General features: G+C 44.3%; 3 protein-coding genes and 1 long non-coding RNA gene across 7 annotated transcripts in view; 3 read left to right on the forward strand and 1 right to left on the reverse strand.

The window, feature by feature from the left end:
* The first annotated feature begins 4,910 nt into the window (after nt 1-4,910).
* On the forward strand, nt 4,911-54,573 carry trim45 (tripartite motif containing 45). 2 transcript variants are annotated; one of them, XM_068040736.1, is made up of 8 exons: nt 4,911-6,110; nt 7,261-7,338; nt 16,032-16,768; nt 23,871-24,000; nt 26,805-26,919; nt 37,993-38,119; nt 38,948-39,075; nt 53,975-54,573. In XM_068040736.1, the coding sequence occupies exons 1-8, from the start codon at nt 5,653-5,655 to the stop codon at nt 54,080-54,082; spliced, it is 1,881 nt and encodes a 626-aa protein (XP_067896837.1). In that variant the 5' UTR covers nt 4,911-5,652; the 3' UTR covers nt 54,083-54,573. The 2 variants fall into 2 exon arrangements, with proteins under 2 accessions (XP_067896837.1, XP_067896838.1); XM_068040737.1 differs by lacking the exons at nt 7,261-7,338; nt 53,975-54,573 and having other exon boundaries at nt 38,948-40,816.
* Nucleotides 54,574-98,626: 44,053 nt separating this feature from the next.
* On the forward strand, nt 98,627-124,762 carry vtcn1 (V-set domain containing T cell activation inhibitor 1). Its single transcript, XM_068040738.1, has 5 exons — nt 98,627-98,732; nt 101,014-101,063; nt 107,234-107,572; nt 114,579-114,860; nt 120,945-124,762. Coding segments are annotated over exons 1-5 (726 nt in total). The 5' UTR covers nt 98,627-98,730; the 3' UTR covers nt 120,998-124,762.
* Nucleotides 124,763-126,953: 2,191 nt separating this feature from the next.
* Nucleotides 126,954-131,725, reverse strand: LOC137374527 (uncharacterized). The gene is made up of 2 exons (XR_010975838.1): nt 131,236-131,725; nt 126,954-129,193 (listed from the first exon to the last, which is right to left on the reverse strand). It is a non-coding gene; the product is annotated as an uncharacterized lncRNA (long non-coding RNA).
* A 7,701-nt stretch (nt 131,726-139,426) lies between these two features.
* LOC137374526 (immunoglobulin kappa light chain-like) overlaps nt 139,427-144,179 on the forward strand; it is a 25,960-nt gene continuing 21,207 nt past the window's right edge. The window contains exons 1-3 of one of the 3 annotated variants that reach the window (XM_068040741.1): nt 139,427-139,443; nt 141,321-141,662; nt 143,585-143,884. In XM_068040741.1, the coding sequence (XP_067896842.1) occupies nt 141,425-141,662; nt 143,585-143,884 (538 nt within the window). In that variant the 5' untranslated portion in view covers nt 139,427-139,443; nt 141,321-141,424. Of the gene's footprint in view, nt 139,444-140,326; nt 141,226-141,320; nt 141,663-143,584; nt 143,885-144,179 lie in introns of those variants that run through there. The other 2 variants (XM_068040740.1, XM_068040739.1) reach the window with 2 other exon arrangements.

Consider the following 144,179-nt stretch of genomic DNA (forward strand, 5'->3'; position numbering starts at 1 on the left):
AATCCAAATACATCACATCCACTGGGTCTCCCTTATCTATTCTACTAGTTACATCCTCAAAAAGCCCCAGTAGATTTGTTAAGCACGATTTCCCTTTCGTAACCCCATGCTGACTTTGTGAAATCCCGTTTATGCTTTCCAGGTGTTCTGCTATTACATCCTTCATAATAGACTGTAGCATTTTTCCACACTACTGATGTAAGGCTAACTGGTCTGCAGTTCCCTGTTTTTTCTCTCCCTCCTTTTTTAAATCATGGGGTTAAATTTGCCACCCTCCAATCTGTAGGAATTGCTCCAGAGTCTATAGAATTTTGGAATTTTGGGGTGGCACAGTGGCTAGCACTGCAGCCTCACAGCTCCAGCGACCCGGGTTCAATTCTGGGTACTGCCTGTGTGGAGTTTGCAAGTTCTCCCTGTGTCTGTGTGGGTTTCCTCCGGGTGCTCCGGTTTCCTCCCAGAGCCAAAAGACTTGCAGGTTGATAGGTAAATTGGCCATTGTAAATTGCCCCTAGTGTAGGTAGGTGGTAGGGGAATATAGGAACAGGTGAGGATGTGGTAGGAATATGGGATTAGTGTAGGATTAGTATAAATGGGTGGTTAATGGTCGGCACAGACTCGGTGGGCCGAAGGGCCTGTTTCAGTGCTGTATCTCTAAATCAAATCTAAATCAAAAATCAATGCATCCACTATTTCCAGGGCCACTTCCTTTAGCACTCTGGGATGTAGATTATCAGGTTATATATTATATATTATACTCTTGGTTTCTCGACCAGGAAACATCAAGACTGGTTTGACGAGAACAGCCAAGAGATCTAGGAGCTACTAAATCACAAGTGCAAGGTGTTCCTGAACTGGAAGCATCATCAAAATTCAAGGGAAAAAAGCAGGTATACAGACAACTGAAGGCCAAGGCTCAACAAGAACCCCGTGACCTAAGGAACAGCTGGTGGGCTGAAAGAACACAGGAAGTACAGCAACTCGCTGACAACCACGACATGCGTGGATTCTTCAGCGCAGTCAGACTATTTATCGTCCAAGTACCCAAGGACCTACCCCACTGAGAGTAAAGAATGGAGTGGCACAGATCAAGGACAGCAAGGCAGTCAGCGCTCGTTGGAAGGAGCACTTCAATGATCTTCTCAATCGCGACTCAGTCCTTGATGCGAATGCCCTCGACCACATTCCACAGCATGCTACCCGCCACGACCTCAGCACAACCCCAGCCCAACATGAGATCGAAAAGGCCATCCGACAAGTAAGAAAACAATAAGGCCGCCAACGTAGACGGGATTCCCGCCGAAATTCTAAAATACAGGGGAGAGGCACTCTTGACACAAATACATGGTCTCATCTCCCTCATCTGGAAGGAGGACAGCATGCCATGGAATCTCCGAGATGCTGTAATTGTGACCATCTTCAAAAAAGGCGATGAGACTGACTGTGGTAAGTACAGAGGGCTATCTCTGCTGTCCGCCACAGGGAAGGTCCTTTTCAAATGCCTCCTCCTCGTGGCTGAAGGGCTCCTATTGGAATTGCAATGTGGATTCCGTCCATCAAGAGGCACAATGTGGACATGATCTTCACAGCAAAACAACTCGAAGAAAAATGTAGGGAGCAGCAGCAACCTTTATACATGGCCTTCTTTGACCTCACAAAGGCACTTCGACTCTATCAACTGGGAGGGATTATGGAGCATCCTCCTCAAATTTTGCTGTCCAAAGAAATTCGTCACCATCCTCCGCCTGCTGCACAACATGCAAGCTGTAATCCTTGCCAACGGCTCTGCCACTGACCCAATCCAAGTGCAAACTGGGGTCAAGCAAGGCTGTGTCATCGCACCAATGCTCTTTTCTATCTTCCATGCCGCAACACTCTACCTCATCTCCTTGAAGCTCCCTGCCGGAGTAGATCTACTCTACAGCGTGAGTGGCAAACTATTTAACCTACATCGCCTCCAGTCCAGAACCAAGGCCACTCCAACCTCTGTCATTGAGCTGCAGTGTGCTGACGATGCTTGCGTATGCGCACAGTCAGAGACTAAGCTTCAAACTTCGTCGATGTATTCACGGAGGCGTATGAAAGAATGGGCCTTAAGCTAAACATCCGGAAGACAGATGTCCTCTACCAGCCTGTTCCCACAGCACAACACTGCCTCCTGACTATCAAGATCCATGGTGAACCACTGGACAATGTGGATCACTTCGCATACCTTGGGAGCCTCCTCTCAGCAAGGGCAGACATCAACGATGAAACTCAGCATCAGAAATTCAGTGTGCCAGCACAGTCTTCGGTCATCTGAGGAAAAAGACCTCAAACCTGGCACCAGGTCCACAAGGTCGCAGTGTTACCTGCCCTCCTATATGCGTTGGAAACATGGACACAGTACAGCAGACATCTCAAAGCCCTGGAGAGATATCATCAGTGGTGCCTCCGCAAGATCCTACAAATTCAGTGGCAGGACAGGCGCTCCAATATCAGTGTCCTCTCTCAGGCGAACATTTCCAGTATTGAGACACTGGTCATGGCTAGTCAGTTACGCTGGACGGCCACGTCGTCCGCATGCCTGACACAAGACTCCCAGCTCCATCATGGCAAGAGGCTACCAGGAGGACAGAGGAAACGCTACAAGGATGTCCTTAAAGCCTCCCTGTAAAATGTGACAACTCCATTGATTCATGGGAATCTCTTGCCTGAGACTGCCCAAAATGGAGAAGAAGCATCCGTGACAGTGCCAGCCAGTTTGAATGTCGACATGCCCAGGCAGCGACCAAGTGCAAACAGCAGATGCAGCGTTTGGAATTTCGAGCATCCCATTCACTCGCCTCACTAAACACCACCTGCCCCACCTGTGGCAAAGTGTGCAGATCCAGAATTGGACTATTCAGTCACCTAAGGATCCACAACCCTGGAGTGGAAGAAAGTCATCCTCGTTCCCAAGGGACTGCCTAAGAAAAAGAAAAATTTACTTACATTTGAATGGACAAGGCCTAACATTTTCTGGCCTATTTAGTGGTACCTAGTGGGTAGGTACTTCAACTTCTCGTTCTTACATGCATTTCAATGCTGGGTCTATTGGCGAGGTTCCAGTACAGCAAAGCTTGTGGAGGACGAAGGAAACCTGGTCAGCAACTTCCGGATTTCCGTGTTTAACTGAGCATGTGCAGGGAGAGCCGGAGTGGAATTTGATTCCAATATTATTTTCTTTCAAACTTCTTTCCATTGTCTGACTGAGATCATATGTTACATCATTCCACCCATGCTTCTCTGTTGTCTTTCCCCTCTTCGACTGGCCTGCTTTATGATTTCTTTCAATGCTTGTACATCTTTCATTTTTCAATTCTGAAGAAAGGTCTGAGTTTGGGGCGGCACAGTGGCGCAGTGGTTAGCACCGCAGCCTCACAGCTCCAGGGACCCGGGTTCAATTCTGGGTACTGCCTGTGTGGAGTTTGCAAGTTCTCCCTGTGTCTGCGTGGGTTTCCTCCGGGTGCTCCGGTTTCCTCCCACATGCCAAAGACTTGCAGGTTGATAGGTAAATTGGCCATTATAAATTGCCCCTAGTATAGGTAGGTGGTAGGGAAATATAGGGACAGATGGGGATGTGGTAGGAATATGGAATTAGTATAGGATTAGTATAAATGGGAGGTTGATGGTCGGCACAGACTTGGTGGGCCGAAGGGCCTGTTTCAGTGCTGTATATCTAAATCTAAAAGAACTTGCATGTATGTTGTGCCCTTTACAATCACAGCCAACAAAGTACTTTTTGTAATGTAATTTTGTAATGTTGCCACTATTGTAAACTAATCTGCACACAGCATGGTCCCACAAACTGCAATGAGATAATGATCTGATCTTTTTTAGTGATGAGGGGTAAATATAGGCAATGATACTGAAACATCTGTGTCAGCTGTGGTTCAGTTTGTAGCACTCTCACCTCTGAATCACATGGTTGTGGGTTCATAGTTCCACTCCAGAGGCTTGAGCACAAAAATCTAGGCTAACAGTCCAGTGAAGTACTGAGGGAGTGCTGCCAACTTAAGGAGACGTTAAACCGAGACCCAGTCTACCTTCTCAGGTTGACAGAAAAGAACCCATGGTACCATTTCAAAGAAGAACAGGGGAGTTATCTGCAGTGTCCTGACCAATATTTATCCCTCAATCAACATCACAGAAACAGATATTTGATCATTATCACATTGCTATTTGTGAGAGCTTGCTGTGCGCAAATTGGCTGCTGCGTTTCCTACACTACAAAAGTAACTACACTTGAACAATACTTCATTGACAATAAAGTGCTTTGAGATGTCCTGAGGTTGTCAAAGGTCCTATATAAATGCAAGTCTTTTTGCTCTTCTTAAATAGTGCTATGGAATCTTTTACATCCACCTGAGAGAGCAGACAGGGCCATGGTTTACCATCTTATCTGAAAGTCAGGTACCACCAACAGCACAATACTCCCTCACTACTGCACTGAAGTGGCAGCCTGAGATTACACGCTCAAATTTCTGGAGCTGAACTTGAAGCCATAGCCTTCTGACTCTGAGATAAGAGTGCTACCAACTGAGGCAAGGCTGACACCTAATGAAACGTTGACTTGTCTGTTCACTCCACCGATGTTGACTGACATGCTGTGTATTTCCAGTATTTTCTGTTTTTGTTTGTTTTCCAGCATTTTCAGCTTTTTGCTTTTTATGCAAATTTGACAGGTGTAATTGACTTTTGTGAACACGCATGAGACTACCTGGATGAAATGGTTCCTTGACACTAGCCCTCCAAACCTGCACTGGCAGCACCGCCCAATCACGGCTGCTTAAAACTTGGAGGAAACTCTCGTCTCAGGGTCTTCCTTGTTTTAGATTGGTGGATTGATCTAAGCGTTCAAAGTGCTGGTTGGTCTGCCTGGCTGTCAATCACAAGAGAAGTTAGCGTGCGATTGAAAATGACGAGTTTGGGTGAAAAGTTTGGAAGTTTTATGTTGGAAACTTTAATGTAGACTAACAAGTGTTCGTTGCTACATAACTAGCATAGTCTGATTTTATACAATGAGGATTTAAACAGTGTTCGATGGAAAAAAAACTTGAAGGAACAAAGTTACAGAAAGTTGTTGAAGTTGGTGGGTGTGGATGAGTGAACAACGGGGAATGTGTTCGGACTTGAGACCAGGGAAAGTTTGATTTATATTTAGTATTAGGAGAAATCGGCTGGTGCCGTTTGATGCTATGTGGTGACTGCCATAATATCGGATAGTGCCTGTAAATGTAAAGATTAATCACAAAGTGATTGGAAATTTAACACTTTTTGATCATTTAACAACAGTTCCCTGCACAAGAATTAGAAATGAAAATGAATTAACATTCTGTGGCTGGAGGCATTTCTTGAATGCTTTATAATCTTCATTAAAAATCTGCATTGGATGTTGTAGAAAATGGGTGGGGAGTTTTAAAGTATGAAAGATATATTTTAGAGCCTGTAGAGCAATAGGCTGAATTGGGATAAGCCAAGCGAAGAACTAAAGTATTTAAGGATTCAGATTTAAGATTTTATTTAACCCTTGATATCAACCAATTACGATGCTTGAGGATTTTTTTGGATTTTGAGTTCTTTTTTAATGTAGATGTGATTTAGGCAACTGAGGTTCGTGTGTATTGTCCAAAGATGTTGGAGGGTCAGGAAAAGACTTTTGCACCATGCTTAACAAGTTCAGAATCTCCAAGGAGCTGCAGAACAAAGTGTTTGGTTTGTAAAAACTTTTACACCGACCCGAAGATCTTGCCTTGTCTGCATACATTCTGCCTAGACTGTGTGAGAGGCTTGGAGCAGTTCTCAGTTGGTAGGACTCCGAGCAAAGGTGAGTCTGGATCTGGTGGAGCGTTACATTGCTCCCAGCCTGGGGTCTGTATCCTGTGTCCAGTCTGTGATTGTGAGGTGCATGTACCCCCTGCTGGTCTGCAAGGGCTGACCAGTAACCAGCTGATTCTGAATGAAGTTTTGCTGGAGAGTCTGAAGAAACCTGACTACAGGTTAGTGTGTGATCTTTGTAGTGATGGAAATGCTGAAAGAAGGTGTCACATCTGCTCAACAAATCTCTGTGACTTCTGTTCCAAAGCACACAGGTAAGACCCTGTTTGATTTGGTCATTGGGATTTAATGGTTTCCTGTGAATGCATCCTCAAAGCTTTGCTTATTGTTTGCACAGAACAATAATTCTTTGAATTACACCATTGTAGGAAAGAGATTTCATTCCTTAGAAGAACCTTTAATGTCCAAAGGCGTTTCACAGCTGCATCATAAAACAAAATTTGACACTGAGCCACATAAACAGATAATAAGGCAGAGGACCAAAAGCTCGGTCAAAGAGGTAGATTTTAAAATGTCTCTTAGAGGAGGGAAGAGAGCTGCAGAGGTGTAGGGAGGGAATTCCAGAGCTTAGGTCCAGCCAGCTGAAGGTGTGGCCACCAGCAGTGAAGCGGTTCAAATTGGGAATGCTCAAAAGACCAGAATTAGAGGAGCACAGATACCTTAGAGGGTTGTAGGGCTGGAGGAGATTACAGAAATAGGGAGGGGCGAGGTCGTGGAGGGATTTGAAAACAAGGATATGTATTTTAAATTCGAGGTGTTGCTTAACCAGGAGCCATTGTAGGCTAATGAGCACAGGGGTGAAAGGTGAATGTGACTTGGCGTGAGTTACAACACGGGCAGCAGAGTTTTTGATGAGCTCATGTTTAGGGTGGGTAGAACATGGGAGGTCGGCCAGGAGACGGTTGGAATTGTAAAGTCTTGGGGTAACAAAGGCATGTTTGAGAGTTTCAGTAGCAGATGAGCTGAGGTGGGACAGAGTTGGAAGATGTTGTGGAGGTGGAGATAGGTGGTCTTAGTAATGTTGTGATATGTGGTCAGAAGCTCATCTTGGGGTCAAATATGACACCAAGGTTGTGAACAGTCCAGTTCAGCCTCAGCAGTTGCAAAGGAGAGGGATGGAGTCTGGCTAGAGAGCAGAGTTAGTGACAGGGACTGAAGACAATGGCTTTGGTCTTTCCAATATTTAGTTGGAGAAAATGTCTTCTTATCCAGTACTGGATGTGGATCAGATAATCTAACAGGAGAGGTGATGATGAGGTAGAGCTGGGTGTTGTCATATCGCTCAGGGGCAGCATATAAGTGAGAAATAGGAAGGGGCCATATAGATTTTTTGAGGAGCACCAGAGATAATAGTCTATTATGTTCCTTTTTATTGACCTCCTTTTCCTCTCTGGCTACGATTAGACAGATAGGAATGAAACCAAGTGAAAGGAACCCCACCCAGCTGGACATCATTGGAGAGGCATTGGAGGAGAATTTGAGGTCAGTCATGTCAAAAGCTGCAGACAGGTTGAGAAGGATGATGAGGGATAGTTTATTTTCATCGCAGTCACATGGGATATAATTTATGACTTTGATGAGAGCTGTTTCAGTACTATGGCAGGGGTGGAAACCTGATTGGAGGGAGTCAAACATGGAGTTCCAGGAAAGGTGGACATGGACAGATTGTGGAGGCGACAACATGTTCAAGGACTTTGGAGAGGAAAAGGAAGTCAATAAAAAGGAACACAATAGATGTCATTTCATTATAAAATTTTCTGTCCTAGTGCAATTAAATAAGGTTAAGATTATTATGTAAACTACACTTTTCAAACTGAACGTAAGAGATCTTCTTCTTCTTCTTTGGCCTCCTTGTCTCGAGAGACAATGGGTAAGCGCCTGGAGGTGGTCCGTGGATTGTGAAGCAGCACCTGGAGTGGCTATAAAGGCCAATTCGAGAGTGACAGACTCTTCCACAGGTGCTGCAGATAAAATTGGTTGTCTGGGCTGTTACACAGTTGGCTCTCTCCTTGCACTTCTGTCTTTTTTTCCTGCCAACTGCTAAGTCTCTTCAACTCACCACTCTTTAGCCGCACCTTTATGGCTGTCCGCCAGCTCTGGCGATCGCTGGCAGCTGACTCCCACGACTTGTGATCAATGTCACAGGACTTCATGTCGCGTTTGCAGACGTCTTTAAAGCGGAGACATCGACAGCCGGTGGGTCTGATACCAGTGACGAGCTCGCTGTACAATGTGTCCTTGGGGATCCTGCCATCTTCCATGCGGCTCACATGGCCAAGCCATCTCAAGTGCTGCTGGCTCAGAAGGGTGTATATGCTGGGGATGTTGGTCGCCTTGAGGACTTCTGTGTTGGAGATACGGTCCTGCCACCTGATGCCAAGGATTCTCCGGAGGCAGCGAAGATGGAATGAGTTGAGACGTCGCTCTTGGCTCACATACGTTTTCCAGGCCTCGCTGCCGTAGAGCAAGTTACTGAGGACACAGGCTTGATACACTCGGACATTTGTGTTCCGTGTCAGTGTGCCATTTTCCCACACTCTCTTGGCCAGTCTGGACATAGCTGTGGAAACCTTTCCCATGTTGATTTCTGCATCGAGAGACAGGTTACTGGTGATAGTTGAGCCTAGGTAGGTGAACTCTTGAACCACTTCCAGAGTGTGGTCGCCGATATTGATGGATGGAGCATTTCTGACATCCTGTTTCATGATGTTCGTTTTCTTGAGGCTGATGGTTAGGCCAAATTCATTGCAGGCAACTGCAATCCTGTCGCTGAGTCTCTGCAGACACTCTTCAGTGTGAGATGTTAATGCAGCATCGTCAGCAAAGAGGAATTCTCTGATGAGGACTTTCCGCACTTTGGTCTTCGCTCTAAGACGGGCAAGGTTGAACAACCTGCCATCTGAGCTTGTGTGGAGGAAAATTCCTTCTTCTGAAGACTTGAACGCATGTGAGAGCAGCAGGGAGAAGAAGATCCTAAACAGTGTAGGTGCGAGAACACAGCCCTGTTCCACACTACTCAGGATAGGAAAGGGGTCTGATGAGGCGCCGCTATGCTGAATTGTGCCTTTCATGTTGTCATGGAATGAGGTGATGATACTTAGTAGCATTGATGGACATCCAATCTTTGCAAGTAGTCTGAAGAGACCACGTCTGCTGGCAAGGTCAAAGGCTTTGGTGAGATCAATGAAAGCAACGTAGAGGGGCATCTGAAATAAAAACAAGAAATGCTGGAACCACTCAGCAGGTCTGGCAGCATATGTGGAAAGAGAAGCAGAGTTAACGTTTCGTGTCAGTGACCCTTCTTCGGGCCTTCTTCGGGCATCTGTTGTTCTCGGCATTTCTCCTGTAGCTGGCAAAGGGAGAACAGCATGTCAATGGTGGATCTCTCTGCTCGAAAGCCACACTGTGCCTCAGGGTAGACATGCTCAGCTAGCTTCTGGAGCCTGTTTAAAGCGACTCGAGCGAAGACTTTCCCTGCTATGCTGAGCAGGGAGATTCCACGGTAGTTGTTGCAGTCACCGCGGTCACCCTTGTTCTTATAGAGGGTGATGATATTGGCATCGCGCATGTCCTGTGGTACTGCTCCCTCATCCCAGCACAGGCAAAGCTTGAGTGTCTGCAGAGACTCATCGACAGGATTGTAGCTGCCTGCAAAGAATTTGGCCTAACCATCAGCCTCAAGAAAACGAACATCATGGAACAGGACGTCAGAAATGCTCCATCCATCTATATTGGCGACCACGCTCTGGAAGTGGTTCGGAGAGTGTTGAATGTATAGCAGGCTTGGCACTCTTGATTATTTCAGGGGTAATGCCGTCCTTCCCAGGGGCTTTTCCACTGGCTAGATATTCAATGGCAGGAATAGGCCATTAAACCCCTTGAGCTTGCTGCGCAATTTAATAAGATCATGTCTGATCTGATCTTGGCCTCAATTCCATTTTCCCGCCTGTTTGCCATAACCCTTGACTCCTCTGTAGTTCAAAAATCTATCTCAGCCTTGAATATATTCAATGACTCAGCCTTCACAGCTCGTTAGGAAAGAGAATTCCAAAGATTCACAACCCTCTGAGAGCAGGAATTCCTCCTGATCTCTGTCTTAAATGGGCAACCCCTTATTCTGAAACTGTGGCCCCTAGTTCTAGATTTACCCACGAGGAAAATATATCTCAGCATCTGCCCTGTCAAGCCCCCTCCGAATCTTATATGTTTCAGTAAGATCACCTCTCATTTTTCTAAACTCTAAAGAGTATAGGCCCAACCTCCTCAACTGTTCCTCATAAGACAACCCCTTCATCCCAGGAATCAACCTAATGAACCGTCTTTGAACTGTCTCCAATGCAGTTATATCCCTCTAAATAAGGAGACCAAAACTGTATGTAGTACTCTAGGTGTGGTTTCACCAATGCCCTGTACAGTTGTAGCAAGACTTCCCCTACTTTTATACTCTATTCCCCTTTTCAATAAATGCCAACATTCCAATTGCCTTCCTAATTTACCTGCTATACCTGCATGCGAGGAAACCCAGATCCTTCTGAACCACAGCATTCTGTAGTCTTTCTCCATTTAAATAATATTTTGTTTTTCTATTCTTCCTACCAAAATGGAGAACCTCACATTTTTCCCACATTATACTCCATCTGCCAATTTTTTTCCCACTCACTTAACCTATCTCTATCCTGTTGCAGATTCACTGTTCTCTCACAACTTGCTTTCCCACCTATCTTTGTACCATCAGCAAATTTGGCTACAATGCACTCAGTTCCTTCATCCCTGTCATTAATATAGATTGTAAATAGTTGAGATGCCATCACTAATACCTGTGGCACCCCACTAGTTATAGTTTGCCAACCTTAAATGACCCAATTATCCTGTGTTTCTGTTTTCTGTTAGCCAGCCAATAGAAACATAAAAAATAAGAGGAGGAGTAGGCCATTTGGCCCTTCGAGCCTGCTCCGCCATTCATTATGATCATGGCCGATCATCCAACTCAGTAACCTGTTCCCGCTTTCCCCCCATATCCTTTGATCTCTTTCGCCCCAAGAGCTATATCTAACTCCTTCTTGAAAACATACAATGTTTTGGCCTCAACAGCTTTCTGTGGTAGCGAATTCCACAGGCTCACCACTCTCTGGGTGAAGTAATTTCTCCTCATCTCAGTCCTGAAAGGTTTACCTCGTATCCTTATGACCCCTGGTTCTGGACTCCCCCACTATCAGGAACATCCTTCCTGCATCTACCCTGCCAAGTCCTGTTAGAATTTTATAGGTTTCTATGAGATCCCCCCTCACTCTTCTGAACTCCAGCGAATATAATCCTAACCGACTCAATCTCTCCTCATACGTCAGTCCCACCATCCCAGGAATCAGTCTGGTAAACCTTCGCTGCACTCCCTCTTTAGCAAGAGCATCCTTCCTCAGACAAGGAGACCAAAACTGCACACAATATTCCAGGTGTGGCCTCACCAAGGCCCTGTATAATTGCAGCAAGGCATCCCTGCTCCTGTACTTGAATCCTCTGGCTACGAAGGCCAACATACCATTTGCCTTTTTTACCGCCTGTTGCTTACCTTCAGCGACTGGTGTACGAGAACACCCAGGTCTCGTTGCATATTCCCTCTCTCAGTTTATAGCCGTTCAGATAACCTGCCTTCCTGTTTTTGCTGCCAAAGTGGATAACCTCACATTTATCCACATTATACTACATCTGCCATGCATTTGCCCACTCACTCAACTTGTCCAAGTCACCCTGAAGCCTCTCTGCATCCTCCTCCCACCCAGTTTTGTGTCATCTGCAAATTTGGAGATATGACATTTAGTTCCCTCATCTAAATCATTAATATATATTGTGAATAGCTGAGGTCCTAGCACCAATCCCTGCGATACCCCACTAGTCGCTGCCTGCCATTCGGAAAAAGACCCGTTTATTCCTACTCTTTGTTTCCTGTCTGCCAACCAATTTTCTATCCATCTCAATACACTACCCCCAATCCCATGCGTTATAATTTTACACGCTAATCTCTTATGTGGGACTTTGCCGAAAGCCTTCTGAAAGTCCAAATAAACCACATCCACTGGCTGTCCCTACTAGTTACATCCTCGAAGAATTCTAGTAGGTTTGTCAAGCATGATTTCCCTTTCGAAAATCCATGCTGACTCTGTCCGATTCTACCAAGTGCTCTGCTATAAAATCTTTGATAATGGTCTCTGGAATTTTCCCCACTACCAATGTCAGGCTGACTGGTCTATAATTCCCTGTTTTCTCTCCACCTCCCTTTTTAAATAGTGGGGTTACATTAGCTACCCTCCAATCTGTCGGAACTGTTCCAGAGTCTATGGAATCTTGGAAGATGACCACCAATGCATCCACTATTTCTCGGGCCACTTCCTTAAGTACTCTGGGATGTAGATTATTGGGCCATGGGGATTTATCAGCCTTCAATCCCATCAATTTCCCCAACACCATTTCTCTACTAATACTGATTTCCTTCAGTTCCTCCCTATCACTAAACCCTGTGTTCCCCAACATTTCTAGTATGATATTTGTTTCCTCCTTTGTAAAGACAGAACCAAAGTATGCATTTAGTTGGTCAGCCATTTCTTTGTTCCCCATAATAAATTCCTCTCTATCTATGGAGTGGCGCAGTGGTTAGCACCGCAGCCTCACAGCTCCAGCGACCCGGGTTCAATTCTGGGTACTGCCTGTGTGGAGTTTGCAAGTTCTCCCTGTGTCTGCGTGGGTTTCCTCTGGGTGCTCCAGTTTCCTCCCACATGCCCAAAGACTTGCAGGTTGATAGGTAAATTGGCCATTATAAATTGCCCCTAGTATAGGTCGGTGGTAGGGAAATATAGGGATAGGTGGGGATGTGGTAGGAATATGGAATTAGTGTCGGATTAGTATAAATGGGTGGTTGATGGTCGGCACAGACTCGGTGGGCCGAAGGGCCTGTTTCAGTGCTGTATCTCTAAACTAAACTAAACTATGCTAATATTTTACCTCTAAATCCATGTGCTCTTAACTTGTGTAGTAACCTTTTATGTGACACTTTATCAAATGCCTTCTGGAAATCCAAATACACTATATTTACTGACTTTTTTCCCCTTTATCTACCCTGCTTGATACATCCTCACAGAACTCTAATACACTTGTCAAACACTATTTTCCTTTCATAAAACCTTGTTGACTCTGCTTGATTGAAATTGTTTTCCTGCTACTACTTCCTTAATAATGAATTCCAACATTTTTCCAATGACAGATTAGATTAGATTAGAACATTACAGCGCAGTACAGGCCCTTCGGCCCTCGATGTTGCGCCGACCTGTGAAACCATCTGACCTACACTATTCCATTTTCATCCATGTGTCTATCCAATGTCCACTTAAATGCCCTTAAAGTTGGCGAATCTACTACTGCTGCAGGCAGGGCGTTCCACGCCCTTACTACTCTCTGAGTAAAGAAACTACCTCTCACATCTGTCCGATATCTATCACCCCTCAACTTGAAGCTATGTCCCCTCGTGTTTGCCATCACCATCCGAGGAAAAAGACGCTCACTATCCACCCTATCTAACCCTCTGATTATCTTATATGTCTCTATTAAGTCACCTCTCCTCCTCCTTCTCTCCAACGAAAACAACCTCAAGTCCCTCAGCCTTTCCTCGTAAGACCTTCCCTCCATACCAGGCAACATCCTAGTAAATCTCCTCTGCACCCTTTCCATAGCTTCCACATCCTTCCTATAATGCGGTGACCAGAACTGCACGCAATACTCCAGGTGCGGTCTCACCAGAGTTTTGTACAGCTGCAGCCTGACCTCGTGGCTCCGAAACTCGACCCCCCTACTAATAAAAGCAAACACACCATATGCCTTCTTAACAGCCCTATTAACCTGGTTAGCAACCTTCAGGGATTTATGCACCTGGACACCAAGATCTCCCTGTTCATCTACAGTACCAAGAATCCTCCCATTAGCCCAGTACTCTGCATTCCTGTTACTCCTTCCAAAGTGAATCACCTCACACTTTTCCGCATTAAACTCCATTTGCCATCTCTCAGCCCAGCTCTGCAGCCTATCTATGTCTCTCTGTACCCGACAACGTACTTCGGCACTATCCACAACTCCACCGACCTTAGTGTCATCTGCAAATTTACTAACCCACCCTTCTACACCCTCTTCCAGGTCATTTATAAAAATGACAAACAGCAGTGGCCCCAAAACAGATCCTTGCGGTACACCACTAGTAACTAAACTCCAGGATGAACATTTGCCATCAACCACCACCCTCTGTCTTCTTTCAGCTAGCCAATTTCTGATCCAAAGCTCTAAATCACCTTCAACCCCATACTTGCGTATTTTCTGCAATAGCCTACCGTGGGGAACCTTATCAAACGCCTTACTGAAATCCATATACACCACATCCACTGCTTTACCCTCATCCACCTGTTTGGTCACCTTCTCGAAAAACTCAATAAGGTTTGTGAGGCACGACCTACCCGTCACAAAACCGTGCTGACTATCTCTAATGTACTTATTCTTTTCAAGATGATTATAAATCCTGTCTCTTATAACCTTTTCCAACATTTTACCCACAACCGAAGTAAGGCTCACAGGTCTATAATTACCAGGGCTGTCTCTACTCCCCTTCTTGAACAAGGGGACAACATTTGCAATCCTCCAGTCTTCCGGCACTATTCCTGTCGACAATGACGACATAAAGATCAAGGACAAAGGCTCTGCAATCTCCTCCCTAGCTTCCCAGAGAATCCTAGGATAAATCCCATCTGGCCCAGGGGACTTATCTATTTTCACACTTTCCAAAATTGCTAACACCTCCTCCTTGTGAACCTCAATCCCATCTAGCCTCGTAGCCTGAATCTCAGTATTCTCAACAACATTTTCTTTCTCTACTGTAAATACTGACGCAAAATATTCATTTAACACTTCCCCTATCTCCTCTGATTCCACACACAACTTCCCACTACTATCCTTGATTGGCCCTAATCTAACTCTAGTCATTCTTTTATTCCTGATATACCTATAGAAAGCCTTAGGGTTTTCCCTGATCCGATCCACCAATGACTTCTCGTGTCCTCTCCTTGCTCTTCTTAGCTCTCCCTTTAGATCCTTCCTGGCTAGCTTGTAGCTCTCAAGCGCCCTAACTGAGCCTTCACGTCTCATCCTAACATAAGCCTTCTTCTTCCTCTTGACAAGCGCTTCAACTTCTTTAGTAAACCACGGCTCCCTGCCTCACAGGTACATACTTATCAAGGACACGCAGTAGCTGCTCCTTGAATAAGCTCCACATTTCGATTGTTCCCATCCCCTGCAGTTTCCTTCCCCATCCTACGCATCCTAAATCTTGCCTAATCGCAATGTTTGGTTAAATGGCCTTAGTTTCCTGCTTTCTGTCTCCATTCTTTCTTGAATAGGGGTTTTACATTTGTGGGTTTCCAATTCACTGGGACCTTTCCAGAATCTAAGGAAATTTGGAAGATTACAACCAATGCATCCATTATCTCTGCAGCCACTTCTTTTAATACCCTAGGATGCAGGCCATCTGGTCCAGGTGACCTGTCAGGCTTCAGTCCCATTAGTTTGCTGGTCCTTTTTCTCCAATGATGATGATTGTTTTAAGTTCCTCCCTTTTGCCCCCTGATTTTCTACTATTATTGAGATGCTTTTAATGTCTTCTGCTGTGAAGACAGATACAAAATATTTGTTCAAAGTCTCTGCCATTTCCTTGTTTCCCATTATTAATTCCCCAGTCTCATCCTCTAAGGGACCAGCATTTACTTTGTCTACTCTCTTCCTTTTTATATACTTGTAGAAGCTCTTGCTATCTGTTTTTATATTTCTTGCTAGTTTACTATTATCTATTTTATGCCTCTATTTTTTAGTCATCCTTTGCGGGTTTCTAAAATGTTCCCAATCTTCTGGCCTACCACTAATCTTCACAACATTGTACACCTTTTCTTTCAATTTGATACCATCCTTAACTTCCTTATTTAGCCACGGATGGTTCGTCCTGCTCGTAGAGAGTCTCTCAATGGAATATATCTTTGAGAATTATGAAATGATATGAGGCATGACCACTTTACAGTTAAATTTATCTAATTTAAAAACTAAAAATAGCCATGGTAGTCATAATTTTCAAGTTGTAAAAATAATCCTTCCTGCAGGAGGCAGAAGATGACCGCTTCTCACAGCACAGTGGCCCTGGAGGACCTACGGGGTGGAAATGAGAGAATCGTTAAGCCCATCGTATGCGTTGTTCATCCTGCGGAGGAACTGAGGCTGTTTTGTGAGACATGTGATCGTCTGGTCTGCAGGGATTGTTGTATGGTGGATCATCGTGACCATAACTGTGACTTCATTGCTAGTGTCATTAGCAAACAGGGCAGTTTCATCAGGGAGCTTCTGAAGCAAACACAGCCACATATTGGTGCATTGCAGGAGACTTTGCAAAAGATTAGTAACACTAGGCACAGAGTACAAGAGCGGCTGGGAATGATAACAGAAGAAATTAATAATTTTACAGAGAATTATATTAGGGCATTAGAGAAACATCGGAACAGACTTTTGAAAGAGCTGGAAGAGCTGAGAGTCCAGAAGGAGAACTCCCTGAATCTGCAGCAAATCCAGTTGGAACAGATTCTGGCAGATATGAAGACTGGAGTGGATTTCACAGAGCACTTGCTAACCAATGGCTCTCATGTGGAAATCTTACTAACCAAATATGTGGTAATCAACAGATTGAAACAACTGAATAATATTAGTTACAGCACTCACCCTGGAGAGGACGATGGGATACGGTTCCAGCCGCAGGAGAGAGCAGGACAGTGTGATGGATTTGAGGTGTTCGGAATCGTTGTCACAAAGGCAGTTGATCCCACTAAGTGTGTCCTTCAAGGTGAAGGTAAGCAAGAAAGACCAGTGCAACTTTTTAAGTGTTGAATTTCTGTAAAGTTTTTGAATTACTGGTGCATCTCCAATGGATTTGGTTGCGATGTAAAGATTGGAGGCTTTGGTGAAAGTGGCAGTGTAAGGTTGTGGCAGAGTGGAAGGGGACTGCCAAATATGAGGTGAGGGCCATCAATTGGGAAGTCTAGCAAGCGACCAGTGGGAAAGCCTGTGATGGAGAAAACAGGCAATACTGGTGGTTATGGGGTGGTAACATGCTTAAGGTGTTATGAAGGCAAGTTATGACCACCCCTGTTTTTCATGTTTGCTGTGCACTATAGTGACTGAAGGAAAAATGAATATCATGTGGCATCTTGTTTTCCATAGTCAGAACAGCGAACCATCACTAGATTCAATCAGAAAATTTGGACAGGAGTCAACATTGAACCAATCGGAAAGCTCATGCCTAGGCTGTGGCCACAAAAGTTGCATTTTGGAGCGGATTTTGCAGTGGTTAGGGAGGTGAAACTGTCAACATCATTACTCCACTGAAACTGACCAACTTTGGGAGTTTGCACATGCGTAGAATAAAGTTAGTTGAACACCATTTTCCCTTAACAAAAGGAAAGGTTTGAGATAAGGTGGAAGGCAGGAGACATTAAATGATAAAAAGCTTGCTGTTGCAAGGCCAATGGAAGTGGTAATGGGACAAGTAAAGAAACAAAAGATGTGTCTAGAGGAGGTGTGAATGTCAGAATCATGAATAGCTGCCATTTGAAAGGAAAAAGAAGTAAAAAACCAAAATCAGCAAAAAAAAAAGGAAACCGATTGGGGGCAGAAGTTACAATCTAAAATTGTTGAATTTTATGGTCAGCAGTGAAGCGGCAGCGTTTCACCACTGAACACGCTGAAAATTGAGCACTTGCTTAGTTAATATGCTGCAGCGACAATGGCAACTTCTGGCTGCAGCATGGCCTACTGACGCGAGGAACAGCGAGACCCTGAAGTGAAGCTCATTCCGTGTGAATCTACACCCCCGTTGACGTCATGAGCCAAAGTCACACCCATTAAAGTTAGTCTTCAGCTGAATAGCAGGTGAGTCTTATCAAAGAACTGCAGGGCCAATTCTTGACCTGCCAAGGTGGAATGACAATTACCGCACTTGCTCCCTCTGACCCTGCCCAAAGACAGTGACTCGACAAGTCCACGACAACTCCCTGTGCCATCATCCAATTGGCTCCTACTCCTCCTTTCCCTTTGTCTACCCAAGTAGCCAGTATACACTTCCATTTGGATTCTAACTAACCAATAGTCAGAGTCAGTGGTAGAGATACTGCCCCAGTCGCCAAGTCTCCTGTAAATCCCTCTAGCGAAAAGGGGACACCGCTGAACCAGGGAGGATTGGGCTTATGGGCTATATACAACTGTACGGGAAGCCCCGTATCTACTAAAAGGTCTCCCTTCCTCCCTGCCCCCAGCCACAATACTGTCCACACACGGTCTGCCCCATTTATCGTACCTGAGTGGACACAAGTTCTTGGGCTAAGTGCGGCCTTGTCATCTCTGTTCGTCCTTTTGTGTGACACAATAATCTCGTGCTGTACACACCTTTTCCCTCTGAAGCTTCAAGAACCTCTCGGCATTTCAACAGACGATCTAACTTGTCTTCCAATTGTGGGGCGATGGGAGTCAATGAGGGATTACTCCCTGTGTTCCCCACCTTGTGTGCGGGGTTCTTACCATCCCTTCTAAATGGTCTTTCCTGTCATGTTAAAACATTCTATCTATGACCAACCCCTTTGTCCCTCCTGTTCCCACCTTTTTTGGGTCTGTCCCTTCAATTTGCACACCTTCCCTTTCGCTTTGGGGGACAGCTCCCTCAGGTGCACCTACAGCTTTATCCGCCTGCCTCTTCTCAAAGCACACATTCTCATTTTCCGGAGTACTTGAACCTCCCTGTTATCGTTTGCATCTTCATCAAAATCCTCAAAAGTGGATTGTCGGTAGGGCAAGCTTTAGTCAATTAGGGTCTGCAACCAGTGATTGATGTCCTCCTTGGAGATTATTCCTGATTGGAGGATTACTGCCTATGGCAGTACTATAAACAGCCCACAGGAGTCTGTGAGCATACTCGGGCTCTCAGCTGTCCCCTGCTTGATTGTCATAACCAGAGAGAAAGGGTGTCCACGCCATACCCCAGTATCCTTTATTACCCCACTTTCATATCATCCCACACTCCATGACATAACATCTCCTCTTTGGGAAGAGCCTTATAGACCTCCACTGACAAGGTGTACAATAATGACTTGTTTTTCTTGTTTTCATCCAAGTTATGTGCACCTGCTTTCTGATCTACGTCTAAAAATGTCCCATGTGGTACTTTACCCATTTCCACTTTAGTCAATGTCAACCATTTCCTCTAAATCCCTTGATGAATATGCCTCCACAAACTGCCTATCCAGCGTGCCGAGTCCTTGTTAGCCCAGTGCTGGTGGACTAAGGGCATTATGGGAACTAGGACTTGAGACAGGGGTCGTCACCTCAGCTGTCCTCCACCTTGCCCATCCCCATCCCAAACTGTTCCCCGTTCATCCTCTTCCTCCTCCATTTTCTCTTTTACCTGCGGCACCCTCCCTTTCCCTAATGTACAGACTACTACTATCTGCGCTTGTAAGGGGCCTTTTTAATGGTTGGATTTCTTTCTGACACAGAATGTGATCAGTGCAACTCTCTCTCTCTCTCTTTGCTGACACAGAACCCTATAAGCAGCTCGTGTATCTGCTAGCTATTCCTCAGCCTGTTCCACTCTATACTTTTGTTCTTGACATTTTTCTGACCAAAACGCACTCTGCTTCTGATTTATTGACACATTGACATTCCATAAACTTCAATTTATTCTGGTATTTCTCCACCTTTTTGTCTATTCTTTCCTTCTCTTTTCTTGCCTCCCGCTCCATCTCTGAGTCTTTCATAAGTTGATCAATCACTGCCTCTCTATCACTTGCTTTATTTTTCAGATCTTGCAATGGCTGCTGACCTTTCACCCTCCTCTATCTGTTTTCGCTGATACACCATTAGCCAGACGGACTTTTCTAAGGCGGGTTTATATGTAGATCTCTTCATCTACTTTGCTGCCTCTGTTAGAGGGTCGTCCCCATCAAGGATGACTCTCTCCCACCCCTCCGTAAGGGGTAAGTTCCCTGCCACGTATTTTGTGACGTCTTCACCTATCCCATGTTCTGCCATTTCTTTATCTTTAGGCCTCCTTCCTGGTTCGCCAATAATGTAAGCCAGTCACCCGCTTACCACAGGTACCTTCCCCCACATATTGTGGAATCTTGCCTTACTCTTGATATCAATGGCGCATAACAAGCACTTAAAGTATTTGTTTTCACAAACTACTTTATTTGCTTTCTACCCAAACTGCATATATACTCACTGTACCGGTAGTCGGTAACCCCGTGTGCAAGTTTGTCCTCGGGTGGTCGGTCCACTGAACGAGATAGAGTCATACAGCACTGAAACAGGCTCTTCGGCCCACCGAGTCTGTGCCGACCATCAACCACCCATTTATACTAATCCTACAATAATCCCATGTTCCCTACCACATCCCCACTTTCCCTCAATTTTCCTACAATCTACCTACAATAGGGGCAATTTACAATGGTCAATTTACCTATCAACCTGCAAGTGTTTGGCTGTTGGAGGAAATCGGAGCACCCGGCGGAACCCCACGTGGTCACAGGGAGAACTTGCAAACTCCGCACAGGCAGTACCCAGAACTGAACTCGGGTCACTGGAGCTGTGAGGCTGCGGTGCTAACCACTGTGCCGCCCAAGAGTTCTCTTCACGTCTTCAATGACTGATCAGGTCACTCTTCCCTGGCTGCAGCAGCCATGTCCTTGTGGGCTGTGGCTTTATACCCCTTTCTGACCCTGGTCCCTTGACATATTAGGTAATGTCTCGAATTGGGTCATCTGATTGGGTTTCAGTGCCTTATCAATCCCACCATGGCTATGCAAGCCCGCCTGCATATGGTCATATCCTGCTGTTAGCGGGGTGGGGGGGGGTGGGAAAGGGGGGTGGTGCTTGTAAAGGCCTGCTGCCTGACCCAGATCCGACGACACGTGTTGGGTTAGGGTCGGGTTGGGTCGCTCTTCCAGGTCTGGCTTTTAGGGTCGGGCTGGGTCCGGGTCGGAAACGGTCGCACAGTATTATCTCTTGGTCTGTTGGGAAATTGAGTTTGGTAAGTGTCAAAAGTTGAAAAGCCTGCCTGAGCTGGGAGTCCGGGATGTCATGGAGGGAAACTGAGTCTGCACAGTGAGTGTCTCTTTTGTTGCTTATCTGCACAAACTGAAAAAGTGAAAAACGGATTCGGAATTGTAAGGTAGACAAAGTGAACATTCCAGTGGTCGGGTCGGGCGCGGGAAAACATTGTCGGGCTCTGGTCCGATGTGGTTCTGTCGGGTTCGGGTTGGGTTTTTTTTTCCTGACCTGAGCAGGCCTTTAGTGGGGTGGGGGTCTTGGGTGCATACCAGAAATGGATGTTATATCTGCTTCTTGATAAGGCAGGAGGAAACCATTCACACACCTTCCAAGAGGCCATTGTCTGTGAGAGCTGTTATAGACAGACTGTCTGATGTTGTATAGTCTGAGACTTGGTGGCATGTCCTGACTTGTCTGTGTGTGTGTGTGTGTGGGTCCTGTCTTTATGTTTAAAATGTCCAATATGAGCCCCAGCGATGATGCCTTCAGTCAGAATTCTTCTCCCTTTGTCCTGATGTCCTCCGCGCTCCATGTTTTTACCACCCTTTGTCAAACTTTGCACACAAAATCAGCAAGTCCCAGCTTACATCTGTAACAAACACATTTTGCAATGTGACAGAACAGTTAAAACACAAACTGAAATCCAGCAAAAACTATTACAAGCAGATAGCCGAATAAAAACATGGCATAAAAATACATTCCCCTTACAGCACTAAGGGATTCAAGGGTTATGAGGATCGGGCAAGAAAGTGAAGTAGCTGTAGATCATCAGCCATGATCTTACTGAGTGGTGGAGCACCCTCAAGCCCATATTTCTTATGTTTTTATCAGTGTAATCCCATCTCTTCCATATCCTCCCCTCCCCCATCTAAGTACATCGTTCAATAAGCTTGAAATGTCACTTCCTCAACTGACCGTTCCCAGTGCAGTGCCCAAATGAGCGTGTTTAGTTCATGTGCAGAATTAAAGGTTCGGTTTACCCTGAATTAATTCATGCAAAGCTGCTAAAATATGAGTTTAATGCACATACTGAGTTTTTTTTTTTGCTTTTTGTATCAAAATCAACAGGAGATTCACCTCAAGAATTTGCATGAATCTGATACAAACTTTGTACACCACAGCTCTCAATAATTAGCAGTGCAGAATTTTTTTGAAGCTGTAATTTTGCTTGTGTGACTTTTATCAGTGATAAAAAGCGTGACAGGAAGTCAGAAATTAGCTTGTTCCAGTTAGAGATAGTAATGTAAGATAGTGAGATGAGATCTCTAGTTGCCAAAGTTACTTTACAAGATTATTACCGCTTGCAGATTGTGTACATTACATGTGATGGGTTGAATTTTACAGACCCCCGATGTCGGGAATCATGGCGGCGGGGGCTGGAAAATGCCTCCGGGAGAGGGCCACCACGCACCCCGATACTGGGAGAGCCCGTCCTGATATTGCCGGTGGCAGCGAGGCCTCGTGAAGGCTCCCCGCCACTCAGCGACGGGACTGCCATTTAAATATTTAAATTAATTAATCGGTGATTTAATGAAATTTATGTTCCCACTGTTTGTCCCAGTGCAATCTTCATGCCGCTGGCCAGCATTCCCGCACCTTCGGATCCCCAACTGGGGATCCGAGGTGGAACACTGGTGGGAAGAGGGAGGAGGTAAGTTTCTCAGTGAGGGAGGGGGTGAGGAGTGGGGTCAAAGTCATATCATTGGTGTAGGGGATGGTGGGAAGGGTTGTAGTGTAACGTTTATGCACTTTGGAGGGGAAGATCAGGTGAACAAGGGAAATGTTTTTTGGGGGGTATCAGGCAAGTAATTAATTCTATGGTTGTTGGGGAGGTGGGAGAGGGGCAAAATAAATGTTTTTAATTTTTTTAATTCAATGTCTCTTTAAACTTTTGAATTCAAAGCCCTTTAAAAATGGCGTCAGCGCCTGCGCACAGGCAGCTGATGTCATTGCCAGGGATGGACAGCCAGCCCCCTTCACGTTATTGGGTGGGGGGATGTGGGGGAGTGGCCCACCCCACCCTGGCTATTGAAATGAGTTGCCATTCTTAATATTGTGCGGCCTGCACAGGCAGGCTGCCATTGTTTTCACCCGCCACCGATTTCGGCGGTGGGAATATAGATTTCAGCCCAATGTCTGCATATTGCTTTGCAAGTGTTATATCTCAGGGACTTGGAAAACATTTTAATTGCTGAACTGAAATCCTGCACATTGTATGCTGCCATTTTGTTTTTTCTGTTTAGTGGAACTGAGTGGAAGTTAGGTACTTTTCCACACGACATGTGATGGGCCATTTGTCCTCTAATTCTCTTTACCTCATAGTGGCCAGTCAGTGGCACAGGTTGAATTCTGAGAACTATTTATGCTGCCCTTTCAGTGGGGTATTGGTACTTCGGGGAAGGGAGTAAAATAAATAATGCTGTTTGAGAATATGAGCTGGCTCTGGGAGGGTGGGAATAGAGTTCCACTTTTTTGATTTAATTCCCTGTATTTCAAGACCAAGTAGACAAGTGTAGCTGATTTAGTTGATCGGCAACTTTCTGTTAATGTTCCCGTCAGCCAGTCAATCAGACACTGGACAGCGAGGTGATTTGCTTCTGATTTTTAATGACCTGTGTACAGACGCTGTGCTCTACACAGCACTTCCCAGCGAGAGTGTAGCTGAGTTCAGGAGTGGGAATCAAACCTGTTTTCACTGTGTATAGAGTCACATTGGTGCATTCATGATTTCTATGTACTATAGGGGGAGTGGGAATAAGTAGTTTGTATGTGTATTTATTGTGCCACCTATTCCTGTGGAGACACAAGACTAGTGAATTCTCTCAATGCAGTTCCAATTTGCTCACATTCAGGCCTCCATGTGGCTCGACAAGACCAACCAAGTGTATTTGTACTGGTCTGTAATGACCAGTCAGGGCAGCAGATGGGGAGAGGAGGCGAATCCATTGAGGTTAGCATTTTCAACAAGAAGAATAAAGAATGGTGAGTAATTTGTGCAAGAGTTAACCATACCATAAATTAACATCCGACAAGATGTAGCTGTCTTGCTTTGTAAAGCAAGTTAAGATTGGGTTATTGAGCAGTGAATTACTATAGCTTCCACCCTTTGTATTTGATCTAAGTTAATCTGATTCTATTATTCGGTACCTGATTTTCTTCAAAAGTATACATTCTACAAGTTCAGTTCAAAACTTTGTTATTTAATTACTGTCCAGAAAGAGCAATTCATATACAGATTTTTTGAAATTCACCTTTCAGATGTTTCATAGAATTAAATGTTAGCAAATATTTTTATGAAGCAGGGGAATTTCTACTGCTTTGAATCTTCTTGCATTCTGTTTGATTTTCGAATTGAACTATAGACATTTTAGCATAGAAGGCTGTCATTTGTCCCATCATTATATCACTAAAATATTTATGATTTGTATGTGTGTGTTTGCTGTCTGTTGCTGGTATGTGTCAGGATCAACTGTTAATCAGCCTCCTTCCTACAGTGGTTCATGATGACACACTTCAAGTAAGCACGGAACACTAATTGGCACAGGTGATCAGCCTAACTGTATACAGACAGGAGCTTTTCAGTTTCTGTATCTAACTTTTGAGTTCTCCAAATAACTTAATAATCATGCTCCTTTAAACACCTTAGTTTTCCTACATCAAAAGTGTCACAGATAAGCCTTCACGGCACTTGCTCAGCAATAATCTGCTCACTGACACTCAGTTTGGGTTCCGCCAGGCCACTCAGCTCATGACCTCATTACAGCCTTGGTTCAAACATGGACAAAAGAACAGAGGTGAGGTGAGAGTGACTGCCCTTGACATCAAGGCAACATTTGACCAAGTATTGCATCAAGGAGCCCTAGCAAAGCAGGAGTCAATGGGAATCGGGGGTGGGGGGGGGGGTAAACTCGCCACTGGTTGGAGTCATACCTAGCACAAAGGAAGATGGTTGTAGTTGTTGGAAGCCAATCATCAGTCCCAGGACAGTGTTGCAGGAGTTCCTCAGGGTAGTGTCCTAGGCCCAGCCATCTTCAGCTGCTTCATCAATGACCTTCCTTCAATCATAACGTCAGAAGTGGGGATGTTCGCTGATGATTGCACAATGTTCAGCACCATTCGCGACTCCTCAGAAAATGAAGCAGCCTGTGTCTATATGCAACAAGACCTGGATGACATCCAGGCTCGAGCTGATAGATGGCAAGTAACATTCGTGCCACACAAGTGCCAGGCAATGACCATCTCAAGCAAGAGAGAATCTCGCCATCTCCCCATGACATTCAATGGCTTTATCATCACTGAATCCCCCATTATCAACATCCTGGGGATCACCATTGACCAGAAACTGAACTGGAGTAGCCACATAAATACTGTGACTACAAGAGCATGACAGAGGCTGGGAATTCTACGGCAAGTAACTCACCTCCTGACTTCTCAAAGCCTGCTTACCATCTACAAGGCTCAAGTCAGGAGTGTGATGGAATACTCTCCACTTGCCTGGATGTGCGCAGCTCCAACAACACGCAAGAAGCTCGACGCCATCCAGGACAAAGCAGTCCACTTGATTGGCATCCCATCCAACACCTTCAACATTCACTCCCTCCACCACCGACGCACAGTGGCAGCAGTCTACACCATGTACAAGATGTACTGTGGCAACTCATCAAGGGTCCTTCGACAGCACCTTCCAAATCCAAAATAAAAAAAAGACGTATCTGTTCCTAAATCCTTTTAAAAGCAGTTAATTTACATAAATGTTCAAAATTGTTTAAAGATATTTTCTGACAATTGTTCTGGAACCCTTTTGAGGAATAGTTTTATTAACTGCTTATCTTTCTAAGCATTCCCCCTGTACTCTAGTTGGTTCCTCTGCCTGTGTTTATTATATGAGCCATTAAAGTTATACTTTTATCACTTATAGTTGATGTTGTTCTAGTCACTTATTTTCTTCAAACTGTACTTGTAGTTAATCCTGAGATATTAAAAGCAGAAGATAAGCAATGCTTTCATCTCATTCTAATGCCTTGCTCCCGACCCTGGATGCTTCTGCAGATTCCTTAATAAGAACATGAGCACTAAAGCATTGCTCGATCAAAGAAGATTAAGGTCCATCTAACTCACCTTCTACCATCCTGGTAGTCATATGATGCAATGATGATGGAGTTGGTGACCAATCATGGCAATTAGCTTCTATCAATTACTGTACGACAGATCCAGACTTGAGGCCAGGGAATCTCCCCAGTAGTGGAAAGCTTTGAAAATCATAGGTCCAGGGTCATCTTTTGCTTCCAAGCATGTACACTAGCCATGTTTCACATTCCTCATATTACATGGGAGTTACACAACTAAACAGACTGTTGTATTTACTTTATCTGACCCTACAAGTTATGGTGGAGTCAGTGCTGGAAATATTGAACTAAAGTTTAGAATGCTTAAGGAACCCTCCACTTTGCGTAACAGAAAATGCTGGAAATACACAGCAGGTTAGACAGCATCTGTGGTGAGAGAAACAGAGTTAATGCTTCAGGTCAATGACCTTTCATCAGTTCTCAGTGTTTCCAGCATTTTCTGTTTTTATTTCAGATTTCCAGCATCCTCATTATTTTGCTCTTCCACCTTACATATTGCAGCCCAGGCTGGAGACTGGTTGCTTAAATTGCCTTTACGTTTTCAGTCACATAAACTCTGGAACAATCATGTGTTTTCCTTCTTTTATTTTTTCTGTTTGTGTGTGTGTTTTAAAAAAAAAATTATTTGTGGTGAACACTTTGATCCTTTTTTTTCTCAAGCAGTCTGAAGGCACTACTGGAGGACAATCATGATGGAACTTATCGTTTTACATACACTCCCCGGGTATCGGGTTCGTATGTGGGATGGGTCTCTGTAAAAGGACAGCATGTACAGGTGAGTTAACAAAGGGTGGAGGTCGAAAGGGTGTAAAGTCGATAGGCATATTGCATTATGCCCTTGGGAACTGGACTTGAATACATCCCTGTTACGACCTCAGAGAGACGGTTAACATGAAAAATATGAGATATGAACCCCCCGAACCAACTTAATGAAGTACATGACGAGATTTCACATTTTAAGACTTGTTATAACAACTAAACTAAAAGAAATTCCCATTAACTAAATAGTACTCTGTAGGTAGCTGATACCCTCAAATTACAAACAAAGGTTGTTCAACACTTAGGAAGTACAGAAGGTCAGAGGGACCTTGGTGTACTTATCCATAGATCACTGAAGGCAGCAGCACAGTTAGATAAGGTGGTTAGGAAGGCATATGGGTTACTTGCCTTTATTAGCCGAGGCATAGAATATAAGAGCAGGGAGGTTATGATGGAGCTAGTTAGGCCACAGCTGGAGTACTGTGTACAGTTCTGGGCACCACGCTATAGGAAGGATGTGATTGCACTAAAGAGGGTGCAGAGGAGATTCACCAGGATGTTGCCTGGGCTGGAGCATTTCAGCTATGAAGAGAGAGTGAAAAGGCGAGGGTTCTGTTCTTTCGAACAGAGAAGGATGAGGGGGGTCATGATTGAGGTATACAAAATTGTGAGGGGCATTGATAGATTAGATAGGAAGAGACTTTTTCCCTTAGTGGAGGGGTCAATAACCAGGGGGCATAGATTTAAGGTAAGGGCAGGAGGGTGCTGTATAGACTCTATGACTCTCTATGACTTACTGAACACTTGAAAATCTCTCACCACACCTATACGTTACACAGTCCTTCTGATGACAAAATCCCTATGGTTAAAAGTCTCAAACTTGGATGGATTGGATCTCTCAGACTTTTCAATATTTTCTTCACTCTCTTCTCCGAGCATTTCCACCCTGGACATCAGTGGATAATGTGATTTCCTCTGCAAGTTTCAACTCTCAAAACAGGTTCAAATCTCCACAGTCTTTCACTGTGTATCTTCAGAGAGCAGGTGTTCTCTACCTCCCCCTTTCTGTCTCCCTCCAGCTGCCACCACTGGGTGTCTTCTCTGTGAGGCTGCCACTGCTGACGTGTTTCCTTCTTGCAGGCTGCTTGAGGCCACAACGTGATGGTTCATTCCTTACAGCCTGCTTTTTCCCAGAAAGTCTGTTAAATTTATCTGGACTTGTATATCAGTAGTTTATTGTTTTGCTTCGAAATGCAGAGGCCAGTAGTCTGAGTTCCACAAAGCTATTTGGCCTTTCCATTGTCCCGAGGTGTGAACACCTGCCTGGTTAGTTAACACGTTCTCAATGGCTGTCTGTTGTTTTACAACCCAAAATCTGAGACGGTGAAACCATTTGTTCTTCAGGTGTTAGTGTTGTAGTCTCTGTTCTTCAGAAAACAGTCTTTGATCTGTTCCCTTTGTTGTCCTGCTAATCTTTTGCGGAGTGGAGGTGATGTCAGCTGACTTCCTGGTCTCCATCTTGAACTTTTACAAAATCACAGTCTTGAAGACATAATTGTGTTACAAGGTCCAGCGTTCATAACAATCCCTATTAGGATAGTTAAAAATATTTCATCTGGGTCTTGAAATGAGATGTCTAGTTGCAGCTGACCATCAAAGTATATATTCGTGTGGAGAATGCATGCATGTGATCACTCTACAATGTACAGTTTTCTCACAAAGTGTAGCACTGACACTGAATCTGAAGCAATGTTGTTTTGGAGTTGACTCTGTGGTATTGGAAATGAAGTGTGTGCTATTTCTTTTTTCTCAGTTGGATTATTTCAGTGAGCTGTTTCACAGCATTGCAACCTTTGCAGCAACTGTGCTCTTCCATCCCAAAAGAAGTAGGCAGAATGTATGTTTTTTGCATCTATGTGACTCAGTGGGGGAAATTTTATGCTCTCCCCATGGTGGGTTTGGAGGTGGGGAGAGCATAAAATGGGGTGGGATGGTGGCAAGGGTTAGGGGGGTTGTTGAGGGGTTCCCACCACCATCCCGCCTCTGCCAAAATTTAGTCTGGGGTGGGAAGGCCTGTGAAGGGCCTTCCCACCCTGCCACCAATTGAGGCCCTTAACTGGGCAATTAATCCCCAATTAAGGGCCTCCTCCCACTGCAGCCGCAGTTAGCCATGCAGCGGCTGGCTCTGTCGCCACAAGGGAAGCACAGCATGAAAAATGATGGGGGGTGGGAGGTGGCACAGTGCCTAAACGAGTGACTTGGCATCGGGAAGGGGGGGTCCCACTGAGGGCCACCCACCTGTCCTTGCTGCTGACCACCCCTCCCCCGCCTCACGAGACCCTTTCCGTCTTGACCTACCTGAGGCCTGGGTCCAGTGACACTCCTCAGCCTCCAGTGCGGTCACCTCCAGTAGCAGCCTCGCATGGCGCTGCAGCTGCCAGCCTCTGATTGGCTGGCAGCTTTCCAAGGGTGGGACCTCCGGCGACAGCGCCCTAGATCTTGATTGGCCCTAAATTTGGTGCGTCATCTGGAAACGAGGCGACATGGGGATCTCGGCATCGGTTTCTCCAGAAGTCGAGACACCCACCACCAGGATAAAATTCTCCCCAATGACTTGCAATATCTTAGAACCTGCTCCTGATAACATCCTGTTCTTGATCTCTCCAAGCATTAATCTTCTGAACTGTTGCTGATTGATCCAAAAATTGTTAAGCATAAGTCTCTTGAGGGAAGAAATTTCCAATCTTGTTAATTTAGTGAGAAAGTAGATGAGAATAAAAAGTGATATTCCTGCACTTTTTACTCACTAAAATTGATGAAGATGGTTATTTTAGACCCCTCCCCCCTGAGGTTTCATTTCCCCTTTTAGTTTTAACAGATTGGTTAACTTGTTAACATTACATCCCTCTCTGTTATTTTAATGCAATCAATATTCTATTTATTTCAAATGACTAATGCCTGCACTAAATTAGTGGAGTCAGTATGTTAATGCAAACACAGTAACTAGTGCTCTATAAATAGTGCATAGAGTAGTTAAACCTCTGGTTTCTAATGTGCAGGTAATGTCAAATCACAGGAACAGTAAAATGAATGTGAATGTGGAATAACCCGATAGCAGCTGCATTTGCCTTCATTTTGCAGCAGTCCTTTGTGACAGCGCTACTTGAAGCATCAGGCAGACTGAACAATTAGCTGTTGGGGACCAACAGCTGGTGTCCTGACCAACGACCCTATTGAAAAACCCCTGGAGCTAGAATGTAAATTATACAAAGCTCATGCCTCCACTCAAACTCTGGCGGAGAAAAAAAAACTCATACGTAGATTATAGACATTTTTCTCTGTCTGCATTTGCTGTATCCTGCATAATTCTGGAACTTTCAGCAAGACGGTCAGCAGGGTTAGCCTGCAGCCTTGACAGAGGCAAAGGTTGAGGATGCAGAAATAGGAGTGATTGGTAGAATTTGGGCATCGTTTATTAATTAACTTAAAGTTGTTGATAGCTGATGAAATATATTGCCTTGTATTTTATGGGTGAAGACATTTTAGAAACCATAGTGCTATGGGTTTTTTTTTTGGGGTGCGGAATTAGTGGCTATATGTGTGTCATCAATGAGGTCCAATATTTTTGCCAATAAAATGACGGTGAATGGACTTCAGAAAGATAATTCCTTCACTGTGAAGCACTTTTGCACATCCTGAGGATATGAAAGGCAGAACTTGGCTGTTTAGAAAGGCTGTTTCTTCGGAAGCCTCTTACTGCAGCCTCCTTTCCATGAACAAAGTCATCAAGAAATTCTCCAGGCAGCTGAACTTTCAGGGACTCTGTTTTATTTCTCTGTTGGTAGAAGGGAGGCGTCTAATGTCACAGGGTATGGGAGAAGGGGGAAGGAGCTGCTGGGAAACCAGTCGTGACTGCCAGCCCCATTCTTGCTTCACTTTTCAGAACCACTACATCTGTCTTTCTCCCTGCTCATGCTGTATCCTGTAATGTACTTTGGGTTTGGCTAAACATGCACACATTGAACTGGTCAGGTGGACAGAAAAGTGGCAAATGGAATTCAGCTCGGAGAGTGTGAGGTGATGCACTTGGGGAGGTCAAACAAGGCAAAGGAATACACAATTAATGGGAGAATACTGAGCGCTGTAGAGGAAGTGAGGGACTGTGGAGTGAATGTCCACAGATCCCTGAAGGTAGCGGGACAGGCCGATTAAGATGGTTAAGAAGGCATTTGGAATCCTTTCTTTTATTGGCTGAGGTATTGAATGTAAGAGAAGGGAGGTTGTGCTGGAACTGTATGAATCATTTGTGAGGCCACAATTTGAGTTCTGTGTGCAGTTCTGGTCACCTCATTACAGAAAGGGTGTAATTGCACTAGTGAGGGCGGCACAGTGGCACAATGGTTAGCACCGCAGCCTCACAGCTCCAGCGACCCGGGTTCAATTCTGGGTACTGCCTGTGTGGAATTTGCAAGTTCTCCCTGTGTCTGCGTGGGTTTTCTCCGGGTGCTCCGGTTTCCTCCCACAAGCCAAAAGACTTGCAGGTTGGTAGGTAAATTGGCCATTATAAATTGCCACTAGTATAGGTAGGTGGTAGGGAAATATAGGGACAGGTGGGGATGTGGTAGGAATATGGGATTAGTGTAGGATTAGTATAAATGGGTGGTTGATGGTCGGCACAGACTCGGTGGGCCGAAGGGCCTGTTTCAGTGCTGTATCTCTAAAGTAAACTAAAAGGGTACAGAGGAGATTTACGAGAATGTTGCCAGGACTGGAAAAATTCAGCTGTGAGGAAAAATTGGATAGGCTGGGGTTGTTCGCCTGGAACAGAGAAGGCGGAGGGGAGATTTGATCGAGATATACAAAATTGTGAGGGGCTTGGATAGAGTGGAGATGAAGGGCCTATTTACCTTAGCTGGGAAGTCAGTGACTAGGGGACATAGATTTAAAGTGATTGATAGAAAGATTATAGGGGAGATGAGGAAATATTTTTTCACCCAGAGGGTGGTGGGGGTCTGGAACTCACTGCCTGTAAGGGTAGTAGAGGCAGAAACCCTCAACTCATTTAAGAGGTGTCTGGATATGCACCTCAAGTGCCGTAACCTGCAGGGCTAAGGAACAGATGCTGGAAAGTGGGATTAGTCTGAAGGCTTGTTTTTCGGCCGGCGCAGACACGATGGATGAAGTGGCCTCTGTCTGTGCTGTAAACTCTCTATGATTCTTTGCATCTGAGCTCTGCCACTTACATTCCCAATTCCTCTAGACTATCTTTAAACATCTCACATTCCTTCCCTAGCTGGTCATTGATGAGGGCCTGTCCACAACTTGCACTATGTGCCCTCTACTCAGTTCATTGATTCTTTAATATCTCATTCCACATTTTGAAACATTCCTGTCCCACAATTATGTCCTTAAGTTTCTGTATTTCACTCTCCTGGAACTATTTAACCTTCTGTTTATGGTCTAGGCACTGAGTTTCAAGTTGACTGTTTTCCTAATCCAATGTTCTTTTTCTTGGTGAGGCTCCTGCAATGCCAAGAAAAGACTCTGAACCAGAGTACACTTGATTTTGCTCTTGCTCTTCTTTGAACCGCTGAGCACGCCTAACAGACACTACCCAGAGTTCCTAAATCCAGTAGTTCCTTTTCACTTTTTTTGAATGATTTCCACATGTCAACCCAAATATTTATTGGCTTGTTCTCCAATCTTCCAATTTTTAGTCAGTTATCAAAAGCAACTATAATTATTCATAATCAATCTCCTGTTGGCCAGGCTGATCCTTCCTGAGACAGGTACGGAACACTAAATTATTTTTAGATTCTTGGTATTTGCTTACAGTTGTCGTCAAATTTTAGCAACTTCAGCTAATCTTATTGAATAAGTCCAAGTGTCTAGTTCATTTAATACTTTATGAATAAAAACACAAAGATTAAGCTTCTGCCTTATCCTCTATTGATATATCAATCAAATTAAACATGCAAATCTTTCATGTCCACAGTAACTTACATCAGATCAGCTCATTGGGTGAAACCTTAAATGCCCTGAGGTTGATATTTAGTGACTAAAGCTGCAACCTCACATCAGGTACTCGCGCTCTTTATATGTCAGCTGACTCTTGGTCTTCTGCTGGGTTTTTGTTGGGAAGTTAAATCATAAACATCCCACATAGCACAGGAGACGCAACACCTTCCATTTTACCTCCTCCCTTCTCACCATTCAAGGCCGCAAACACTCCTTCCAGGTGAAACAATGATTTATTTGTTCTTTCAATTTATATTCGCTGCTTACAATGCAGCCGCCTCTACACTAAGACCAAACGCACATTGGGTGATCGCTTTGAGGAACACCTCTGTTCTCTCCACAAGCATGACCCCACACTTCTGGTCACCTGTCATTTTAATTGTCCGCTCCACTCACACTCTGATCTTTCTGTCCTTGGCCTCCTCCACTGTTCCAAAGAAACTCGAAGAACCGCGCTTCATCTTTCAACTAGGCACTTTACAGCTTTCCAGACTTCACATAATAATTTCACATCATAACCTCTGCCGCCCATTTTTTATTTTTTCAAACGGCAGCTGTTGTGATGCTTCTGCTTTTCCCATTTACACCTTCTCTACACACAGCTTTTGTTTCTTTATTTGTCCCATTACCATCTTGTTTTGCTTTGCACCATCATCCCTTTTAGCATTTAATCTCTCCTGTCTTCCATCCTATCACAGACGTTCTTCCCTTTTGTTCTTTCCTCCCCTCCAGCTCCCCACCCTTCCCTGCCTTGCGTAAAAACTATTACATCTTTAAGTACTCCTAGTTTTCATTAGAGGTCAATGACCTGAAACATTAACTATTTGCTCTCTCTACAGATGCTGAGCGACCAGCTGAGTCTTTCCAGCATTTCCTGTTCCTCTCAGATTATAATCGCATCTATTCTGTTACTCACTCTTGCTTAAGCCTAATTTGTCATAGAGTTATAGAGAGATACAGCACTGAAACAGGCCCTTCGGCCCACCGAGTCCGTGCTGACCATCAACCACCCATTTATACTATTCCTACATTAATCCCATTTTCCCTCTCACATCCCCACCTTCCGTCAATTCTCCTACCACCTCCCTACACTAGGGGCAATTTTTTTTTTTACAATGGCCAATTTATCTATCAACCTGCAAGTTTTTGGCATGTGAGAAGAAACCGGAGCACCCGGAGGAAACACATTCGGTCACAGGGAGAACTTGCAAACTTGTGGTTAATAACAAATCCTGTTCTTCCTCTTCTCATTTAAGTTACCTATGTTCTATCCACAAAAAAAGGACAAATGAAATCTGACCACTTGCTTCTGCATCAGCCTACTTAAAATCATCAGCAAAGTGATGAAAGGTGTCATCCACCATGTCATCAAGCAGCCCTTACTTACCAATAACCTGCTCACCAGTACTCAGTTTGGGTTCCGCCAGGACCACTCGGCTCCAGACTTCATTACAGCCTTGGTGCAAACATGGACAAAAGAGCTGAATTCCAGAGGTAAGGTGAGTGACCACCACACAGTCCTTTTTGGAGACAAAGTCCTGTCTCCACACTGAGGGTACCCACCATGCTAAATGGGATAGATTTTGAACAGATCTAGCACCTCAAAACTGGGCATCCATGAGGCACTGTGGGCCATCTGTAGCAGCAGAATTGTACTCAACCACAATTTGCAACCTCATGGCTTGGTATATCCCCCACTCTACCATTATCATCAAGCTAGGGGAACCAACCCTGCTTCAATGAGGAGTGCAGGAGGGCATGCCAGGAGCAGTACCAGACATACCTAAAAATGAGATGTCAGCCTGGTGAAGCTACAGCACAGGACTACTTGCATGACAAACAGTGGAAGCAGCATGCAATAGACAGGGCTAAGCGAATCCATAACGAATGGATCAAATCTAAGCTCTACAGTCCTGCCACATCCAAACATGAATAGTGGTGGAAAATTAAACAACTCACAGGAGGAGGAGGCTCCACAAATATTGCCATCCTCGATGATGGGGAAGCCCAGCACATCAGTGCAAAAGACAAGGCTGAAGCATTTGCAACTATCTTCAGCCAGAAGTGCTGAGTTGATGATCCATCTTGGCCTCTTCCTGAGGCCCCCAGCATCACGGATGCCAGTCTTCAGCCAATCCGATTCACTCCACATGATAACAAGAAACGGCTGAAGGCACTGGATACAGCAAAGGCTATGGACCCTGACAACATTCTGGCAATAGTCCTGAAGACCTGTGCTCCAGAACTAGCTGCGCGCCTCACCAAGCTGCTCCAGTACAGCTACAACACTGGCATCTACCCGGCAATGTGGAAAATTGCCCAGGTATGTCCTGTGCACAAAACGCAGGAGAAATCCAACCCGGCCATTTACTGCTCTATCAGTCTACTCTCGATCTTTAGCAAAGTGATGGAAGGGGTTGTCAACTCTTAAAATGTGCTCTGAAATGCCCTAGCAAGCCACTCAGCTCAAGGGCAATTAGGGATGGGCAATAAACGAATTTAAAAAAAATTACTTTAAATCTATGCCCCTGGTTATTGACTTCTCTGCTCAGGGAAATAGGTGCTTCCTATCCACTTTATCCAGGCCCCTCATAATTTTATACATCTGTTCTGATGAAAGGTCACAGACCTGAAACATTAACTGTTTTTCTCTCCACGGATGCTGCCAGACCATTTCCAGCATTCTCTGTTTTTGTTTCTGGCCTGTAATTACTCAGTCTGTCACCTCTGCCCTTTTACAACAATGGTACAACATTAGCAGTCCTCCAGCACCACGCATTTAGCCAGAGAGGGTTGGAAAATGATGGTCAGAGTCTCTGCTATTTCCAGCCTTGATTCTCTTTTTTAAAAATTATTCTTTCATGCGATGTGGGTGTCACCGGCGAGGCCAGAATTTGTTGTCCATCCTAATTGTTTTTCACAACTAAGTGGTTTGCTCGGCCATTGCAGAGGACATTTTAAGAATCAACCACATTGCTATGGGTCTGGAGTCAGATGTAGGCCAGACCAGGTAAGAACAGCAGATTTCCTTCCCTAAAGGACATTAGTGAACCAGATGTGCTTTTACGACAATCAATGATAGTTTCATGGCACCGTTACTGAGACTAGCTTTCAATTCCAGATTTTTAATTAATTACTTGAATTTATTAATTAATTGAATTTAAGTTCCACCAGCTGCCATGGTGGGATTTGAACCCTTGTCCCCAGGGTGTTAGCCTGGGTCTCTGGATTACTAATTCAATGACATTACCACTATGCCACTGTCTTCCCCCTCTTAATAGCCTGGGATACATTTCATCTAAGTCTGGTGATATATCTACTTTCAAAGATATTAAAACTCTTAATATTTTTTCTATCATTATGTTTATCCCATCCAATATTTCACATTTCTCCTCCTTAACGACAATGTCTGGATCATCTCTCTCTTTTCTGAAAACAGATACAAAGTATTAATTAAGAACCATGCCCAAACCTTTCACCGCCACACACAGGTTACCTTTTTAGGTTCTAATTGGGCTTACTCTTTCTCTAGTTATCAGTTTGCTCTTTTTGTATTTTTAAATTAAATATTTTGGATTTTCCTTGACTTTACTTGCTAATACTTTTTCATACCTTCTCTTTGTTTTTCTATTTTCCCTTTCTATACTCCTCTAGACTTTCTGCAGTTTTGAGCTCTCGGCATCTGACACAAGCGTTCCTTTTTTTCCCTCTTATTGTACCCTTTATGCTCCTTGACCTCCAGGGGGTTGTAGATTTGGGAGTCCCACCCTTTTCCTTTTGTAAGAACATATTTACTCTGAACCCTCACTCTCTTCCTGAATGCCTCCCCGTGCTCTTGACATAGATTTACCTTCAAGTAGGTGTTTCTAGTCCACTTTTGCTAAATCACATCTCAGCTTAGTAAAATTGGCCTCACCCCAATTGAGAACTTTTACTCCTGGTCTATATTTGTACTTTTCCATAACTATGGAACTCACTAAATTGTGATCACTACCACCAAAATGCTCTCACACTGATAACCCTTCAATTTGCCCAGCTTCATTCCCTCAAACTGAGTCCAAAACTGTCCCTTCTCATTTGGCTTGCTATGTATTGGCTGAAAGAGTTTACCTGAACACATTTTAGGAATTCTATGCCCTCTGTACCTTTTACACTAATTCTATGCCAGTTAATGTTAGGATAGTTGAAATCCCTTACTATCACTGCCTGATTACTTTTTTGGTTATTGGTTATGCTGAGAAGAGGCAGTATAGGAGCAGGCTCGAGTGGAGCATAAACATTGGCATGGACTGGTTGGGCCAAATGGCCTATATCTTTGTGGATTTTTTGTATAATGCTAATTAATTTGTGGGTGTCCTCTGAATGAACTATTTGAAAATTAGTCCTTATTTTCTAAAACAGGGTACTTTTCTACCTTGTTGACTGATTCTATACGGTTTTCTATGTATTTGTATTCTGCATCGTTCCAGTTCTGTGTGTTCTATTACTTGTAAATAAATTTATTAGTTTTAACCTAAATACGTCAGCCCAACAGGCCGGGCCTTCTTGAACTGTTAAAGTGGTTTGATACACTGGTTTGCTAGGCCACTTCAGAGGGCAGTTAAAAGTCAGCCACATTGGTGTGGGACTGGAGTCACTTATAGGCCAGACTGGTAAGTACAGACAGTTTTGTTCCCTAAAGCACATCTGACAGCTTCAAGACTGCTTATTGAGATCTCCAAACTTAAAAGCAAACAAAAAAAAATCAAATTCTCAGATTTCTATAGTGAGATTTGAATTCTCTGGATTAGTCCAGGTTTCTAGATTACTAGTAAGGTAACAACCAATTTGCTATTGTAGCCCAGTTATTATAAATATGACTTTGAGAGGCCACAATACTACTGTGATTGTAACTTGCTCTTCAGTAGGGCAGCTGTACATTTGATTATTTCTCTGCATTGAGGAGGGGCTTAGAAGAAATATTTTATTTGCTATTGTGCATTTGCATTTAATTTTTAAATTAATTTGTATTTTACTTTCTAATATACATTAAGTATAATGTAATTTTAATAACTTGCTGCTGTTTTCCCAGGGCTCTCCATTCACTATAACAGTCGGGAGTAAATTCCATAAGCACACTGGTATATTCCACTGCTGCACATTCTGTTCCAGTGCTGGACAGAAAGATGTCCGTTGTGGCTGCAGAGGCACAATGCCTGGTGAGTTTAATGGAATATCTCTACCATATAATTGCCTGGCTTTCTTGAGTAGAACAGTGAAGGATAGAACTGGAGCCTAATCTTTACACACTTATAAGCTTTAATTTACAGAGACATGCATTACAAACATGCACTCCAAACCCACCAATCACAATTTCAGTCTGCTCATATATAGAGGAGCACAAGTGAATGAATCCCCAGTTAATGCTCACCACCTGAATACAGTTACATTCAACTAATGTCCAATCATCGATAATGGCTCAAAAGACACCAGAATATGTACTTGTTATTGATTTTTAAGTGTATTATTGACAGCAATTATAATAGTGAGTAGCCAAACTCAGTGATCAAAATAAACCCTTAACGGACTGTAAATAAAATTAATGATTTTTAAGTTTACAAAGAACGCTCACTTCTCCAGACAGCCCATGGAAGTAACTTTTAGAAACGGAAAAATTTGAAACAGCTCAAACAATATTAGGAAGGAAATAAGCTTTTTTTTCTTTACCCTCCATATTTACTTCCCTCAAGCATGACCGTTTATCATCTATCCAAAGAGAGGTTTTGAAATTATCTGTGACCATTTTGAAGTGGCTAAATGTGGACACCGAGATAGGGTGACTTATTTCTGTATGTGCCTCCACCCAGCACAGAGAAACAACTCATTGCAATAATACAGTTTAGAATATAGGACCGGGCTATCTTGGGTGTAAATAGAAGGTAAAAATGCATGCTGTGTGATAAAGGGCATTGTTTCTTACATGACATTTCCTAGCATTATTGAGTCTACAGTGTTGTGAAATTTTGCTCTTTGCCTTTAATTGGCAGGTGGGTACCAAGGCTGCGGACATGGGCACAAAGGTCACCCTGGGCAGCCGCACTGGTCCTGTTGTGGAAGGTTGACTGAAAATTCGGAATGTTCTGGAGCAATAACTGGCAACTCTTACCAGAGCCTGGTTAGAACTGTTGCTTTGTAACAATTCAAGTTAAGGGAACCACAAACCTAATATTGATAATTGAAAAGTTTGCAGTGAAGTAATGGCTGTTGAGCCAACCTGGCACAACTTTGATGTTCAGGGTTAATTAAAGCTTTGCCAGTTTGATGCCTGGCATAGCCTATCTCATTATAAGATGAGGACAGAAATGGAGATGTTCTGATCTGTTCAATATTGATTACTTTGGGGACCTTGTAAAATGACTAATTAATCAGTTAAAATCCAAAAGGAACTTAAACATTCACTGAACCAAAACTTATCTAAATAATAACTAAAGGACTGCAATGGAGGAATAACATAAAGGGAAGAGGAATGTATTTTTGTTGCAGCTTTCACAAATGAAAACTCTATAGCACAGATTGTAACATCAAAATGCAGAAAAAGGACAATTAAGCTTTAATTAACCCTGAACATCAAAGTTTTGCCAGGTTGGTTGAACAGCCATTACTTTACTGCAAACCTTTCAGTTATCAATCCTGTTCTGATGTAAGGGCACTGACTTGAAACGTTAACTCTGCTTCTCTCTCCACAGATGCTGCCAGACCTGCTGAGTATTTCCAGTACTTTTTTGTTTTTATTGCAGAAAAACAATCTAGTTTAATGGCATTAAATTGTACTAGAGGCATTTAGTGCTATTATGCATAGAAAAATAATTTCAAAACTAATAGCTGTGGGATGATCAAGATATCATAGATTCAGAGAGATTAGTGTGAACTGCCATTTGGGAATTGAGCTACACTGATATTCCTTGGTGATAAACAGCGAATTCAGTAGAAGTAAAGGGAATTATTGTTTCATTCAGAACTTTTCCTGCTAAAATTGTCCTTGTCCCTTGATACAAAAATATGGGAAAGGATAATGTGAAATGGAACTGATGTTACATATGCTATTTCTGGAATATATACAAAATGCTTAGCTTTTATCTTGTTTTAGATTTTCCTAAAGTATATATTCACATTTTGCCTAAATATATCTTTGTATTAATATGGATCTATATTGAATGGCTGTTTAGACCATCCTTAGTAACCTCAATACCGAAGTCAGAATTAAAACTAAATCAATTTATAAATTTCAAATTATCATGTACAACCATGTGGTATCTTGTTTTAACACTAGTTGTGCCAATTTCAAATATTCATCAAAACTTATTTTGCTGCATTGCATCCTAAACAGCATATTTTAAGTTGAGTATGTTAATGCATTTTATGTTATGTTATGCATAGTATGTTAATGCATTTATATAGTTCGACATTTATTTTTAAACTTTGTTCAAATTGAAAACTAATTTACTGTAATTTACTGCTGTCCAGATTGGGCATCCGATTTTTGCTAAAGTCAGCAAAGCTTGGAATTTCAGCCATTTTGTATCCCTCTTTCTCTCACTCAAAGATTAAATACAATTTTAAAGTGATTGGTGGGGAATGCTATATTGGCTAAACAACTTTTTGCTTGTGCTATCAAAAGTGTTATTTGTGTAGGACATTCACTAGAAATTGACTAAATTGTTTTATTTAACTAACTTTTTCATACTAATACAACATACTGCTCGAAACAGGGCTATGGGCCAGTAAAAATAATTGGCTTTTTCAAGCCTGAAGGAATTTTGTGTGTTGCATTGAAGCACTGGACTTTTTTTTTAACCTATTGTGCTTTTTTCTATTTGCATATTTGTGATTCTTTCACTTTATGATCATCAGATATTTAAACGGCTGAATTTTTAAATAGCACATAATGCACAAATTCAATCTTTAACCTATTTATAAAATTATTTCAAAGTATTAATAACCTTTTATCTTTATATCCAACATACATTATCCACACATAGAAAATGGGCATAAAAAACACAATTTAGCAGCAAGAGTTCACGTGAAATGTTCAAAAAAATAATGACCATTTGTAAAAGGACTTGATTTTGATGAAATCAGCTACATTCATGTGAATTTGTTTTAGATTTTCCTAAAATTCATGCTTCTGACTATGAGATGAGAGTGCTATTACTGAGGTGGAGGACTATATCTAAAACTTGTAAAACAAAACTCAATTTCAGTATCAAAGGAAACTGCAGGGTATCATCAGCCCTTCATCAGCATGTGCAAATTAATATTTATCATATGTAAATAAACTTACCTGCAGGTGGCGGCTGTCCCACGCTGATATTACAGCCGCCATTCAAGCTCCGCACGCCTTTGGAACTCCGCGTGAAGTTCTGAAATGAGACCCTGGTGGGGAGGGGGGAGGAATAAAATTTTCAAAGCGGGAGGGGTAGAGGAGCAGGGAAATCAATTTTTATTTGATGTGGGGATGGTGAGAAGAGGTTAGAGGCGAAATATTAGAAGGGTGGGTGGGGGGAAGTTCGGGAAGGGAATGAAGTTTTTTTTTGACAATAAGTGCCACTTAAATGACCGTGGGGGGTGGGGGGAGGTGGTTGAGAAAGGGCCTCCACATCTTTATTAATTAGTAATAAATCTCAATTACTGTACCTGTAAAACTTAAAATTAATTCTAAGGGCTTAAAGCCCTTTAGAAATGACGCCTGCGCGGTGGCGCCGGTCGCCCCTCCCATGTCATTGGGGGCAGCCACTCCGCCCCCTGTATTTAAATGAGCCCCCACGCATAATATCGTGGGGGCTCCTCAGCAGCCCTTCCATGTCGGAAGGCCGCCAACTTGAAAGTACGCCACCACGGATTAAAATTCAGCCCAGTATCTTTGACTGAAAGGTCAGCCCAATATATGTGCACAAGTCTCTAGAATTGGATAGAAACTCACAACCTTTTGACTTAGAGATAAAAGTACTATCACTGAGTCAATGCTGACACTTAACATGAAGATGTTTGAGAAATATCATATCTACATGCAGGCTCTGAGGCTAATCTCCTCGATGTTCAGCAACTACCTAGCGTAAGTCTTGGGTTTACAGCTGTCCTTTGCAGTTGCATTTCAAAAGCAATATATTCTTTGCAGCCATCAATGGAACAAGTAGCAACTTCATTGGAATCTGCTGCAGATCCTCAACTTACAAATGGCCTGTGACTTGCCGGTGCCACCATTTGTATGGAAGAACTGCATTGCAGGACTGTATGAGGTCTAAAGCTTTCAATCCATTCTTGGGATGTGGGCATCGCTGGCAAGGCCAGCATTTGTTGCCCAGCCCTAGTTGCCCTTGGAGGGGTGGTAGTGGGCCGTCTTCTTGAACTACTCTGGTCCATATGGTGTGGGTGCTCCCGCAGTGCTGTCAGGGAGCGGGTTCCAGGTTTTGGCCTGGTGACGATGGGGTACCGGGTTGGGATGGTGTGTGGCTTGGAGGGTGGTGATGTTCCCATGCATCTGCTTCTCATGTCTTTCAAGGTCTTTTTTGTCCATCTAAGCCCCAGGACATCGCTGCAGGAGTTCCTCAGGGTGGTGTCCTAGGCACAACTATCTTCAGCTACTTCATCAGTGACCTTCCCTCCATCATAAGGTCAGAAGTGGGGATGTTCGTTGATGATTGCACTGTGTTCAGTACCATTCGCAACTCCTCAGATACTGAAGCAGTCCGTGTCCAGATGCAGCAAGACCTGGATAACATCCAGGCTTGGACTGATAAGTGGCAAGTAAGAGTCATGCCACACAAGTGCCAGGCAATGATCTCCCCATGACATTCAGCAGCATTACCATTGTTGAATCCCCAACCATCAACAGCCTGGGGGTTACCTTTGACTAGAAACTTAACTGCACCAGCCACATAAATACTGTGACTACAAGTACAGGTCAGAGGCTGGGAATCCTGCAGCGAGTAACTCACCTCCTGACTCCCCAAAGCCTGTCCATCATCTACAAGGCACAAGGCGGGAGTGTGATTTAATACTCTCTACTTGCCTGGATGAGTGCATCTCGAACAACAATCATGAAGCTCGAAGCCAATCCAAGACAAAGCAGCTACTTGATTGACACCCCATCCACCATCTTAAACACCACTCCCTCCCTCACTGGTGCACCTTAGCTGCAATGTGTACCATCTATAAGATGTACTACAGCAACTCACTAAGCCTACAACCTCTACCTCCTGGAAGGACAGAAGTAGCGGATGCATGGGAGCACCACTGCCTGCAGGTTCCCCTCCAGGTCGCACGCCATCCTGACTTGGAGCTATATCACAGTTCCTTCACTGTTGCTTGGTCGAAGCCTGGAGCTGCCTGTCTGGCAGTGCTGTGGATGTGCCTGCACCAGATGGACTGCAGCGGTTCGGGGGTGGGGTGGTGGTGGTGTGGGTGGTGGCTCACCATCACCTTCTCGGGGAAATTGGGAATGGGCATTGGATGCTGGCTTTGCCAGTGATGCTGACATTCCATGAAAGAATTTTAAAAAAGGTGCTCGAGGTCACAGGTCTGACTGTAGAATTAGCTTGATCTGTAAAGGCTTCAATTTTCCTTTAATATGCAGTGGACCTTTCTTTTCATCTCCTGTGTCAATGATGTACAGGCTGTCATCTGTCTTATCAGATTTAAGACAAAAAACCATCTCGTGCAGCTGCACATCCTTCAGAAACTCCTCCACTTTGGTAACATCACTGTGTTTGGTCCAGTTCTTCTAATTGTTCTTGTTGAAGAGGTTTTGGTGAGTGGCTGCAGTGCATCTTGTTTATAATACACATTGCAGCCACATAAAACAATAGAAACATGGAAATCATGTACGGCACAGAAGGAGGCCAGTTGGTCATTGTGTCTACGCCAACTAAAAAAGGTTATCCTGCCTAATACCACCTTCCAGCTCTTGGTCTGTAGTGCTGTAGGTTATGGCACCTCAATTGAATATTCAAGTATTTTTCAAATGTGATGGGTTTTTTTTTGCCTCTTCCACCCTTTCAGGCAGTGAGTTCCAGACCCCACCACCGTCTGGGTGAAATATTTTTCCTCAACTCCCCTCTAACCCTTCTACCAATTACTTTAACTCTATGCCCCTGGTTATTGACCTCTATGCTAACAGAAATAGGTCCTTCTTATCCACTCTGTCTCGGCCTCTCATAATTTTATGCATCTCAAACAAATCTCCCCTCTGTTTCAAAGAAAACAGACCCAGCCTATCCAATATTTCCTCATAGCTAAAATACTCTATTCCTGGCAATATCCTCGCAATCCCTTCTGTACCCTCTGTAGTGTGATCACATCCTTCCTCTAAAGTGATGACCAGAACAGTATAGAGTACTCTAGCTGAGTCAAACTAGTGTTATACAGTTCTAGCATAACCTACTTGGACTTATACTCTTGTCCTCAGCCAATAAAAGAAAGTATACCATATGCTATCTTCACCACCTTATCTACCTGTCCCACTGTCTTCAGGGATCTGTAGACATACACTCAAAGCTCTCTCTGTTCCGCTATATTTTTCAGAATCCTACCATTTATTGTGTATTTCCTTGCCATGTTTGTCCTCCCCAAATGCATTACCTCACACTTCTCAGGATTCAATTCCACTTGCCACTTTTCTGCCCACCTGACCTGAAATATAATGTGGGAGAGTGTGAACTTGACCACTTTCACCAAAAGAATAGAAAAGCAACATATTATTTAAATGGAGAGAGATTGCAGAACTCTGAGATGCAGAGGGATCTGGGTGTCCTAGTACACGAAACACAAAAAATTAGTATGCAGGTACACCAAGTGATTAAGAAGGCAAATGCAATGTTGTTGTTTATTGCAAGGGGAATGGAATATGAAAGTAGAGATGTTTTGCTACAGTTGTACAGGGCATTGGTGAGACCACATCTAGAGTACTGTGTACAGTTTTGGTTTCCTTACTTAAGAAAGGATATAATTGTATTGGAAGCAGTTCAGAGAATGATGGCTGATTCCTGGGATGAGAGGGTTATCTTAGGAAAAATTGGACAGGTTGGGTCTATATTCGTTGGAGTTTAGAAGAATGGGAGGTGATCTTATTAAAACATATAAAATCCTGAGGGGACTTGACAGGATGGATGTTGAAAAGATGTTTTCCCCTTGTGGGAGAGACTAAAACTAGGGTCCACAGTTTGAAAATAAGGGGTTTCCCATTTAAGATAGAGCTGAAAAGAATTTTTTTCTCTCGGAGGGTCGTGAGTCTGTGTAACTCTCTTCCCTCAAGAGCAGTGGAGGCCGGGTTATTGAATGTTTTTAAGGCAGAGATAGACTGATTCTTGACAAACAAGGGAATCAAAGAGTATCGGGGGTAGGCAGGAAAGTGAAGTTGCGTCCACAAACAGATCAGCCATGATCTTATAGAATGGCAAAGGAGGCTTGAGGGGCCAAATAGCCTACTTCTGCTCCTAATTTGTATGCTTGTATGCAGCTTTGGAGGACAGAAATGGAAGTGTAGCACAAATCGCAGCTTCCAGACTATAGCAACCATTGTGTCTCAGGACACCAGTACACATTAAGACTCTGCTTTCCCCATCAAACCATGCCAGTGGATCATAGAAGATGAGACTAGGCTGCCGAAGAGCAAGCACCAGAAGTGCAGCCAGTATCATTTTCCCAAGAGATTAGGCCATCTCAGTCCGGTGATCTTTTTGTACAGCATAAGCAGTTAATTACTTATTGTGCTTCAGGCCATCAGGTTATAGTGAGAAAAAGCACAAGAATAGATTAAATGAAAAGAAACCTACAGGCATCCAGGGAAAGATGGTATTAAGAAAGATTAGTTTGATTGTTGGCAGTTTGGAATTCAACCTAACAAAATACAGTGCACTGTATGACGCTTTGTTATTGATGGAAATTAAAGTCATTCAGGAAAATGTGCCAGTGGTCTGATTTTGTGAGAAGCAAGTAGAGGCAGAATGGAAAAAATTTGCTTTAATAAGAATTACCTAGCTGCAGAATTCTGTAATCAAAATCTCCAGACTCATCTGTCTTGTCATTTCACCCTGCATCAGCTGATCCTGACAACTGCAGCATCTCATAATTCATAGTCTATGGGCTGAGTTTTACCAGCCCTTTTGGGGATGAGCTAGAAGGTGGGAAGGCTGGTAAAATAGCGTGGGAAGGTGTTGGGGGAGTGCCCAATATCTTCCCACCGCCGTACCATTTTACCAGCAGCGGGAAACGTGGCAGATTGGCCACCCGCCAGCAACCCAGTTGAACCAGTTAAGTGGCAAATAAAGGGCCATTTCCCACCTCCAGAGGCATTTTGCCTGTGTCGGGGCGGGGGGCTCACAGTGAGCTGCGGGGGGAGGGGAGCCTGCTTTTTGGGGACTCCATGGCTTGAGGGTCCCCTAGCAGCAATGGCCCAATGGCAATGGCACTGCCTGTGCTCAGTGAACAGGAACCCCCCCAACCACCGATCATGGGGGCCTGCCTGCCTGACCCCAGCATCGCCAGACCCCACTTTCCTCGAGGGTGCCAGGCCATCGATGCACTCTCATTCTGCAGATGTAGGTGCTGCCCCAGCAATGGGCACTGCTATATCTTGGGGGCAGACCACTGTCCTGAATTTGATGGTGGTGGCAATATGCCACCACAGGCCGAAGCAGTGGCGGCTCCCACTTTCAGCCCCGGCGGTAGGACTGCTGCCTCCTCCAAAAAGTTCTGCCATAAATTACCAGAAATACTCGATCAGTACAAACACAGGAAACGCACGGCTGCTTTGTCACTGGCTCTCACTCTGACATATGTAAATGAAGCCTGTGGGACCTGGCAGGCAGATTGTGGAAAGGCTCAAAGGCCACATGAAAATGCAGGGGGAGTGCTTTGAAGGTGCACAACCTGCGCCTGCCTTTTTCAGTTGTACTTAATGGAAGTTGGAATGCAGCTGTAAATCTAGGTAATACATTTTTAGTGTAATTATACCATCTTTAGATTAATTCCAAATTACATTCATTGTAGTAAGCCAGCAAGGCCAAGACTCCATTTTGTACTAACACTGTGCCAATTTGTATTCTTTGTTTTATAATTACTCACGTATTAATTAAAGTTTAATACATAATTAGCAACCAGCCAGAAATATATGATTGACCAATTAATGTACCTCAGTTAAGTTTTACATAACATAAGAACTAGGAGCAGGAGTAGGCAATTCAGCCCCTCGAGCCTCCTCCGCCATTCAATACGATCATAGCTGATCTCATAGCCTCAACTCCACTTTCCTGCCCATTCTCCATAACCCTTCAACTCATTTCTAATTAAAAAATCTGTCTCTCTCCTCCTTAAATTTACCCACTGTTGCGGCATCCACCGCACTCTGGGGTAGTGAATTCCACAGACTGACGACCCTTTGAGAGAAGTAATTTCTCCTCATCTCTGTTTTAAATCTGCTACCCCTTATCCTAAAACTATGACCTCTCGTTCTAGATTGCCCCACCAGAGGAAACATCCTCTCTATGTCTACTTTGTCAATCCCCTTAATCATCTTATATACCTCAATTAGATCTCCTCTCATTCTTCTGAACTCCAGAGAGTAAAGGCCTAAACTGCTCAATCTCTCTTCATAAGACAAGCCCCCCATCTCTGGAATCAATCTAGTGAACCTCCTCTGAACTGCCTCCAATGCAACTACATCCTTTCTCAAGTAAGGGGACCAAAACTGTACGCAGTACTCCAGGTGCGGTCTCAACAATGCCTTGTACAGTTGCAGCAACACTTCCCTACTTTTATACTCTATTCCTTTAGCAATAAATGCCAAAATTCTATTTGCCTTCCTTATCACCTGCTGTACCTGCTAACTAGTTTTCTGCGATTCATGCACAAGGACACCCGCATCCCTCTGCACTGAAGCACTCTGAAGTTTCTCTCCATTTAGATGATAATTTGCCTTTCTATTCTTCCAACCAAAATGGATAACCTCACACTTATCGACGTTAAAATCCATCTGCCAAATTTTGGCCCATTTATCTAATCCATCCATATCCATTTGTAGATTTCTTATTTCTTTATTGCAACTTACTATCCCACCTATTTTAGTGTCATCTGCAAATTTGGCTATAGCACCTTCTATCCCTGCATCCAAGTCATTTATATAGATTGTAAATTGTTGGGGCCTGAGGATCGAACCCTGTGGCACCCCACTAGTTACATCTTGCCAACCAGAAAAAGACCCATTTATCCCGACTCTCTGTTTCTGTTGGTTAGCCAATCCTCTATCCAAGCCAATGAATTGCCCCTAACCCCATGTGAACGTACCTTGCATATTAACCTTTTGTGAGGCACCTTATCAAATGCCTTCTGGAAGTCCAGATAAACTACATCTACAGGATCCCCATTATCCACTTTGCTTGTTACAGCTTCGAAAAACTCTAGCAAATTAGTCAAACATGATTTTTTTTCTTCTTCTTCTTTGGCCTCTTTGTCTCAGGAGACAATGGGTAAGCGCCTGGAGGTGGTCAGTGGTTTGTGGAGCAGCGCCTGGAGTGGCTATAAAGGCCAATACTAGAGTGACAGACTCTTCCACAGGTGCTGCAGAAAAAATTGGTTGTCGGGGCTGTTACACAGTTGGCTCTCCCCTTGTGCTTCTGTCTTTTTTCCTGCCAACTGCTAAGTCTCTTCGACTCGCCACATTTTAGCCCCGCCTTTATGGCTGCCCGCCAGCTCTGGCGATCGCTGGCAACTGACTCCCACAACTTGTGATCAATGTTACAGGACTTCATGTCGCGTTTGCAGACGTCTTTAAAGCGGAGACATGGACGGCCGGTGGGTCTGATACCAGTGGCGAGCTCGCTGTACAATGTGTCCTTGGGGATCCTGCCATCTTCCATGCGGCTCACATGGCCAAGCCATCTCAAGCGCCGCTGACTCAGTAGTGTGTATAAGCTGGGGATGTTGGCCGCTTCGAGGACTACTGTGTTGGAGATGCGGTCCTGCCACCTGATGCCAGGAATTCTCCGGAGGCAGCGAAGATGGAATGAATTGAGACGTCGCTCTTGGCTGACATACGTTGTCCAGGCCTCGCTGCCGTAGAGCAAGGTACTGAGGACACATGCTTGATACACTTGGACTTTTGTGTTCTGTGTCAGTGCGCCATATTCCCACATTCTCTTGGCCAGTCTGGACATAGCAGTGGAAACCTTTCTCATGCGCTTGTTGATTTCTGCATCGAGAGACAGGTTACTGGTGATAGCCTAGGTAGGTGAACTCTTGAACCCCTTCCAGATCGTGGTCGCCGATATTGATGGATGGAGCATTTCTGACGTCCTGTCTCATGATGTTCGTTTTCTTGAGGCTGATGGTTAGGCCAAATTCGTTGCAGGCAGCCGCAAACCTGTCGATGAGACTCTGCAGACACTCTTCAGTGTGAGATGTTAATGCAGCATCGTCAGCAAAGAGGAATTCCCTGATGTGGACTTTCCGTACTTTGGTTTTCGCTCTTAGGCGGGCAAGGTTGAACAACCTGCCACCTGATCTTGTGTGGAGGAAAATTCCTTCTTCTGAAGACTTGAACGCGTGTGAGTGCAGCAGGGAGAAGAAAAGCCCAGTGTGGGTGCGAGAACATAGCCCTGTTTCACGCCACTCAGGATAGGAAAGGGGTCTGATGAGGCGCTGCTATGCTGAATTGTGCCTTTCATATTGTCATGGAATGAGGTGATGATACTTAGTAGCTTTGGTGGACATCCGATCTTTTCTAGTAGTCTGAAGAGACCACGTCTGCTGACGAGGTCAAAGGCTTTGGTGAGATCAATGAAAGCAACGTAGAGGGGCATCTGTTGTTCGCGGCATTTCTCCTGTAGCTGACGAAGGGAGAACAGCATGTTAATGGTCGATCTCTCTGCCTTCATAAAACCATGCTGACTCTGATGGATTGCGTTTTGACTTTCTAAATGTCCTGTTATTACTTCCTTAATAATGGATTCTAACAATTTCCCAATGACAGATGTTAAACTAACTGGTCTATAGTTTCCTACTTTCTGCCTCCCTCCCTTTTTGAATAAGGGCGTTACATTAGCTTTTTTCCAATCCACTGGAACCTTTCCCGCATCCAGAAAATTTTGGAAAATTATAACCAATGGATCCACTATCTCCACTGCCACTTCCTTTAAGACCCTAGGTCCTGGGGACTCGTCTGCCTTCAATCCCAATAGTTTGCTCAGTACTTTTTCCCAAGTGATGATGATTGTTCTAAGTTCCTCCTTTTCTATAACCTCTGCATTACCTGGTACTATTGGGATGGGACTAGTGTCCTCCACCGTGAAAACTGAAGCAAAATACTGATTTAGTGTCTCTGCCATTTCTGTTTTCCCTTCTATTAACTCCCCAGTCTCATCCTCCAACGGACCAACATTCACTTTAGCTACTCTCTTCCCTTTTATATACTTATAGAAACTTTTGCTATCTGTTTTTATATTTTGCGCTAGTTTTCTTTCATAGTTTACCTTTGCTCTTTTTATTACTTTTTTAGTAACCCTTTGTTGATCTTTAAGTTTCCCAATCTTCTGGCCTTTGCAATATTGTATGCCTTAGTTATTGTCTTTATGTTATCCTTAACTTCCTTGCTTAGCTATGGATGTTTTTTCCCCCTCCTAGAATCTTTCTTCTTTGGAATATATTTTAGTTGGGATAAATTGAATATCTCCTTAAACATCTGCCACTGCTCATCACCTGTCCTACCTGGTAGTCTTCCTGCCCAGTCCACTAGGGCCAAATCTGTCCTCATGCCTATATAATTACCTTTGTTTAACTCCAGAACGCTCATGTGGGACTCCAGCTTCTTGCCTTCAAACTGAATTTGAAATTCTAGCATGCTATGATCACTTTTCCCTCGAGGATCCTTAACAATGAGATCATTAGTTAATCCCACCTCATTACACAATACCAAATCTAGAATAGCCTGCTCCCTGCTTGATTCCACAACATATTGCTCCAATAAACAATCTCTAATACATTCAATGAACTCTCCCTCGAGGCTACCCTTGCCAATTTGACTAATCTAGACCCTGCAGAGATACTTGTACGTGGAGCGTCCTCCCAGATGGTGTGCGCTGGCGATGTATTTTCTCCGCCAGTGCCACTGCCTTCAAGACGACACGCAGCTCCCGGCGGAGTCCATTAGCCGCGCCTCTCTGAGGGAGTTGCCTGTCTTTTACCAGGATCTATTCTGAGTCTGGAACATGGTCGCCTCCAGTCAGGGCGCTCCCCCGCCGGTGGAGGAGAGCGCCTCAGCTGTCTGGGCGGCCGACTCCGGGGACGGACCAGCGGGCGGAGGAGTAGCCAAAGCCCCCGGGACGCCCCTCGCTGCAGGTGGCGAGGGGGCTCGGGAGTGCGGACTCCCGGCCGAGTTGACCCCCACTCGGCCGGAACTGCTCATCGGACCCAGGCCCCGAAACCCTCCTTGGGAGCTGGTCCCACACAACCCAAGCCGCCTCTCGGAAATGCCCTCCGTGCCATTCCAATCGGCGCGGAGGGGTTTCCTGTACAGGCTGCTCCTGCACACTCTCCACTTACTCGCCCTAGTCAGCCGGCCGGACACGCCCTGGCAGTCCACGTTGCCGTCTGGCGGCGAGAGGAAACTCCGATGGAGGTCTCTCTATGCGGGAGTCCTCCCCCTTTACATCGGGGACCTGGGGTGGAGGGTGTTGCACAGGGTAGTCCCATGCAGTAGGTTCACGGACTCCCAGGCCGCCTGTACTTTCTGCAGCCTGGACGAGTCCGTGTTTCACATATATATGGAGTGTGCGAGGTTGCATCCCCTGTTTGAGTATTTGAAGGGGCTGCTCCACAAGTTCTGGCTGCACTTCAGTCCCATCTCCTGATCTTTGGGCACCCGGTGCGGGGGGGCATGGGCTGGGAGGAGGATCTCCTCATCGGTCTGCTCCTGGGCCTAGTCAAGGTGGCAATTCACAGGTCCAGGCTGTGGGCCGTCGGGTGTCCATCCTCCCTGATTGCCTGCCCCTCTTCCGCGGTTACGTTTGCCCCGGGTGTCCCTGGAGAAGGAGCATGCGGTGTCTGCCTGTACGCTTGAGGCCTTCCGCGACCGGTGGGCACCGCAGGGACTGGAGTGCATTGTCGATGCCGAGAATGGCATTTTAATTTGAGTTTTTTCTTTATTTATCTGTTTTTAATAACGTTTTTTTTAAAAAAATGTATATAAAGGGGGCCTGAGGATTAAAGGCCCCCTTGACATGAAATATATAAAAGGGGCCTGGGGTATAAATGCCACCAGTAGACGAAAAAAACGGGGTTAGATAGAGTAAAGCTCCCTCTACACTGTCCCATCAAAAGTCCCAGAACAGGTACAGCATTGGGTTAGATACAGAGTAAAGCTCCCTCTACACTGTCCCCTTCAAACACTCCCAGGGCAGGTACAGCACAGGGTAGGAAAAAAAAGGGGGAAAAATGGACTAATCCAGTCTATATGCATATTAAAATCACCCATGATTATTGCTGTACCTTTCTTACAAACCCCCAGTATTTCCTGGTTTATACTGTGCCCCACTGCGGAACTACTGTTTGGGGACCTATAGATTACGCCCACCAGTGACTTCTTTCCCTTGCTATTTCTTATTTCTACCCAGACTGATCTCCAGTGCCTCTATCGTTTCTCACTACAGTACTGATCTCTTCCTTCACTAACAAAGCTACACTACCTCCTTTTCCTCCCTGTCTATCCTTCCGAAATACTGAGTACCCTTGGATATTCAATTCCCAAACCTGGTTTCCCTGCAATCACCTCTCAGTAATCGCCACTAAATCATACCCATTTGTCTCTATTTGCGCTGTTAACTCATTTATTTTACTCTGAATTCTTCGTGCATTCAGATGCAAAGCCTTTAAGTTTGTTCTGTTATTAAATTTCACTACTCTTGTGCGATTCCTTGGTGCAATATGATGTTCACATGTTCTGTCCCTTCCTTTTATTTTCTGGTAATAGCCTCACCACTAACCTGCACTCCTACCTTCTCCTTTAACTTCCTGTTTTTCCATGCAACTGAACCCTCCACCCCGCCCCCCCCCCCTCCACCCACCCACTATTTAGTTTAAAGCCCTATCTACAGCCCTAGTTATGCGATTCGCCAGGACTCTGGTCCCAGCATGATTCAATTTTAATTGAAGAAATATTAAAATAATCAAGTAGTCATGTTAGGACTGGATTATATTTAAAAAGCTTGTAGTTTAAAAGTACTAATTTGCTGCTATAAGATTCTGCCCTTTGGATGAGCATCAAATCAGATATCGTGTGCTAAACTGATACCACTCTGGCCTTGACTATCTCAACGATGAAACTAAACAATAGGCAATTATACGAAGTCAGATAGCAAAAGGCTCAATGAAAGAAACAACGTTCCTTTGAATGGACAATATACACAGGTAGTCAAACTCCAATTAAACCAATAATTAAATTAACCAATTATGAAATTACACAAACATGGTCTGAGATGAGGTATTGATAATTTAAGGGACATCTTTGCTAGCTGATCATGTACTGGATGCTTCCAAAGGCAGAATTCGAAAGAATTGCTGTCAATAAAGCAACTTGAGGAAAGCGACAACTTTGTATCAACCTGATCACCTGATTGAAGCTGTAAAAGACTGTTTTGTTTTGATAAATATTTGTTTGATTTTATTGGGTTAATTTGAGTTAGTTAATTGCATAATCAAGAAGTAAATTAAATTAAAATACTCAACATACAAAAAAAACCTGTATAACCTCCACCTCCAGTGTGACTGCACTCTTTCTCTTTTCAAGGCTCCTTTGGGTCTGCCTTATGGAATTTGTCCCTTCAAGCACAATTTTTCATTTAACAAGTTTAGAACTGTCTTCATGTTACTTCACAATGTTGGCCTCAAGTAGCGTGTTCAGAAAATGACCATGTATTGCCTTCTGAGTGTCCCAGAATATATGTTCTTATAATTTTGTTACAATAATAAAACTGAGGCAAGAGGTCAAGTTGTAACCTTTGGGAAAATTTTGCTTTTCTTCTATCGAGATCAATCTCCCTACATTGGAACTACAGAACCATACAGGCTTACTAGGAAACCAGGAAAAATGTAAAGAACAACACCATTGCAATCATCGACCTGACCAAATCATTTGACTCAGTGGCTCACGAGGCTCTGTGGATTTTGCTCCAAAGATTTGGATGTCCAAGAAACTTCATCACAATTCTGCAATTGCACCATGATGATATGACTGCAACTGTCTTGAGTATGAGATCTGAAACAGTCAGACTGGGGTTAAACAAGCTGCGTGATGGCCCTCATACAATTTACAATCTACCTGATAGTGGAAAATCAGTTGCCATCAGGTGTATCAAATTCCACCTGGATGGAAAACCCTTTAATCTCAGTCACTTCTGTGCCAAAACTAAACTGACCACCATACTGTTACAAGATTGCTTCTGTTTCTTTTGTAAAATATGTTTTAAGTACATATAGTTGCATTATAGATACTGATTCATCCAGAATCTTGAAGAGATTGCTGAACTTTGTGGGTTTTAAAAAAAAAAAGTCACCAGAAGGTTCCTGGATTTGGCTAGTAAACAAGTCGTGCTGGAAGGCATCTGTCTGTGGATAATCACCCAGCAGGGGTTATTTTTGACTTGCAGAGATGTTTACAAAGGAGTGACAGATCAAGATTTATAGATATAAGAACAAGAAATGCTGGAAATAGCAGGTCTGGCAGCATCTGTGGAGAGAGAAGCAGAGTTAACGTTTCAGGTCAGTGACTCTTCATCAGAACTGGTAAATGTTAGAAATGTAATAGGTTTTAAGCAAATAAAGCAGGGGTGGGGCAAGAGATAAAAAAGGCAAGGTGTTGATAGGACAGATGGTCACAGAGAATAACTGACCAGAAGGTCATGGAGCAAAGGCAAATAGTATGTTAGAGGCTTGACTTCTGGAATGTTTTTAGTTTCAGTTTGAACTGTTACATCAGACAGTGGGTTTTTGCCTGCCAGAAGAAGACCCAGCTTAGTTCTCTCTCTCTTGAAAAGCAAATCCCGCATACAGTGTGTCAGTTTCCTATTTCCAGCTGTGTCTGAAGAAGTCCTACTTATTGACTATGTGGGAACTGAAACAATGTTGCTGCATTTTTGCTGTAAGACCTATCTGAAGCCTCCGTAGTCGCATTTTTTGGAAAGCCTCTCCAGACTGATATTCAACATTGCCTGGAAAGAACTGTTCTAGGACGATCCTAGTGACAGCTGTCTAGATGCATTTGGGATGCCAAACAAAAACCAAGGACAAATATTCAGCCTAAGTGGTTTTCTCTTCCGTTTTCTTTGTAACAGCTATAAACAAAAATCCTTTTTTTTTCTCAGTTAACTGGTGTGTGTGTGTGTGTATGTTTTACTTCAATTATTGGTTAAGACTTGTTTTATAATAAACTGATAATTTTGTTGTTTATTAAAGAAACCTAGTTGGTGCGTTTTATTCTGGGAAAAATAGAGTATGTGATTGACCGTATCGGTAAGTGGGAAAATTTAAATATATGTTGTGATCTGTGGAGAATTGGGACTAGACTAAACAGTGCACTCATCCCCACTAGGTCATAACAGTAGACATACATGATCACAGTTTGTGGATGACTGCAGTGTTGTTGCCCACTCTGCACCAGATTTGCAAGCCACTCTCAATCTCTTCAATTCTGCATACAAGAGACTCGGCCTGTCCTTGAATGCTGCCAAAGCAAAACTCATATATCAACCCACACCTGGTCAGCCAAATATTCCATCTCCCATATATGTTGAAGGAGAGTTTTTGGAATATGTTGAGCACTTCCCATACCTTGGAAGCCACCTCTCTCAAAAGGCCACCATTGACAAGGAGATCCAACACCAGATCAGCTGCGCCACCTCAGCCTTCTACAAACTACGGCAGTGAGTGTTTGACGACAAAAACCTCTGCAAGTCGACAAAAGTCCTAGTGTACAGAGCAGTTGTTGTCACCACACTCCTGTACCGCAGTGAGACCTGGACTATGTATCAGTGACACATAAAAGCACTAGAGAAATTCAATCACCAATACCTCCGCCACATCCTCCAGAATCAAAAGGAGGACCGTTGAACAAACACTAACTTCATGAAGCCAGCTCCACAAGCATTCAGGCAAAACTCCTGCAAAACCAACTTCGATGGACTGGACACTGTGGCCGTAAACCATCCCCCTCACCAGGTCCTGTTTTCTCAACTCTCAAATGGCCAGCGTTCCAGGTGAGGACAAAGAAAATGCTTCAAATACACTCTTGACCTCTCTTTGAAGATTGACACCATTGATATTGATGACTGGGAGGCACTTGCTACCAATCGTTCAAAATAGTGACAACTTGTCCATCAAGCAGCATCATGCTTTGAGCCCAAACGCCTTAATGATGAGGCAGAGTGATGGCAAAGAAGGAAAGAAAAGAAAGCAAATCCTGCACTCCGGATCTCACTACCTCATTGGATGTCCTGCTCCATGTGCCCAAAGAGCAGTGGGTCGAAAATCGGCCTGATCAGTCACCTGAAGACCCATTACAGAAACTAGCGACCTTGAGTAGACATCATCCTCGAATCGAGAGACAGCCAATGACAACAGGTTTACTATTGTAGCCATTCAGTCCATAGTGTTTGTGCTGCCCCTTAGCTAGTACATTTTAAAACAAACACAAAAGAAAAATACTGCAGATGCTGGAAATTTGAAATCTGACGCAAGATCAGTGACCTGAAACGTTAGATGCTGTCAGACTTGCTTCCAGCAATTTCTGTTCTCATTCCAAAAGGGAATCTAGCTGCTGGAATGTTCTTATAGCTTGTAGCTTCCTCTGCTTCAAATATTTGTTCTATTTTCCCTTAAAAGATGCAATCACTTGCTGTGGCTATGCATTCCATACTCCAACAACCCACATTATAATATCTCTCCTAATCTTTGTCCTCATTCTCTTAGTGGCTATTTTAGGTTGATTAACCCTGTCATTGACTCTCCAACCAGAGGAAACAGTCTTTCTCTATTGACTTTATTAAAACCTTAATCATTTTAAAAACTTCTATTAAATCATCACATAGCCTTTTCTGTTCCAGTGGAAATAGTCCCAGCAACATTCCGTAGATCAGATAGAGAGCCCCTGGTCAATAAGGAGCATCTTGGAATTCTGTAAAGGATAAAGGAATGCCTGTTATGACCAGGTGAGAAAAGTGTCTAGGGGTCGGTCCCTCTCAGCCTTCACCTGGTCTTACTGTAACAGGGTTTAATTTTAAACACACCATGTTTTGAGCTAACCCTCGGTGAATCCTTGTTCACCACTTTCCAATTATAAGGCAAAGAAATGAGCACAGACAAGCTGTCTGAGGTTTAAAGAAGAAAAGTGAAATTTATTAAACTTAAACTCTAATTCGATTGACGCCTACGGCTACATGACGTGCCCACGCTATCATGCATACGCGATACACAGGCAAATAAGGACAGAAAAGTGCAGAAGAAAAATAAAGTGGAAAGGTTTGAGGCAATATCTGAAGAGTTTGTTACGGTTCTTCGAGCTCACTGCCAAGTCCTTTTGTAGGTTGATCTTGCTTTTCGTTGGGGCCCAGTATTCTTCTTAAACCTTGTTCACTGTAGGAGACTTTTCTCTCTTGGGGTTCATGTGTCCAAAGAAAGTCTTGGACTGGCAGACCTCATGGTCATCTGTCTGCAGTGATAATGCAGTCTCTTCTGGGGGAGCTGGTTTGATCATGGCCTCACACATTACACATTCAGGGACTCTGCAAGGGACCCTCTCCTGCCACTGCCCTGTCTCTCTGACCTCCTGTGGTCTTTCTTTCACTATTAGGGGGGCTACCACCTTCAATCCTGCCAAATCATTACCTAGGAGCAGGTCAACCCCGTCCACAGGCAAACTAGGGACAATCCCTATGGTCACCGGTCCCAAAACTAGGTCGCAATCCAGGTGCACCCAGTGTACAGGTACAGGCATACACTGTCCTCCAATACCATTCACCACCATTTTGCTGTTCACTGCACTCTCTGGGGGAAATGTCAGGCCTTTTCCCAGTAAAAGGGATTGAGTGGCCCCTGTGTTCCTGAGAATCACTATGGGCTTGCTGGCCCCACTCGAGGGGTATGGGGTTACTTACCCTTCAAACACAAAACCCTGATAGCCTTCAGGAATCCTATTAGCTTTTCCTGCACTGGCCATAGTAAGCTTCCTGGGTTGCACTCTTACTGCAGTTAAAGCCACAGCATACTCTGCTGTGCTTTCCATCAGGGTCCTGTCTTCACTGAGCGGGTGTGCCATGATTAACCCTACTGGTTTTCCCTTTAGTTTCCAGCAGTCAGCTTTTAAATGCCCTACTTTATTACAATGGAAGCACACAGGTCTCCGGGTCTCTCTCTTGCTCATAGCACCTTCCTTTTTAGCTGGAGGAGGGCCCCCTGTGTCTCCTGCTTTCCTTTCTCTTCCAGGACTGTCTGGGCTTCTATCGCCGTCCCACCTTTTGTCCTTTTCGGATTTGTGGGGGTGACTAGGAAAAGTTCTCCCCTAGGAAACCGACTTGTAAATTAAAGCAAACTCATCGGCCAGAATGGCTGCCTGCCGGGCTCTCTGAACGCACTGCTCCTTTACATGGGCCTTTATTGAGAGTGGGAAAGAGTTTTTACATTATCTAAATTCCTCTAACAGAACTACTTCCCTGAGATTCTCATAGCAGAGCTGTACTTTAAGAGCCCTTAGCCACTGGTCAAAAGCCAGCAGATTACTTCTTTCAAACTCCAGATAAGTTTGATTAGCTTGCTTTTTGTGCATTCTAAACTTTTGGTGATAGGCTTCGGGTACTAATTCATATGTCCCAAGGATAGCATTTTTTGTCAGTTCATAATTTGATGAACTCTCATCTGGCAAAAGGGAATAAACCTCATGGGCTTTTCCGGTTAGCTTGCTTTGCAGTAAAAAAGACCAGGTCTCAGCTGGCCATTTTAGCTGCCTTGCCAGTTTCTCAGAAGACACAAAAAATTCCTCCACATCTTCATTGAATTTTGGGATTAGTTGAGCGAGTTTTAGCAATTTTGTACCCAGCCCTGAATTATGCTCTTCCATATTGGCCATGCTTTCATTGGGGTTACTCTGTCGCCCCTTAGGTAACTCAAGCCGCTTCTGCTCTCATTCTTTGGATTCTTTCTGGAATATTGCTTCTCTCTCTCTCTCCTCTCTCACTCTCGTTCCTTCTCCTGTCTTTCTCTCTCTCTGCCCTCCCTTTTTCTTCACGTTCTTTCTGGAAGGCTCTCTCTTTCTCCCTCTCCTGTCTCTCTTTCTCTTTCCTCAAATTCAAGTTTCCTCTGTTCCAGTTGTATCTTTGCTAACACTCCCCTATCGGAGTCTGCTTCTAACCCTGTTTCTGCTTCTTCAGATTCAAGGGAAAAATGGTTGGCCACTAGCCTTAGGAGTTCAGACTTTCTAGCCTTGCCACGTACAGTGACCCCACACTGCTCAGCCATTTTCCTCAACTCCTCCATAGACAGCGCTTTTAACTTATACCAAGTTACTTCATGCTGGCTTGGAGAGCTACGAGCTTCAGTTGTAGACATGTTAGTATTTAATCACACACAAGCACAAGAAAACCTGAATTGAAACCTTGCTCTTTTTTGCTTGGGAACAATTTGGCTTCCCACTTCCAATTTCTCTCGTTTGTCTGTGGGTCAATTCCAGACACTAACACCCAAATTTCTGATAAAACCAGGTGAGAAAGGTGTCTCGGGGTCCCTCTCACCCTTTACCTGGTCTTACTGTAGTCTTCTTTTGGGCCTCCTTATCTCGAGAGACAATGGATACGCGCCTGGAGGTGGTCAGTGGTTTGTGAAGCAGCGCCTGGAGTGGCTATAAAGGCCAATTCTGGAGTAACAGGCTCTTCCACAGGTGCTGCAGAGAAATTTGTTTGTTGGGGCTGTTGCACAGTTGGCTCTCCCCTTGCGCCTCTGTCTTTTTTCCTGCCAACTACTAAGTCTCTTCGACTCGCCACAATTTAGCCCTGTCTTTATGGCTGCCCGCCAGCTCTGGCGAATGCTGGCAACTGACTCCCACGACTTGTGATCAATGTCACACGATTTCATGTCGCGTTTGCAGACGTCTTTATAACGGAGACATGGACGGCCGGTGGGTCTGATACCAGTGGCGAGCTCGCTGTACAATGTGTCTTTGGGGATCCTGCCATCTTCCATGCGGCTCACATGGCCAAGCCATCTCAAGCGCCGCTGACTCAGTAGTGTGTATAAGCTGGGGATGTTGGCCGCTTCAAGGACTTCTGTGTTGGAGATATAGTCCTGCCACCTGATGCCAAGTATTCTCCGAAGGCAGCGAAGATGGAATGAATTGAGACGTCGCTCTTGGCTGGCATACGTTGTCCAGGCCTCGCTGCCGTAGAGCAAGGTGCTGAGGACACAGGCCTGATACACTCGGACTTTTGTGTTCCGTGTCAGTGCGCCATTTTCCCACACTGTAGTAGGGTTTGATTTTAAACACACTGTGTTTTGAGCTCCCCCTTGGTGAATTCTTGTTCACTGCTTTCAAGGCAAGGAAATGAACACAAACAGGCTTGCTTAGGTTAAAGAAGAAAAGTGGAAGTTATTAAACTTAAACTGTAATTCGGTTGACACCTGATGATCCACAACGAGCTCACGCTAGCATGCATATGCAATACACACATGCAAATAGAGACAGAAAAGAGCAGAAAAAAATAAAGTGGATCGGTTTGAGGCAAAATCTGAAGAGTGTTATGGTTCTTCAAGCTCACTGTAGTCCTTTTGTAGGTTGATCTTGCTTTTTGTAGGGGTGCAGTATTCTTCTTAAACCTTATTCACTGCAGGAGACTTTTCTCTCGGGGTTCATGTGTCTTCCGTGGATTTCAGTTCCGTGAGAAAGAGATGGAAGCAGACAGGAGGAGAAGAGGTCTTTTCACTCAAGAGCACAGAGTTTTCTGCCAGTTCAAAAACTGGTTTGACCAAGTATTTTTTGTGTATTGTATGGGAAAAGGGGATAGCTCCTTTGTTCCAACACTGTCTGCTAATATGCAAAATTCTCTTTCCAGCCAGGGGCCTTGGCAATTCGTTGTAATAGGCCTTCTCCTTCCAGGGACAATTTGAAATTTAATATCCATGTGCGAAATTAATGTGCCTCATTCTTGGCCTGCATGAGAATGTCAATTTATCCAATTAAATTAATGACGTGATCCTCCATGGTCAGCAGATTTCTGGATAGTTGGAAAAGTTCTTCCAACTCTCAGAAATTCATAGACAAAATGGATTTTGCAATAGATTATCCAAAACAGGGACCTGGTTTCACAAAGAGTAAACTGCATTTCTGAGGCCAACTTTATTAAAGGAAAAGACATTCCTCGCATGAAACAGGAACTGAAGTTGCTTTGGTCTCGTAAGGTCTGTTCTTTCACATCAGTGTTACCGATAAAGCATGATGATTGCTACATTGCTCTTGTTTTCAGTCTGTAAGTATATCGATTCTATATATAAGTAGTATATAAAATTAATCAGATTTTGATACCGACAGGTTTAATATAACTTGACACTATGTTAAGACATTTTAAATATCTTTATAACTTTAATGAGGTTGTATTGTAATAGGTGCTGCCACTAGATTAGAGCTGCAACAATCTCCTCTCGCACTCTGGCTGCACGAAGGCCAGTCTGCCCATTTGGACTGCATTCTACAATCCGAGGGCAAGGTAGTAAATGGCAGTTTTTATTGGCATGTTCGTGAAGTGAAGTCTGGTGAAACGCCTGTGAGAAATATCAGTACCGAGCCAGAAGATGATCGTATCAATGTGTCCAGTAACAAAGCATCTGATTTCAACAGCTCATTGATAATTAAAGACTTTCACATTACTGACACGGGTGTGTATTATTGCAACATCATTATTCACGAACATTTACTTTCGAGGACGATCAGAGGCGCTGGGACTCATCTGTTTATTCAAGGTAAGGGATGTTGCGGAACTGCGTATTGTTCGGGTTAGGCATTGGAATCGCCATTAAGGAGGCATATGTTGTAGGACTGCAATTGCATGTACGAATGGTCGTGGGCTGCAGTGGGTATGAGCAGCCTCATCAGTGGTCCTTAAAGGGGTCATTAGAGGCTGCTTCAAAAACAGCTTGAAACAGTTTTTTCCACTTTTCAGCACTCCACTCAATATGTCCATCTATCCGGACATAACTTCACTAACAAATTCGTGTTTTCTTTTATACCCTTCAGCCATAGTTTACTCGTTCCTAGAGTTCATTCCGAATCTCTACTGTTTTGAGTTTAACTAATAGCCTTTTATATGGTACTCCCAAGTAGGAAGAAAGATAGAATCAAATATAAACAGATACGGAAACGATGAGCGCATTACCACCAGGGAAATGTATATAACGACCAAGACGAGTTACTACTTTTGGGAAGTTATTTTGAATGTAATCTGTAGTTGTGTATAAATGAGGTTATTACTTTTGAGAATGTCTACAACATGAAAAGATAATGGAACTACAACAGCAGAAAAGGACATTTGGGTGACATTACCCATTCCTTTCAATGAAACGTATGCAATCACAGTCTCAGATCATGGAATCAGAGAATAGCTACATGTGACTAGTGGTGTTCCACTGGGATCAGTGCTGGGACCTTTGCTGTTTGTAGTATATATAAATGATTTGGAGGAAAATGTAGCTGGTGTGATTAGTAAGTTTGCGGACGACACAAAGGTTGGTGTTGTTGCGGATAATGATGAGGATCGTCAGAGGATACAGCAGGATATAGATCGGTTGGAGACTTGGGTGGAGAAATGGCAGATGGAGTTTAATCCGGACAAATGTGAGGTAATGCATATTGGAAGGTCTAATGCAGGTGGGAGGTATACAGTAAATGGCAGAACCCTTAGGAGTATTGACAGGCAGAGAGATCTGGGCGTACAGGTCCACAGGTCACTGAAAGTGGCAACGCAGGTGGATAAGGTAATCAAGAAGGCATTCGGCATGCTTGCCTTCATCGGTCGGGGCATAGAATATAAAAATTGGCAAGTCATGTTGCAGTTGTACAGAACCTTAGTTAGGCCACACTTAGAATATTGCATGCAATTCTGGTCGCCACACTACCAGAAGGACGTGGAGGCTTTGGAGAGGGTACAGAGGAGGTTTACCAGGATGGTGCCTGGTCTGGAGGGCATTAGCTATGAGGAGAGGTTGGAAAAACTCGGATTGTTTTCACTGGAACGACGGAGGTGGAGGGGCGACATGATAGAGGTTTACAGAGTTATGAGCGGCATGGACAGAGTGGATAGTAGAAGCTTTTTCCCAGGGTGGAAGAGTCAGTTACTAGGGGACATAGTTTTAAGGTGCGAGGGGCAAAGTTTAGAGGGGATGTGCGAGGCAGGTTTTTTTTACACAGAGGGTGGTGAGTGCCTGGAACTTGCTGCCAGGGGAGGTGGTGGAAGCAGATACGATAGCGACGTTTAAGAGACATCTTGACAAATATATGAATAGGAAGGGAATAGAGGGATATGGGCCCCGGAAGTGCAGAAGGTGTTAGTTTCAGCAGGCATCAAGATTGGCGCAGGCTTGGAGGGCCGAATGGCCTGTTCCTGTGCTGCACTGTTCTTTGTTCTTTGATACAATTCTAAAGGGGGTGCAGGAACACAGAGGCCTGGGGACATATGTACACAAATTGTTGAAGGTGGCAGGGCAGGTTGAGGAAGTAGTTGAAAAAGGCATACGGGAGCCACACCATGTGGATTTCCTCTGAAAAGAGAAGTTGGTTCTTTGAAAAAAAGAATTCTTTGAGGAACTGGCAGGCCAGTACATTTCCCAAATCATTGCACTGAGGTCCAGCAGAGACCTATTTTTGCCATTCCTGTAAAATCGATACTTTGGTCTTATGCTGACCATCTGTTGAATAGATAAATTGCTTTTTTAGATGAAACATTAATAGGTCATGCTTTTCAGTATGTATTTATTTATTTGTGGTTACCGCAGCAATGGAATTGAAATCCTGCCTTTTATCAAAATGATCAAATATTTACGGCTGAAAGTTTGTTTTTGAATAATTCACTTTCTAAAGTCTTTTTTTTTACAGATGTTGATCACAAGTATGATTCAATTAAAAGTAGGTGCATTATATTTTTATTTTTCATTTCCCCATTGGAATTAACTCTTTAAGGTTAATCATAACTAATGTGGTAGATGGAAATTTCAGAAGTGAGAATGAGCAGGAATATTAGAGATAGGAAGGGACAAGAAGAACTTGAAGATTTGGAAAGCAACGATGATAAAATTGTCAACAAATCCCTTTGGAATAATTTTTTTGTTTACTAAGTGAGCTATTACTCCTTTAAAAATAATGTAGAACAATCTGTATTATTGTGATAGACCTATAATTCCTTCCCAATTCACACAGAGCAAGTTACTGGAACCTGGACCAATTACAGATTGTCCTTCTTCTCTAGTTTGCTCCAAATTATTACACCTACAGAATTACATTTGATCCAATACGATTATATTGCAGATTGCAGGACCATTCTGAATAATCTCCTGTCAGTCATCCGCTATATTTTGTTTCTTCTGCTCATGTGTTACTTCATACTCGTTGAGAAATTCTACTAAATGTGAAACAAAGGTATGTAAATACACCATATTCAAAATGATGCCTGACACGTTCAGGGGTTTTCACTCCTTCATGTTACTTAATTTTAGAAAGAAGTTATCGAACCTCCTTTCTCCATTTGAGGAAAAGGCTGAAACAGGTCTTTTTAAATTTCTGACACCCACGGTTTTTGACACCATACGCTATCCTCCTCCATTACGTTTTCTCTGTTATCTAGCTCTTTCTGTGATTCTGTCCTCCTGTGATTCCATTCCTACCACCCAGCATATCTCCAGCATTGACCTATCTTCATGCTCCTGTCGCTAACTCTGGAGTCTCCCAAGGATTTATTTTTGTTCCTTTCCTGTTCCTCACCTACATGGTTCCTCTTGGTAACGTCATCCATGGATGTTGGTCAGCTTTCATTTGCTGACAACATCCACATCTATCTTTCCGCCACTTTTTTCAAGCTTGTCACCACCTCTATGCGATCAGACTGCCTTTCTGACATTAAGTCATGCATGGATCATAATTTCCTCCAACTGAATATCTGAAAGAATGAAGCCATCATGTTGGGTCCTGCTATAAATCCCATTCTTCGACTGCATTGGTGTCAATTCCACTCCACTATCTCAGGCTAAATCAGGTCATGCAAAATGTTGAAGTTTTATTTACCCCAGAGCAGAACTTCAAATCTCAAATCCCACCAAGAATGTTCAATGTGCAGCAGTTTTTCCCTCCATCCTACCTCACTCCCAATGCCAAAAACACCCTTAGCTGTGCGTTTTCCAACTCTATTTTTGATTACTTTAGTGTCCTTTTCACTAGCCTCATATTCTCCACCCTTTATAAACTCAGCTATCTGTATCCTATCCTACTCATCCACCACCCCTTTCCTCACAGACCACATTAGTTCCCTGTAGCCCAAAATATTTATTATGTATGAAAAATGATGCACGGTCACAGCATTGATATGATGTTATGCCTATATGTGTCACTGTGAATGTTACGTCTAACATCATGTGACGGTGACTCAACTGAACAAAAAAATTTCACTTGAAGTAATGCAAAGAAATGGAATTGCAGGCAAAAGCAAAGGTGCAATAGCGAAATAATGAACCAAAGACCAAACACAGAGCTCTCTATACGCACTGAAACCATATGTAGAAAAACCCCAAATTGCATTCAAAAGAAGAATAAGTATCCAGCCCTCATTGAGCAGCTTTATGACAATGACTACCCCTCTCATTGAAAAAGCTTTGTGACAACTAGAACCTCATTTCCCTCCACTGAGCACCTTTCCAATAGTGTCCTCCCCTTCTGAGCAGATTTTGGACAATAAGCCCCCATCAATAACTTTCAATAACTTGAACCCCTCCTCCACACTGAGCATTTTTTACTCACTACCTTCCTCTAAATAAAAACATAGGAACATAAGTAATGGGAACATCAGTGGGAAACAGTCCATCAAACCTGCTCCGCCTGGCTGAACTTCTACCTTGACTCCACTTTCCCACACTATCTCCATATCCCTTAATCATATCCCTTGATTCCCTTAGTGCCCAAAAATCTACTGATCTTAGTTTTGAATATATTCATTGACATCCACAGTACTCTGGGGTAGAGAATTCAAAGATTCCTAACACTTTCTGTGAAAAAATTTCTCCCCATATTAATTCTTAATGATCTACCCCGATCTGAAACTTAGGCCAGAAAGTTACCCCTCCCCCAAGAGCGGGCTGGGGGAGGGGGTTGGGGCAGTGTGTTAAATTGAGTGGGAGGTTGGGATGGGGGTTGGGGGCGGGGTGCCGTTGCCGTTGTCTATTCGCCCCCAATGCCATTTTACCAGCGACAGGAGAGGTGGAATATGGCCAGCCTGCCCCATGCCAATTGAGGCCCTTAAGTGGCCAATTAATTGCCACTTAAGGATCTGCTCCTGCTGCTGCTGGTATATTACCCAGCGGTGGCCAGGCTCTTTGTCAGCCAAGGAGACCATCTGGTAATACCTGGCGGCCTCCTTGCGGGCTGGAGGGGGCCCTCCTGATCAGACATCCTGTGTCCCACAGAGAGCACCCCCAGTGACGCAACCTGTCTTCGTTGGAGCACCTCCCTCTACCCTCTTGATTGACTCCCCCACAGCCTCGCCAGGGCTCAGCCAATTGTCCCCGGCAAGGCCCCAATCCCCATTCACTCGTTCCAAGGGCGGCATCCATGCTGCTCCTCTCACTGGGTGCAATCCCAGCAGTGGCCACTGCTCCTGGTGGCACTGCTGGGACTGATGTGCTTCCAGCCTGTTGATTGGCCGGCAGCTCTTGGAGGCGGGACTTCCTGTTTCACAGGGGCACAAGTCCCAATCAAGGCCAATTAAGGGCCTGGGCCGTGTAAAATCACAGCATGGCTTCCAGGCCTGGTGGAGGCAGGCTTGGCCCTGACTTTTCAGCCAGAGGGTGGGGCCTCCTCCACAATGTAAAATTCCAGCCTTAGTTCTAGCCTCTCAGCATCTACCCTGTCAAGACCCTTAGAATTTTATACACTTCAATGAGACGTCTTCCCATTCTTCTAAAGTCCAGGGAATATAGGCCCATTCAACATAATCTTTCCTCATAGGACAACCCTCTCATCACAGAAATCAGTCTAGTAAATGTGCTTTGCACCCCATCTAAGGCAAGCAGAGGCTTTCTTAGGTAAGGAGACCAAAACTGTACACAGTATTCCAGATGTAGTCTCACCAAACCCCTTGTAATTGCAGCAAGACTTACTACTCTAGCCACCTTGCAATAAAGGCAAACACATAATTTGTCATCCTAATTGCTTGCTGTAAATGCATGTTAACTTACTATGATTGTGTACAAGGACACCCAAAAATTTCTGAATACCAACATTAACTAGTCTCTCACCTTTGAAAAAAAAATTCTGCTTTTCCATTCTTCCTACCAAAGTGGATAATTTCATACTTCCCCACATTATACTACATTAGATTAGATTTTAGATTAGATTAGAGATACAGCACTGAAACAGGCCCTTCGGCCCACCAAGTCTGTGCCGAACATCAACCACCCATTTATACTAATCCTACACTAATCCCATATTCCTACCAAACATCCCCACCTGTCCCTATATTTCCCTGTCCCTATATTTCCCTACCACCTACCTATACTAGTGACAATTTATAATGGCCAATTTACCTATCAACCTGCAAGTCTTTTGGCTTGTGGGAGGAAACCGGAGCACCCGGAGAAAACCCACGCAGACACAGGGAGAACTTGCAAACTCCACACAGGCAGTACCCGGAATCGAACCCGGGTCCCTGGAGCTGTGAGGCTGCGGTGCTAACCACTGCGCCACTGTGCCGCCCTTCCACTTCCTTGCCCAATCCCTTTGCAACCTCTTTGCATCCTCACCACAGCTGATTTTCCCACCTAACTTTGTATTGTCAGCAATATTACACTCGGTCGCACAGTCTAAATTATTGATATAGATTGTAATAGCTGAGGTCCAAGCGCTGCTCTTTGTGATACTTCATTAGTTATATCCTGCCGTCCTGAAAATGACCTATTTATTTCTACTCTGTTTTCTTTCCATTAATCAGTCCTCCAATCATGCTAATACATTACCCCTAATCCCATGAGTCCTAATCTTGTGCAATAACCTCTTGTGTAGCCTTTTGAAAATCCAAATATACTAAATACACTGATACTGCTCATTTACCCTGCTATTTACATCCTCAAAAATCTCTATTAGATTTGTCAAACACAATTTTCCTTTCGTGAAACTGTGTTAATTCTGCCTAATTACATAATGATTTTCCCAAGTGCTTGGTTACCTTATCCTGAGCAATAAATTCTAGCATTTCCCTACTACTGATGTCAGGCTGTTTTCTCTTTCCCTCCTTTCTTGAACAGCAGGGTTATATTTGTTACCTTCCAATCCACAGGGAATGTTCTAGAATCTCGGGAATTCTGGAAGATCGAACCAATGTATCCACTGGCTGGAATTTTATGAGCCCTGTAGCAATGGGAACGGAGGCGGGGATCCCATAAAATTGCAAGGGAAGGCAGGGGTGGAGTGCCCATTGCCTTCCTAATGGCATGGAATTTGGTACGGAGTGGGAAAGGCTGAGGACTGTCTTCCCATCCAGAGGCCAACTGAGGGCAGCTTCCCACTTCTGCTCCCATTTCACTAACATCGGAAGGGCCTGCTGCCGCATGGAGACATTGCCAGGTGAAACTAGGCGGCCTCCTAGCGGGCTCATGGGTCCCTCCTCTGGGGGGCAATCCATGACCCATGGAGGGCCCCTCTGGCAACGATGGCTGCACCTGTGGCAAGACACCTCCCACCCTCATGGAATCCCCCCCACCTACCCCCTCACTGGGGACTGCCTGACTGGCCCCGGTGACCCTGACCCAACTTACCTGGATCCTGGGGTGTCCTCCATGTTCGCTACTGTAGGCCTCCTGCAGTACAGGCAGTAGCCACCACTCCCGATGGCGCTGCTGATCTCCGATTGGCCGACAGCCCTGGGGGCAGGAGATTGTTCCTTCAAGGCACGGTGGGTGTCACTGTGTGCGGGAGGTGGGTGGGGGGGAGGAGTGGTGGTTGAAGGTGAGAGAAAATGCTGGTGTGTCGCAAATCAGACATGACCCCACTGATGACCGGATTTAACTGTTGGGCTTTTCGAGGCTTGCAGGAAACCCATGTGGGACAGGTCTATCAATGGTTATCAAATGCAAAGTGGCAATTGATAGAAGATTTAAATTAACCCTGCATCCTGCCTTTAACTGCCAGCAGGCAGGTTTTGCAAGCTGTCTGAAACAACCCAAGGCCAACAAAATGATAGCACAGCGGGGATTGACAAGGCTGTGAAATTGAAAGGCTTTTGTTCACAGGATTTATTTTGAGTGTGCTTTCACTGCTTCAGAAGCGATTTCCAACACTTTGGAGCTCATTTCTGTTACTTGTGACTATTTTTGGCTTTGATCTGCATTACCTAGCTGTCAGTCTTCACTGCAGGATTGTCCAGCTGTCAGTCTGCACTGCAGTATTGTCCAGCTGTCAGCCTTCACTGAAGTATTGTCCAACTGTTAGTCTTCACTGCAGTATTGTCCAGCTGTCAGTCTGCACTGCAGGATTGTCCAGCTGTCAGTCTGCACTGCAGTATTGTTCAGCTGTCAGTCTTCACTGAAGTATTGTCCAGCTGTCAGTCTTCACTGCAGTATTGTCCAGCTGTCAGTCTGCACTGCAGGATTGCCCAGCTGTCAGTCTGCACTGCAGTATTGTCCAGCTGTCAGTCTGCACTGCAGGATTGTCCGGCTGTCAGTCTTCACTGCAGTATTGTCCAGCTGTCAGTCTGCACTGCAGGATTGTCCAGCTGTCAGTCTGCACTGCAGTATTGTCCGGCTGTCAGTCTTCACTGCAGTATTGTCCGGCTGTCAGTCTTCACTGCAGTATTGTCCAGCTGTCAGTCTGCACTGCAGGATTGTCCAGCTGCCAGTCTGCACTGCAGTATTGTCCGGCTGTCAGTCTGCACTGCAGTATTGTCCGGCTGTCAGTCTGCACTGCAGTATTGTCCGGCTGTCAGTCTGCACTGCAGGATTGTCCAGCTGCCAGTCTGCACTGCAGTATTGTCCGGCTGTCAGTCTGCACTGCAGTATTGTCCGGCTGTCAGTCTTCACTGCAGTATTGTCCGGCTGTCAGTCTGCACTGCAGGATTGTCCGGCTGTCAGTCTGCACTGCAGTATTGTCCAGCTGTCAGTCTTCACTGCAGTATTGTCCAGCTGTCAGTCTTCACTGCAGTATTGTCCGGCTGTCAGTCTTCACTGCAGTATTGTCCAGCTGTCAGTCTTCACTGCAGTATTGTCCAGCTGTCAGTCTTCACTGCAGTATTGTCCGGCTGTCAGTCTTCACTGCAGTATTGTCCAGCTGTCAGTCTTCACTGCAGTATTGTCCGGCTGTCAGTCTTCACTGCAGTATTGTCCAGCTGTCAGTCTTCACTGCAGTATTGTCCAGCTGTCAGTCTGCACTGCAGTATTGTCCAGCTGTCAGTCTTCACTGCAGTATTGTCCAGCTGTCAGTCTTCACTGCAGTATTGTCCGGCTGTCAGTCTGCACTGCAGGATTGTCCAGCTGTCAGTCTGCACTGCAGTATTGTCCAGCTGTCAGTCTTCACTGCAGTATTGTCCAGCTGTCAGTCTTCACTGCAGTATTGTCCGGCTGTCAGTCTGCACTGCAGGATTGTCCGGCTGTCAGTCTGCACTGCAGGATTGTCCGGCTGTCAGTCTTCACTGCAGTATTGTCTGGCTGTCAGTCTTCACTGCAGTATTGTCCAGCTGTCAGTCTGCACTGCAGGATTGTCCAGCTGTCAGTCTGCACTGCAGTATTGTCCGGCTGTCAGTCTGCACTGCAGTATTGTCCAGCTGTCAGTCTTCACTGCAGTATTGTCCGGCTGTCAGTCTGCACTGCAGGATTGTCCGGCTGTCAGTCTGCACTGCAGGATTGTCCGGCTGTCAGTCTTCACTGCAGTATTGTCTGGCTGTCAGTCTTCACTGCAGTATTGTCCAGCTGTCAGTCTGCACTGCAGGATTGTCCAGCTGTCAGTCTGCACTGCAGTATTGTCCAGCTGTCAGTCTTCACTGCAGTATTGTCCAGCTGTCAGTCTGCACTGCAGTATTGTCCAGCTGTCAGTCTTCACTGCAGTATTGTCCAGCTGTCAGTCTTCACTGCAGTATTGTCCGGCTGTCAGTCTGCACTGCAGGATTGTCCAGCTGTCAGTCTGCACTGCAGTATTGTCCAGCTGTCAGTCTTCACTGCAGTATTGTCCAGCTGTCAGTCTTCACTGCAGTATTGTCCGGCTGTCAGTCTGCACTGCAGGATTGTCCGGCTGTCAGTCTGCACTGCAGGATTGTCCGGCTGTCAGTCTTCACTGCAGTATTGTCTGGCTGTCAGTCTTCACTGCAGTATTGTCCAGCTGTCAGTCTGCACTGCAGGATTGTCCAGCTGTCAGTCTGCACTGCAGTATTGTCCGGCTGTCAGTCTTCACTGCAGTATTGTCCAGCTGTCAGTCTGCACTGCAGGATTGTCCAGCTGTCAGTCTGCACTGCAGGATTGTCGAGCTGCCAGTCTGCACTGCAGTATTGTCCGGCTGTCAGTCTGCACTGCAGTATTGTCCGGCTGTCAGTCTTCACTGCAGTATTGTCCAGCTGTCAGTCTGCACTGCAGGATTGTCCAGCTGTCAGTCTGCACTGCAGTATTGTCCGGCTGTCAGTCTTCACTGCAGTATTGTCCAGCTGTCAGTCTGCACTGCAGTATTGTCCGGCTGTCAGTCTTCACTGCAGTATTGTCCGGCTGTCAGTCTGCACTGCAGAATTGTTCAGCTGACAGTCTGCACTGCAGTATTGTTCAGCTGCCAGTCTTCACTGCAGTATTGTTCAGCTGACAGTCTGCACTGCAGTATTGTTCAGCTGCCAGTCTTCACTGCTGTATTGTTCAGCTGTCAGTGTTCACTGCAGTATTGTCCGGCTGTCAGTCTGCACTGCAGTATTGTTCAGCTGACAGTCTGCACTGCAGTATTGTCCGGCTGTCAGTCTGCACTGCAGTATTGTTCAGCTGACAGTCTGCACTGCAGTATTGTCCGGCTGTCAGTCTGCACTGCAGTATTGTCCGGCTGTCAGTCTGCACTGCAGTATTGTTCGGCTGACAGTCTGCACTGCAGTACTGTTCAGCTGCCAGTCTTCACTGCTGTATTGTTCAGCTGCCAGTCTTCACTGCAGTATTGTTCAGCTGCCAGTCTTCACTGCTGTATTGTTCAGCTGCCAGTCTTCACTGCAGTATTGTTCAGCTGCCAGTCTTCACTGCTGTATTGTTCAGCTGCCAGTCTTCACTGCAGTATTGTTCAGCTGCCAGTCTTCACTGCTGTATTGTTCAGCTGTCAGTCTGCACTGCAGAATTGTTCAGCTGACAGTCTGCACTGCAGTATTGTTCAGCTGCCAGTCTTCACTGCAGTATTGTTCAGCTGCCAGTCTTCACTGCTGTATTGTTCAGCTGTCAGTGTTCACTGCAGTATTGTCCGGCTGTCAGTCTGCACTGCAGTATTGTTCAGCTGACAGTCTGCACTGCAGTATTGTCCGGCTGTCAGTCTGCACTGCAGTATTGTTCAGCTGACAGTCTGCACTGCAGTATTGTCCGGCTGTCAGTCTGCACTGCAGTATTGTCCGGCTGTCAGTCTGCACTGCAGTATTGTCCGGCTGTCAGTCTGCACTGCAGTATTGTTCGGCTGACAGTCTGCACTGCAGTATTGTTCAGCTGCCAGTCTTCACTGCAGTATTGTTCAGCTGTCAATCTTCGCTGCAGTATTGTTCAGCTGCCAGTCTTCACTGCTGTATTGTTCAGCTGTCAGTCTGCACTGCAGTATTGTTCAGCTGTCAGTCTGCACTGCAGTATTGTTCAGCTGACAGTCTTCACATGCTGTATTGTTCAGCTGCCAGTCTGCACTGCAGTATTGTCCAGCTGTCAGTGTTCACTGCAGTATTGTCCAGCTGTCAGTCTGCACTGCAGTATTGTTCAGCTGTCAGTCTTCACTGCAGTATTGTCCAGCTGTCAGTGTTCACTGCTGTATTGTTCAGCTGCCAGTCTTCACTGCAGTATTGTTCAGCTGCCAGTCTTCAATGCTGTATTGTTCAGCTGCCAGTCTTCACTGCTGTATTGTTCAGCTGCCAGTCTTCACTGCTGTATTGTTCAGCTGCCAGTCTTCACTGCAGTATTGTTCAGCTGCCAGTCTTCACTGCTGTATTGTTCAGCTGCCAGTCTTCACTGCAGTATTGTTCAGCTGTCAATCTTCACTGCAGGATTGTCCAGCTGTCAGTCTGCACTGCAGTATTGTTCAGCTGTCAGTCTGCACTGCAGTATTGTTCAGCTGTCAATCTTCACTGCAGTATTGTCCAGCTGTCAGTGTTCACTGCAGTATTGTCCAGCTGTCAGTCTGCACTGCAGTATTGTTCAGCTGTCAGTCTTTACTGCAGTATTGTTCAGCTGCCATTCTGCACTGCAGTATTGTCCAGCTGTCAGTGTTCACTGCAGTATTGTCCAGCTGTCAGTCTGCACTGCAGTATTGTTCAGCTGTCAGTCTTTACTGCAGTATTGTCCAGCTGTCAGTCTTCACTGCAGTATTGTTCAGCTGCCAGTCTTCACTGCAGTATTGTTCAGCTGCCAGTCTTCACTGCAGTATTGTTCAGCTGCCAGTCTTCACTGCAGTATTGTTCAGCTGCCAGTCTTCACTGCAGTATTGTTCAGCTGTCAATCTTCACTGCAGGATTGTCCAGCTGTCAGTCTGCACTGCAGTATTGTTCAGCTGTCAGTCTGCACTGCAGTATTGTTCAGCTGTCAATCTTCACTGCAGTATTGTCCAGCTGTCAGTGTTCACTGCAGTATTGTCCAGCTGTCAGTCTGCACTGCAGTATTGTTCAGCTGTCAGTCTTTACTGCAGTATTGTTCAGCTGCCATTCTGCACTGCAGTATTGTCCAGCTGTCAGTGTTCACTGCAGTATTGTCCAGCTGTCAGTCTGCACTGCAGTATTGTTCAGCTGTCAGTCTTTACTGCAGTATTGTCCAGCTGTCAGTCTTTACTGCAGTATTGTCCAGCTGTCAGTGTTCACTGCTGTATTGTTCAGCTGCCAGTCTTCACTGCTGTATTGTTCAGCTGCCAGTCTTCACTGCTGTATTGTTCAGCTGCCAGTCTTCACTGCAGTATTGTTCAGCTGCCAGTCTTCACTGCAGTATTGTTCAGCTGCCAGTCTTCACTGCTGTATTGTTCAGCTGCCATTCTGCACTGCAGTATTGTCCAGCTGTCAGTGTTCACTGCAGTATTGTCCAGCTGTCAGTCTGCACTGCAGTATTGTTCAGCTGTCAGTCTTTACTGCAGTATTGTCCAGCTGTCAGTGTTCACTGCTGTATTGTTCAGCTGCCAGTCTTCACTGCTGTATTGTTCAGCTGCCAGTCTTCACTGCAGTATTGTTCAGCTGCCAGTCTTCACTGCTGTATTGTTCAGCTGCCAGTCTTCACTGCAGTATTGTTCAGCTGCCAGTCTTCACTGCAGTATTGTTCAGCTGTCAGTCTTCACTGCAGTATTGTTCAGCTGTCAATCTTCACTGCAGGATTGTCCAGCTGTCAGTCTGCACTGCAGGATTGTCCAGCTGTCAGTCTGCACTGCAGGATTGTCCAGCTGTCAGTCTGGCACTGCAGGATTGTCCAGCTGCGAGTCTGCACTGCAGGATTGTTCAGCTGTCAGTCTTCACTGCAGTATTGTTCAGCTGTCAGTCTTCACTGCAGTATTGTTCAGCTGCCAGTCTTCACTGCAGTATTGTTCAGCTGCCAGTCTTCACTGCAGTATTGTTCAGCTGTCAGTCTGTACTGCAGTATGGAAGCAGCTGCCAGTCTGCACTGCAGTATGGAAGCAGCTGCCAGTCTTCACTGCAGTATTGTTCAGCTGTCAGTCTTTACTGCAGTATTGTTCAGCTGTCAGTCTGCACTGCAGTATTGTTCAGCTGCCAGTCTTCACTGCAGTATTGTTCAGCTGTCAGTGTTCACTGCTGTATTGTTCAGCTGCCAGTCTTCACTGCAGTATTGTTCAGCTGCCAGTCTTCACTGCAGTATTGTTCAGCTGCCAGTCTTCACTGCAGTATTGTTCAGCTGTCAATCTTCACTGCTGTATTGTTCAGCTGTCAATCTTCACTGCTGTATTGTTCAGCTGTCAATCTTCACTGCTGTATTGTTCAGCTGTCAGTCTTCACTGCTGTATTGTTCAGCTGTCAATCTTCACTGCATTATTGTTCAGCTGTCAACCTTCACTGCTGTATTGTTCAGCTGTCAGTCTTCACTGCTGTATTGTTCAGCTGTCAATCTTCACTGCATTATTGTTCAGCTGTCAATCTTCACTGCTGTATTGTTCAGCTGTCAATCTTCACTGCTGTATTGTTCAGCTGTCAGTCTTCACTGCTGTATTGTTCAGCTGTCAGTCTTCACTGCTGTATTGTTCAGCTGTCAATCTTCACTGCATTATTGTTCAGCTGTCAATCTTCACTGCTGTATTGTTCAGCTGTCAGTCTTCACTGCTGTATTGTTCAGCTGTCAATCTTCACTGCATTATTGTTCAGCTGTCAATCTTCACTGCTGTATTGTTCAGCTGTCAGTCTTCACTGCTGTATTGTTCAGCTGTCAATCTTCACTGCTGTATTGTTCAGCTGTCAATCTTCACTGCTGTATTGTTCAGCTGTCAATCTTCACTGCAGTATTGTTCAGCTGTCAGTCTTCACTGCAGTATTGTCCAGCTGTCAGTCTTCACTGCAGTATTGTTCAGCTGCCAGTCTTCACTGCAGTATTGTTCAGCTGCCAGTCTTCACTGCAGTATTGTTCAGATGCCAGTCTTCACTGCAGTATTGTTCAGCTGTCAGTCTGCACTGCAGTATTGTTCAGCTGTCAGTCTTCACTGCAGTATTGTTCAGCTACCAGTCTTCACTGCAGTATTGTTCAGCTGTCAGTCTGCACTGCTGTATTGTTCAGCTGCCAGTCTTCACTGCAGTATTGTTCAGCTGCCAGTCTTCACTGCAGTATTGTTCAGCTGCCAGTCTTCACTGCTGTATTGTTCAGCTGTCAGTCTTCACTGCAGTATTGTTCAGCTGCCAGTCTTCACTGCAGTATTGTTCAGCTGCCAGTCTTCACTGCTGTATTGTTCAGCTGCCAGTCTGCACTGCAGTATTGTTCAGCTGCCAGTCTTCACTGCAGTATTGTTCAGATGCCAGTCTTCACTGCAGTATTGTTCAGCTGTCAGTCTGCACTGCAGTATTGTTCAGCTGTCAGTCTTCACTGCAGTATTGTTCAGCTGCCAGTCTTCACTGCAGTATTGTTCAGCTGTCAGTCTGCACTGCAGTATTGTTCAGCTGCCAGTCTTCACTGCAGTATTGTTCAGCTGCCAGTCTTCACTGCAGTATTGTTCAGATGCCAGTCTTCACTGCAGTATTGACCAGCCGTCAGTCTGCACTGCAGTATTGTTCAGGTGCCAGTCTTCACTGCAGTATTGTTCAGCTGCCAGTCTTCACTGCAGTATTGTTCAGATGCCAGTCTTCACTGCAGTATTGTTCAGCTGTCAGTCTGCACTGCAGTATTGTTCAGCTGTCAGTCTTCACTGCAGTATTGTTCAGCTGCCAGTCTTCACTGCAGTATTGTTCAGCTGTCAGTCTGCACTGCAGTATTGTTCAGCTGCCAGTCTTCACTGCAGTATTGTTCAGCTGCCAGTCTTCACTGCAGTATTGTTCAGCTGCCAGTCTTCACTGCAGTATTGTTCAGATGCCAGTCTTCACTGCAGTATTGACCAGCCGTCAGTCTGCACTGCAGTATGGGCCAGCCTTCAGTCTGCACTGCCGTTAGGGCCAGCCGTCAGTCTGCACTGCAGTATGGGCCAGCTGTCAGTCTGCACTGCAGTATGGGCCAGCCTTCAGTCTGCACTGCCGTTAGGTCCAGCTGTCAGTCTGCACTGCAGTATGGGCGAGCTGTCAGTCTGCACTGCAGTATGGGCCAGCCTTCAGTCTGCACTGCAGTATGGGCCAGCCGTCAGTCTGCACTGCCGTATGGGCCAGCCGTCAGTCTGCACTGCCGTATGGGCCAGCTGTCAGTCTGCACTGCAGTATGGGCCAGCCATCAGTCTGAACTGCAGTAATGGCCAGCCGTCAGTCTGCACTGCAGTAATGGCCAGCCGTCAGTCTGCACTGCAGTAATGGCCAGCCGTCAGTCTGCACTGCAGTATGGTAGCACCTATTGCTGCTCTGCCTTGGTCCTTTGCTGAGGAAGAAGAGGAGCAGCACCTGCAACACCACCACAGCATAAGCAGGAGCAACATCAGCAGAAGGAGCAGCGGCCTCTCCTGAGCTGCATTCTGCCACATGCAATGGATACAGAGCTCCAACTCAAAGGAGATGATACACCCAGGGTATACAGGCAGAGGATCAGCTTTCTGGACTTGACTGAGTACCAGTATCTCAGGAGGCTCAGAGCTTTGTGGCAGGTCATTGCTGACACCTGCAGCCTCCTGGACCATGACACTCTTCCAAGTGGGCGAGGTGGGAATTCATTGCCAGTGGCCATCAAGGTCACCACAGCCATGAATTTCTTTGCCTCTGGCTCCTGCTGGTGACATCTGCTGGATTTCACAACCTGCTGCGGACAAGTGCATATCCCAGGTGTTTACCATGTTTGCCAAGGCCGTCATTGTGTCCACTTCGCTAATGGTGAGGCCAGTCAGACCAAGAGGACTCTCAGATTTGCTATAATGCTGGATTCCCTCAGCTGCAGGGTGTCATCGAGTGCATATATGTGGCAACCAAAGTGCCGTCAGATCATCTAGGAATCTTTCTCAATCAATAGGGATTCCACTCTATCAGTGTTCAGCTGGTATGTAACCACGAGAAGGTTTTCATGCATGTCTGTGTAATATACCCTGAAAGCTGCCATGATGCCTTCATTCTGTACCAGTCACATCTCCCATGGGTCTTTCCAATGAGAGACAGCAGATGGCTAACTTTTAAGGATCTGGCTTATGACGTGTGTGCAACCCTATGTCTGATGAACAGGAAAGGTACAATCAGAGCCACTTGAGTACAAGAGCAGTCATTGAACAAGACATTGTGTTGCTGAAGATGGGATTCAGATGCCAGAACAGATCTGGAGGCAGCCTTCAGTATGTACCAGCAGCAAGGGTCTCTGGAATGGGAGTAGTCTGCTGCGTCTTGCACAACATTGCACTGTGGAAAAATCTGGAGCTGCAGGAGGAGGAAGGTGATGATAGCTCTGTATCTTTAGAGGAGGAGAAGGAGCTTGATGTGGCCATGGTCTCTGCAACTGCCCACCTAGCTGCCAGGGATGTCTGCAATGGGCTCATATAGGCGTGATTAAGCTAACCTGAGGCTGTGAAACCATATGGCACACCAATATTGACCCCACTGGACACTCCTTGTGAAACTACAAAATTTTTTTCTTCCTTTTCCTATTGCTTCATGTGGTGCTACCTCTGTAGCTTCAGTGGAGCCGGAGGTAGTCTGCTCGTCCCTGCTCTGACTGTTCAGATGTTCATGGTCAACTGCTTCTGGGTTTGGAGCTTGACCTCTTCTGTGGACTCCTCAGGAACGTACCCGCTCATTTTTTTTTTGGAATGTGGGTGATTTATTTAAATGCTTAAGCCCTTTAAATTTTTTGGACATGCGCAGTAACTTAAAAGGGCCAACTTGTGCATGGCCTACCTGGAAACTTTTGGGCTACTGCTTGGCCGCACAGCTTACAGGGAACATTGCTCCTTGTCCTCCTCCGACTCCAGCTGCTTTGAAGGCTCACACCTGAAGGACCTGTGGGAGATGAAATTTATCAATAAGAACTGACAAGGGGAAAGGTTCAAAGTCATTATTGTGGCAGGTGATCATATTTTAGATACTGGTGACATCAACTCAACATAAGTGAGTGCTGTGTACCATGTGGCTGTGTGATATTTAATTCTGTCACCAGGTATCTGGGAGAACCCCATCTCTCCATCTCCAATGGTCATGCACTCCCCAACTCTGCTGGTCTCCCTTGCCTCCTCCTCCACAACAGTGTGCGTGAAGATTACTGGAGGGCACTCCTGGTGCACTGTCTCTCTCAGGTGTTCTGTGCTGTCTTCTTCTGGACAGAAATCAGAGCTTTTGAGTGTGAGAAATGGATTGTTTTGAGAGGATGTATGGACAACATTTTGTGGAGGGTGACTGTGGAGGATGGATGTGAGATGGCAGTAAGATGAAGGTGAGTGCCATTGTTGGCTCATTACACAATACTGAATCTAAAATAGCCTGTTCCCAAGTTGGTTCCTCGACATATTGTTCTAGAGCACAGTCTCAAATTTCATGAAATCATCCTCAAAGCTACTTTTGCAAATTTAGTTTTCCCAGTCTATATGAAAATTAAAGTTCTCCAGAATTATTGTTTTCCCCCTTCTTACATGCTCCTCTAATTTCCTGATTCTCCTTTGTTTAACATTATGATTACTGTTAGGGGGCTTATAAACTATTCCCAACAGTATTTTCTGCCTTTCGTTATTTCTTAGCTCCATCCACACTGATTGTATATTCTGATTTTCTGGGTTAAAATCCATTTTTCCTACTGCCTTTATCATCCTTTATTACGAGGGCTACCCCACCTTCTTTTTCATTTTCCTATCTTTTTTAAAAGTCAAGTACCTAGAATATTTAGTTCCCAACCATGGTCACTCTCCAAACACATCTCAGGGGGATGAGGTCCTGAAAGCAGATTTTAGGGAGGTAGGAAGAAGATTAAAAAGCAGGACCTCAAAAGCAGTAATTTCAGGATTACTCCCAGTCCAACGTGCGAGTAAGCATAGGCTTAGGAGAACTAAGAGATTGAACATGATGCTGGAGAACTGGTGTAGGAGGGAGGGCATCAGATTTCTGAGGCCTTGGGACCGGTTTGGGAGCAGGTGGGATCTGTACAAGATGAACAGATTGCATCTTAGCAGGATTGGGACTAATATCCTTGCTAGTGTTGTTGGGAGGTGTTTAAACTAGATTGGCATTGGAATAGAAACCTGACAGGGAGCTCAGATTGGAGGGAAACAAAACTAGTAACTTGTCAGGGGTGTGGGAACCAGGAGGAAAAATCAGAGAGGAATAGCAAGGTGCACAGAATACTGAGAGAGATGGATAGCACTAGAATAGGGAATAGTAAGTTATTAGATGGGGTCAGAGTAAAGGAGAAATTAATAAAGTCTAAATCGGGGTTAATGTGCATGTACTTGAATGTATGGAGTATGGTTAATAAGACTGGTGAGGTACAGGTGCAGATTGCCATATAGAAATATGATGATGTGGCTATAACAGAGACCTGCCTCAAAGAAGGGCAGGTTTGGGTGTTAAATATTCCTGGATACAAGGTATTCAGGAAAGATAGGAAAGGGAAAAGGGGGTAGGGGTGGCGGTATTGATTAAGGAGAGCATTAAAGTGCTGGAGAAAAAGGATGTCCCAGAGGGGTCGAGGACAGAGCCAAGGTATAAAAAATGTGCAGTTACATTGCTTGGTGTTGTCTATAGACCAACAACTAGTGGGAAGGATGTGGAGGAACAAGTTTGCAAGGAAGTTACAGAGAGGTGCAAAAATTATAGGATGGTTATAATGGGGGACTTTAATTATCCAAACATAGACTGGGATAGTAGTAGTGTAAAGGGCAGTGAGGGGCAAGAGTTCCTAGACTGTGTTCAGGAAAATTTTCTACAACAGTATGTTTCTAGTCCAATGAGAAAGGAGGCACTGCTAGACCTGGTTCTTGGGAATGAGGTGGGCCAAGTGGATCAAGTGTCAGTAGGAGAGCATTTAGGGGACAGTGATCATTGTATCATGAGGTTTATGCTGACTATGGAAAAGGACAAAGAACAATCCAGAGTAAGAATAATTAACTGGGGGAAAGCCAACTTCAATGGGGTAAGAATGGAGCTGAGGCAAATAAATTGGAGTCAAAGGTTGGCAGGAACATCAGTAGCTGAACAAAAGAGAGCGTTCGGGCACAGTCAAGGTATGTTCCCTCGAAGGGGAAAAGTAGGGCAAACAAATCCAGAGCTCCCTGGATGACAAAAGAGGTAGTGATTAAGATAAAGAAGAAAAAGTGTGCTTATGACAGATGCTAGGCAGAAAATACTATTGAGAACCAGGCTGAATATAGAAGGTCCAGTGGGGAAGTGAACAAGCAAATAAGAGAAGCAAAGAGAGAGCATGAAAAGAGACTGGCATTAAAGGGAATCCCAAAGTTTTCTACAGACATATAAATAGTAAAAGTGTGGTAAAAAGGAGTGGGTTTGATTAGGGACCGTAAAGGAGATTTACACATGGAGGCAGAGTGCATAACTGAGGTATTAAATGAATATTTTGCATCTGTCTTTACCAAGGAAGAAGATGTAACCCAGGCACTGGTGGAAGAGGAGGTAATTCAGACACTAGAAGGGGTTTAAAATTGATAAAGAGGACCTATTAGATAGGCTGTCTATACTTAAAGTAGATAAAGCACCAGGATTGGATGAGATACATCCAAAGATACTGAGGGAAGTGAGAGTGGAAATCACAGAGGCACTGGCCATAATTTCTCAGTCTTCCTTAGATTCAGGGGTTGTGCCAGAGGACTGAAGATTTGCAAACATTACACACTTGTTCAAAAAAGGGTGTACAGATAAGCCCAGCAACTACAGGCCAGTCAGTTTAACTTCAGTGGTGGGAAAACTTAGAGAAAAAATAATTCGGGACAAAATTAATGGTCACAAGGACAAATTTGGGTTAATTAAAGAAAGCCAGCTTGGATTTCTTAAAAAATTTGAGGAGGTAACAGAGAGAGTTGATGAGGGCAATGCTGTTGATGTGGTGTACATGGACTTTCAGGAAGTGTTTGATGCAGTGCCACACAACAGACTTGTGAGCAAGGTTATAGCTCATGGAATAAAAGGAACGGTAGCAACCTGGATATGGAATTGGCTGAGTGACAGGAAATAAAAAGCAGTGGTTAATGGATTTTCTTTTGGGCTGGAGCAGGTTTGTAGTGGAGTTCCCCAGGGATCAGTGTTGGGACACGCTTTTCCTGATATATATTAATGACCTAGACCTTGGTGTACAGGGCACAATTTCAAAGTTTGCGGAAGAGATATTGACAGACTATGTGAGTGGGCAAAACTGTAGCAGATGGATTTCAATGGGGGCAAGTGTGAGGTTATCCATTTTGGACCAAAAAAGGATAGAGCAGGGTACTTTCTAAATGGGAAGAGGTTAAGTACAGTGGATGTCCAAAGAGACTTGGGGGTTCAGGTGCATAGATCTTTAAAATGCCACGAGCAAGTGCAGAAAATAATCAAAAAGGCTAATGGAATGCTAGCCTTTATATCCAGAGGATTGAAGTATAAGGACACAGAAGTTATGCTGCAGCTGTACAAAATCCTGGTTAGACCCCACTTGGAGTACAGTGAGCAGTTCTGGGCACCACATCTTCAGAAGGATATATTGGCCTTGGAGGGAGTGCAACGTAGGTTTACAAGAATGATACCTGGACTACAGGGGTTAAGTTACAAGGAGAGATTACACAAATTAGGCCTGTTTTTGCTAGAATTTAGAAGGTTAAGGGGTGATCTGATTGAAGTCTGTAAAATATTAACAGGAAAAGACAGGTTAGAGAAAGATAAACTATTTCCACTGGTTGCAGATTCTAAAACTAGGGGGCATAGTCTAAAAATTAGGATCAGACCATTCAGGAGAGATGTTAGGAAGCACTTCCTCACGCAAAGGGTGGTAGAGGTTTGGAACTCTCTCACACAAACAGCAATTGTTAATTTTAAATCTGAGATACAGAGATTTTTGTTAAGCAAAGATATTAAGGGATATGGGCCAAAGGCAGGTATATGGAGTTAGGCCACAGATCAGCCATGATCTCATTGAATGGCGGGACAGGCTCGAGGGGCTGAATGGCCTACTCCTGTTCCTATCTTCCTATGTCCTATGTTCCTATGATACGAAACTTGGAAGCATTGTGAACTGTGAGGAGGATAGAGTAGAACTTCAAAAGGACATAGACAAGTTAGTGGAATGGGCAGACAGGTGGCAGATGAAGTTCAATGCAGAGAAATGTGAAGTGATTCGTTTTTGTAGGAAGAACATGGAGATACAATATAAAATAAAGGGTACAATTCTAAAGGGGGTGCAGAAGCAGAGGCACCTGGATGTATCTGTTCATAAGTCATTGAAGGTGGCAGGACAGGTTGAGAGAGTGGTTAATAAAGCATACAGTATCCTGGGCTTTATTAATAGGGGCATAGAGTACAAGAGCAAGGAAGTTATCATGAACTTGTATAAGACACTAGTTCAGCCTCAGCTGGAGTATTGCGTCCAGTTCTGGGCGCCACTCTTTAGGAAGGACGTGAGGGCATTGGAGAGAGTACAGAAGAGATTCACGAGAATGGTTCCAGGGATGAGGAATTTCAGTTATGAAGATAGATTGGAGAAGTTGGAACTGTTTTCCTTGGAGAAGAGAAGGCTGAGAGGTGATTTGATAGACATATTCAAAATCATGAGGTGTCTGGACAGAGTAGAGAGAGAGAAACTGTTCCCACTTGTGAAAGGATTGAGAACGAGAGGGCACAGATTTAAAGTATTTTGTTAGAGAAGCAAAAGTGACATGAGGAAAAACTTTTTCATGCAGTGAGTAGTTAAGGTCTGGAATGCACTGCCTGAGAGTGTGGTGGAGGCAGGTTCAATTGAAACATTCAAAAGGGAATTAGACAGTTGTATGAAAAGAATGTACAGGGTTACGGGGAGAAGGCAGGGGAATGGAACAGAGTGAATTGTTCTTTCGGAGAGCCAGTGCGGACATGATGGGCTGAATGGTTTCCTTCTGCACTATAACAATTCTGTGATCCGTTCAGTAATGGCTACAAGATCAAATCTGTTTATCACAATTTGTGCCATTAATTCACCTATCTTACATATGCTTTGTGCATTCAGTTTTAGGGGCTTTAATTTTATCTTTTTACTATTTTTCCCTGATGTTGCCTTACTTGCTGATGCCCTATTAGCGTCATTAAACTCTGCCCCTCCCTAACACAATCTGCTTGATTTTAACCAATTCGCTACTCTGCTCTACAGGCTTCACTTTTCCCTTCAGACTTATATAAGTACCCTTGCCTGTACACTCCCTGCTTGCCCTTATTGCTTAAGGCCTATAAAGCCCGATCCACTACCCGAGTTATTCAATTCACTAGGACATTGGTTCCAGCCCAGTTTAAATGGAGCCATTCCAATGGAACAGTTTTCTTCTTCTCCAGTACTGGTGCTAGTGCCCCATGAATTGAAAACCCTTCCACCCACACTACTCTTTCAACCACACAACTAAACCCTTAATCTGTTTGTCCCTATGCTAATTCACATGTGGCTCAGGTATCGATTCAAAGATTATTAATTTTGAGGTTTGCTTTTTAATTAGTACCGAGCTCCTCAAACTCCCTCAGCAAAACCTCATTCCTAGTTCTATCTAGGCCATTGGTTCCTATGTGGACCACAACAACAGGATCTCCACCCCCCCCTCACCCTCCTTTTCCAAGTTCTTCTCCAGCCAAGAGGAGGTTCCTTAACCTTGGCACTGGGCAGCCACTAAGCCTTTGGGACTCCTGGTTGTGGCAGAAAAGAACAATATCTATCCCTCATTTGTACCATCCATCACCCCCTACCACATTCCTTTTTTCTCTCTCCACTTGAATGGCCTCCTGTACCATAGTGTGTGGACAATTTGCCAATATGCCCTGTAATCTTTGTTCTCTACAAAGCAGTCAAAGGTATCTTGTACTTGTTGGACAATGACAAAGGCTGAGTCTCCTCCACCACTGCATCTGCAGTCCCCTTAACTGTCCAGCTTGCAGTCACATCCTCCTGTCATTGACCACTAATAGAATCTTTTTAAACCACTCATGGTTTAGAGGTAGTGACTGCCTCCTGGGTTAAAATACCCAGATAACCCCCTCCATGATGCATCGCAATGCCAGTGCCTCAGACTGCAGCTCAACAACTCTGAGCCGATGTTGCTCAAGTTGTAGGCACTTGCTGCAGATGTGGTTCCCTGGGATCCCGCTGATCTCCACAAACGCCTACATATTGCAAATGCAGCACACCCCTTGTGTGGTCATCTCTAAGCAGCCATGTTTTATATATTTAGTTAATTAAAGTTTGATATAGAAACATAGAAAAATAGGAGCAGGAGTAGGCCATTTGGCCCTTCGAGCCTGCTCTGCCATTCAATACGATCATGGCTGATCATCCAAACTCAGCAACCGGTTCCCGCTTTCTCCCCGTTTCCCTTGATCCCATTAGCCCTAAGAACGATATAATTAATTCACTTGATTTATTTTTAGTTTTTAAAAAATTAGTTAATTTAACTAGTTTAAATTATTAATTTATTGAAGTATTAGTTATATATTTCTAGCTTTAAATACTTACACAAACCACGACAAGTGTTAAAAGCAATCGGAGCACTTCCTTACCCCTCTACCGAATTCCCACTCTGTTTATGATGCACTCAGTTAACGTTGCAATCTGTGATGAATTATACCTTTTCCTCTTTTCCCTCATCCCCACCTTTCTCTCTACCTTCCCCTCCACCTCCTCCCTACTCCTTTTCATTTCTTTTCTCATCACCCCTTCCTTGCCCATCCTCCATCCTACCAACTGCTGCATTCCCTCTTGCCACTCTTGGTTCAATTCAATTATTCATTCCCCTTAACATTGGTTGACCTGGTCTTGACATCCTAAGTGCAACGCCACTTGAGATCGACTAGTTATATATTAAAAATGAGAGATAGGTCACAGAATATGTGCAAATAACCTGCATTCATATAGCGCCTTTCACAACTTCAGAAATGCAAAGCATTTCACAGTCAATGAAGCAATGAAGTGTGTGCAATGCCTGTTATGTCTGTAGATGGTGCTATGTTTATTTTTAATGGGTTGCATGATTTAAAATACCAATAAACACGATCTGCTTATCCAGTCTGTGTCCATGCAGTACTGCATTGTCATCACTAGGAGGAACTGCAGCAACCAATGTTTTCTTAGAGCAAAAGCACTGAGTAGAAGTCAGATCTCGAAAGTTCTTTGTAAATTGCGTATATTTCTTATTAGTTTCTTTACGGAATAGTAAGTTTCAATTAAGATCAAATCTCCTGAGGCCAATGTTCCTCCCAATCGTTGAACATTTTTCCCCTACCCTCATCTCTGAAAGCAAAATCAGCAGAACCTAGAGTTCCCAACCCACCCACTTTGGGCGGAAGTAGACTGGGACAGGGCGATGGATCTCCTATATTTAATAAAAGCAAAATACTGCAGTTGCTGGATATCTGAAATAAAAACAAAGTGCTGGAAATACTCAGCAGTTCTTGCAGCATCTGTGGAGACAGAAACAGAGTTAATGTTTCATCAGAACTGGCAAAAGTTAGAAATGTAATAGGATCTCCTGGTCCCTGCTTCTGCTGCTGCAGTGCTTCCATGGTCAGTTCATGCATGCGCAATAGCATGGTTGTCATGGCTTGCAACCAAACCACTTTGTCTGAACCCTATTGGTTTCGCCTGGAAACCTCAGGAGTCCTGAAGGGCAGGGAGAGAAAGAATCACAAAGTGGGGGATGGAGAGAGAAACAGACTGAGTGAGGGAGAGAGACCAAAAAAAATTGGGAGATGAGGGAGAGAATCATAAGTTGAGGGAGAGAGAAACACAAACTAGGGTGTGGAAGAGTTCATGTACGCCTATGATGTGCACAGTTATATAATATATTTTGTTCCAGGAGTTAGGCAGCTTTTGCGCTTCTCTCTGATGACTGAGCCTCATCTCCCTGAAGCAGAGCTTCAGTGGTGGGATGTGAGAGTCAGTGAATTGAATTAGGTTTGGTTTGGGATTTTTTTTGATAACTATCTGTGTATTGTGAACGATCAGGAAATTACACAAAAGCTTTGGTGCAAAGTTAGTTATATCAATAAAGTTTTTGTTGAATCAGTGGAATTTATTTTGTGTTTCTCATTGCAGTCAATTCTGTAAAAAAAAGAAAATCACAAGTAGTTTTTATTTAAACATTACTTATCCTTAAATCTTTCTATTCTTTTGCATTCTTTCTTTGATTTATAAGTTACGTTATTCGCTTGACTATAAAACAAAAAGTCATTTTATTCAGAGCTTAGTGATACTAAGACACTCAGCTAAGATAAACACTATAATGCTTGCAAACATTAGACAACTGCCTTGTGATCAAATGTCATGTGATTAGGCAACATATGAGCAATGTCATGTGATGAATGCCATGTGATCAAATGCAACATGATCAAATCTGCATGAATACATCAAACCAGTGCTGGCAACCCAAACAGAACTGTTCCCTGCACTGAGATCAAAATGGAGACTCAGAGCCCTACTATCCAGAGCAAAATTAAGCCTCAAAAGCAATTCCCCGTACATTGAGAACAAAATCCACTTCCCACTCCTCCTTTCTCTTCTCCTTCTCTCCCTATATCCTTCACATCCCCTCTTTCCATTTCTGTCTTACTCCCTTTCTTAACTCCCCAACCTGCACCTAATTATTCCCCCAACTTTTAACTGTGCTTGACTGTATACTGCCTTTGGTCTTCACTCCTCATATGAAATGCCATATGGAATCAACTACTTAAATTTACAATCCTCATTGTCATTGCCCAACCTACCTCTGCAACATCCTCTAGTGTTACATCTTCTGCACCCTTTGATCCTCATGTACTGGCCCTCTGCAATTCCCTTCATCCACCATTGGTGGCAGAGTCTTCAGCTGCCTCTGCTTTAATCTCTGGAAATTCCCCTCTAATCTCTTTCATCTCCCTACTTCTCTCTCTACCTTTTTAAAACCTATCATTTTGACTATGGTTACTTCTCCTAACTCCTACATTATGGCTTGGTGCCCTTTCCTTTTTCTTTATGTTAAGTACCTAAGGATGTTTTTACAACATTAAAAATACACTATAAAAACAAATTGTTGTTCTTAACATCTAATAAAGTGGTATTTGTGGTGAAAAGTAATATGATCATTTACAAAAAATTTTCTTTGGATCTTCAGTGGCAGCGAAGTCAATTTTAACCCCACCCACTCGTTGGAGACCATGGCTGAGCAGTTAAAATTGCTCAGCTCACTTACCCGCCCTGCAGTCACTGGGATCTGACCTTCCATGATTGTCTTCTCGGGAGCATTCCTAGAATGAGGAAGGCTGTTTCTAAGCTGTTATTTGTCTACATCATTGCTTTCGCTAACAACAGAATGTTCTTTATTAGCCATCTAAGGAAATCAGTACTCTTAAGTTTGTGCACAATGAATATTAAAAAGATTTTTAAATGTTAGTGACAAGTTCCATACTTGGGGAAACAATTCTTGTAAATGTTAAGAATAAAATGATGTCTATCAATATAATTACATTACATATTAATCATTGTGAATACAATTTACATAAAAACTCCTTTGATTTGGATTGGTATTGCTAATTAAATATGGTGCATTGTAATTTTACTAATCATAAATAATGGTGATGTCTCAGAATTTTTTAATTATTTTGTTAAAATCATATCTATCAATTATAATTTTATCAAATAAATGTGCAACCAATTTAAAGCATTTGATGTATTTTTGTTATACATGCACAATTATTGATAAAACATTAAATGGAGGACATATGATTTACACCCCAAAGACTCAATACTGCAATAATGAATGAATGAAGGAACTGAGGGCAGCCTTATGAGGGGCAAGGATCCTTATAATGTATTCGCACCTTGGTGTGTCATGTGCTTGCTACTTTCAATCAGGACATAGGTAGGAGTACTTTAATTGGGCTTAGCACTTCTCCGGAGGAGAACGTCAGACAATATTCCTGCTCCTATTTGCTACTCACTCACTCCTGCTGACAATGTGTGCAGATGTAAGGCAAGGGCAGGATGAGGCTCAATTCTAATCCCATTCCTCCACAGTCAAATAACCTACCAATTAACACTTGCAAATAGTACAGGAGCAGGGATGTCTTGCTGCAATTATACAGGGCCTTGGTGAGGCCACACCTTGAATATTGTGTGCAGTTTTGGTCTCCTTATCTGAGGAAGGGTGCTCTTGCTATAGAGGGAGTGCAGCGAAGGTTTACCAGACTGATTCCTGGGATGGCGGAACTGATGTATGAGGAGAGATTGAGTTGGTTAGGATTATATTCGCTGGAGTTCAGAAGAGTGAGGAGGGATCTGATAGAAACCTATAAAATTCTAAGAGGACTTGACAGGGTAGATGCAGGAAGGATGTTCCCGATGGTGGGGGAGTCCAGAACCAGGGGTCATAGTCTAAGGATACGGGGTAAACCTTTCAGGACTGAGATGAGGAGAAATTACTTCACCCAGAGAGTGGTGAGCCTGTGGAATTCGCTACCACAGAAAGCAGTTGAGGCCAAAACATTGTATGTTTTCAAGAAGGAGTTAGATATAGCTCTTGGGGCGAAAGGGATCAAAGGATATGGGGGAAAGCGGGAACAGGTTACTGAGTTGGATGATCAGCCATGATCATAACGAATGGTGGAGAGGCTTGAAGGGCCGAGTGGCCTACTGCTGGTCCTATTTTCTTTGTTTCTATGTAAATGAAACAACATTTCAACAAAAAGAAAGGAAAGCTCCTACAAAGGGGAACAGATTACAAGGAAATTTACCGGCAAGTAACAGAAGGGCAAAAGAAATTAATACAAAGTGAAGAGGAATTAGCACAGAAGGAGATACAGTCGACCAGTCTGACTCAAAGGCCTGGAGTTTCTGCTCGATTGTGCTTGTTTTATTCAGTGCATTTCACATGATAACAGCGTAACCAGTACAAAAGAGCACAGAATTATAAGCACAAATTTCATTCAATGCAAATCAAGTTCCTGCAGAATTTTGCATTAGTTTTAAAAACATTACACTAGAAGCAGGCTCTGCTCACAAAACTGGCCACATTCCCAGGGTGAATTAATCACTATTGTGAGTTTCCATTAATTGTGCTCATTTGCAGGCCTTCGAGAAGGCTCCAAAGATTAAGCTGTATATTTTGAATGTAAGGACACTAATGGGTACAAATTGCAAGGTTTTGAATAAAAAAAAGTTATACTAAGGAACTGAGTAATGTACCCCAAACTACTGACACTGATTTGGAATGTTTTTATTGTGTTAAACCCATTTTCATCTATGTTAATCAAACTTTGCCGAGTTACCGCTCTTAAATATATAAAGCAATACTTCATAAAGCAAAATGTAAAATATTTTTGCATATTTTGTATTCAGTGATATGCAAATGAGTTTCAGCAGAAACTTGGGTTGGGGGGGCGGGCGGGGGGGTGGCTGGTTAACCCTTTTCAAAATGGGCGCAATTTTAGGTGCAATTTTGTGCCCAAAGCGGAAACTCTACCACAAAGACTTAAAAGAGAAAGGTCGGTGCTCAGTGATAAGTGTGTGGCAGAATCAAAGCACTTATTACAAATTTGGGCATAAACTGCTCATGATTTTCTGCCTGTTAATGTTCGTGAGTAGAAAATTATGGATAACTTGGGCTCAGATTTGCAATGGGCACTTCTGCCTGCCAAGCTTTACTGTCAGGTTCTAAAGAGAAATCTGTCCCTCTGTGTGCCACTTTGACCTAAAGACTTACTGAAAAAGATAGTGTGCCAAAGTGTTTCAAAGAATTAATCACAAAGAGGCAGAATGTTAGTATTTTAAATGACAGTTCCAAGTATTTGGCCCTGTGAAGTATTTGGCCCTGTGGGACTGGGTCGGCCCGGACCTGCTGGAAGTATACGAGAGTATGCTCCTGGCCGGCAGCATGTCAGAATCCATGAGAAAAGGCATCATCACCCTCATCTACAAGCGCAAGGGGGAGAGGGCAGAAATCAGAAATTGGCAGCCCATCTCACTGCTTAATGTTGACTACAAGATTCTGTCCAAAGTCATAGCCAGTCGAGTCAAGTCTGCTCTGGAGTTGGTGATCCACCCCGATCAGACCTGCACTGTACCCGGCAGGAAGATCTCCGATAGCCTCGCGCTACTTAAGGATACGATCGCCTATGTACGGGGCAGGAGGGTGGACACCTGCCTCAGGAGAAGGCTTTTGACAGGATATCGCACACCTACATGATGGATGTGCTTTCCAAAATGGGGTTTGGGGAGGGAATCTGCAATTGGACCAAACTGCTCTACGCAAACATCAGTAGTGCAGTCTCAATCAATGGGTGGGAATCGGAAAGTTTCCTGGTCCAATCTGGAGTCAGACAGGGCTGACCTCTCTCCCCGGTCTTGTTTGTTTGCTATATTGAACCCTTTGCTGAGTCTATTAAGAAGGATGCGAGCATCAGAGGGGTGACAATCCCAGGCAGCGGAGGCACTCAGGTTAAAACCTCCCTGTACATGAATGACGTCGCCGTCTTCTGCTCGGATCCGCTGTCTGTGCGCAGACTGATGAGCATCTGCGACCAGTTCAAACTGGCCTCGGGAGCCAAAGTTAACCACGGCAAGAGCGAGGTCATGTTCTTTGGGAACTGGGCCGACCGATCCTTTGTCCCCTTCACCGACAGGTCAGACTACCTGAAGGTGCTGGGGATATGGTTTGCAAGGGCCAGGGCGTGCAACAAAACCTGGAAGGAGTGAGTAGCCAAGGTACAACACAAGCTGAGCATGTGGGGGCAGCGATCTCTCTCCATTGTGGGTAAGAACCTGGTCATCAGGTGCGAGGCGCTCACGTTGTTGCTGTATGTGGCGCAGGTCTGGCCCATACCCCACTCCTGCGCTGTGGCGGTCACCCAAGCCAATTTCCGCTTCATCTGGGGATCTAAAATGGACCGGGTCCGGAGGGACATGATGTTCAAACCTCTAGATAAGGGCAGCAAAAATGTACCCAACGTGGCCCTCATCCTGATGACTACCTTCGTGTGTGGCTGCATCAAGCTGTGTGTAGACCTCCAGTACGCAAACTCCAAGTGTCACTACGTGCTGAGGTTCTATCTGTCACCGGTGTTGCGAAGGATGGGCCTGGTCACATTGCCGCGGAACGCTCCATCCAGTTGGACTCTGCCGTACCACCTATCCTTCGTGGAGCAGTTTCTGCGGAAAAACACCTTTGACCACCAATCCATCAGGCAGTGGTCTACACGGAATGTCCTCAAGGCCCTACAGGAAAAGGAGATGGTGGATCCTGTCTGCTGGCTCCCTGAGCAGACTGCCAAAGTCATTTGGCGGAATGCCTCATCACCAGAACTTTCAAACAAGCTCCAAGATGTAGTTTGGCTGGTGGTGAGAAGCGCCCTCCCCGTCAGATCCTTCCTGCATGCCCGAAGTCTCACCCCCTCCGCACAATGCCCTCAAGGTGGCTGTGGTGGGGAAGAGATGGTTGCCCACCTCCTTCTGGAATGTGTCTTTGCAAAGCAGGTGTGGAAAGAGATGCAGTGGTTTTTGTCAAGGTTCATTCCAAGCAGCTCTGTAACACAGGAGTCTGTGCTCTACGGGCTGTTCCCAGGGATGCACACCGAGATAAACATCAACTGCTGCTGGAGGACTATCAATTTGGTGAAAGACGCCCTTTGGTCTGCCCGAAACTTGCTGGTCTTCCAGCGCAAAGAGTTGTTCACGACCGAATGTTGCAGACTGGCATATTCCAAGGTCCAGGCTATGTGCTGAGGGACGCACTAAAGCTTGGGGCAGCCGCAGCAAAGACTCAATGGGGAAAGACCACTGTGTAAGGTCCCCCCACCAAGCTGAACTGAGGGGTTGGATCCATGGGAAACCCCTCGAACTGTATCGGGAAAATTTTGTGTGCTGTAAAATGTAAAAATGTATATGGCACGAGAAATGAAATGGAAGGGTTGTGAGGCAACTCATGATTGTATTGAAGGAAACTGATCACCTTTGCACTGTTTGTAATTTTTGACTTGGTGCTGTTAGAAACTGTTTGGTAATGTATTTTTTTTACAGATTTTTATGAATAAAGTATATTTTGGAAATAAAAAAAAAGTTCCAAGTACAGAGAGAACTGAAACTTGTTAATGGCACACACAACCTACAGCAAATAGATGTAAAATCCAGTGAAGCACTGGGAAAAATTAAGGCTCAAAGATGTCAACTAGGACAGGATGAAAATAATCTTGGATTTATGGAGAGTGAAATAGAAGTTCACAGCTCACAAAGGAAAAAGATAACTAGAAACAATCACTAGATGACTGGATGACCAATAGGTGCACAACCAAGGTGTTTGATGCCAGAAGAGTGTAATATATTAAAATGATCAGCAATCGAAATCAGGAACTGCCTGGCACTGAGCATTTAATAATCATCACTATCAAAGGAAACAAGCATATAAATAAAACAAATTGAAAATATCCAAGCAGAAGAGACATAAAACAAGCTGAGAGTGCATCTATTTAAGGTAAAAAGGAGAGAGCATCCAATAGAGTTAGTGCATTGTACATATAGTTTGCTGTAGGGAGATATAGATTAGTGGAAAAAAAAGACTTTCATTTATATAGTGATTTTCAGGAGCACCGTATGTCCCAAAGCGCTTTACAGCCAATGAAGTACTTTTGAAGAGTAGTGACTGTTATAATGTAAGAAACACAGCAGCCAATTTGCACACAGCAAACTCCCAAAAACAGCAATGTGATAATGACCAAATAATCTGTTTTTGTGATGTTGATTGAGGGATAAATATTGGCCAGAATACAGGGGCTAACGCCCCAGCTCTTCTTCAAAATAGTGCCATGGGATCTTTTACATCCACCTGAGCAGGCAAATGGAGGCCTCATTTTAAAGTCTCATGCAAAAAATGCACCTCCAACAGTGCAGCACTCCCTCACTGGAATGTCAGCCTTCATTTTTGTGCTTAAGTCCTGGAGTGGGACTTGAACCTGGATGCTTATGATTAAGAGGTGAGAGTGCTACCAACAGAGCCACAGCTGAAAGAGATTAATCCTATCCAACAGGGCTGAATTTTGATTCATCAGTACCCACTACTTTCAATGAGCTGCAACATTGAAATAAACCGACGAGGCTTATATTGAACCCCCTTCCAAACATAAGAGATAGGAGTTACAATGCCTACAAATAAGGGTGCTGGTTTCGACCAGATGGAGAAGCTACAATAGCAGCAGCACTGACTATGGAACTCTATTTCTGGGCATTTAATGTTTTTAACCTTCATTTAGATCATTTTAGCCTTGTGCCTACAGAAGATTAGGTTTGGCTTCTGTTTCTCAGTGTCTGTTGCAGTTTTAATATGAACAGATGAGAATCAGAGCAATAATGGACTATCCTCCATTTTACTCTATCACACATCGTCAAGATCTACCCTACTAAGCAGGGAATCATTAAACCTGGTAAAATGTAAACTCTGATGCACTTCAATTAGGCCATGACCATATTGTGTTGCAGTGCCTTTTTACATATTACTGGAGTATTTACTCTATATAGATTTCCATATACTTAAACTAGCCCTGGGAAATTTTCTACACATCAGAGCAGCGATTCTGAAACATTTTTGCTCAAAGGACTCCTTTACAAATGGGTTGGTAACCACAGACTCCACATCTGAATACTAATACTATATAATCCTCAAAATGTGAAAGTGCTACATGTAAAGAGTGTTTAACAATGTTTTTAAGAAAAGAGGCATTTACATACAGATATCAGAGAGATAGGTGTGCCGTTTCTCACTGCTGAGTCAGTCTGTCTTGGCAGACAAACGGAAAGAGCAGGAACCCAGAGAGTACACAGGTGGAGCAAGGAGAGAGCTGGAGCACAGGTAAGCACAGCATGGAAACAAAGGGAGCATGGGGAGAGCAGAAGCCTGGAGAGGGCAGAAGTACTGACAGAGCAGAGAATGGGGAAAGAGCAACAGCCTGGAGAAAGGAGCATGGAGAGGGCAGAAGCACCGAGAGGGCACCAAGGCAGCATTGGGGAAGCACAGCACAGAGAGAGCAGGAGCCTGGAGAGAGGTGCATGGAGAGAGAAGAAACACCGAGAAAGTACAGCACAGAGAGAACACTAGGAGAGCAATGAGACAGCAGTAGCCTGAGAGAGCAGAAGCACGAGGACAGGAGAGCACCACAGGAGCACTAGGGAGAAAAGGAGCATGGGGGAATCAGAGCAATCCTCCGGCCATCACTCACTCACTTACTCTAACCCTGGTGCCCTGGGCAGTCGCCTGTAAGGCTGGCCCTGTGTTGCGGACCTCCTGAAGGTCTATGTAGAATCCAGTTTAAGAACCACTGCTCAGAGCCAAGCCAGCTTTCAGAAACAACCTCGCCTGAATGTTAGTCCACACTATACTCTGTTCTCCAAGTACTACTTGTCACTTACATCATAATCTTTTGATAGTAAGGAAATTAACGCCACTTTACCTTCTATTTGTACAAGATCGCATTTTGTCTCCATTAACAACAGAGCTCAAGAGTTAATTTTTTAAAAATTCATTCATGGGATGTGGGCGTCGCTGGCCAGGCCAGCATTTAATGCCCATCCCTAATTGCCCTTGAGAAGGTGGTGGTGAGCTGCCTTCTTGAATCGCTGCAGTCCATGTGGGGTAGGTATACCCACAGTGCTGTTAGGAAGGGAGTTCCAGGATTTTGACCCAGCGACAGTGAAGGAACGGCGATATAGTTCCAAGTCAGGATGGTGTGTGACATGGAGGGGGATTTGCAGGTGGTGGTGTTCCCATGCATTTGCTGCCCTTGTCCTTCTAGTTGGTAGAGGTCACGGGTTTGGAAGGTGCTGTCTAAGGAGCCTTGATGCATTGCTGCAGTGCATCTTGTAGATGGTACACAGTGCTGCCACTGTGCGTCGGCGGTGGAGGGAGTGAATGTTTGTAGATGGGGTGCCAATCAAGCGGGCTGCTTTGTCCTGGATGGTGTCAAGGTTCTTGAGTGTTGTTGGAGCTGCATCCATCCAGGCAAGTGGAGAGTATTCCATCACACTCCTGACTTGTGCCTTGTAGATGGTGGACAGGCTTTGGGGAGTCAGGAGCTGGCTACTGAAAGGTACAGCCCATACATTAACATTTATCCTTCAATGCAAATGTGCAACTATTCTAATTTTAGCAAAAGCTTAATACTGAGGTTGCTGGAAATCTGAAACAAAACAGAAATGTTGGTGACACTCAATGGCTCAGGCTGTAAAGAGAATGTTGTCAGTCGATTTTTTCCAGCATTTTCAATCTATTTTCAGTTTCGTTTCTCTTTCTGAAAGTGTGCAGTTTCTAATTCATTCAAATATTGGTAAGGCAACCAAAAGCAAAGATAAGGCTGCATAGCTGTATTTTACCTGAAATATTTCAGCTGAATAAGTTTGCAGATAAAGCAACTATGTTCACATCAAAATGCAACAAGTATATCTATTAATTTAACCAGTTATAAAGTTGTTGTGTCCTCTTTTTGGATGGTTTAAACAGTCCTATATATGGACAAAATCTTGAACAGCTATTGTGATTAAACAAAAATCCTGCTTGGTAAAGTACGAAATGTATAATATTACAGTAACATTGAGCAACAAATGAATTTCAGTATGAATATAAACTAGAGGAACACATTGAATGACACAATATGTCCAGGCACTCTGCTTCCACTTGCAGGCATTTTAACGGATCTGCCATCAGTTGCTCAAAGCCAAAACTGTGCTTACTGTTACTGTATGCTCTCTTAGGATAAATCAGAAATCCCCTATGCGTCAAGAAACCTCCTGCAACCTTAGAAACAATAATAGGAGTGATAATGTACATAGAGCATGAAAATCTTTTGAAGACAGCCCCTGGGACATTCCTATGAATGAAATATGTCCACTAAAGAATGGAGGGACACCTCACAGAAAATGCAGTATCAGAAACAAATCTGCTCTTAGTAACATGCTGATAGTAATTTCTTATTTTGTAGTTCTTGACCTGCCCATACAGATTCAATTGGCCCTCCTAGTTTGGTACCACCTGCAAATCATACCAATTTCCAAGGAGTTTTTGAATCTAAGTCATTGATATAAATTAGAGACACTGAGAAGGTGGGAGTGTTGGGTGGTCCCAACACTTGTCCCTGGAGCACCAGTCAGCAATTCTCCCCACCTTGACATAACTGCAAGTGGCTAGTGTTTTTTTTTATCCTTCAACCAATGTTTTTATCCACTCGCACCATTTACCCTGAATGCTCACTGTTCAGAACTAAACAGAAGGAGTTTGCAAGTTCTCCCTGTGTCTGCGTGGGTTTTCTCCGGGTGCTCCGGTTTCCTCCCACAAGCCAAAAGACTTGCAGGTTGATAGGTAAATTGGCCATTATAAATTGTCACTAGTGTAGGTAGGTGGTAGGGAAATATAGGGACAGGTGGGGATGTTTGGTAGGAATATGGGATTAGTGTAGGATTAGTATAAATGGGTGGTTGATGTTCGGCACAGACTCGGTGGGCCGAAGGGCCTGTTTCAGTGCTGTATCTCTAATCAAAACATTTTGTCAAATGCGTTTTGGAAATCTAAGGCTCCTACCTTGTACTGCTTTGTACAGTCCTCTTGACATATTACTACCTCAAAAAGGTTAAAGACGTTGTTCAGTTAGGACTTTCCTCTGCTGAATCTGTGCTGACTCTCGTTTACTAGATTGCTATAATGCAGGAAATCCTCAAGTTTGCTCCTTAGAATCAATTCAATTACTTAATATTTTTCCTGATTGGAATGAGGCAGAAATAAGGACTAAAGGAGTGGACCAATAAGGAAAATCTATCACTATTAGCACCTCCAAACTTGTACAACCTTCAGAATCTCCAACCTCACTTGGGGTTGGTAGTCTCACGGAATTGTAAAGGAGCCGAGTATAGCTGGCTATTGAAAGGTACAGCCCATACATTAACTTTTCTCCTTCCAATGCATATATGCAATTATTCTAATTTTAGCAAAACTTAATACTGAGGTTGCTGGAAATCTGAAACAAAACAGAAATGTTGGCGACACTCAGCGGCTCAGGCTGTAAAGAGAATGTTGTCTGTCGATTGTTTCCAGCATTTTCAATCTATTTTCAGTTTCGTTTCTCTTTCTGAAAGTGTACAGTTTCTAATTCACTCAAATGGATCACGATGCATTGGTAAGAAATAATACATTCCACATATGTATTTGATCTGGCATAAATCTAAACTCATGGAATAAACTCTGCGCCTAAAGTACAATATGGACTCAGGTGATTTATGTGGTTTATCACACGAACCTTATTATAAATCATTATAAATAATTAGCTGTCCAGTCACTGAAATTTAAATATTCATATATTTGTGCCTTTTAAGTATCTATTTTATGATACATGCACTAAACCTGTCGATTTCTACCGGATTGTACGTCAACTTCGTTGAAGGTGAAGATTATGCTGGTTTGAAACCTTTGGAACTTTCTTCTGCCTCGACACAAGTGACGAGGATGAAAAGCAATGTTTTAATAGGCGCTTAAACTGAACTCTGCGCAAGCATTGCTTCTCTTTGTCTTCCTGTTTGTGCAGACTCGGAGGATTGTTCGTTCTTCTGCGGTCATAGTGAAGAAGATTAAACATTAATGTACGTTTTTTATTCAATGTTTTTGGTAGACGCTATGTTTTGTAACTCTAATTTAAGCTGAATACATATGTGATCTGTTTATTGATTATGAATCAGTCCATCAAGCAGACTGTGACTGGTAACGTTATGGATGTAGGATGTTTATATTCGTTCATGGGATGTGGGCGTCGCTATAATAATGTGAATTAATATATTTATTAAGAAAGTATTTAATTGTGAATGCAGCAAATATGTTAGTCATTTTCGAACCCCCAGAAGAATGCTTCATGGCAGTGGAAGGAACAATATTGAATTTACGACATGGAACCAGGCCCCATGTTGGTCTTTCTGCTCCAAGTGGCCTTAGTCTCATGTGTGCTCTGTTTCTGCCGACCCTTAATTTTAAGCGTCTCTATCAAACCCCAGTATAATAAACCATTTTGTTTCCTACATTACAAGAGCGACTACACTTCAAAAGTATTTCATTGGCTGTGAAGCACCTAGGCATGTACTGTGGTTGTGAAAGATGCTATATAAATGCAAGTCTTTCTTTATCTTGAAGACCTGGGGTATGATCAGTAAGTTCGCAGATGACATGAAAATTGGTGGTGTTGTAAATAGTGAGGAGGAAAGCCTTCAATTACAGGACCATATAGATGGGCTGGTAAGATGGGCAGAGCAGTGGCAAATGGAATTTAATCCTGAGAAGTGTGAGGTGATGCATTTTGGGAGGACTAACAAGGCAAGGGAATATACAATGGATGTACAGAGGGTCAGATGGACCTTGGTGTACTTCTGCATAGAAGTACAGCTAGATCAGGTGGTTAGGAAGGCATATGGGATACGTGCCTTTATTAGCCGAGGCATAGAATATAAGAGCAGGGAGGTTATGATGGAGCTGTATAAAATGCTAGTTAGGCCACAGCTGGAGTATTGTCTACAGTTCTGGGCACCACACTATAGGAAGGATGTGATTGCACTGGAGAGGGTGCAGAGGAGATTCACCAGGATGTTGCCTGGACTGGAGAATTTCAGCTATGAAGAGAGACTGAAAAGGCTAAGGTTGTTTTCCTTAGAGCAGAGAAGGCCGAGGGGGACATGATTGTGGTATACAAAATTTTGAGGGGCATTGATAGGTTAAATCGGAAGAAACTTTTTCCCTTAGTGAAGGTGTCAATAACCAGCAGGAGGTAAAGGGCAGGAGGTTTAGAGGGGATTTGAGGAAAAATGTTTTCACTCAGAGGGTGATTGGAATCTGGAACGCACTGCCTGAAGAGGTGGTAGAGGCAGGAACCCTCACAACATTTAAGAAGTATTTAGATGAGCACTTGAAACGCCATAGCATACAAGGCTATGGGCCAAGTGCTGGAAAATGGGATGAGAATAGTTAGGTGCTTGATGGCTGGAACAGACACAATGGGCCAAAGGGCCTGTTTCTGTGTTGTATAACTCTATGACCTCTATCAGGTCACCACATCCCTCAATCCTTTCTCTAGAGAAGAGTCCTGTACAACCTTTCCTGATGGTCAGAATGTTGGGGGAGGGGCCAGTCAGTGTGTGTGTGAGAGGTGGTGGTGAGGGAGTCACAGGTACGTATGAGGCATAGGGGAGGGTCAGGTCAGCGCAGGACTGGTTCTGTCAAAAGGACACAAGATTCTTTGGGATTATCACAGAAAAAGGATACCTGGGAATGCAATGTTAAGGAACCATTAATGGGGGGGGGGGATCTTGGGAAATCTCACCATTTCCCACGGAGCCATTTCTCCCCTCTTTGTATTTTCTCACACCAGGAAGCATTATAGTGAATGTGCACAGTACCCTTTCTACTGCCTCAACATCATACCATTAGTTTGGAGCTCAAAACTGCACAATACTCCAACTGTGGTCTGATTAAGGTTTTGTAGAGATTCACCATTAAACCCTGATTTCTATATGCCTGTAACTATTGATATAAAGTGAAACTGAACCACAAATCCACATCACCCAGTTTTCCCTAATTCAATGTAATGATTACTTTTCTTTCTGAAAATGCAGCACTTCATATTTGGTGACACTGAATTCTTCTTTGCCCATTGCACCATCTTTTCAATATTTTTCTGTAGCTTCCTCCTATTTTAATATTTCCTGTAAATATAGACACCACTTCCTCCAGTCCTATATCCAAACACTTGATGTTCACAAGTGAACAGAAGCAGTTACAGAACTGAACTCTGGGATATCATTACCACATCCAACCATTTGGAAACTGCCTTTAACTCTTACTCTGTTTTCTCCTTCTAACCAGTCATTAATTCTTTTTCAGGATGCTGTCACAGTGCTTTCTGGTACTTTTTTGGCTGTTTAGTCATGTTGGTAAGTTCTTTTTCTTCCTCCACTGGATTTTTGAAAACTATTAATATGAGAATTCAATGCACATGAATAAACTTAAGTGAAGGTTAAATGCAAATATGAATGTGACCGATATTAGGTACATCTAAGGGCAAATCATGTTTAACTAATGAGTTTTTTGATGAACTAACAGAGAGATTTCTGGGAGGGAGGGGAATGGGTGAGGTCAGAAGTGCGGAAATGGGTAGGACACAGTTGAGGGCCCCTGTCAACCACAGTTGGGGGGGGGATTCCTCAGTTGAGGAGAAAGGAAGACATATCAGAAGCGCTGTTGTGGAAGGTTGCATCATCAGAACAGATGCATTGGAGATGGAGAAACTGGGAGAATGGAATCCTTACAGGAAGCAGGGTGTGAGGAAGTGTAGTCAAAAGATGATTGGCGAAAGAAGCGGAGGCAACATGAAAAATGTTTTTACGCAGCAAGTGATAAGGATCTGGAATGCACTGCCTGAGAGTGCGGTGGAGGCAGATTCAATCGTGGCTTTCAAAAGGGAATTGTACAATTATCTGAAAGGAAAACAATTGCTGGGCTACAGCGAAAAGGCATAGGACTAGTTGAGTCGCTCTTTATAGAGAGCTGGCACAGACACAATGGGCCAAATGGCCTCCTTCTGTGATATAACCATTCTTTGATTCTATAATCAATAATGTGAAATGCACTTTTGAACTACAAGAAAGCCCCCAGCGATTTAACATCCGCAGCACTTAAAGCAGCCAGAAGTACTGCACAAAGAACAGCTAGGCGTTGCGCAAACGACTACTGGCAACACCTATGCAGTCATATTCAGCTGGCCTCAGACACCGGAAACATCAGAGGAATGTATGATGGCATGAAGAGAGCTCTTGGGCCAACCATCAAGAAGATCACCCCCCTCAAATCTAAATCGGGGGACATAATCACTGACCAACGCAAACAGATGGACCGCTGGGTTGAGCACTACCTAGAACTGTACTCCAGGGAGAATGCTGTCACTGAGACTGCCCTCAATGCAGCCCAGCCTCTACCAGTCATGGATGAGCTGGACATACAGCCAACCAAATCGGAACTCAGTGATGCCATTGATTCTCTAGCCAGCGGAAAAGCCCCTGGGAAGGACAGCATTACCCCTGAAATAATCAAGAGTGCCAAGCCTGCTATACTCTCAGCACTACATGAACTGCTATGCCTGTGCTGGGACGAGGGAGCAGTACCCCAGGACATGCGCGATGCCAACATCATCACCCTCTATAAAAACAAAGGTGACCGCGGTGACTGCAACAACTACCGTGGAATCTCCCTGCTCAGCATAGTGGGGAAAGTCTTTGCTCGAGTCGCTCTGAACAGGCTCCAGAAGCTGGCCGAGCGCGTCTACCCTGAGGCACAGTGTGGCTTTCGTGCAGAGAGATCGACTATTGACATGCTGTTCTCCCTTCGTCAGATACAGGAGAAATGCCGTGAACAACAGATGCCCCTCTACATTGCTTTCATTGATCTCACCAAAGCCTTTGACCTCGTCAGCAGACGTGGTCTCTTCAGACTACTAGAAAAGATCGGATGTCCACCAAAGCTACTAAGTATCATCACCTCATTCCATGACAATATGAAAGGCACAATTCAACATGGTGGCTCCTCATCAGAGCCCTTTCCTATCCTGAGTGGTGTGAAACAGGGCTGTGTTCTCGCACCCACACTTTTTGGGATTTTCTTCTCCCTGCTGCTTTCACATGCGTTCAAATCCTCTGAAGAAGGAATTTTCCTCCACACAAGATCAGGGGGCAGGTTGTTCAACCTTGCCCGTCTAAGAGCGAAGTCCAAAGTACGGAAAGTCCTCATCAGAGAACTCCTCTTTGCTGACGATGCTGCTTTAACATCTCACACTGAAGAATGCCTGCAGAGTCTCATCGACAGGTTTGCGTCTGCCTGCAATGAATTTGGCCTAACCATCAGCCTCAAGAAAACGAACATCATGGGGCAGGATGTCAGAAATGCTCCATCCATCAATATTGGCGACCACGCTCTGGAAGTGGTTCAAGAGTTCACCTACCTAGGCTCAACTATCACCAGTAACCTGTCTCTAGATGCAGAAATCAACAAGCGCATGGGTAAGGCTTCCACTGCTATGTCCAGACTGGCCAAGAGAGTGTGGGAAAATGGCGCACTGACACGGAACACAAAAGTCCGAGTGTATCAGGCCTGTGTCCTCAGTACCTTGCTCTATGGCAGCGAGGCCTGGACAACGTATGCCAGCCAAGAGCGACGTCTCAATTCATTCCATCTTCGCTGCCTTCGGAGAATACTTGGCATCAGGTGGCAGGACTATATCTCCAACACAGAAGTCCTTGAAGCGGCCAACACCCCCAGCTTATACACACTACTGAGTCAGCGGCGCTTGAGATGGCTTGGCCATGTGAGCCGCATGGAAGATGGCAGGATCCCCAAAGACACATTGTACAGCGAGCTCGCCACTGGTATCAGACCCACCGGCCGTCCATGTCTCCGTTATAAAGACGTCTGCAAACGCGACATGAAATCGTGTGACATTGATCACAAGTCGTGGGAGTCAGTTGCCAGCATTCGCCAGAGCTGGCGGGCAGCCATAAAGACAGGGCTAAATTGTGGCGAGTCGAAGAGACTTAGTAGTTGGCAGGAAAAAAGACAGAGGCGCAAGGGGAGAGCCAACTGTGCAACAGCCCCAACAAACAAATTTCTCTGCAGCACCTGTGGAAGAGCCTGTCACTCCAGAATTGGCCTTTATAGCCACTCCAGGCACTGCTTCACAAACCACTGACCACCTCCAGGCGCGTATCCATTGTCTCTCGAGATAAGGAGGCCCAAAGAATATCCCCTTTGTTCAAATAAGTAACAAGTTTAATTTTATTTTTAATTGCGACTTGTTAACAAGAAGGCCAGTGTGGTGGTTTTTAGAGGTGTGATCTCATAAAATATGATTTTTTTAACAATCATGACTCACCTCTATTGATGAAGTTGTAATGCTCACACAAAAAATGACCCCCTTAACTGATCCATTTGATAAAAGTTTTGGTAATCCAACTGTGATGTATGCAATTTTATGTGAAAAGTCTGAGTAGGAGGTTCAGTAATTTCGAGCACAACTCTTTCCAAATCCCCAAGCCCATGAAAGCCAAACAAGACATGCCAATAAGTACCAAGTATAAGTGCAAACAGAAAAACGTTTGTGTCTTTCATGGGCTGAATGTCATGTGTTGCAGAGCATGTGTCTTATGGGCTTTAGCTTGCAGATTCTTCTCCCACGTTCTCAATATTAAATACGTGAGCAATTCTTGCAGCATAATAAATTGGATTTGGGAGCTGGTGCCTGAAAATGTACTGATTTAATTTTCAAGAAGTGGACATTTTAGTTACAGAAGATTAGCGAAATGAGTATAATGTCTTCAATTGCGAACATGAACGAGCATTTGTGACATTAAATTCTGTGCACAAGTAAATGTGATACCAACCAGTAGAAGTGGGGGAAATTATTGCACATGATACCCTAACTCCTCTTGTTCACTATTGTTAATAGGCTTCAAATGCTCCTTGTTGCCATGGTTAATGGCATACCTCAGAAATCTGAGGTTCACATTCTGCTATTGCTGTGAGTAAAACGAATCCATCAGGGATGTTCTGCCAATCTGGGAGAACAGTTGGCAGAATGAAACTGAGAGGAAATATTCAGAGATTACTAGCCTTTTAAATTGGTGTAGAAATACAAGGAAAATGAAATGATGAAGGAAGTAGATATCTGCCAATCTAAATTTATCTGATAAAATCTTCTGCCAAGCTGCCATCACAACATATTAGTTACTTAGTCATGGTTGAGAAGTTGAAAGTTTCTGGTGAAGGAATTGATGGATTATTTTATAAATTATTGCTCAATTTTGCTTTCTTCAACTGAAATGTTAGCTATAACCATAATTTGTTGAAACATCACTCACAAAATTAAAAATTCTTAATAAATTACCTGTAAATCAGGGGGAAAAGGGCAGAATTCAAAGATGGCTTTAAAGGGTGCATTTTCCATGTGCTCCTGTCCCAGAGCCTAACCTGTCACGAACACATGTTGTGAAATCACATATACAGTCCATGATTGTCTATTCGTTAGTTTTAGTGGATGAAGAATTCATGGGCTGTACAAACACGATTTCATGGTACATACCAGGAGCATGCAATCTGAAACTCTGCAGGCAGTGGAGGCACGTTTCAATTCAGCCTCACAAACAAAACATTGGCTAGGATAACAAATGAATAGATCAAATTTCTGTCTGACTGAATTTTATCTGTCAGTCAAGAGAAAGATCTGAATTCAGAGAAATCCATAGATTTGAATAATTTGGCTACAAGTATGGCACCTGACAGAATATATCTTGGATATTTGCTAACTATCTACAGTGGTATTCAGTCTTGCCTCAGGCCCAGGACCTCACTGTCACAAGGTTGTGTTCGTGCCTTACACTAGAATTTGAGAACATATTCTAGGATACCACTTTAGTGCAATATTGAGGAATACTGCATTGCCAGAGATCCTGGAGGTGCTCTGTGATTTCTCTTTGGCCTCCTTATCTCGAGAGACAATGGGTAAGCGCCTGGAGGTGGTCAGTGGTGTGTGGAGCAGCACCTGGAGTGGCTGTAAAGGCCAATTCTAGAGTGACAGGCTCTTCCGCAGGTGCTGCAGAAAAATTTGATTGTCAGGGCTGTTACACAGTTGGCTCTCCCCTTGCGCCTCTGTCTTTTTTCCTGCCAACTGCTAAGTCTCTTCAACTCGCCACACTTTAGCCCCGCCTTTATGGCTGTCCGCCAGCTCTGGTGAACGCTGGCAACTGACTCCCACGACTTGTGATCAATGTCACAGGTCTGTGATTTACACTGATAATAGTGATGATGTTGTGGAGTGGTCGCACTGCCGCCCATAGCTGGCTTTTGAATGCCTAGACTGGTTTTAGATCGGACTCCGTCTAAATGTCTCCAGCGAGCTGCAAGCATTAAATATTTGGTCAGAGTTTAAAAATTTCAGTGGCTTCATGTCGAGCTGTTTATTCTTTCACTTAGTTTATTTTCAAGGCTGTTGTCAGCATAAGGCTGAATTAAACTAAAGCCTTAATAGAAACCTAGAAAACATTTTGAATGTAAAATAACTTTTTTTAAATTACACTTATTTTGTTTCTGATTTTGTTCATGAATCTTAAAAAAAGTCACTGATCAGTGTAGACCTGCATCCCATTGTTGCTTGAACCCAATGTCAGAGGGTTAGGACGTGGTTTATGACTTTGTACAGCGAGGGGAAACTGCAAAGTGGAGGCTAGTTGTTTCCCCTCACGGAAGTATCCACTCAGTGCATGTATTTATTATCCAACAGTCAAATTCAGATGAAAAGTTATGGGGGAAAAATGCAATCCACAAAGGATACAAAGTGAGAGGAGGTCAAATTGAAACTGACACCAATGCCACTTTTTGTTATTGTTTATTACAAATTGGAATATAAGGGAACTGGATGGGTAGCCATGGAATTGGAGCAGCGGACTTACCCACTCTGTTCCCGCACTCTGGCCCTCTGCAATTTTAAATGGCAAGTGGCAAGGACAACTGCTCAAAGCCAGTAGTTTCTAAATATGCAAATTGGGCTCTGATGTCAACAGGGCTCCAGCTGCTATTTTTTACCTGAGGCCTGAAAGAGGAGGTAGTGGTGGCTTCCCCACCAAGCTAAACCCACCAGGAACAGGAACAAGGGTCAGATAAGACCTGTCCTGTGAATTGTTTTTCAAGTGGACTTTTATGTCTTACTGAAAATCTCTAATTGTAAACTCAAATGAAACATTGGGGTGTTACAGCTCTAAAAACAAGTTAATAGACATGAAGATATTGGAAATTCACAGTTGGCTCAGATTTTTATCAAAAATATATTCAGGCACTTACCAGCAGTTTATATAGGCTGGGAAATTCTCACCACTCATCCTGCTCTGATGCTGTAACTTCACAAGCGGAAACAGCTGGAAGGAATTTCCTGGCCATAATCTATCCATTTTATGGGCATAAAAATGTGCCTTTTTAATAGGAAAACTGACCTGAACATAAGTTAATATATAAATATTTGTTGAAGGTTTTGTTTGTAACTGCATTATTTTCATTCCTTATTCAGAGACAGTCACTGTTTCTACTGATCAGCATACTGGTGCGGAGATTGGCAAACATGTCATCCTCAAGTGTACTTTTGATCAGATTGACAATAACCCGACAGTGATGTGGGAGAAGGTAGGTGTGAAACAAACCGTGCACCAATACAAGGGAAACGTTGATGACTTCAGTGAACAGCACGGCAACTACACCAAGAGAACTGAAATTGATGGAAGCACAATCAAAAAAGGAGATGCATCTCTTACACTGAAGAATGTTAATATCTGGGATGAAGGAATTTACAAGTGCAGTGTCAGTAATGATCATGGATTCGGAGAAGCATTCATGAATCTGTCTGTTTGGGGTATGTCAGCTGTTCTGTTCTTTCCCTGCAATCAGGAGCAAGTGTAACTTGGTGTTTCATTTATTTAATTATTACATACATTTCCAATGCCACCAGAGAAAAGAACAGTTTTAATTTTTTTAATTAAATCTGAACAGTTACAGAAAGACAGTAATAATGGCGTCTCACATGGAACATCAAATTATACAACAATGAAAATATACACCATTAATTTTTACAGGGTTCTCCTGATTTCCTGTGGTAGGATCAGTGATTATGCTATATTTTTCAGGGTGTCCACTGAAACTGCAGTGGCAGATCAGGCGACCACTGCTGAAATCCAAATCATATTCTTTAGATGATGCAGTTGTCAAACCTTACCCCATTGCAAAGGTAGGGATTAGAAAAACATCACGTTTCTGTAACACTGATGAATCTGTATTCCTGATGCCATTTCCAGCATTGCCTCTGTAGCGAAGCAGTGTGAATGCAGGCCCATAATTTGCATAAAAAAGCAGGGGCTTGGTAGCTGATGTCATAGATCATCTTAGTCAGGCAGTAGACCAAAAATCAAAGACATTAAAGAAACAAGGAATATTTGAATAGCTAAGGAAGCCACAGAGGAAAGTGAGAAAATAGGAGAGAGTGACAAGACAGAAAGCCAGTAAATCAGGTTAGAAAAGAAAACAAAAGTACAGTCAAAATATCATGAGGGTTGATTTATAACTTCTGCTGTTATATTCTTTTTAAATAGCATGACCCCCAAAAATTCCTAGGCCTTCAGCAATCCCTTTAAGGATATTTGCTTAGGTCATTTACTGCCTGGTACGAATGGGCTAAGAGTGCATGAGATGCACGTCACCCACCTGTTCCTAACAATTATAACCAGATTCTTACAAACAGTGTTTGGGGCTGATTTGCATATTGTAAGGAGCCTCCTGTTTTAGGTGGCCATTCTGTTTTCCTGTTTGCAAGAAAATTGAATCAGTTGGGCCTTGGGTGTTCAATAGGAGGCTGAGGTCCCAAAACCCACACTCCAGGTTTTCAGTTCCGGCGAGAAATAAGCGGGTGGAAGTTGTAAGTCAGCCCCAGTCAACTTGCCGAGCTACATTTTATCAAGCCAGAGACTATATCAAAGCTGGGAGTATAGCTCAGATCTTCTGGTTCTGTCATTCTAAACTGGCACCAGTCAGCTAGTATAATTGGTGAAGATCATCCCATTTCTGTGCCTAACTGTATTGGATCACCAGAGCACAGCATGGAGAGGAAGCTGGAGTGGTGAGGATGATATATCTGTCAAAGCGCTTGCCCAGTTTTTGGTCCATTTAAATTAATAGAAGGAAAATCAGCATAGCTTTTTCACAAGTGTGCCATTCTCCCCACTGGATTTTATTTTCTACACTGTACAGGCAAATTTAATACCTCAGGCTCTGGAAAATCTGCCAGTGGTGTTCATTGTATCAACATAAAATGAAAAAGTCACAACGAAACAAGAAAACATGTTTATTAAAACAAAAGACAAAAATGGCAATGTTTATGAAGAACTTGGTTCATCTGCACCTTCTTTGGCCTCCTTGTTTCGAGAGACAATGGGTAAGCGCCTAGAGGTGGTCAGTGGTTTGTGAAGCAGCGCCTGGAGTGGCTATAAAGGCCAATTCTAAAGTGACAGACTCTTCCACAGGCACTGCAGATAAAATTGGTTGACAGGGCTGTTACACAGTTGGCTCTCTTCTTGCGCTTCTGTCTTTTTTCCTGCCAACTGCTAAGTCTCTTCCACTCGCCACTCTTTAGCCCCGCCTTTATGGCTGTCCGCCAGCTCTGGCGATCACTGGCAGCCAACTCCCACAACTTGTGATCAATGTCACAGGACCTCATGTCGCGTTTGCAGAAGTCTTTAAAGCGGAGACGTGGACGGCCGATGGGTCTGATACCAGTGACGAGCTCGCTGTACTATGTGTCCTTGGGGATCCTGCCATCTTCCATGCGGCTCACATGGCCAAGCCATCTCAAGCGCCGCTGGCTCAGTAGGGTGTATATGCTGGGGATGTTGGCCGCCTCGAGGACCTTTGCGTTGGAGATACGGTCCTGCCACCTGATGCCAAGGATTCTCCGGAGGCAGCGAAGATGGAATGAATTGAGACATCGCTCTTGGCTGACATACATTATCCAGGCCTCGCTGCCGTAGAGCAAGGTACTGAGGACACAAGCTTGAAACACTCGGACTTTTGTGTTCCGTGTCAGTGTGCCATTTTCCCACATTCTCTTGGCCAGTCTGGACATAGCAGCAGACGCCTTTCCCATGCGCTTGTTGATTTCTGCATCGAGAGACAGGTTACTGATGATAGTTGAGCCTAGGTAGGTGAACTCTTGAACCACTTCCAGAGCGTGGTCGCCGATATTGATGGATGGAGCATTTCTGACGTCCTGTCCCCTGCTGTTAGTTTTCTTGAGGCTGATGGTTAGTCCAAATTCATTGCAGGCAGCCACAATCCTGTCGTTGAGTCTCTACAGACACTCCTCAGTGTGGGATGTTAATGCAGCATCGTCAGCAAAGAGGAGTTCCCTGATGAGGACCTTCCGTACTTTGATCTTTGCTCTAAGACGGGCAAGGTCGAACAACCTGCCATCTGAGCTTGTGTGGAGGAAAGTTCCTTCTTCTGAAGACTTGAACGCATGTGAGAGCAGCAGGGAGAAGAAGATCCCAAACAGTGTAGGTGCGAGAACACAGCCCTGTTTCACACCACTCAGGATAGGAAAGGGGTCTGATGAGGTGCCGCTATGCTGAATTGTTCCTTTCATATTGTCATGGAATGAGGTGATGATACTTAGTAGCTTTGGTGGACATCCAATCTTGTTAGTAGTCTGAAGAGACCACGTCTGCTGACGAGGTCAAAGACTTTGGTGAGATCTATGAAAGCAACGTAGAGGGGCATCTGTTGTTTGCGACATTTCTCCTGTAGCTGACGAAGGGAGAACAGCATGTCAATGGTGGATCTCTCTGCTCGAAAGCCACACTGTGCCTCAGGGTAGACACGCTCAGCCAGTTTCTGGAGCCTGTTTAAAATGATTCGAGCAAAGACATTCCAAGCTATGCTGAGCAGGGAGATTCCATGGTAGTTGTTGCAGTCACCGCGGTCACACTTGTTCTTATAGAGGGTGATGATATTGGCATCGCGCATGTCCTGTGGTACTGCTCCCTCATCCCAGCACAGGCAAAGCAGTTCATGGAGTGCTGAGAGTATAGCAGGCTTGGCACTCTTGGTTATTTCAGGGGTAATGCTGTCCTTTCCAAGGGCTTTTCCACTGGCTAGAGAATCAGTGGCATCACTGAGTTCCTATTTTGTTGGCTGTTCGTCCAGCTCATCCATGACTGGCAGAGACTGGGCTGCATTTAGGGTGGTCCCAGTGACAATATTTTCCCTGGAGTACAGTTCTAGGTAGTGCTCCATCCAGCGGTCCATTTGCTTGCGTTAAGTCAGTGATTGGGTTCCCTGATTTAGACTTGAAGGGGAGCGATCTTCTTGATGGTTGGCCCAAAACCTCTCTAAATGCCATCATACATTCCTCTGATGTTTCCGGTGTCAGAGGCCAGCTGAATACAACTGCATAGGTGTTGCCAGTAGTCATTTGCACAGCGCCTGGCTGCTCTTTGTGCAGTGCTTCTGGCTACTTTAATTGCTACGGATGTTAACTCGCTGGGGGCTTGTAGTTCAACAGTGCAATGCGCTTAGCGGCTATGACAGGTTCCAGCTCTTCAAAGTGAGATTGAAACCAGTCTGCATTCTGCTTCACACGTTTGCCATAGGTGGTCATTGCTGAGTCATAGATGGCATCTCTGATGTGGGCCCACTTGGTCTCTGCATCCCTTGTAGGAGTGTTTTGAAGGGCTTTTTCAAGTGAATTTAGAAACTTATGTAACAGGTGTGGATAAGAAATTCTCTTCGTGTTGATGCGCGGGCGGCCCTTCTGCACCGTGTAAGAACATAATTATCTATATATGGAGTGCATTCAGGGAAAAGATAGTTTAGGTACGAACTAGGAATTTTCTTTTGCTCTAAAAGGTAGAGCATCTAAAGCATCCTGGATAAGAAGGGAAATAAAAGTTAAAATAAAACAGAAAAAGAAGGCTTATGGCAAATCTTAGGGGCAAGATTCAGTTAATAACCGGGAATATTATGGAATGTACAGGAGGGAAATGAAAAGTTAACATAGGAGGCAGTGAGTGTTTACTAGAACAGATTACCGGCAATGCTAAATTAAAACCTAAAATATTTCATATTTTAGCAGTAAGAAGTTGGCTCAGGGAAATTTTGGGCATATTAAAAACACAAAAGGAAATTGTTATATAGAGGCAGAGGACATGGCTAACAAATTTGTACTTTGCAGCTGTCTACACAAAGGAAGTGGATGATGTGAAGGTTACACTGAAAGAGGATAGTAATGGATAGAGAAGATGTGCTATAAAGATTAGTATGACTGAAATTTGGTAACTTGCCTGGTCCAAATGGAATACATCCTAGGTTGCTGATAGAACCAATAGTAGAAATGCAGAGGCATTGGTCACAATCTTTTAATCTTTATTGGATGCAGCAGTAGTGTCAGAGGATTGGAAGGTTGCTTAGCTTATACCACTATTCAAAAAAGGGGAGTGGGATAAACCAAGAAACTACAGGCCTGTCAGGTATTAACAGTGGTGGGCACGTTATTGGAAACAATTATCAGGGTCAAAATAAACTTTCATTTGGAAAGGCTTGGGTCAATCAAGAAGAGCCAGCATGGATTTGTTAAAGGTAAATTGTGTCTGACTGACTTGATTGAATTCTTTGAGGTAATAGATAAGGTTGATCACAGTAGGGCAGTAGCTGATGTATATATGGACTTTCGGAAGGCATTCAACAAAGTCTCAGACACGAGGCTTATTAACAAGATGGAAGCCCATGGAATTAAGGAGAAAGTGGTAGTATGGATGTAAAATTGGCTTAGTGACAGGAAACAAACGGTGGATAGATGTTATTCAGGCTGGGACCTGGTTTGCAATGGTGTTCCCAAGGGTCAGTTTTGAAAAGAAAAAATAAAAGAAAGACTTGCATTTATATAGTGCCTTTCACAACCTCAGGATGTCCCTCAGCACTTTATAGCCAATGAAGTATTTTTGAAGTGTAGCCAGTTATAGGAAATGGCAGCCAATTGCACACAGCAATGTTAAAATCAGATCATCTGTTTTTTATATTGATTGCTAAATATTGGCCAGGACCCCAGAGATAACTCTACCTTTGTTCAAAAAAATGCCAGGGGATCTTTTGGATCCATCCTAGAGAGCAGACCATCTCACCCAACAGATAGCATCTCTGATAGTGCAGCACTCTTCATTACTGCATTGGAGTGTCTGGCTAGAATTTTGTGCTCAAGTCTCTGGATTAGGACTAGAACCTACAATCTTTTGCCTTGAAGGCAAAAGTACTACCAACTGAGCCACAGTCCATTACTCTTTTCACTTTTTATAAATGACCTAGACTCGGCTGTAGGGAGCAGCATAATAAAGTTTACAAAAGATTTATTTATTAGCGATACAGCACTGAAACAGGCCCTTCGGCCCACCGAGTCTGTGCCGACCAACAACCACCCATTGATACTCACCCTACAGTAATCCCATATTCACTACCACCTATCTACTACACGAGGGGCAATTTACAATGGCCAGTTTACCTATCACCCGCAAGTTTTTGGCTGTGGGAGGAAACCAGAGCACCCGGCAAAAACCCACACAGTCACAGGGCGAACTTGCAAACTCCACACAGACAGTACCTAGAATTGAACCCGGGTCCCTAGAGCTGTGAAGCTGCAGTGCTAACCACTGCGCCACAGTGCCACCCATATGACACTTGTCAAATAGATAGTGATGAGGATAGTTATAGGTTTTAGGATGACATATGAGTTAGTGAAATGGCAGGAGCATGGCAGCTCGAGTTCAATGTGGAGAATTGGGAAATTATGTATTTTGTGAGGACTATTATGGAAAGACAGGATACTAAAAATGGCATGATTTTGAAAAGTGTAGATGAGCAGAGAGACCTTGGTGTCCATATACACAAATCCTTAAAGGTGGTAGGGCAAGTTGACCAGCTGTTTAAAAGGGCACATGGATTTCTCAGGTTTATAAATAGAGGAATATAATATAAAAGCAAGGAGATAATGCTAGAACTTTATAAACAACTGGTTAGGCCTCAGCTGGAGTATTGTCGACAATTCTGGACACGCCACTTCTGTTGAGATGTAAAGGGGTTAGAAAAGGTACAATAGAGGTTTACCAGGATGTTACCAGGGATGAGGAATTTCAGTGGTGAGAAGAGTTTGGAAAGGTTCAACCTGTTCTCCTTAGAACAGGGAAGGTTAAGAGGTGATGAAATAAAGGATTTCAAGATCATCAGAGGTTTTGATAGAGTAGATAGAAAAAACTATTCTCTCTGGGGAGTGGGTCAATAACCAGAGGCCATAGATTTAAAATCATTGGCAAAAGATCTGGAGGGGAGATGAGAATTTATTTCATTCAGAGGGTTGCTGGGATCTGGAACGTTCTACCTGAAAACATAGTGGAAACTGATTCCAGAAATAATTTTAAAAGGGAGTTGGACAGGCCCTTGTGGACGAGAAACTTACAGGGTTATGAAAAAAGTGGGGGTATGTGACTAAGCATGACTACTGTTCTAAAGAACCAGCACAGACACGATGGGCCAAATGGCCTCCTTCTGTGCTGTAATTTTCTATGATTCTGTGTTATCTTTATGGTGTAATTAGGGGCTTGGGATTAAATAAAGCATTCAACTCGTTCCTTGCAGTTCCTTTTTTTTTGTTCTGGAGTAAATACCATTGCATTATTTGCGATATTTAAGCGCTTCCCTATACCAGGAACTCGCAGCTATCATGAAAACTAATGTTCTATAACAGGGTTGCAGGCACATTCTTGTTTTTATGGTGCCCTACATAATAATCTAAAGTTCAGTAACTATAAATCATATTTCTTTCTTAGCAAAAAGTACTGTTGGTATCCGTATCTTATGGAAGTCTAATGGAAGTGACGTGCTGTCTTGCCAGTCTTCAGGGTGGTACCCAGCCCCAGATGTTACCTGGAGTGACACATTTGGTAACAATCTGTATAAAGATTGTGAAACAAAAATGATCAGAGACAGCAGTGGACTCTTCCATGTGTCGCATGACCTGAAACAAATGCATAACTCTCAAAGTCAGTATGTCTGCTCCATACAGCATGAGTGGATGGCGGAGCCTGAGCGTACTCGAGTCGCATTCACAGGTGAGTTTTTATGAGATGAACGCACATGTTAAAGGTAACTTAACAGATCATTATAAGAGTTGTGAAAAAGGGTAGAGGAGAAACACAGAACACGGCCTTAGAGGCTGAGTAAGGATAAAAATAACTTAAAGGAAAAGCAGATATATTTTAAAGGCACAGGAAACATGTGCCATGAAATTATGCTGCATGAAAATACAGTGAACTCTTAACACATTTAATTGAAATTCCTTTGTCTGGTACTTTAATGGAGGTGTTAAACTGACAAGAAGGATTTATGAAAAGAGTCTTTGCTCTATCTCTGGGGATAGGCAGTTCACTAATATTCATTATGAGCCCACCGACTCCCACAGCTACCTTCACTACATTTCCTCAAACGCAGCCTCTTGTAAGGATGCCATTCTATTATAAAAGCAAAATACTGCGGATGCTGGAAATCTGAAACAAAAACAAGAAATGCTGGATTCACTCAGCAGGTCTGGCAGCATCTGTGGAAAGAGAAGCAGAGTTAACGTTTCGGGTCACTGACCCGAAACGTTAACTCTGCTTCTCTTTCCACAGATGCTGCCAGACCTGCTGAGTGAATCCAGCATTTCTTGTTTTTGTGCCATTCTATTATCCCAGTTTCACATCGCTGACACATCTATTCTGATGTTGCACCTGCCACAGCAGTGCTTCTGATATGTCTTCCTTTTTCTTCAACCAAGGAATTCCCCCCTCCCCCCACTGTGGTTGACAGTGTCCTTGATGATGTCTTACCCATTTTCCACACTTTTGTCCTCAACCCTTCCCCTCCTTCCCAGAACTGCGACAGGGTTCCCCTTGACCTCAGATTTCACCACACCAGCCTTCACATCCAAAGGATGATTCTCTGCCATTTCCACCACTTCCAGCACATCTTCATGTCCCTTCCTTGTCAGCTTTCCGAAGGGACCATTCCCTCCACAACACCCTGGTCCACTCCTCCATCACCCGCGACACCTTGTCTCCTTTCCACAGTACCTTCCCATGCAATCGCAGGAGGTGTAACACCTCCCCTTTTACCTCCTCTCTCCTCACCAGCCAAGGCCCCAAACACTCCTTCCAGGTGAGGCAGTGATTTACTTGTACTTCATTCAATTTAGTATACTGTATTTGCTGCTCACAATGCAGTCTCCTCTACATTGGGAAGACCAAATGCAGGTTGGTTGACCGCTTTGCGGAACACGTCCCCTCAATCCATAAACACGACCCCGAACTTCTGGTCGCCTATCATTTTAGTTCACCACCCTGCTCTCAAGCCCACATTTCGGCCCTTGGTCTTCTATGGTGTTCCACTGAAGCTCAACGTAAACTTGAGGAACAGCACCTCATTTTCCAATTAGGTATGTTACAGCCTTCTGGACTCACCATTGAGTTCAACAATTTCAGTGCATGACTGCCATTTTAATTCTCTCAAAAGTTTTATTTATTTACTTTTAACCATGTGCCTGCCTTCAACCTGTTTTTCATGTTTTTGCTTTTGGACAGAGCTGTTCGTTATTTTGTCATTAACATTCTCTCTGGACTAATGCTTGAATGTGACTCCTCTTAATCTGCCAGTTTCCTCGGGGATTGAAATCTTAAATGAGAAACATACGGAAAACCCAACATAGATTTATATTTGTTTCAATATGGAAAAATGGAATACTGGAAAACTCAAAAGCGGGTCCTCACTCTGCATTACGAAAGAGAGGAGGGAGGGGTATATGCCGGGGTCTAACTCTGCATTCTGGAAGGGAGGAGGGTGGGGGGGATATGCAGGGGTCTAAGTCTGCATTCTGAAAGGAAGGGGGTCTGGGATTACTGGAGGGAAAGCTGTGCTGGCATGAAGGGAGGTACCGTGTACTATCCCTCCGTTAACAGTGTACACTCTGTGAGGGGTCAGAGGCACACTAGGCACTCTGTATTTTTTAATTAATTTTTAAATTTTATTTCATTTAGAGATACAGCACTGAAACAGGCCCTTCGGCCCACCGAGTCTGTGCCGATCAACAATCACCCATTTATACTAACCCTACAGTAATCCCATATTCCCTATCACCTCCCTACACTAGGGTCAATTTACAACGGCCAATTTACCTATCACCTGCAAGTCTTTTGGATGTGGGAGGAAACCGGAGCACCCAGCGAAAACCCACGCAGACACAGGGAGAATTTGCAAACTCCGCACAGGCAGTACCCAGAATCAAACCCGGGTCCCTGGAGCTGTGAGGCTGCCATGGCATGCCACATAGTTGATCCAGGAAAGCAGCTGATGTACCCGTCAACACCAATCCCTGCCCTGTTAGGAACCTTCGAATACATGCAGGGTTCAACTTTATCACATGGAAATAGGTATGGCTGATCCTACATTGTGTGATCCTCCGCTCGTGAGGACCTGTATGCACCAGAGGCAGTACCAACAGACAGGTGCAATTCACTTAAGAGGCCCCTGGTCATGAGCAGCAGCCCCCAAGGGGAGCCCCCCATTATGGTTGCCGTGCACCTACAGGCCCCACATGACATGCCATCGATGTCAGAGCACCAGTGTCAGAGGAGATTGTGCATATAAAGAGGGTGGTGACACATCTCTGTGCCCTGCTCAGGGATGACCCGCAGCCCATGGGCTCCGGTGGACATCCCATGCCTTTGTTTCTCATAGTGGCAGTGGTATCAAACCTGATGCCTCTGCAGCCTTTTAGGGACCCAAAAGAGACCTTAGTGCAGTCACACAGTCAGCAGTGCACTGCTGCATCAGGGAGGTCACCAATGCCCTGCACCGGAGGGTCAGTGAGTATGTCCACTTCAGGACTGACTCTCACAGCCAGGCCCAGAGGGCCATTGGTTCTGGCACCATTGCTGCAGAACCATAGGTTGTAATGTTCATAGACTGCACTCATGTGACCATCAGGCTTCCCACCAGGCTACCACCTGCAGACGTCACCATTAAAGGAGCCCTCTCAATCTAGGTGAAGCTGGTATGTGAACACCACAGATGCTTGATGTGAATGTGTGACCACTTCTCAGACAGCTGCCATGACACCTGGGTCTTGCGCCAGTCCCAGCTGCCACCGCTGTTCACTGAACTGGCTCAGATGGAGGGGTGGCTTCTTGGAGATAAGGGCTATCCTTTGCAGACATGGCTCCCAACACTGGTGAGAGACTCCACCACTGCTGCAGAGGAGAGATACAATGCCAGCCACTGAACTACCTGAGCCACCATTGAGCAGGAGATCGGCATGCTGAAAGAGCGCCTCCAATGCCTGGATGGATAGGGTGATGCCCTGTACTATGAGACAAAAAGGCCAGCTCCTTTCTTTGCTGCTCGGCACAACTACTCACCCAATAGGGGCCAGGCCTGGCATGATGAGGAGAGACGTCAACAGGATTCCTCCTCGGACTATGAGGACTCTGAGGAACTACAACATGAAAGACGCATGGAAGGGCAGATGGCACCCAGGCTCTGCACGCAGGGCTAGCAGTGAGCTGGGGGTGTACAGAAGTGGCTTATCAGACAAAGGCTGTCTGCTCCATAGGAACCGACATGAGCTCTGCAAGCCACACATCACCCTTGCTCACCTGCTGTGCATCAGTCCACATCTGCAGCATTCTTGTGTAAAGCATTACAGGCAGCAGCTGACTGAGCCAATGTCCATGTCACTGCATGGAGACGCTCATGAGTAATGCTGGCATGGCAATGATGTTATTGCATACATTGGCTCTCCTGAAGGGCCAATGGTGCAAAGGGATGTGACATTGGCGCTACATGCTGGCACACATCATTCACACAGAGAAAAGGACACACATGTTGGTGAGGAACATTTAGTGAAAGACATATTTATATTGCTGTGACACTGGTGCATTCCCATTTGTGTCAGTGTGTTCTCTGTAAACCTCTAATACCTTTTATGGTCTATTTAAGTCTCACGTCCTGGAATGTGCAAATTTAAGATTATTCACCCAGGTGCAGCATGCCTACAAGAAGGAATATTACACTTGAGTGGGAGAAAAGGATCGCAACTTCACAGGACACTGGGACACAGCAAGGTAAGTATGTGGCAGCAAAGCGGAAAGTGCTGGGGTTGCTCAGCAGGTCATCTGTAGAGATAGAAGCCGAGTTAACTTTCAGGGCTGTGAACTTGGATAAGTTGACTCTGCTTCTCTTTCCACAGATGCTGCCTGACCTGCTGGATTTCTGCAGGATTTTCTGCTTTGCTGCCAAATTGACAGCAGCCCCAGTAGTCAGGTAAGTATTTCTTTGACATCTGTCAGGAAGCAGGTGGTGGGGCACTTAAAATAGGGCCCCTCCACCTGCTGCGCAGCTGTCAAAGGGTTCCTCACAGCACCGAATGTCCCACCTACCCACGTAAGATTGGGGGGAGGCTTGATGCAGTGATGATAATGAGCCCCGCGCGTAATATCGCGGGGGCTGTGTGGTGGCCGCTAAATGTGGACGCCACGCTGAGTTGAAAGGGCGCCGCCACGCAGCGTTGCACCAGAATAAAATTCAGCCCACCATCCTGACTTGGAACTATATCGCCGTTCCTTCACTGTCGCTGGGTCAAACTCCTGGAATTCCATTCCTAACAACACCTACGCCCCAAGTATTGCAGAGATTCAAGAAAGCAGCTCACCACCACCTTCTCAAGGGCAATTAGGGATGGGCAATATCGCTGGCTTAGCCAGAGATGTCCACATCCCATGAATTAAAAAAGAATTCTGGCGCCAACAACTTCCTAAAATTGGGTATGACTAACCATTGTTAATTTATACAAAGTGGCAGCTTGTCTTTTTTTCTTCACTTTCTCCCCCTTATCTTTTGTTTGTCTCTATTGCCCATTAAAGAGATTAATTTACAGGCACTCTGCAAAGTCTCTGCAGACCCCTGGGGGTCTCTGGACCCCAGTTTGCAAACCATTGCACGAGCACAATAATTCTCAAATTTATTTCGTAGAAGGACCCCTTTTTAAATAGATTAGTAATCACCAACCCAATCTAAATTAAAATACTAATTATGAATTCAAATCTACTGTTATAGGAGTTCTGAGATATTTAATGAAAGAATATTTAAAACATTTAATTCCCATTTTAAGTGGAACAGATAATTGATACACTGACAAGTTGGACTGAAATCTGAAATATTAAAGTAATGACTAAGTTAAGTAAATCCAGCACAGAATAACAAGAAGTGCGAGAATGAAAACAGAGCGATGGGGTTTGGGAGGATTTCATCAATAAACCTTTTGTGGACAGAGTTTAAAAACAGCACTGGGATATCAGCTCCCACAACTCATTGTCCAGTTCTAGAGAGAGGTGGCAGTGGTTAAGGAGACTGATGTGTGAACCGGCGGCTTGAACCTGCGTGTGTGCCCAGGAACATGTGGCTTCTCCAGGGAGGGAGGGGGGATTATTGTTGATTTTTGTCCTTTTGCTGCAAATGGAAGTGGCAAAAAGCAGCGCTAGAACTTTCTGTCTGAATATTGTGGCCGCTGTTCACAGCATCTGCCGGTTGCAATCACGGGCTCCACCCCATTCATGGCTCCAGACACCGATCATTACTCCAGTTGCACATTTTGACTGCATTCCAAAAATGTCAAGAGATTTAAAAGTCCCACCATGAGATCATTAGCAAGGCTCAGAAATCGCATCCCTCATGATGGATTCATAAGAGTCGGCATGTCTACACACAACATTTTCAGAGCTTACTTTTGTGGAGCCAGAAATTACATGAGTGCTCCTCCTGGCTCCCCAAAGATATTGTGGCCACTGCTGGCCCATACTTGACCCCCAATCACATTTGGAAGAAGTGTGCATTTCAAAACTATGTTCCAGTTAAAACAGCAGCTAAGGAAGAAGGGACACTTCTGTTATTTCTTTGAATTGAGGACAAATATATATACACATAAAATAGGCATCAGGCACTCTCTTGCATTTACAGTAATTGTAATCAGTTTAAGGTAGTTTGAACGGCCATCTTTGATCTTGTGGGACTGTAATGTGATGGGACTTGCTTTACACATCTGCACCTCATAACACAGCACTAACAGAAGAAATACTGATATGTCTTTTTACTTGCTTTATTTTCAGATGGGGCGACCATGATTCGTATGGATGATGGAAAAGGTAGTCCAGATTTATAAATCAAAAGCGGCGTTACGATTAAAGCCTTCAACTAGCTTCTCTGAATAATTCTTCGATCTTCACTATCGATTGCAAAGCTTTTCCAGAAGGAAATTCTTGGTGTTATAACCATTTAAAGCATTTTGTATTTGTTTTCCATAGATCACTGAACAATTAAAAAATACTTTATTCTTAGGAGAAAACTCACTGAGTAACTGGGAGAGAAATTCAACTCACATCTGCCTGTTCTGCACCTGAAAAACGGATGATTAGCACTGAAAAATTGGAAATTGACAGGTGGGGGTATCCCGGCCAATCTATTGATGCTAGAGCAAAAACAAGAAATGCTGGATTCACTCAGCAGGTCTGGCAGCATCTGTGGAAAGAGAAGCAGAGTTAACGTTTCGGGTCAGTGACCCTTCTTCGGTCACTGACCCGAAACGTTAACTCTGCTTCTCTTTCCACAGATGCTGCCAGACCTGCTGAGTGAATCCAGCATTTCTTGTTTTTGTTTCAGATTTCCAGCATCCGCAGTATTTTGCTTTTATATTGATGCTAGAGTCCTGCCTGATGCCATGTTTAGGCATGCCTTTAAATAGATGAACATCCTACCTGTCTAAATAAGCATGAGGCTGCTTAAATGTGCAATTTGGGGTCTACAGCTGTTGCAAGACCGTGATGCAAATTCAGGTCCAAATTGTCAGGGCTTGCACCGTTCAGTCTCCTCCTAGGTCTTGAGTTGCCTACCCAGCAGGTTTTAAAGGCCACATACAGTCGTGCCAACTCCACCATCTCAAAATCAGGATACAAACTCCCAAAAATCAAGAGATTTGGTACAAAAATCATGAGTTGCTCTTTTATGCAAAATTGAACCAATATAGATTAACAGTTAGTTTATAAACATCATTAGAGTCTTATTTAATCTCTTAACAGGTCAAAGATCTTTACAAAAACTGTATTACCAGTTTGGAAAATGATTTACAAAAAACCTTTTGAAAGTCCTACCTGTTATCAGTTGTGCATTCTGTCTCATAAAACAGGGTCATGTTTATCAGCCTAGTATCTCTGGTTTGTGCAGTTGGTGAATGAGATAGGTTTTTGGGGGATATTCTATTTTGATTGACAGTCCCAGATGCATGGGAACACCACCACCAGTAAGTTCCCCTCCAAGCCACACACCATCCTGACTTGGAATATATCGCTGTTCCTTCACTGTGAGTGGGTCAAAATCCTGGAACTCCCTTCCTAACAGCATCCACACTTCAAGCGCCGCTAAGGTTCAAGAAGCAGCTCACCAGCATCTTCTCAAGGGCAATTAGGGATGTGCAATAAACACAGGCCTAGCCAGAGATGTCCACATCCCATGAATTTAAAAAAAATTCTGGCGCCAACAACTTCCTAAAATTGGGTATGACTAACCATTGTTAATTTATACAAAGTGGCAGCTTGTCTTTTTTTCTTTAATTTCTCCCCCTTGTTTTTTGTTTGTCTCTATTGCCCATTAAAGAAATAATTTACAGGCACTCTGCAAAGTCTCTGCAGACCCCAGGGGGTCTCTGGACCCCAGTTTGCAAACCATTGCACTAGCACAATAATTCTCAAATTTCTTTCGTAGAAGGACCCCTTTTCAAATAGATTAGTAATCACCAACCCGATCTAAATTAGAATACTAATTATGAATTCAAATCTACTGCTATAGGAGTTCTGAAATATTTAGTGGAAGAATATTTAAAACCTTTAATTCCCATTTTAAGCGGAAGAGATAATTGATACACTGACAAGTTGGACTGTGATCCGAAATATTAAAGTAATGCCTAAGTTAAGTAAATCCAGCACAGAATAACAAGAAGTGTGAGAATGAAAACAGAGCCATGGGGTTTGGGAGGATTTCATCAATAAACCTTTTGTGGACAGAGTTTAAAAACAGCACTGGGATATCGGCTCCCACAACTCATTGTCCAGTTCTAGAGAGAGGTGGCAGTGGTTAAGGAGACTGATGTGTGAACCGGCGGCTTGAACCTGCGTGTGTGCCCAGGAACATGTGGCTTCTCCAGGGAGGGAGGGGGGATTATTGTTGATTTTTGTCCTTTTGCTGCAAATGGAAGTAGCAAAAAGCAGCGCTAGAACTTTTTGTCTGAATATTGTGGCCGCTGTTCACAGCATCTGCTGGTTGCAATCACGGGCTCCACCCCACTCATGGTTCCAGACACCGATCATTACTCCAGTTACACGTTTTGGCTGTATTCCAAAAAAGTCGAGAGATTTAAAAGTCCCACCATGAGATCATTAGCAAGGCTCTGAAATCGCATCCCTCCTGATGGATTCACAAAAGTGGGCATGTCTACACACAACATTTTCAGAGCTATACTTTTGTGGAGCTAGAAATTACATGTGTGCTCCTCCTGGCTCCCCAAAAATATTGTGGCCACTGCTGGCCCATACTTGACCGCCATGATTCTCCTCTGTCCCCATCCCAGACCCATATGTCTTGTTCCAGAAAGGGAGTCAGACAGAATTCTTCAGGTCCTGCACCTCTTCCATTGAAGTATGGCCTAAGGAATTTGGCTCGGGTGGCATGGACTGGTGCACGGAACAACTGCTTTGCCAATTTGCAGCCCATTCTGGATGTATGTCAAATTTCTCCCACACAGTTACATTTTTGCAGATTCACGTTAAAGGGGAGATTTTAATGTTTCCCACCTGGCAGAAAAGAAGGTGAGCAGGTAGTTAAAATCACCCATACAACTTCCTTCCTGAGGTCCTGCTTTCTTGCTGCACGTTCTGATTTTAACCCGCTTTTATCAGAAGTTGTCGGGGACACTCAGGTCTCCTTTAAGTGTACAGATCAGCTGAAAACAGGGTTTCTGTCACACTTTCATCAAATGTACGGTGGTAGAATGGGAGCAGCACCAAAGAAATACCAGGCCGTGTATGAAGTTCAGTGTGCATAATACAGTGTACATGACAGAAAGTTACTCTTGTAGAAAAGATTATGAATGACTGAAATTTGCTTTTGGTGGGTGATATTTGTATTTACTTATAATGTTAAAGCTTTCTGTTGGAGCTATGTTGATATAATTGTGATTGGTTGCACTGCTATTGTTTTGTGGGGTGGCCCGTGATCCCATACAGCACATCTGATGTATATGGTGGGTATTGTTAGTGTCCTGCCCTTTATTAGCAGAGATCAAGAACCTAATATTGGAAACTGTTTCCAGCTCCAACTTTTGAGAATACAACACCACTCCCTCTTCATAACTGGGTGCTGAGGTTTCTGTAGAAAGGTGTAAAGGTCACTTCATTGTATGTTCACTGGTCTTTTGGGATCAATCAAAGGCAGAGTCTGTGTACTGTGTCATGGACATCCCTGTGTGATTGCTTTGTTCCTTGACATGGGCAAACCCTAACTAAAACATAATAGTATCATCTAGCTGAAAGAAGTTTTCTTTTCTCTACTCATATATACTTTTTATTAAGAGTAAGCAGAATTCTAGCGGTAAATATATGTATGACAATAGCAATACATCAGTATTGGCTTGGAAAATGTGCACGATAGGTTTTGCCGTAGATGCCATAAATTACTGCTGGAGCAGTTTTGTTGCCAGAAGATTATATGGAGCATACTGATCTCCCCGCCATATGCTCTGTTCACTTCAATACCTTACACTGGCGTTGTGAATTGTGCTAGGCTTAATGTCATTTGTTGATGTGATATTGTAATTCTACCTTTGTCTGATTGCAAGCAACCTTTTTAACTTGTTTTAAATAAAAACCTTTAAACAAAATCTTTTGCATACCTTATTTGTTTTCTTGACCCTCCCCAATTGTGGTATTTTCGCACCTCTCTAGTTTTTTGGACACATTCTATTCCCTATACTTCCATGTATGATACACCTGGTAAACCAGCTTCAGGCACAATTGAGATTAGAATTTCATTGTTTTGGAAATCAGAAGTTAATTGCGTTGGATGTTGCAGACACCAGCTTTTGTCTCGACACTTCAATGGAAAGATGGTTAGAATGGCAATTGATATTTCCTGCAATCTGTAAATGCTGAGATAGAATTTTCAAAGATGGCCTACATTTTATTATTTGTAATTGTGTGTAGGTGCTTCAATAATTGGATTTTCCTATTTAGAATACTTAGCTCTATCAAACTTTCTCTCAAACTTTCATTGCAACTCAAGCAGCAGCCACACGATGTCTGAGTGCTGCAGTGGATGCTCAGCCTGCTGTCATCATGAGTCTGGATGTCACTGTTCAAAGGGGTTTCAAGGGTGTCACAACAGTCCAGTAATCTGTTCTCCAACAGATGACTAGGATTGCTGAGGTGCCGCTTGGTGAGTGACAGGGTTCCATGAATCACAAACCCGATATCCTTTCTCAGGATGACAGCATTCATGCTCACACCTTTGTCACTGCACCATTGGTCTTGCTGTTGCCTGCCATTCACCTAGCTCAGAATGCTGCCACCCAGGCTGAGATGGTGCAGTTTGAAGCTGAACCTTCTAGGACCACAGTTGCTTGAGGTCGTCCTGCAAGGCAATCTGCAGCTTCCCCCGGTGAATGTCAGCAATTTTCCACTAGCCATGCTTCAGCCACTGGCGTAACACCTTTTAGGATCACTAGGACAGGTAAAGGCACAAGGGGAATGCAGAAGGGCAATTGCTTTATTTTGTAAATGATATGGCATGATTTCATTTATAAATTTGGATTGGAATGTGTACTTTGTGTTGGCTTTTACTTTTGCATTATGGGCAAGGGGACAATGTAATGACCAGTGCCTGAGGGTTCGAAAGGAATGTGGGACTATTGGTAAATGGGAAATTGGGTTGAGGTTACTGGTATCATTCTCGATTTATTTGTTCACATTCAGCCCAGGCAGAAAGGGGTTGTCTTAGTTGCAGCCTTCCTTCCTCTTCTTCCACTTCTTCCTCTTCCTCGTGCTCCTGAGCTTCAGCTTCTTACCTGATCGCTGGTGACAATAGCTGTTCCCTCTTGATAGCAAAGTTGTGCAGCTGGCAGCGTACCGTGACATTTCTTGAGACTCGTTCAGTCAAGTACTGCAGGGCTTCTCTAATGCAATCCAGGCAGTGGAATCATTGCTTCAGGATGGTAATGGTCTGTTCTATCAGATTTCTTGTGGAAGTATTGCTCTCATGGTGACCACGTGTGCAGGTTGCAACCAGGGATCAGCAACATGGACACCAGTGCCTGTGGTAAACAAATTTGACATCCATGGTTTCTGTCCGGTTCGCCCAACCCTCTCTGACTGATAGCAGGCTACCCGAGGCTCGGTTTTGATTGACAGCTCTACTATTAAAGTGTACGTCAGGTGGAGGTGGGACCTGTGTCTGATGGATGGCAGCCCCCCTGTCTGTGATTGCTCACTGTGACTGAAAGCGGGCTGTCTGGGCAGGAGCGCTGATTGGCAGTTCACAGCACAGCTGCACTGGTATCAGCCGCCACTGCTGTTTTGCGCGGTTTAGGGAGCGAGTGGGAATGGCTGCTGTGGGGGAAGGAGAGAGAGCAGCTGAGGGGAGAGCAGGAAGCAGGCCAGCGCATAGCCAGAGGCGTGGCATGGTGCTGAGGGAGCACACTGAGAGTCAGGCAGCTCTTTAAACAAGCACCGGCCCAGGGGGAGGATGGTGGGGAGAGAAGGATGGACACAGAGGGGGGGGGGGGGGGGGGTGGGGAGAGGGCAATGGCCACACAGAGGGGGGAGAGGGGGATGGACACACAGAGGGGAGGGGGGCTAGACACAGAGAACAGGAATGGACAGAGAGAGAGAGAGAGAAACAGAAAGGGGAGGGAGAGAGATCACAATCAATCCTGACACATGGACATCTATCCAAATTTCCGAATTCTCTACAGTAAGTGTGGGCAGACATTGACTGTTTGTGCAAGCATAAACAATGCCAGGTATCCTACTGTGAGAAACGTAGCCCACTTAATAATAATTTACACCAAGTCAAACTCTGAAGAAGTAAGTTTATTTAACGTTCTTGCAAGATCGGGTGTCCTACAAGCAGGCACACCGATCAACATATTCAGTTCATGTTTATACAATACAAATCCATTTATCCACGCCTTTAGTTTACATTATTGGTTATAACATATTATGACACTAACCTATCCTATAGTTGCTACAGTCTCCTCCTCTGTTTACTTCTCCCCCTACTCTAACTTTCTAGCCCCTAACTCTTGTTGTTGTTTTACCTTATTTGGCTCTCCATTGTGTGTTTTAACTTGCAGCTGTCAGCCTTTATCTTAGTGGGGCAGTTTCTTATTCACTACATCCTTTGTTCTAACTCTTGCTGTTTCTCTTTTCTCTGCCTAAGCACAATTTTTAACTGCTGTACTGTCTCAAGGTCTTTACTTACATCCCCTTATCAGTTCTCTTTTTCAGTGATTTCATTATGTTGTGTAGAAATGACTTCTCGGTAATTTTCCACAAGCTGTAGAAACAACATTTCAATATTTCTTATTCTCACAATTCCCCCTTTTCTTTTACTTAATCCTTGTTGTTTTCTACATACTGAGGAGGGGTCTCATATGTCCTCTCAAATACTCTGAGCATTATTTCAGCCGCCTTCTCAATGTCTGTACTCCCGTTGATACTATCCATTCTGTCATTTGGTTTCGGGCCTTGAATTCATCAGGTACCCTTCTTGGCACCCCTATGGAATCCAAGCACACCTGGTCGTCAAAAGAGTTCGCTATCGCTTCCCTTTTACCCCTTTCCCTCGTTATTATCTTTTGTTTCTCAAATGCCAAGGTGAATGGTGTTGCCAATTGAACAATTGCGCACGTCCCCTTCCACTGGGAGGGGAGGGTCTGTCTCAGGATTTTTCCTTCGCAATACCACCATAAATCCGCTCTGGGGACATTCAATGATGAGTAGTTCCCTCCCCTGACTCTTCCAGTTACGTCCTCAGTCTCTATGCATGACTTCAACTCTCCCATATTTCTGGTTAGCTCCGCACCGTGTCGACTTACGCATGATGTGTGATTCACACTGGTTGCTAAAAATGAAGGGGGAGTCCTTGAATCTTTTTTCTCTAGGGGAGGGAACATTAATGACAAGGATATGCAAGTTTGAATACCCCAAGCCGTCTTATCCTGATATAGGGCTAACATGCATTCCATGCCCTTTCGGTCACGCTCCCACCCCAGCGGGAAAGGTACTACTTGAGCTATCGGTCTACCAGATGCACAAGCATAGCAATTGTTTTTGTTCAAACTTTTTACAGTATATTTTACCCATTCTACCCAGGCATTTGTGTCCCCGTAACCGGTTTCTATCTCAATTGTCTTTCTCAGGTCCTTTACCTCTATTATTTTTACTATGTTAGGATCGTTATGAGAGGTCCCTTTTAGTTTGTTAGATGGTTTACCAGTCTTATCTATTGTTACCTGAAAACAACATTTTAATTCACCTTTCTTTTTCCCTTCTCTAACTGTTACTCTAAACACCTTGTTGTCTAATTGGAAGTGGGTATTTTTGATTTGTTGTTCTTCTGTTATCTGGACAATCTGGGCCTGGTTTTATGGGGCTCTGGTGAATGGATATAATCGGTGGGAGTGGGTCTCCTGTTAGTAGTCCATCCCCATAATAATGGAGGGACTCCACATAATAATGTCTTTGGTTATGTATGCCCCCACATGGGATTAGGAAACATAAGTCTACTTCTACCACCTGAGGGTCCTGGCTCTTGGGGATTTCAATTCGTGTACCGTTGTCCCCGTCAGTTCCGTCCCACATTGTTATTTTTCCCATTACTGGGATGACTAATACTGCATACAAAAACATCCAACCCATTTTATTTCCTGGCTACTTTTGAAAAGAAAGAGAGAAAGAGAGAAGGCACACAATATTACAGACAGTATTTCCGCGCTCGCGCCGCTATATAAAAAAAAGTTTGTTACTCAAAGTCTTTTTAGCTTTAGCTTCAATGGTTCTTCTGTTAATTCGGTTGTCCAAGTTCCTTCCTCGGCCGGGGGGGTTGTACCGGCCCCTTGATTCTTGTGTAGTGGGTCCAACCTCTTTCTGCCGTTCTTATGGCTGTTTCAGTGGTTAGGAGAGTCTGGTATGGTCCTTCCCAGTTCGGTTGTAGTTTAGTCTCTTTCCACGATTTCACCAGAACCCAATCTCCTGGTTGGATCTTGTGTACTGCAAATCCGAGAGGTGGGGTCTGTGCTAACAGGCCTTGCTTCCTGAGGAATGACAATGAGGAAGACAACGCCAGTATATAGTTCTTTAGAAACGAATCTTTAGTTTCTAAGGTTGGCATCTCGCCCCTGGTTCCCATATAGGGTAATCCAAATAGCATTTCATAGGGGGACAGTCCCACATCTTTTCTAGGGGCTGTCCGAATTCTGAGTATCGCTATAGGTAAACATTTGGTCCAGGATAACCTTGTTTCAAGTACCAGTGCCATGCCTTTCTGCTCACTTCCACATTCCCCCTTTTATCATTCTATGATAACCTTCTCTCTACTGATATTCACGAGGATTATGTGGATCTATTTACTCAAATAACATTTAAACAGTATAATATAAAAGCAAATATAAAAAACTCAGCAACTGCTGAATCAGAAGGGTAGGCTGAGCCACCCTCTAACAAGGGGGCGTGTATTAGCCTGGTCGGTATGTTTTTCATTCTAACTTTCCCCTGGGATTGTCATGTCTGGGTGATAAGAAGAGTGCTGTTGAAGTACAATGTCTCTCTCTCTCTCTCTTGCTGTACCAGCTGCAAGGCCAAGTTGCCTCTGCAGCCCTGAAGTTATGAAGTCAGCTAGCTTGTTAGCAATACATGACTAATTAATTGTTTCATCTTAAATGTTCCCATGTAATTCTGTACTTAAAAATTCTAAAATCTAAATTCTGTTCTCACAGTCCCCCTTTTGATTCTTCAAAACATTTTTAAAAAATCAATCCTTTGATCCCACCTAGGTGCCTTTAATGGTCTCTATTTGTCTAGAAACAGCCTTCAACACCCAGAGGGGTCGCACTCAATACGCCGCCTGCTTGTGCCATAAGAGGGGCCTGCGGTAACTCTGTAAAGGCATAAGTTTTGCAGGGGCTTCAACTACTTGTTTACAACATAAAAGGGTGGAACACTTGTACAATTACCATCTCATTTAAGATTCACTGTTTTTCTCTGGCTTCATCTCTATTAACGAAAACTTTCTGCGCTTCTCTGAGCAGTTCGTCCAATTGTTTTTCACTCCATCCATCTATCTTTTGAATTTTCTTTTGGATGTCTGGCCATGATTTTGTTACAAAATGGACTCGAAGGAGTCCTTGGGCAACTGGGTCTTCTGGATCTAAACCTGAATATTTCCTCATTGTGTCCCGTAATCTCTGTAAGAAATTTGAGGGAGTCTCATCCTTTTCCTGTCTTACTTCGAAGGCCTTATTCAAATTTTGTGATTTCGGGACAGATTCCCGAATGCCTTTTACTATCAGATTTCTAAGGTCTTTCATCTGGCCCCTATGGCCGACGTTATTGTTCTGCCACTGCGGGTCTTGATTAGGGTATTTTTGATCGGCTGGTTCGTTTCCCCCTACCCCGGGAGGGTTTTCTCTTTCCCAAATTTTCAGGGGTCTTCTACGAGGACTTTCATTTCCTTTTTAAACACTCTTACCTCTCCTGACGTTAATGGTGCACTAACAAATCCAATTTTATTATTTCCTATTGGTACCTCTCTCAAGGGCATCATTGTCTTAGGAGACTCTCTGTCTCTATCGTCGTCGTTATCGTCGGGTTTAGGGGTGGTCCTTCTTGCTGTCCTTAGATCATATTTGGGTCTTTTTCTCCTTGGTTTTTGACTCTAAATCCCAATACTCCAACATCCGTCCCAATGGACTTTCTGGAGGGATGTTGCCGGCAGACTTTCCTTGTCTCCCATCGTCTTCCTTTTTAGACGATTTATTTCCCATGGTAAACTGAAGGGTCTTGTACCCTACGGTATTCACCTCCTAGCTGAAGGGTCTTATACCTTACGGTATTCACCTCCTAGCTGAAGGGTCTTATACCCGACAGTATTCACCTCCTAGCTGAAGGGTCTTATACCTTACGGTATTCACCTCCTAGCTGAAGGGTCTTATACCATACAGTACTCACCTCCTAGCTGAAGGGTCTTATACTGCAGGACTGTAAAATTCACTCCTCAAGGACTTTTAGTACTTAGAAGGTCTTATCCTACAGTTAACCATAAGTCACCAAGATAATACTTAAAAGTCATTTTTCTTACCTTGGTCCGTGCACGGAGTTGCCTGACTTCACGTGTGTACCTGCCACAATAAATACTCGTTCAGAGTGACTTCCCTAGGATCGTTTTCAGTCGATTACTCGGGTCCGCTACCAACGAGAGAAACGAGACCGTTTTAAAATTAACGGGACGCGTCTTCTCGTCTGTCGTCGGCCGCGGTCCCGGCAATGATGAAGAGATCCCGGACGAGCCCCCAATTGTGAGAAACGTAGCCCACTTAATAATAATTTACACCAAGTCAAACTCTGAGGAAGTAAGTTTATTTAACGTTCTTGCAAGATCGGGTGTCCTACAAGCAGGCACACCGATCAACATATTCAGTTCATGTTTATACAATACAAATCCATTTTTCCACGCCTTTAGTTTACATTATTGGTTATAACATATTATGACACTAACCTATCCTATAGTTGCTACAGTCTCCTCCTCTGTTTACTTCTCCCCCTACTCTAACTTTCTAGCCCCTAACTCTTGTTGTTGTTTTACCTTATTTGGCTCTCCATTGTGTGTTTTAACTTGCAGCTGTCAGCCTTTATCTTAGTGGGGCAGTTTCTTATTCACTACATCCTTTGTTCTAACTCTTGCTGTTTCTCTTTTCTCTGCCTAAGCACAATTTTTAACTGCTGTACTGTCTCAAGGTCTTTACTTACATCCCCTTATCAGTTCTCTTTTTCAGTGATTTCATTATGTTGTGTAGAAATGACTTCTCGGTAATTTTCCACAAGCTGTAGAAACAACATTTCAGTATTTCTTATTCTCACACTACTAAATAGGGAGAAATGTGTTTTAAATCAGATTGTGTTTTGATGGCCTTAGATTGGCTATATGCTTGATTAATTGCCTCCATGTCTGTGGCTCAGTCAATAATTTTGTCAAATATCCATGGTGCAACATGTTGGTGCCTATCCCTGATTGCGACCAGAATCATGATCATGGGAGGCCCCACCCACCGGCTGAAAAATTGGTGGTGAGCCTGCGTCCGCTAGGCCTGGGGAGACAGGCCAGGATTTTTCGCTCCCCAGGCCCTTAAATTGGTCTTGGATGGGACATCCACCTCCTTGAAGCAGGAGGTCCCTGGCCAATCAGTAGGCCAGTGGATCTTAGTCCCAGAAGTACCACTGGAAACGGTGGCTATTACTGGGACTACACCCAGCTTCAGTAGGAAGAGGAAAGATGGCTGCCAAAAGATGGTACGTTTTTGGAGCCTTGCCAAGGACAATCAGCTGGGCCGTAGCGAGGCAAGGGGAGGTCGGTGGGGGGTGGGGGGGAGGAGTGTTGTGTGTTGGGGGCGGCCCTCCGTGACCCACAGGGGGCCCGATCAGGAGGGCACTCCCCTCCCAGTCTGCAAGAAGGCCACCTGGTTTTACCAGGTGGGGTTCTTGAAGCTTTTTCTGTCCAGCCGCTGAAGGTAAAATACCCCTGGTGGCGAGAGGTGGCTCTTAAGTGCCAGTTAATTGGCCACTTAAGGGCCTTGATTGGCCTGGTGCAGGTGAGCCATATTTCGCCGCCGCAGCCCTGTGTAAAATTACAGTGGAGGTGGGAAGGCGTCGTGAACGGACCCCACCCCCCACCTCTCACTCAATTTTACAGCTCCCCCCCACCCCGCCCCCACCACCAGCCCGCTCGTTGGGGGTGGGGGTGGGGGGGGGGGGGCGCGTAAAATTCCAGCCATGGCCTCTGCTCATTCTCCCAGTAATTCCCAATGTAAAGAGGAAGGCCTACAAGTGCACCCATGTCTGGGAGGAACTGGATTGTGCAGAAGCCAGGAAGTCAGCAATAAAAGTCAGCAAACAACACCCCTTTGTTGTCCTTTGAAACTTTAACCAAGTAAAAAAAACACCTAAAATGTATAGAGTTGAAGCAACAGCCAGAAGAAATAAACCAACAAGTCACTTATAGTAGTTGATGATCCCTTTAAACAATGTTGGTGGGGTGTCCTTCCTGCTGTGCAAGGTTAAGAGGGAGAGTAGGCTGGAACCTGGAGGACCAAAATGGCAGCGCTTGTGTCAAATCAGCATGCATCATGTTTTGCCTGTTTTTCATGCTGCCACCAGGTTTTAATTGTGCACATGCTAATCATTTTACCAGCATGATGTATGGTGCACTTCACGTCAGAAGTGTGCACGAGCATGGCTCCTGAAGGAGCCTCACTGCACCCTAAACATTGGCACTACCGAGTGCAGTTTTGTCCCTGATGTTTTTCCTTCCCAGAGCAGTAACTCCTTGAGCTGTATTTGAATTGTGCAGTCTGAGCAAAAGCATTGTACCTAATTCTCCTGATAGATCCATACCCTTCAGTGTCAGCCATAGCTCAGTTGGTACCAGTCTTGCCTCTGAGTCATTGTGGGTTCTCGTCCCACTCCAGGACTTGAGCATAAAAATCAAGACTGACACTCCATTGCAGTACTGAGGTGTCTGTAAAGTCTAAAAGTGCTGTCTTTCGGATGAGACATTAAAGCAAGGCCCCATCTGCCCTTGCTGTTGGATATCTCTTGTCACTATTTCAAAGAAGACCAGGGGAGTTATCCCTGCTATCCTGATCAATATTTATCCCTCAACAACATAAAAATAGATTAAACAATCATATCACATTGCTGATTGTGGGAGCTTGCTGTGCACAAAATGGTTGCTGTGTTTCCTACATTACAACAGTGATAACACTTCAAAAGTACTTCATTGGCTGTAAAGCACTTTGGGACAGCATGTGGTTGCGGAAGGCGCGATATAAAATTAGAATCTTTCTTCAATGAGCCATACCGATGATATAATTTTATTAAGTTTCTAGCATAGATTTTCTTAAAATAACTGAAAAATGAAGACAAATTTCAAAAGCTTTATTGAGACAAGTTTCTATTAAATAGAGGCTCTGTTTGTGTGTATGTATGCACCTGTCGGTGCAGTAGAGAGTGAGAAATCATAATCATCTACTGATTAAATAGCTTTCTATCAACTTCAGAAAGTGTAATAGTCTAAGCAAAAGAGAGACTGAGGCCAGAGAGAAACAAAAGGGAGATCTGAAAGATAGTTTTGAAAGAGTTCATCTTGACACTTTTAAAGAAAAAAGTTGAATTTTGAAGCTAATAATGATCTCATTTCTGTTTGGTTGACAGTCAGAAAAAATAATTGTTACTTGCGTACAGCTGTGAGAGAAATTCTAATTGCAAATAACAATGAAAGAGAGAGACAAGGAAACAAAAGACAATTTCAGCGGGGCACAAAATAGGCGGTCGCAGTTCAGCTGCCCATTATACACCCTGCCTGATTTTCTACCTCTCCTTTCCACAGTGCAGGTAAAATTTTCACAGGGAGTTTCCTCATCTCCTGCCATACATTTGGCAGAAAATCAGTGGAAAACCAGGAGAAATAGAGAAGATGACCATTTGTACGATTTCTTCAAGGTTGCTGCCCATCTTTCACTGGAGTTATGATGGTCATAAAAATTTTACTCCACAGTGTTGTTCCTCATTGCAATCTGACTTTTTATAAAAAAAACAAGTTTCATTTTAAAATCAATCAAAGTCTTTTTGAGGGAAACAGAGAAGGAGAGGAGAGAAACAGGTTGATGGTGAACAAACGTCTGATCTCTCACTATCAACATGCTGGTGTTTACCATTGACCATACCCTTAACTGGACCGGCCATATAAATAGTATGGCTACAAGAGGAGGTCAGAGGCTGGAAATTCTGTGCAACTCACCTCCTGTCTCCCCAATGCCTGTCCACCATTGACAAGGCACAAGTGAGGAGTGTGATGGGAATACACTATTTGTCTGGATGACTGCAACTCTAACAATGCTCACAAAACGCAACACCATACAGGCCAATGGAGCCTGCTTGATTGGCACCCCATCCACAACCTTAAATATTCACTCCCTGTACCACCAGCGCACAGTGCCAACAGTGTGTACCAGATATAAGATGCACCGTAGCAATTTGTCAAGGGTCCTTCAACAGCACCTTCCAAACCTGTGACCTCTGCCACTTGGAAGAACAAGAGTAGCAGGTGCTTGGGAACATCATCACCCGCAATTTCCCCTCCAAGTCACACAACATCCTGACTGGAAATTATATCGCCGTTCCTTCACTGTTGCTGGGTCAAAGTCCTGGAACTCCCTCCCTAACAGCACTACACTACATGGACCGTAGTGGTTCAAGAAGGCAGCTCACCACCACCTTCTCCAGGGCAATTAGGGATGGGCAATAAATGCTGGCCTTGCCAGCAATGCCCACATCCCATGAATGAATTTTAAAAACTGCCTTTGCAGGGCATCTGGGAGTGGAAGGGTCTAAAATATACTGGTACAAATGGGACTTGAATATACAGGCCTACAAGCGAGTACACCAACTTAATTCAATACTGACCCAAGGCTGTGCTTCCTCTGAGGGTTCCCTCCCCTTACCATACCCCATCCAACGGCAGTGCATTTGTTTGGGATGGGCTGAGACTCAGTTCCAAGCAGGTCTCCAAGGCAATAGGTGAGGAAAGTATACAGCATATCCAGATCCCAACATCAGTGGGCATTAAACTTTTATCATGTGGTAGGCTCCCCCAGAATGGAAGGTACGATAGATCACACCCATGACGCAATATAGGATGTAACTTAAAAATCCCTGCACTTATAAATCACAAGGGATTCAAATCTCTCAATATACACATAGTATGAATCCAGCAAGACCTTGCATATCAATGCAGGAAGCTGCCATGATACCTTTATGTTGAGGAACTTCAGCATCCCTCCTCTGTTTCAGAGAGAAGGAGAAGGGTCTGACTGGATTCTTAGTAACAAAGATTATTTTTTGCTATCTTCACTAATTACCCTGTGCATCCCATCTGTTACTGGAGGGAACAGGAGGAGGAGAGCTGGGAGCCTGACCAAGCAAACCTGGCTGCAGATAGTGGAGGAGGTCAGCAGCCGTGAGGTCACACCAAGGACCTGGATCCAGTGCCGCAAGTGGCTCAATGACCTCATCCAGGTTGTGAAAGTCATTAACTTCTTAAAGCCTTCACCTCTTGGGTCTTGCATCTGGCAAAGCAGGAGGGTGCATTGGGTGGAGATGGGGAGCCCACCCAGATGTAGGCAGAGGGTCAAGGAATGCAGACAAACTACTGGAGGCATGGCAAAATGGCCTTGAAAGGTCATATGTCACTGGAGACCCTCATGAGGTCCCTGGAAAGGGGCCAGATGCAGGAGGCATCTGTGTGCAACCATCTGTCACCAATGGACAAGTACCAGCATAAGTCTTGGGATTGTTCCCACTGGGAGACCAACAGCATTCATCCTTATGTCTGCAGGAGAAGATTGCACACAATCACAGATTGCCGATTCTCCAAGTCCTGAGCCTGATGGAGGAGGAGGCCATGGAGCTGGCTGGGCTGCAGAATGGAAGAAGTGTTGCGGACGGAGAGACAGGGACACCTTCACATGGCAGTGAGTAAGGTCGTCATGGCCACAAGGGTGCATCTGGAGCAATGGAACCAAGGTGCTCATCAGACATCCGGTGCCTACAGGCATCTCCAATGTAGGGGTGTGTGTTCTGTTGGGAGGGGAGGCCCTTGACCCTTCAATGTCTCTGTTTTCTCATGCAGGTCATGCGGTGCCTACTCAAAGAGCCTCTGAGACTGTAGGACAGCCTGCCACCTCTGAGGGGGAGGGAGGAACCTCAGAAGGTGCATTATCACCTCATACCCCTGCACCCCCACCAGCGCAGATACTCACATGTTGGTGGGTTTGTGCTCGCGGTTAGATTCGGACACACAACCTGGTGAGGACATCACACATGCACCCGAGCAGTTGATGGAGGCTGTGACAGCCCAGGCCTCTAACATCGGAGGACTGTGGGAGGCTAGGCCCATGCTGAACCCCTGCCTCATGAAGTGACTCTGGTGTCAGTAGCATCATGGGAAATGTTGCAGCCGCAGTAAGAGATCAGGCCACACCTGATAGAGATGCCTGAGGCAATTTGCACCAAGGTGCGGACGATGGAGCAGTCCATCCAGGCCTTGAGTTCGGTATTATCTCTGACTGGTGCACGAGTGGCATCTTCCATTGAGAGATTGGTGGCTTTGATGGAGAGTCACATCCAGCACAGCATTCAGTGTCTCCAGCATATTTGTGCAGAGCTGCATACTCTCGCCTTGACCATGTGTGCAAGACAGCAGTGGCATGGTGAGAGGGGGCAGGGGACCTGGAGTCACCAGCAAGTCCTTTACCCTCTCAGGTTAGCAGGGAGGCACAAGTTTTCCTTGCAAGGGAGGAGTATCGGCTGCCCGTTGGTGCTGGGGGCTCCTCTCAGGGTACACCTGGTGCAGCCAGCTGTTCCTCTGCCCTCTACCAGTGACACCAGGGCCTCCATCATCCCTGATGACAGAGAGTGCCACTGCTTTTGTGCAGGAGGCCTCCACCATACCCACCAAGCCTCAGGCAACCAGAAAACGACTGCCAAAGTCATTCCTAGCCAAAGGACAGCAACCTGCCTCCACTTCGGCTAACGGTGCAGAAGGAGCACCTTGTAGGAGTTCACACAAACAAATGAAGAAGATCACCTCAAAGTATGGGCTATTCACGGGTGAATGTGTATTGTAGATGGAAAGGGTAGTGTTTGCTGTCACAGTCATTAAAGATTTTTTTTCTAACAATCAAGATCTCCTTCCTATTCTGTAAGGCCTTTGGCCCTTTGTTTGATTCTAGCCTTTGTGAAGAGGCTCAAGGAGAGGCAACATGCTGCGAGGGGTCCAGTCTGGAGCCTGGCTAGCTCAGCACTGCAACACTGATCAATGAGTGTTTGCTCCCTGAAGGTAAAAAGGTGACAGCAGGGTTGCATAAAGCTAGGTCTTTATTGGTCAATGTACAACTGGCAGTAAGTTTCAAAGGAAACACAAATGTAGAAGAGCATCTTGCGCCTCATATCTCATGCCATCTCTCCTGTTGTCCATGGGTCCTTCATCTGGCAATGCTTGGCCAGCTTCCTCCTCCGCATCCTCATCATCCGAGGAGGCATCACCCTCCTCGCATTCCTCATTGTTCAACACCTCCCACCACTGTAGCAACAGGTTGTGCAGTGCACAGCAGAGCACCACGATATGTGAGACCCTTGCTGGGGCATACTGAAGGTTTCCACCAGACCAATCTAAACAGCTGAATCTCACCTTCAACAGGCCAACAACCTGCTCTATAGTCACATGCATTGTGCCGTGGTGGGAGTTGTACTTTTCTTCTGCATCTGTGTGTGGGTTCTTCACAGGCGTCAGTAGCCATGTCCTCAGTGGGTAGCCCTTGTCTCCAAGGATCCATCCTTGAAGGTGTGAGGGAGGCTGGAAATGCTCTGGCAAAGGGGACTGCCTCTTTGACATCTGCAGGTGGTTGAGCCTTGACCTGGAGACCCTCACTGGAGGACAACTCCTCCTACGTAAGAGAGCCACCTCTCTTTCACCTCTGCGCCCTTCTCCACCGTCTGGAGCCTGCTGCTGACCCTTCTGTGACCTCAGTTTGTTGCAGTGCTGATGCAGGTGCCTAGCCTTCACTCCTGCTCTGCTCCACCTTCATTTCAACGGGGTACCCAAAGCCTGGTTGAATGAAGCCCATCATAGGTGGCCTCTCCCTAAGCACAAGACCCCCACAGTTCTGCGTCATTTTCTCCCACTCCTCCGACAATGCCCAATGCCCTGTCATCTCTACCCTGCCTAGCAGTTGATGTTGGCGCTCCAGATAGCTTCCCCTTGCAGTCAGCAATGCGCTCCCTTCTCCATGTCACCTCCTTCAACTAGGCGAGGCTCTGAAGCCCCGTGAATCATGTGCGCTATTATTAAAATTTAAAACCGGCAATAAAATCGCTGTCAATAGGCCTGTGTAATACCTTAATTGCCTGCCCGCTGCATCAACATCTGATCTCCACCCTCCGTGTTTGCCACCGTAGACAAAATCTAGATGGGATGCTCTGTCCCTATTTTATCCCTCCCCCCACCCTACCTCCTTACTTGTCCCCAAGGTCTGCACAAAATTCAGCCCATGGCATGGGTGGAAATTGGATTGGTCAGGAATTTCCTCCTCGTCATCTTTTGATTTCCTGATCGCTTTCTTCTTCCTCATCATCTCGCTGTAACTCATTTAAGGGGGGACAAATGGAAAGACTTTAGTCATGCAGACAGTTTTGCTGGATGTCTCACTAGTTCAATTAGAAGGAGGCTGATCAGGTTGGTTACGCGTGTGCTAGTGCTCAGAAGCTCTGATAGTTCTGCCAATCCTACAGCTGCTATTGGGACTCTAACATGTCCTCACCCAACAGTTACTTCTGTCTGCCTCTTCAGAATCTGCAAGGCTTCCTCCTCTTGTTGTGGCAATGGTCTATTAGCTGTACATCCTCCACCTGTAGCCTGCATATCTGTATTGTTGTGGAAGACATTCTCTTATTATAATTGTAGAAGAGAGTAGACATGAGTTCAATATTGACAGCAAGGCAGTGTCTCCTGTTCCAAAAGATCCACCCATCAGCTTCTGACAGGGGCTGATAGAGCAAATGAAGGCATTTCAGGAGGCATGCACATGTATCTTGCTTCAAGAGAGAGGGTTCATCATATTGTTGCAATTACTGCAGAGTACTGACAAAGATGGCTATGTAACAGTTGAGTGATATCATAAAGAGTTTCATTCTTGAGGAACTCATGGTTTACACAGAATAATGACCAATCGTAATTCAATACCCAGTAAAAAAAAATCACAGAATACCATTCAATAAAAATTGTATTAGATGTTTTCAGTCACTGTAATTAAGTGTCCTTGATATTTTCTCCGACATGGCAAAAAATAATACCCCATTGTTAAAATCAGCAAATCCTCCAACTCATCTTAGATAATACCACAGGAAATCTACTAGAACAGAATTATAAATAGTTGAAATTGCATAAGAACCTGTAATTTCATATTATTCAAACATCATAAATCATGGGATCAGTAGAGAAGACTGAGGAAATGTAATAAATCTTTAAAAGTTAGCCGAAAAGGGAAAGGCTGTTTCCTCTGCTGGGGTGGTGAGTGATGAAGGGCCATCAGTTAAAATTGTCAATATAAGAGTGAGGAGGGTTAGGAGAAATTTATTTCCTCAGTTGTTGGAAAATAGACGGTTTTGCCATATATTATAGGTGAATCATAGGGCATTCATCTTTTAATGTAAAGGTGGGTAAATATTTAAAGCAGTTGGAAATGACGATGGAGGGCAGCAGGATTAGTTTGGGATTGCTCTGGCAAAGAGGGGGCACAGACCCCAATGCCTTTCTTCTATGCTGGAAACTTCTTTGGTTCTAAATGTTTAATGGATGTCAACTAAACCCCGAGGGACATTGCAATGCACGATTGCACTATGTTTCTAAGTAAAATTTTTCTTCCACTTTATTATCTCAAAAAGTGAAAACAATGTGAACAAATAACAGTAGGGCAGAAAATTACCGAGAACTCTGACGACGTTTCACAACAGAATGTGCAAAAGAGGACGAGACAGGTTGGATTAACAGCCGTTAGTAATACATCACATCGTTCAGTTGATCCATTAAACTAAATGTTGCTGTTACCTGAATTCTGGACGAGTTCCATCAGCTGGAATTCATGTAGTTTACAGCAGTATTTATTTTCGAATTTTTAAGCAAAGTTGTTGATGTCAGGATGGGGCAACTTTAGCACTCAATTTAAAATCAAATAATACTGTATTATCAGATTGCCCTGCAATGTACGGGATTTTAATGCACTGTATGTTAAGGGGGAAATACATTATTATTGCACAGAAGAAATGAAGAGCCTGACACGTATACTTGGTGAAATTATTCCATTTGGTCTGTAACCAGCAGCCAATGTGATGTGACGCATAGTGAGCTACAACCGCAATAATCTCCAGCAATCTTAAATTTATTTAGAGTAAGCAACAGGTCTCACCAATATGGGTGCATTTAGAAACATTGTTCTCAAACTCTGGCTCCTTGTCTTAGGTAAGCTTTCACTTTGACTCCAGTTATCAGTAATTCCAGTTGTACTCAGATTATTTGAATTTTATGTTCCTACTTGTTGTAATTTTATGTCCCAGGGCCTGCTGTCGGTCTGGAAGTGATCCAGTCTCCTTCAGTTCTGTCCCTCCTGAGAGGACAGACAGCTCGGATCAACTGCATCCTGATACCCGGAGAGGAGCGAATGGATTCGGTGAAATATTATTGGTGTAGGGCAAGAGACAATCCTGGCATCGGATGCAACGAAACCAGGAAATTCCTCAATCAAAGCTCTCGCGTGTCTGTATCGATGCCTCGGGGTTCACTTGTCATTCGGGAGGTGATTGTGGACGATTCCGACACTTACCACTGCCTGGTCCTTAGAGAGAAGCCTCGGCCCTGGAAAAGCTTCACAGGAGAAGGAACAAAACTGAACATCGAAGGTAATTATGAAATAACAGTAGAACATGCTGGAAATACTCAGCAGGTCAAGCAGCATGTGTGAAGAGAGAAACAGAGGTAACATTTCAGGTAGATGACCTTGCTAATAAACTATTAAAGTTCTACCTGCTTCCAGTTCTGATCAGAAGTTTCCACCTGAAACGTTACAGTTGCTTCTCTCTCCACATATACTGCCTGATACCTGAAACGTTAACTCTGTTTTTGTCTTCATAGTTGCTGCCAGACCTGCTGAGATTTTGCAGCAATTTTTGTTTTTATTTCAGATTTCCAAAATCCGCAGTGTTTTCCTTCTGATTCAGGATCTGGACAGGATAGATAGAGAGAAACTATTCCCATTGGCGGAAGGGTCCAGAACCACAGGACACCAATTTATGATGAATGGCAAAAGTACCAAGGCAGCATGAAGAAGTAGTTTTGGGCAACCAGTGGTTAGGATCTGGAATGCACTGTCTGAGCGTGTAGTGGAGGCAGATTTAATCATAAAGGGAATTGGATAATTATCTGAAGAGAAAATGTTTGCCAGGCCACAGGAAAAGGCAAGGAGTGGGACTATCTGAGTCGTTTTTGCAGCGCGTCTGCACGGATACATTTTTTTATTCCCAAAATATACTTTATTCATAAAAATCTGTAAAAAAATACATGACAAAACAGTTCCAAACAGCACCAAGTCAAAAATTACAAACAGTGCAAAGGAGGTCAGTTTCCTTCAATACAATCATGAGTTGGCTCACAACCTTTCCATTTCATTTCTCGTGCCATATACATTTTACAGCAAACGAAAATTTTCCCGATACAGTTCGAGGGGTTTTCCATGGATCCAGCCCCTTCGTTCAGCTTGGTGGGGGGACCTTACACAGTGGTCTTTCCCCATTGAGCCTTTGCTGCGACTGCCCCAAGCTTTAGTGCGTCCCTCAGCACGTAGTCCTGGACCTTTGAATGTGCCAGTCTGCAACATTCCGTCGTGGACAACTCTGCGCTGGAAGACCAGCAAGTTTCGGGCAGACCAAAGGGCATCTTTCACCGAATTGATAGTCCTCCAGCAGCAGTTGGTGTTTATCTTGGTGTGCGTCCCTGGGAACAGCCCGTAGAGCAGACTCCTGTGTTACAGAGCTGCTTGGGATGAACCTTGACAAAAACCACTGCAGCTCTTTCCACACCTGCTTTGCAAAGACACATTCCAGAAGGAGGTGGGCAACCGTCTCTTCCCCACCACAGCCACCTCGAGGGCATTGTGCGGAGGGCGTGAGGCTTCGGGCATGCAGGAAGGATCTGATGGGGAGGGCTCTTCTCACCAAGTTCTGAGGCATTCCGCCAAATGACTTTGGTGGTCTGCTCGGAGAACCATCCGACAGGATCCACCGTCTCCTTTTCCCGTAGGGCCTTGAGGACATTCCGTGCAGACCACTCAGATACGACGGTCCGAATGTGCTGTAACCATTCTATGATTAGATTAACGACCCTGAAATATTTCATTGTGTGGAGAAAGGGAACAGAAATATCTTCACACACAAACTGGCAAGCTTAGTGCACTGGATGCCAGAGTACACCAGCGTTTAGCTTCAATGCCACAATAACTATTAAACAACAGGAACTTTCACTTAATTTTCAAAAACTTAGTTTGACGAAAAACAGCGGAGAGACAACATTGCATAATGCTGATACCAACGCAAAGTCCCGGAATGGTTTTCTGGCTCGTATTTCATTGTATTTCATTGTTATGTGTGTTGCATTTTATTATATTTGTCTTGTGATTTGTATATTGATGTATAATTTAATCAAATTGATTCTGCAGTTCCTATTTAGTATCAAACTTGCACATAAGTTTAAATCTTTTATATAGTAGCTGTCTATATATTTGCTACAACTCAGATTGATATAATTTGCGTTATTTTAATTAATTTAGCGGAACCTGAAGTATCTCTCTCTGCGGATCCCGAGAATGAAGTTGTTGCCATTCAGACTCTGACTTGTTTGGCTGCGGGATTTTTCCCAAGAGATCTGAACATGTCTTGGTTTGTAACGGGAGATGTCTCCTATCAAACAGAACCGGGTTCCCTGATAGAAAACAGTGACAGCACTTACAACCTGAGCTCCCGGCTGCGGATTACAGACATTCACTGGGACCAGGGAACCACCGTCACCTGTCAGGTTCAACACGTTACAGTCGTCAGGTCAGCAAGGAAAAGTTTCAGTCACAGCGGAGGTAAGTTGTTCAGAAAGGGAATAAATGTCACAGCTCGCTACCCCCAGTTACTGTTAATATATAGGGGTAAAAATAGTAATTTTGTAGAAGCCCGTGTAAAACGCCACACATTAATAGAATTACAAAGACAACGCGATGTGAACATTTGGAGATATATAGTCTCAATTTTTAATTCGTAGCAATAAACAAATTGGACTTATAAATAAATTAAATTGATTAAATTCCGACGCTATGTTTTATTGGTAAATACTACAGGTCATAATGGTGTGTCGAGAAGGTAAGTGAATTTAAATAG

Source organism: Heterodontus francisci, chromosome 10, assembly GCF_036365525.1.
Source record: "Heterodontus francisci isolate sHetFra1 chromosome 10, sHetFra1.hap1, whole genome shotgun sequence".
In the NCBI taxonomy this organism is placed as follows: domain Eukaryota; kingdom Metazoa; phylum Chordata; class Chondrichthyes; order Heterodontiformes; family Heterodontidae; genus Heterodontus; species Heterodontus francisci.

Bases quoted from the DNA above. Each gene is read 5' to 3' on its own strand.
- vtcn1 (XM_068040738.1), top strand. The intron at 107,573-114,578 runs GTATGTCAGCTG...TTTCTTTCTTAG, and splicing joins CATGAATCTGTCTGTTTGGG to CAAAAAGTACTGTTGGTATC. The intron at 114,861-120,944 runs GTGAGTTTTTAT...CTTTATTTTCAG, and splicing joins TACTCGAGTCGCATTCACAG to ATGGGGCGACCATGATTCGT.
- trim45 (XM_068040736.1), top strand. From the start codon at position 5,653: ATGTTGGAGGGTCAGGAAAAGACTTTTGCACCATGCTTAACAAGTTCA. The intron at 6,111-7,260 runs GTAAGACCCTGT...GGCTACGATTAG, and splicing joins TTCTGTTCCAAAGCACACAG to ACAGATAGGAATGAAACCAA. The intron at 39,076-53,974 runs GTTAGAACTGTT...TCTTCTATCGAG, and splicing joins GCAACTCTTACCAGAGCCTG to ATCAATCTCCCTACATTGGA.